We start from the raw sequence: 144,179 nt of genomic DNA, 5'->3' as shown, positions 1-144,179 counted from the left end.
AACCTTACACTATGTAGTCTCCTTATATTTAAAATCATTAGGGAAATACGAAAACGATCGTGTTATGATTATGGAGATTATATATATTAGATTTAAATATTTATTTTTATAATTTTAATAGTTATGCAAGAAGTATTCAATATTTTTAAGTAAATAATTTAAGCAACTGCTTCTAAAAATTTGTGTGAGGGTACTTTTTAAAAAATTAAATTCTTTTATTGTTTTGCTAGGACGCGGGTTCAATCCTGGTAAGAACCATAAAAACTTTCAAGTTTTTCTTCGATGACTGATGTGTAAAGACATATGGTATGATGAATTTCGGAGCTTAGAGATGACACCCCGGTCACCGACAGGCCTGGACAGCCGGGTGCTAAGGATACCTGTCCAATAAACAAAATGAAGGACACAAATGAAAATATGAATATGAAAGCTAGGGCGTTCCCTCCATGCGACGCGCAGGGTGTAGACCTCCATCCTGTGAAAAATAAAGTAAAGGTCAAAGCAAAGAAGACAAGACTGGCAAGTTTGAATATTGGGACGCTTAAAGGTAAGACGAGAGAATTGGCATCAATGTTGAACAGGAGAAAAGTTGATATAGCGTGCATACAAGAGACGAAATGGAAAGGACAGAAGACTTTGATGATTGGAGATGGGTATAAATTGTACTATAATGGACTTGTTAGCAATAGGAACGGTGTCGGCATCATCCTCAGTCAAGATCTAACCTCCTCAGTTGTAGAAGTCAACAGGATCTCTGATAGACTAATGAGGATAAAACTCTGCATTGGTCAATCAATACTACACATCCTATCAGTATATGCTCCTCAAACGGGTTGCAAGGAAGAAGAGAAAGATGACTTTAGAGCTATCCTTGATGAAGCCGTAATGGAAATCCCTAAGGATGACCTAGTCATAATTGGTGGTGACTTAAATGCGCATGTGGGGAAAGCAAGAGATAGCTACAAAAGGCATCATGGTGGTTTTGGATATGGAGAAAGAAATGATGAAGGAGAGCACGTACTGAAATTTGCGCAAGCCTTCGACCTTGCCTTAACCAACACCTACTATAGGAAAAAAGACAGTCATTTAATATCATATGAAAGTGGTACTAGGAAAACACAGATAGATTACATGCTAATCTCTCGCAGAAGATTAAAAGATGTAATAGACTGCAAAGTCATCCCAGGAGAAGATATCGCCGCCCAACACAAGCTACTAATCATGGATTTACAAATCTCAAATAAATCTACTCAAAATAAGATAAAACTGGAACCATGCATCAAATGGGGCAAATTAAAAACAATGACAGATGCCTTTGCAATCAATGCAAACATTGAAACAATAAATTGCTCACAAGTCAGTGAAAAAATCTGGACAGACCTTTCATCCAGATTAATAGACACTGCAAAATCGACGCTAGGCTTGACAAGAGGAGGCAACAAATCACACAAAGAACTATGGTGGTGGAATCAAGAGGTACAAACCACTATACAGGAGAAAAAAGCCCTTTATAAAATATGGTACAAATCCAAAAATGCAGATGACAAGTCAAAATACAAAAAATCCAAGAGATTAGCTACAAAGGCGGTGGCTAGGGCCAAATCTATGGCATACGATGACATGTACGAAGATCTACATACCAAAGAAGGGCAAAATAAAATATACAGATTAGCCAAACAGCGAGAAAAGAACTCTAGGGATATAAACGGAGCTCCGAAAGTAATCAAAAATAAAGATGGGAAATTGATAATAAAGGAAAAAGAAATAATGTAGATGGAAAGAATATTTTCAGGAGCTTCTCAACTTTAATTCCCACATATTGCATCTCGATGAACACTCCCCTTGTCAAAACCTTGTACAACCTATAACGGAACAAGAAATAATCACATGCCTCAAGCATATGAAAAATAACAAAGCTAGGGGTCCAGACGATATTCCAATAGAAAGCCTTAAAGCACTAGGAGATGATGGAATACATCTCCTCACAAATCTGTACAATAAAATACTTGGAAATGAAGAGGTCCCCCAAAAATGGAGGCAGAGCTATCTAGTTCCTATCTTCAAAAATAAAGGGGATCCACACAATTGTCAAAATTACAGGGGCATAAAACTAATGTCACACTGTCTAAAACTATACGAAAAAATAATAGAAAAAAGATTAAGAGATATAATCGAAATAGGAGAGACACAGTTTGGCTTTATGCCTGGAAGATCAACAACCGATGCTATCCATGCAATTAGGCAAATGAGTGAAAAATACAGGGAAAAGAACAAAAAGCTACACATGGTCTTTCTCGATCTAGAAAAGGCCTTCGATAGAATCCCAAGAAAACTTATCTGGTGGGCGCTACGCCACAAAAAAGTTCCCGAAAAATATATAAGAATAATAGAGGATATGTATATGGGACATACAACAATGGTCCGTAGCACAACAGGTACTTCAGCAGGCTTCACAATAGCCGAAGGAGTTCATCAAGGGTCGGCTCTCAGCCCACTTCTCTTCATTACAGTAATAGATGTATTAGCACAGTCTATACCTCAAACAGTCCCGTGGAATATGATATTTGCAGATGATATTGTGATACTTGCCGAATCCAAGGATGAAATGAAAGAAAGGTTAGTGAATTGGATAAATATCCTAGAAACGCACGGATTAAAAGTAAATAGAGAAAAGACGGAGTATATGGTGATAGGAAGAGATGAAACGGAGAGTATTGATATAAATGATTGGCAGATATCCGCAATTGAAAGCTGCAAATATTTGGGCTCCACTATACAAACAAACGGCACAATAGAAAAAGAGATAAAGAATTAGATTAATCAAGGGTGGTTAAAGTGGAGATCTTTATCTGGAGTGCTATTTGACAAAAGAATCCCACACAAATTAAAGGGAAAAATTTACAGTTCCATAGTACAACCAACTATTCTATATAGTTCGGAAACATGGCCAACCAAAGAATCAGACGAGAGAAGTCTACAAACTATGGAGATGAGAATGCTGAGGATGATTGCTGGGGTAACAAGAAAGGATAAGGTGCGCAGTACAAGAATACTAAATAGTTTAAAGGTAGTGCCCATTAAGACTAAGTTAATGGTAAACAGACTTAGGTGGTATGGGCACACAATGAGAAGGCCTATGAACTACATAGGAAATAAAGTTGAAAGATTGGAAGTGATGGGCAAACGTAAAAGAGGAAGGCCAAAACTTCAATGGGGCCATAAAGTTAGAGCCAATATAAAGAAGTATAAAATAGATAAAAGAGATTGTACGAATAACATAAAGTGGAGAGAGATGTTGAAGGAGCTTACCACCAGAAAAGGTGAAAGCTAAAGAGAAAAAAAAAAAAAAAAAAAATCTAAAACCGAGTGATCTCTAGTTTATGAATGTAATAATAAGACCCCACCCCCTTATTATTAAATTTTATATATATAAACGAAAATTTGGTCGATGTTTAGTAATATAGGTTGTTATCCGAGATTTCTTGTCATAAACTTATTTTTCCAATTTCAAAATATGCCCAAAAATATTAACCAAAAAAAAATACAAATGCTTAATTAAAAATTGCACAACGCATATTATAAGAGATGATAAATATCTAGAATTAGGAGCTCTCCAACCTAAGTATTATTTACCAAAGATATTATTAATAGAAAAAGATCCTTTAATGAAAGTTTTTATGAGAAAACTAATATTGACAATGGCAAAATTGCTAGAAATTTGATTACATATAGTAAAAATGAATAAAGTTTTTTGATTAACATGTTACAATAGCAAAATTGCTAGAAATTTGATTACATATAGTAAAAATGAATAAAGTTTTTTGATTAACATGTTTCTTATTTGAAGGTCCACACCAAATTAATGGACATGTGAAGGTCTAAATAAATGGCAAAATAGTTACTGTGATATTATTGTGCATGAATCTTCACAAGCACATATGATGTCCGATTATGGAAGGCTTTCTAACAATAAAAATTTTATATTACAATTTATAATACCCCAGTAAAAAAAAACCTACAAACACAAACTAAAACAAATCTAAAATCTACCTAAACAAATCCTAGAAACTTAACCAAACTTTCTAAAAAACGAATCGTCAAGAATTAAATTATCAAATCAAAAGACAAATAAAACTACAATAGAAATCCAAAAATTTTATTCAAAATTATATAAAAAAAAATTAATGAATCAAAAAAAAAATATCAACATATATTATTACATCTAATTTTATATCCAATCAACCTTATTTTAATCGGTTGATTGGCATTTCGCGTAAAAAAAAAATATGATAAACGTATTTACAAATACGACACCCAGAAACAATGTGTGGACAATAACTGTTTTATCATCAGAATAGATGTCTAGGTTTTTTAATATCTCATAACCAAGCCTTCTGCGGGAACAAGCAACAAGAAGGCAATATGATGGGCCTTATTAAACTCATTGAAGAATCCGAACCTGTTCTCAAAATGTATTTACAACAAAATGAAGAAAGAAGAAAGGAGAAAAAAAATAAGGGATTAAAATCGAAATTATATTCAAATTTATTATCAAATAATAACATAAATATTCTCATTGAAACCATGAAAAATATGATTATAAAAAAAATTCAAAAGGAGATTGAATTTAACAGGTGCTTTTCAATCATAGTTGATGGCACATATGATGTTTCGAAATCAGAAGCAGTAGCTTTGTTAGTAAGATATGTTGAAAATAGTCAGACCCTAACCCCGTTGAAATACCGATAGTCATATATTGTACCAGAAATACAACTGGTCTCGATATTAAAAAGAATATAATATCCAATTTTGGCTCCATGTATATACCCCTCGAATTCATAGTTGGGCAGTGACGTATCCAGGATTTTCTTATGGGGGGGGGGGGGGGGAGGGGATTTTTCTTGAGGGCTTCGCTTCCAAACCCCCTTTACCTGGCCTTCGGCCGGGTCTTATGTTTTAACTATTCTATTAAATTATGAATATTTCTATTTTTAACTATTATTTACTAATTCGTGCTTAAGGATATTACAAGCCTATTTTTTATTATTTTAAGTTAGGTATATTATATTTAATAAAGTTTTTTTAAATGTAAAGTTGAAATAAAGTTTAATGTCATTTTTTTTATAAAATTTGCTTAAAAACTAGCCTCAGTTTAATACAATATAAGTAGAATATAATTTTTTTTATTGAAAATACTAATAGTAGTGTGTATAAAATATTGACTAGAAAATAATTTAAAAAACAAGTTTTTTTTTAACTTCTTATCAAATACAATATTATACAAAAAATTTCATTAAATACTATAATTATAATTTTCGTGGGAATGTTGCCAATTCATCAAGAATTTCGTTTGTCGTTGGAACCAAATCTCTGTGGATATTTAACAGAGCTAACCCATTTAGCCGAGATTCGGAAGTAGTACTTCGTAAATATGTTTTCAATCTTCTCATGTTGGAAAAAGTCCTTTCATTCGTACATGTTGTAATAGCAAACATGCAAGAATATAAAACAACTTCAAAATATTAGGAAATTGAGCCAAGGTTTCTTTACACCGATTGAGCGCATCAATAGCATGCCCAGGTAAAATAGCTAAACGTGGTAAATATTTCCACAATTCGAATTCACTGATTAAATTTATTACAGTATCAATATCATAGGAATAAAATTTTGCTAAATATTTAATTTTACCAAGCATTAGAAAACGAAGAAGGATCTTTGGGTAATAAAACTTGAAAATTGCTAAAGACTTGTTTTTTATCTAAAAACTGTACTTTTATTTGCGATAAAAAGTATCTAAGAATGAGATGAAAATGGATATTTTATAATGTTCTTCAGTTGAGCCAATATTTATTTTACATCTCAATAATTGCCTAAGTGCTAGACGAGGTTTAATTAGTGTTATATAATAAAATTTAGCCTTCGATTCAACGTCTAGATAAATATTTTGAAAATATTCATCTACATTCATTCTTATTCTATCTACCTGTTCATATATATTTTCCGCCAAATCAATAACTTGAACCAAATCTAAATTTGGTTTTTGTAAATTTCTACAAAGTAGTGAGCTATAGGAAAATAATTTATTGATGCAACTAGCAGCAATGATAAACTCTGATTGATCAATTGAATTCAATAATGATATCGCTTCTGACGACACATTACTTCTTTTCATGCTCACCCTTATTTAACTTTTGTATATTTATTTCTTCTGTTCTACAAAATGTAATATTAAAAAAATTATAGATATTTATTAATAATTATATTATTAAAAATACTTATTAATTCAGACTCACTAATGATTTTGAATTTAAAAAGTAATTATATATAATTACCGTTTGATTTCAATCTCTTTGACTAAAAAATTTTCCATTTTATTAATATTTTTGAATAATGTTAATGTACTCACAAGGAAAAGAAATTTTAATAAAATTTATTTATATAAAATAAGTTTTATGTTGGAAAATTGATATTCAAATATTTGTAAAATTTGATTAAGGTAGGTGGGGGTAAAATTTTTATTAGCTTAAAATGATATTTATGAAAACAGTCAAATTTGTGATGGAGGGGGGAATTTCCCCCTTTCCCCCCATTGGATACGCCCCTGTAGTTGGGCAAAGCTATGATGACCCTCAAACACGAGTGGGAAGAATCAATGGAGTAAAGGCTTTGATCAAAGGCAGTTTTTATTTCGTGCTATTGTCATCGATTAAATTTAATTATTGTTCAATTATGTCAATCAATAAAAACTGCGAAATGTTTTAGGAATATTAGATGAGATTTATTATGAGGTGCTAAAAGCATGTCAGAATAATGTACTGACAAAATCGCAACGATTTCTACGCATCAAAAATACCACTCATAATATTATCTTATTTGTTTAGATTTAAAATGTTTATTTTATATTTGAAGCTGGCTATCATCATACAAAGCAATTGTAAATTTTTTTATGATGCCTTGAGGGCAGCTTTGACAAATTTAAAAGATTCTGAAGATCCTGACACCTACTATGGCTAGTGCTATAGTCTTTAGAATAGAAAAATTTTATTTTATCACTTTGTGTTTTGGATAAAATATTGTATAACAAGTTTGGCTTGTACAAAATTGCAAACCAGTTCGAAGGATATAGGGTTTGCAATAATCAAATTCAATTGGCAAAAGATTGCCTGATTAATTTGAGAATTATAATTTAAATTATTGTCTTCTATAATTTTTTAATCCTAATATATAATAACACTAATTTTTAGATGTTTTTACAAAAGCACAAGATTTTATGAAGTAGAGAAATATACCTTTTGAATATTGAAAGTTTTAGACTTCAAACATTACAATCCAAAAATGAGAGGTATATACTTTCATCATTATATATAATATTTTATTTTAGCTTTAAAACCAGTGTGTTGCTGTAATTAGTTTGATTATTATGCAGTTTAATGAAAGATTTAACGATGAATCAATAAAATTTTTAAATCAAACAACATTTTTTACACCAAAGAGTTTGGCGGAAAAGTCAATTGTTAAAGTAGATATCGAGGATATATGTGAATTTTATCATTTAAATTCAAGTCAAATTTTTGAAGAAATGTTCAAGTTTCGAAATATTTATAAGATGGGCTAAAAAGGGGATGCAATAATTACTCGTGACCTAGAGGTTAAAGAATCTAAAGATTTGTCAGATTCTGAGAATTGTTAATTTATTTAATTAAAATAGCTTCTTCTTCTGATGATGATGATAATTCTAAGACTTATAATTCAGACTGGACAAACTATTCCTTTATTTTACCTTATCGTCTACTTTAAAATTTTTCTGCTTTACCTAATTTATACCTAATTTAACAATTTTATATAAATATTTATTAACCATTTCTACTACCTCATATACTGCCCAAAGGTTCATGAGTAAAATTAAATTAATTAAAACAAGACTTCATAGCACTATGAAAGATCCATTTCTCAATAATTTAACCATTTTATAAAGAAGAAAAATTTATTTAAACAATTAAATATTGATGAAAATATAAATTCTTTCGCTTTCTCTTCCCCTAATTTATCTAAATTATTAATTTAAAAATAATATTTTTAAAGTATATATATATATTTATTTTATTTTATATTTATTTTATTTTATATTTTGTTTTATATTTTATTTATATTATATATTAAAGATTGATGCAATAAAAATTATTTTTGAAATTTATGGATGTCGAAAAATAATTAACCATTTTCAGAAAGTGTAGGGGTCACTGTTATTGAATACTTACTATATTCTTTGATTTATGAATAATTAAACTTAAAAATGAGATAAAGATCGTATTCTTTTTTCCATTCATTTTATATGTTGAGTATATATTAAAAAAAATTTTTTTTTTGTTTTAAAAAATACAATCATGAAGATATGGTAAAAACAAGGTGAAAAAAACATTAACAGTAAAACAAAAGCTCTAATAATTGACGCGTTAAAAAAGGATAGTATCCAAAATGTATCATCATGTTTTAAAGTAAACTATAAAACAGTGACAAATATTTGCTCTAATCCCAAAAATGGAACAAAATATAGTTCCCAAAGGAGGTATACTACGCGCAAGAAATTAAATCAAGAACAGGAAAAATATATATATTAAATTGTATAAATTTGGATTGCACTTTTTTCTTAAAAAGGTTATGTGAAATGATTAAAGAATATTGACTTACCCGAGTTCCTCTTTCAAACTCATGATGTGGAAAGAGAAAATACCGAATCAAATATTGAGATTCTCATAGAATAAGTGAATTGGTTGTAGATGTAGCCTATATGAAAGAACTTATCTTTATCGATGAGAGCGGGTTTTCAATAACATTGAGGCGGTTATATGGAATAAATAAAAAGGCTATTAAAAATGTTGAAGGATAAAGATAATAAATTATACTATCATAGCTACTCTTGCGATTGCGGGAATATTCAGATTCGAGGTGTTTGATGGCCCCTGCAACGCTATACACTTTAGCAACTTTGTAAAGAAATACTTTTCATTTTGAAGAAGATTACATGATGATTATGATTTTTGTGATGGATAATGTTACATTTTATCATAGTCATTTAATTAGGGAATCGATAGAAAAAAGAAGCATACAATAAAATATTTACAACTTTACAGTCCTTATCTTAATCCCATTGGAAATGTGTTTTTTCCATGGAAGGATTTTGTCAGAAATCAAAATCCCGATAACGAGGAGTAATTCGTTTTGTGTAGCATGGAGAGAGAGGAATATCTGAGAAGAATACAAAGAATTATTTTAGAAATATGGAGACCTATATTCCAAAATGTGAAAGAGGGAAAATTATCAATGATTAATAAAATGATTGTTTCTTACTGCATTATATCGTAATTGTAATTTAATAATATGATATGCAAAAATTTATAATAAAAAAAATTGTCTACCAATGATAAATAAAAATTAAGTGTAAATTAAAAATAAATAAATTAAAGAGCAAAAAAGAATGATCAAAAATGAGAAAAAAATATTGGGAAAAGATCAGAAATATAAAGATTAAAAATGATTTCAAGAGATTGAAGAATTTAGAAATATGTAAAAGATAACAATATAAGGAGAAAAAATCATAAAAAGTAAAAATATTATTATGTAGGTTGAAAAAGGAGAAAAGAATTGTTAAAAAATGGAATAGATAAGTTAAAGAAAAATAACGGAAAATTTATAAAATATTTTTAAAAAGATAAAAAAAATTATCAAAAATAAGAAGAAAAATAAATTGAGAAAAGATAAGAAAAATAAAGATTAAAAATGACTTAAAGAAATCGCAAAAAAATTGGAAATAGAGTAAGAAAGAATAATAAAAAACCAATAAAAATTTAAGAAAAATTGACAAGAAAATTTTTTTTTTTAAATATTTAATAAAATGACGATTTTCCTTTTTTGAATGGGAAATTTTCTTTTTTGATTGACACTTTTTCTTTTTTTTATTCTTTTCCTTTTTTGTCACTTCTCCTTTTTTTGATCGGACTTTTTCCTAAGCCTTTGAAACTTTTCATTTTTTGATTGACACTTTTCCTTTTTTTGATAGGACCTTTTCTTTTTGATTAAATTCCTTTTATGATTGACATTTTTCCTTTTTTGATTGGGACTTTCCCTTTTTTGAATGAGAAACCCTGTAAGTTCCTTGATGGTATCAGGCCAAATTATGAAGATGCCTTCTCCATATCGGACCTAAATATTTGAGAAGAAAAGAATCTATTGCCATTTTTCAAAAAAGTTTAGATAGATATCTACTGCGGTGGTGATAATAAGGGATGTATCGCGAGGGGGGCTACGGGGGACTAAGCCCTCCAGCTAATTAATTTTATTTTTAGCCTCCTTTTTAAATTTTGAGGTAGGGAGCCTCCTCGCTATTTGAATAATTTTCAGATGTTAAATTTGGATTCCCTTTCTCTTTACTATTGTTATAAAATTTTAATGGCAGCGGCGGGGTTTTTTAAATTTTATAAAATGCTTATTTATATATTGAATTATTATTTTTTAAATATGAATATGAAAGAAAATATGAATTGTAATGATATATAATTATATTTTATATTTCAATTAGTACATAAACATAATGCATATTATTATTATTTTTGTTTTAATTGGCTTGGCATACACAATTATGAACAAAAAACTTTTTTATTAATGAATGGGATAGTTGACTAATTATTCACATTACTAAATCAATTTAAAGAGTCTGTAGAGTTTCTTACCTTCCAAAAGGGATCAAAAATTAATTTGGGTTTATTATTTCAAAGTGAAATAATATTGAAATCAACGAATCTGATAGCTCAGATAAGGTTTCCAATTACTGAATTGAGATCATTTTATATAATAATAATTTTTATTTAATATTTTTACAAATTATTTTATTAATAAAAATTAATTTAAAATGAAAAAACTTTTCATCTCTTCTGAAAAAATACTATATACTCATACTCACAAACACCTTTCTAAAAAAAAAAATCGCACGATAATCATAAGAAATATTTTTTTTACAATGAAAGACCATAGTATTAGGATGATTTCTTTAAATATAAGATCGCTAAGTGACAAACTGACTATTCTTAGGCAAACTATATCAAAGATACGACATCCTCCTTCTACAAGAAATTCATTTGAAAGAAACGGAAGTAAGAAACTCTTATACACCTTATACTGCAGCTCGAATGCTGAACACGTATGGGCAGGCGTGGCAATTTTTATCCATAACAAACTAATTAAATTTGTAAGCTTTAATCCAATTTCCAGTCGCATTTGCTGCCTTACCTTGAATATAGGTTACAAGAAAATTCACCTATTCAATATTTATTCACCGCACAATAATAAGGTTTTCTACATTGAGCTGGAAAATATCTTAAAAGAACTGCCTCATCGAGATAGTATTATATTAGAGCAGGCGATTTCAATGCCTCGGTCGGAAGGTCTAACAATTCTACATGCCTCGGGAACGCCACACTAGTACAAAGTACGAACACTAATGGCAAAAAATTAATAGAAATCTGTGAACACTTCAATTTGAAAATAGGAAATACCTTCTTCAATCATCCTAGCCATCACACCATGACCTACAGAAGTCCCTCCTTTGTCACTACCTCACAAATTAATTTCTTTGTAATTTCCAACAATATCTTTAAGTGGGTGAAAGACATCAAAGTCGTCAGCAAATTAAACTTCACCTTATTTATGAACCATTACCCGCTAGGATGCGAGCTAAGGATAAAAAATATCATTTTTCCGAACTGTAATCAACAGAACCACCTTAACGCTACACGCTTCATAACGAGAAATGGCACAGCTGAATGAATCGGATATAAAAGAAGAGTTCATCACTAAGCTAACAACATGGAGAAACACAATAAATGGATCAATCCTAATATAACTTGGAAAGATATGAAACTAAATATATCAAGCTGTATGACTTCATGCTTAAGACCACCAATTAAACGTAAAGAGTGGCTCTTCCCTTCAACAATACAGATAATTAAAAACTTAACAACAAATATCTCCTATAACCAATATACTTTACACCACAGAAGGTACATAACTCTGCATAAGAACAGACAAAAGATCTTTTATGCCAACTTTAGATCCATACAATATAATTTTGACAACAATAATATTTACAAATCTTTCTAATCTCTCAAATTACTCACCACCTTTAAATCCAATCCTCTACCAAGGTTACACATTGATAACAATAAAATTATAACGGACCCCAAGGAACAATTAACTATGGACAGACCATTACATGAATCTTGGCCTAAACCAACGTGTGATTATCCTTTCCAACCACCCAATAGGAACCTGAACAAAATAGACATAAATATGCCATTTAAAGATTAAAAACCCATAAAGCGCCAGAATTGATGGGATCTTTGCGAAACTTTGGAAGATAGATGCTGATTTAAGTTCTAGTCTACTGCTTCACTTCTTTAATGAGATATGGAATACGGGCAACTTCCCAGAGGAATGGATGACCTCGATAATACTGAATTTCCCCAAAAATAAGAACCCGACTACCCTGAAGGACTGCAGAGGGATTGCACTGATCCCAGTTACCCTAAAAATGTTCACGAATATTATAGCAGTCAGGATCAAACCAATCATCGATAGGAACCTCTCAAACGCCATCACATCATATAGGAAGGGTAGAAACGCGACGGAACTAACCATGGCGCTTAAGGTTATTCTGGAGAAAGCTAGAATGCATAAGTTCCCAATATATGCCTAATGATTGATCTAAATCAAGCCTTTGACTCCATTATACAGCATAAAGTCTGGCTTTTACTGGAAGGCATAGGAATAAATAAACATCTGATTTCGCTTATAAAAATAATGTACGACAATCATAACGTGATACCACAACATCTGAACATAAAATCAAAACCATTTAAGGCCAACAGAGGGCTGAAACAAGGTTGCATTCTATCACCTATGTTTAATGAACGATGTTCTGAATAAATCCTTCAAACAAGAATATGCCCTACCCTCGATATCTGAATCAACAAGGCGATAATAACATACATAACTCTCTGAATTTTCTATACTATGCCGATGATGTATGCATATTAGCGAACTCTGAGTACAAATTAAGAAACTTGCTGTCATTGTTTGTTAAAAATTGCTATTAATACGGATTAAAGGTCAATTACTTGAAGGCAAAGTTAATCGCGTCCAATACATTTCTAGATAATACAGACCCCTTTAACTTTGATGATAATGTGGTAGAAACGGTTTCAGATTTTAAGTACATAGGAACCAGGATAATGTCATTAGGCACCACAATATTGGATACTAAGTCGAGGACAAACAAAGCCAGATCCATATATCATCAGCTAACGAAATTATGGTCATAAACCAGATATCTACGAACCAAAAGATAAGACTCTTCAAATCCCTAATTCTACCTATCTTAACATACGGATTAGAAACATGGCAGGGCACTAAAAGCAATATCAACACATCCCAGACTTTTATAAACAAATGTCTAAGAAGAATCACTAAAACATACTACCCATACAACACCTCAAACACAACTCTCTGGAATAGGTGCAACATCCTACCTATCAATCGACTCATTACTCTGAGGAGATTAGAATTACTCGGTCATTGCTTAAGACATTCACAAGAAAATATGATATTTTTGTCCATGAAGTGGACCCCAGATTATGGGAGACAGAGAACTCCCAAATACTATTGGCTGGCAAAATGTCTGAAGGACATGGACTTGATCAATCTTTCTTTCACAGATTTCTTGGCACTCAGTAAAAACAAAAAACATTTAAAAGAACATCTATGCTTAAATATGGTCTAAACTAAAGTAGCAATCGTGGAAGTATTGGACTATTCTCGCACCGTCTTATTTCCAACCTCTTCTCGCGGGTTCATTGACAATTTATGCATCGGCACGGGTTATATTGGAATTATGGATTGAATGAAATAGGATGAGGATGATGATAATTAGTATCTTATTAACCCCCCCCCCCTCCCCTTTATTCCTTTCCCTGTCCTTTTCTTTTCCCTACTGGATAAACGATTTTGACGAAGGCAATGATGATCTCAAGACCGTGAATAATAATGATAACGATTCCGGGTTCACTATAATAATGATAATGTGGTAAATAATGAGGATCCCGAGCATCGCTTGCTTAATACAAACAAGGATTTATGGGGACACACTCTTGACTCTAGAATGACAAAAATAATTGAAGGTAAAAAGAAGGAAAATACAGACAAAGATAGTAAGCTCTCTAGGATAATGGGTTTCAGGAATTGGGATTACAATTGCAAGGAAGTTGGATGCTTCCGGAATAGGACACGCTATATAGACATAACGTTATCTTACAAGGATATACTTACCTAACACAAGAATTACTTTTTTTCCCATCTCTTAAATATCTAACCAGGCGTCAGGTACATTATTATTGATATTGGTTACAATTTCTTAACACTATCTTGCCGGTAACGGAACTAATAGATCCCCTCTTTCTTACTCCTCTCTTCTTTACTATGCTAGCTGACTACATAGTGGTACCGTCCACTATTATAAAACGGGTATACATCATGTATAGGATCTATATATTTGTGAATATACTTGGTGCACGCTACAACTCCTGGTGGGTGATGAATGAATGAATAAATTAATTTAAAATATTATGAATACTAGATGTTAGCGACACTACTTGATCCGAGATTTCAAAATCTTAAAATTGTTTTAGAGTATTTAAATTTGAATTCTATTATATCATTTAGACTTATAGCTGGATAGAACGGCAAGGAGTGAAATTAAAGTTGACTGTTACAACCCTATTCTTATATAGCGAAATATGTTCGTAATAATTACCTTCCAAGCAACAATTATTATAACACTAGAGGGCTGGAATTCTAAATACTCGGCTAACTCACTATTCCAAAACAAAATGGATGCACTTACCTTTTGGAAAAATAGCCACTAGGGCTTCCTAGACTTGCTGATTTAGCTAGGAAAGTACTTTGCATACTTACTAACCTATCGAAAGAAACTTTTCGCTGGATTAATATTTATGGTCAAAATAATCTCTTTAATGCCCCACTAATTTTGACAAAATAATATTTATTAACGGCAATTATAATTTAACTATATTTAATTTTTAATTTATTTACATTTCTTACTTTATATTTACGCATTCCAAATTTAAAAATCAATATAATATGATCTGATAAAAGGGAAATTCACTAGATTATATAGAAGAATAAAAAGTATATAAATATATATCTCATTAAATTTTCTGTATTTATTTTATGAATGTTAAATAGCTCCACCATATTCTTCTACAATTTTAAAATTATAATTATATTGATGTTATTATAAAATTCACTCCACCATATCCTTCTACAATTTAAAATTATAATTATATAGATGTCATCATAAAATTCACTCTACCATATCCTTCTACAATTAAAATTATAATTATATTGATGTCATTATAAAATTCAATCATTCAAAGTTACCATAATTTTACATATTTTTAAAATGGATGCATCAACATTTAATAATTCTATAAATAATTTTAGTATTATAACAGTAAATAATAAAAATAAAAAATCTTTTGTTTGGAAATTTTTTGGTTTCTTACATTTAAAAAGAGATAATAAAATAATTTCCATAAATTCGGACAAATTTTATTGTAATTCTTGCTTGGAAAAGGCTATTGTAGACGATGAGGATTCAAATAAGCCATTTTCACAGTATATTATTTTAAAATATTATACCCTCATATTAAGCCAAAATCTTTAATAAATTAAAATATATGTTTTGTAAAATATATCTAGCTATAGAATTCAAAATATTAGCACAGGAAATTTGTTAAAACACTTGACTTCTGATCATAATATTAAAGAAGATACTTCATCAAAATCACAAGATTTAAAAAAATATTTTATATCCAAACCAAAATTCCAGACAAATTCTAAAACTTCTAAAAAATGGCTTTTAGCAAGAAACTATGTGTTATTATGTTGTGCTGACTTATTACCTTTTCAATCAATTGATAATATAGGAATGAAAGATTTTTTGAAGGTATCAAATTTATAAAAATATTGATAATTATTCATAATAGATCTACCTTTATGTTGTTTTTTTTCTATTGAAATAGCATTAGCTGAAGAGGAAGGTTTACAATAGTTGAATTTCATAGCCATGCTAATAATATGATTTACACATAGACATGAATGATTTAAATAATATTAAATTTGTCCTAATAACTAATTTATTGTTTGATATAAATTAAAGATATAATGATTTTCTGTTATAAATTTCAAAATACTTATTTTTAGAAATATCTTATCAACTATGATTCTGATTTGCCAGACAGGACAACACTAAGCCGTACTGCTCTTAATGATGTTTACCTATCAATGAAAGCATATGTACAAGAAAAAATTAACTCAGGGCCAAAATTTTGCTCAATTACATTCGATATGTGGACAGATCAATATAGAAGAAGAAACTATATACATTTACACTTCATTTAATAAATGATAATTTTGAAATGATTTACTTTACCTTAGCAACTCATTATATAACCCAAAAACACACAGGTGAGACTACTCTAACTGAGATTGAGAAAATAGAAGAGGAATTTAATTTAAAAAAGAAAAAAATACAAATGGTTACAGATGCTGGGCCTAATGTTAGAAAGGGTGTTTAATTAGGTGAACATGAACACCACTTATGTTTGGGTCATGGTTTACACAATCTTGTTGCAGTAGATGGTATTAAAAAGGTACCCTTTGTTGAAAATCTCATCATAAGAATTAGAGAAATTATTACTGCTCTAAGATATAAAACTGCAGAGGTTGAATTTGAATTCGAGGCAGATCAAAGAAATTGCCTAAGTACAATAGATTTAACATCAGACATGTTAGATCTTGATAGCACTGATCCATACCCAGATGCCCGTTTTCAAATTGGAAATTCCAATGATAATAATAATAATTCCACGCATATGAAAATTTTAAAATTAAATGTCCCAACACTTTGGCATAGTATATTAATTATGCTAGAAAGCATATCGGGATTAAATAAGAATTTAATAAATAATGTTTTAAAAAGAATTGGGAAACACTTTCTAAAATTATCAACCTATGAATCTGATCTGGTAGAAGAACTATTGGCATTTCTATCAAAATTTAAAGAAACTGTAGAATTTCTTTCAGCACAAAAAGGGCCTACGTTAAACTTGGCGTTACTTTTTAGAAGTGAAATTGAAACACATTTAATAGTAAATGATAGTGATAGTTCTGAAATAATTTCACTTAAGGAAAATATGCTAAAAAAACTTGCGTTACGATTTCCGGTTTGTGATCTGCAAGTAATAATATACATGTATATTCATTTATTTAATCTATTTTTTATTTAAAAAATTATCTAGGTATTGGCTTCTCTTTTAGATCCAAGATTTCAAAAATTGACAATTGTGTCAAAGTATATAGAAGAGCAAAATTGCACAACTTCAGAATTTATAATAAAACATCTTAAACTTATAGAGAATGATGATATTAAGGTAGTAAATATAGCGACTGAGGATCAAGATGTATTATCAGATTCAAGTTATTTAACAAAACTGGCAAATAAACATTCCACAATTACAATTATGATTCCACATTAGGTAACTTAGAACAAGAATGCCACATTCTACTTGGAAAACGACATTCACAAGAAATGGGTGTTTTAAATTTTTGGAGATAAAAGAAGAGTGAACTTCCCAATCTTTCCAGGCTGGCGAAAAAAATTTTATGTATTCCGGCGACTAGTACACCCAGTGAAAGAGTTTTCTCTACCGCTGGATTGACGTTGAATTCGAGGAGGTCATCATTATGCCCGGAAAATTTAAATAAAATAATTTTTATACATGACAATTATAAAATTGCAAAATCTTTTTTGGATGTATAATGAGTTTTCTCATAAATAAAGATTAAAAAAAATATGCCAAGATATGTGTAGTGTAGTTAGATCTGTGCGCCGATGTCTCAATTGACGGCGGCGGTTTTTTTAAAATTTTTTATCGGCGTTCGGCGGCGCGCCGATTTCGCCGATATTTATTTTAAAAAAATTTTTTAATAAATTTAATTTATAAATCAATGTATTACATTTTTTTATTTGGCGCTCTTTTCTAACACATTGTTAACATAGTTTATTTCTTAAATTATTTCCTGTCTCACTTCAATTTAAATTCATGTATTTTCTCATTCTCAGAAATAGACAAAGGAATTGCATTTTCACTCAGATCAGAGTCACATAAACAACACATATTAGTAATATTCTATTGATTTTTATTATAACAAATATATATTTGGAATGCAAATAAAATATTAAGTAAGAAATATAATAAATCAGAATTCAGATTTAGCTAAATTATAATTATCATGAATAAATAGAATTTTATCAAGATTGGTGGGACATAAAGAAGTCCTTTTTGCATTGAGTATTAATCCAGCAATGGAAAAAATTCTTTCGCTGGGTGTACTGGTTGCAGATATACAAAGAACCTTCCTAGCTAAATTAGCAAGTCTAGGAAGTTCCAGTTGCTTTTTCTTCCAAAAGGTTAATGCATCCTCTTCTGGGATATTATTTTGGCTTAGCAAAATATGGCATTCTTGTTCTAAATTACTTATATTGTTATAATCACTACCTGGAATGGAATGTTTACGAGCTATTTTGGCGATATAAGAACTGGAAGTCTCCCCATTATCTTCAACTTGGATTTCACTTTGTGCATTTTTATCATTTTCTAAAAGTTTTAAATGTCTTGTTAAAAATTGCAATGATGTAGTAGAATTTGAATTTAAATATTCTGACACAATTTTTAGATTTTGAAATCTGGGATTAAGGAGAGTCGCTAATATCTAATGTTCAAAATATAATTTTATTAATAAAAATATAAAATAACTTGAAGTTCAGTAATGGGAAACCTATGGTCAAGCGTTTTTTGCATATTTTCTTTTAAACAAATAATATCTGAGGAATCAGATATATTGATCTGTATGTGGGTTTCTATTTCACTGCGAAATAATAACCCTAGATTTATAGTCGATCCCTTTTGGGAGTAAAAATATTCCACCGACTCTAGGAATGGAATTAATACGGCATAAAGCTCGTCAGTCATATCCCATTCATTATTAAAAAGTTTTAAACATTGGTTTCCTATTTTATTCAAAACATTATTAATAGGATTTTTGTTCACGCTACGAACACTTTCTAGCATAATTAATATGCTGTGCCAGCGGGTAGGGCAATTTAATTTTAACGTTTTTGTATTATAAAGATTGGTTGGTGTAATGACATTTCTATTATTCGCTTCGTTATCAAAATGATCATCAAGGTATGGATCAGAATCATCAATATCCAAGATATGACCTGTCTCATAAATTGACTGGAGACATTTACGATGCTCATCTTCAATTTCACATTCCAAATCAGCTACTCGATATCTGAGGGCTGAAATAATTTCTAATTTTTTTAAGGAGATTATCAATTCTGGCAAGTTTTTTCATGCCATCAACTGTAACCAAATTATGTAGTCCATGGCCTAAGCATAAATGATGCTCATAATCCCCCAATCTGACGCTTCTTTTGACATTTGCCCCTGCATCAGTTACCATTTGTATTATTTTGGCTTTTAAATGAAACTCCTCTTCGATACCATCAATCTCCGATAATATGGTTTCCCCAGTATGCTTTTGAGTCACATTTCGGGTTGCCAGGGTAAAATATTTTAAATCAAAATTTTCATCTAAATGATGAAGACTAAATGTAATATAATTTCGCCGCTTGAAATGATCGGTCCATAAATCAAAAGTAATGGAACAGAATTTTGGACCAGCATCAATCAGGTTTAAAACATGTGCCTTTATAGAACAATAAACATCATCAAGTGCTCCCCGACTAATAGTTGTCCTATTAGGCAATTCTGATGAGGAATCAATTATCTTATATTTCTATTTTTTTAGGCAATTTATTTTTTAATAATAATTTTATTTAAATTTTAAACCTTTAGAAAATCTGTCATCCCATTATTGCTTATAGAATCAAATGGCAATAAATCTAAGCAGCACATCAAAACATAATTTCGCCCTAGAAAAAAGATATTTAAAAAAGAGAAACAAATAAAAAATTTGATTTAGTTGTTTTAAAGTTTTACATAATTATTTTAATAAATTATATATTAAGTTTATACATTAAAAAGATCTCAAAATAGAGCTGACAATAAACAAACTAAAAATTTAGTTGTTTTAAAGTTTTACATAATTATTTTATTAATTTAAATTATACATAAGTTTATGCATTGGATCTCAAAATAGAGCTGACAATAAACAAACTAAAAATTTAGTTGTTTTAAAGTTTTACATAATTATTTTAATAAATTATATATTAAGTTTGTACATTAAAAAGTCTCAAAATAGAGCTTACAATAAACAAACTAAAAATTTAGTTGTTTTAAAGTTTTACATAATTATTTTAATAAATTTAAATTATACATTATGTTTATACATTAAAAGGATCTCAAAGTAGAGCTGACAATAAACAAACTAAAAATTTAGTTGTTTTAAAGTTTTACATAATTATTTTAATAAATTTAAATTATGCATTAAAAGGATCTCAAAATAGAGCTGACAATAAACAAACTAAAAATTTAGTTGTTTTAAAGTTTTACATAATTATTTTAATAAATTATATATTAAGATTATATATTAAGATTATACATTAAAAAGATCTCAAAATAGAGCTGACAATAAACAAACTAAAAATTTAGTTGTTTTTAAGTTTTACATAATTATTTTATTAATTTAAATTATACATAAGTTTATGCATTGGATCTCAAAATAGAGCTGACAATAAACAAACTAAAAATTTAGTTGTTTTAAAGTTTTACATAATTATTTTAATAAATTATATATTAAGTTTGTACATTAAAAAGTTCTCAAAATAAGAGCTGACAAAACAAACTAAAAAATTTAGTTGTTTTGAACAAATAGAGCTTAATAAAATTAATTTAACAAACCAGTTAAAAATTTAAAATGAATATTAATAAACATTAATCATTTTTTATCTTTTATATTCTTGCTACATGTTGGCATTGGCATTAGAAACATTTTTAGAGTTTGAATGGATTTATTATTAGTTTTTTTCTGATATTTTATGCACATTAATTAAGTGATAAGAAAGGTTACTCGTACTTATATTTTTGCTATAACATTTGATATCATAACTAAAATATAAATTATATATAAATATAAGTCTAAAATTAAAATAAATTACTGTGAAAATGGATTATTTTTATCCGAATCTTCCTCGTCTTTTTTCCCCAATTTTAAACAAGGTTCACAATAAATATAATCAGGCATTATCGTGCTTTTCTTATTCTCATTCTTCAAAATAAGATTTCCAAAGTACTTCCACACATAACTTGATTTTTGACTAGTAGAGAGAGTTGTTATTTCATAATTGTATATAGGGTGGTTTAAAACGCGCAAATCCATAAAAATAATTAATATAGCCGAAATGCATATGGTGTATGAATGAATGTAAATGATATACACTATTCTATTATATAAAGCAATAGAATACAATTCATGTTTTAAATGTTAATATTCAAATTTGAATAATAATAATTTAATATATAAATATAATTAAACAACATTCTAAATATTATACACGCCGCGCCGCTGCCATAAGAAAAATCGGCGGCTAGCCGACTCATGCCGCTGATCTCAATCGGCGGCTGTTCCGGCGTGAATAAAATTGCCGGCGGCGCACAGGTCTAATCATCTCAGCCGCCTATAGTGTTGGATTTCAGAAAGTGTCTATATCTATGCCTGGAAAGTAATTAATGACATGTGGGGAGTGGATATATCTATTATTTCTATAATTTATTAAAATGTCTAAGTTGCAAATTTATAACTTTTTTAAAAATATTTTATTATTCATAGTAAAATATTAATAATGTATTATATATCAAGAAAATATATTTAAGTATATCTATCAATTATAAAATTTATTTATCATCGCATGTATTCATTATTGATATATGGTAAAGAATAAATAAATATAACAATAAACTGATTAACCATGGCTGTCTTCTATATTTTCATCAAATTATATTATTCTTTTATGCAATTGGCTATTTTTGTTTTAAGTTTTTTTTTAATTTTAATAGTTCTTTTGTCTTCTATTAGAGTATACATGGCCTCATGATGATGAAAATATGAAATTTTATATTGACAGCAAACCAAAAATTTTAAGTATAAAATTTAATAAGATATTTGCAAAATTAATAATTTAATAAGATTTTATTCGTTAGTGGTTAGTAAATATAATATATCATATTTAAAACGTTTATGAAGAAATAAATATAAAAAATTTTGTATTAGCAGAAAATAATCTAGGTTGTATATGAGTGTAGGAGATTTAATTTATGGCACATATTAATTTTAATATAGAGGAAGTGTTTAGCCGCAATTTACAAGATTGTCTGATGAAAATAGACAAAAAAATAATTTCTATATTAGGATTATTTCTTTCTTTCCCTATGACAGGGTAATAAAATGCCAATTTGCCCCTGTTTTGAGGGATAAATCATGTTTATAGAATTCGAAATCTTAAAATAAAATTTATATGATGACTGGTAATTTCCACTGATATTTTAATTTAACATATCACAGTATATATTTTACCTATTTACTTTAAAGAAACTATAAAAATAACGATTATGACAATTGATTATCTAAGGTACATATTAACCGAAATTTTAAATTAGTTTATTTGCTTCAAAAAATTTTAAGGAACTTTAAAAATATTGATTATGACACTTGTCACTTATCTAGGACACATCTTCACTGAAATTTTAATTTAACATATTTACAATCTATATTTTTATCTATTTGCGTCAAAAAAATTCATAAAACTTTAAAAATAACGATCAAGACAATTGTCCATATCTACTTTACATCTTCACTCAATTTTTAATTAAACGTATTTACAATACCTATGTGCGTCAAAAAATTTCCAAATTTTTATAAATAATGATTATGACAATTGTCACTTATCTATGGTACATCTTCACTGAATTTTTAATTAAATGTATTTATAATCTATATTTTTGCATAAGTGCTGCAAAAAAATTCAAAAAAATTTAGAAATAACTATTATTACAATTGTCACATATCTATTTTACATCTTCACAGAATTTTTAATAAAACTTATTTACAATATATAATTTTACCTATGTGCGTCAAAAAAACTGTGGAAATAACGATTTTGACAATTGTCACTTATCTATCACTGAAATTTTAATTTAACACATTTACAATCTATATTTTTACCTATTTGCGTCAATAAAATTCAAAAAACTTTAGAAATAACGATTATGACAATTGTCACTTATCAAGGGTACATCTTCACTGAAATTTAAATTTAACATATTTACACTATATAGTTTCACCTATTTCCGTCAAAAAAATTCAAAAAACTTTAAAAATACGATTATAACAATTGTCACTTATCTAGAGTACATCTTCACTGAAATTTAAATTTAACATATTTACACTATATAGTTTTACCTATTTCTGTCAAAAAAATTCAAAAAACTTTAAAAATAACGATTATGACAATTGTCACATATCTATTGCGTCAAAAAATTTCAAAAAACTTTAAAAATAACGATTATGACAATTGTCACATATCTATTTTACATCTTCACAGAATTTTTAATTAAACGTATTTACAATCTATATTTTTATCTATGTACGTCAAAAAATTTCAAAAAACTGTAGAAATAACGATTTTGACAATTGTCACTTATCTATCACTGAAATTTTAATTTAACATATTTACACTATATATTTTTTACCTATTTCCGTCAAAAATTTTTTATAAACTTTAAAAATAACGATTATGACAATTGTCACATATCTATGGTACAACTTCACTGAATTTTTACTTAAACGTATTTACAATCTATATTTTTACCTATATGCGTCAAAAAATTTCAAAAAACTTTAGAAATAACGATTATGACAATTGTCACTTATCTAGGGTACATCTTCACTGAAATTTTAATTTAACATATTTACAATTTATATTTTTACCCATTAGCGTCAAAAATAAACTATGTTTAAAAATACAGATCATGATAATTGCCATTTTTAGAAAGGAACATCACTATTGAATTGAATTTATAATTTAACATCTTTATAATATAAATTATATTTTATCATTTTCTGTCAAAGATTTCATAAATGTTAAAAAATAACATGACAATTATCACAAAGACGATCATGTAAAATAACTTATAAAAGTTTAATATAAATATTTAAAAATAAATTATTTAAACTAGTTCAGTTCTTATATACTAAAAAAATAGATAATTTTACAAAAATGATAAAAATAAACCTATAAATAAAAGATTTCAACTTAAAAATTGTTTATTTATAATAAAATTTACAAATGAATTAATAAAAAAAGTTAATTAAAAAAAAAGAAAAAATCATTTAAAATTCAAATCAAATCAAATTTTGCTTAAAATTTGGGCGTGAAAATCACTAATTAATTGTAACAAAAATGATATTACTTAACTTACATTGAGCCTATTTTTTTATTAAAAGAAAGATATCAAATAAATACTCATCATTATTTTCATAATATAATATAAAATAAAAAATATTTAATTATATCATTTCTTTTTAAATATAAATAAAATAAATCGAAAAAAAAAATTAATTGTTTTTCTAAATATATTATTTTAATAATTAATCCTTTTTTTATTTGAAACCTCTCGAGCATCTTTCTCGCTCGTTGCTCGATTTTTCTGACATACATATTCATCATTCCTTTGCTATTTTTGCTCATCAATCAACAGACCTCTCACAGGCGCTTTTGCTTTATTATTGGCAGCATTTTTTTTATACCTATGGCCATCCCCCATGAACGCAAAATCTACCCTTCCTGCCTGAAACCAATACATTTAACAAATGATGGAGAATTTTTTGTTCATGGACCAATCTCTAACAGGTGTCCGCATTCAAAACACACGCCTCTTTCCCAGATCACTTACTCGCTTCCCCTCCCTCTCATAGATCTCCCCCTAAACCAAGTAATTGGTGCCTCATTCTCAGATATTTTTCTTAACTCCACAAAACCAAGTATCATAACGAGAATACCCAAAGGAGCGAGAATACAAGTAGCTAAATCTCTCAGCAACTGCATATCTTCTCTTTTGCAAAATTTTAACAATGAAGAAGAATGGTTAAAATTTCTAAACTTCGGGTACAATACTTTCAAAATACCTGACATATCACTCCAAAAATCCTTAACTAAACAAATAAAAGATGCCTGTTTAAACATCAACCCTCATCTTCATGAGTCCCAAATCACCAGACATCCCAAAAACAAAAAAAAATAACCCCACTTCAACAAAAAGCCTCATTGATTTCGAAGAAAATTGACAGTCTTAATATCAAAGGGGCTCTTAAACTCATTTCAACCAATGACACTCTGGCGGAATCCAATTTAGATACCTTAATTAAGCTTCGATCAAAGCATCCCACAACAACATTTATGCCAATATTGCCCCAACCCTACTCCCATTGTGCAGCAGACTTCACACAGGAAGAAGTAAGGAAAGCAATCCTATCTTTTCATCGGGATTCGGCTCATGGTCTAGATGGGATTAGACCAATTTTTTTACAGGACATTACCTCTCCTGTGATCTGTACACAGGTTTCAATTCTCACTAAAATCACAAACTTAGTCAACAAAATCCTAAACGGAGACGTACCCAGCTTTATTACCCCCTTACTCTTCGGTGCCAGACTCATCGCACTCCAAAAACCAAACAAGGACATTCGGCCCATCGCCATTGGTCCAACTTACCGTGGATTGGTCGCTAAATTAATCGCATCTAGAATCAAACACGATGCCGCACACATTCTAAGCCCCTACCAACTTGGTGTAGGGATACCTGGTGGGTGTGAAGCTGCTGTGCACTTAACAAGAATTCACCTTGAAAATAACCCAAAAAACGAATCCCTAGTAAAAATTGACTTCTCTAACGCCTACAACATTCTTTCGCGCAACACGTTCCTACATTCAACTTGCTTCCATTTCCCCGCTTACACCAAATTTCTTTTCTCTTGCTACCAATCACCAACAATCTTACAATTCAACAAAGAAAAGATACTTTCTGTCGAGGGTATCCAACAGGGTGACCCTCTCGGATCCCTTCTCTTTAGTCTTGGAATCAATGACATGATAAAATCAATAAACTCTTCATGTACTCTATCGCTCCACGCTTGGTATATTGATGATGGAATCTTGAGTGGTCCCTGTAGTGAAATCGCCAAAGCAGTCAACATAATTAAAGAAATGGGCACAGCCATTGGACTTTCGCTTAACCAGAGCAAATCTGAATTCTCACATTTAAATTCTAATGCTCCCAACACTCACGATTTCAAATTCACATCAAGCGTTGAATTAACACATCTAGGATCGCCTGTAGGAGGACACGAGTCAATAAGCACCTTTCTTCATTCCACACTTGACATACTCCTTAAACTGGAGGACATCTTTACACTTCTACCATCACACAAGTCCTTTTTTTTGCTAAAAATTTCTTTTTTATACCAAGGATTCTTTACGCACTTCGGTCAACACCAATTTTTAAATATCCTATTCCTCTCCAAACTTACGAAAAAGGAATAAAGGACTTAACCGAAAAAATAGTAAATATCAGATTCAACGAAACCGCTTGGGCCCAAGCAACTCTTCCAACCAAATTTGGTGGTCTCGGCATCAGATCTCCACATGACTTAGCAATAACTACTTTCATATCGAGTAGTCTCTTGACAAAGCCAATAACCACCGCCCATAATTCTAAAGAAGACCTTTCCTTAATCGTGGCTATGGATATTTGGAAAACAAGGATCAATGCTGATTCTCATCCCCCCACAACCCATAGACAGAAAGACTGGGATGCACCAGTGGTTGCTCGCTGCGTTGAAACTCTCTTATCTAGCATGCAATCTACCGACCGCACCCTATTCTCTTCCCTGCTCAATGGTACGGGACATGAGTTTCTTGAGGCCATCCCATCTACCAATCTTCAGCTTCAACTATCCAACAATGAATTTACCCATGCCATCGGCATTCGTCTAAATTGTTCCATCACTCACCCTCACATCTGCTCAGGGTGCAACTCGCCAGTTGACTCGAAGGGTAGACATAGTTTACATTGTCGCTCCTGCAATGGACGATTCATCAGACACAAGCAATGTAATACAATCATCCAACATGCACTGAAATCCGCCCAAATTCCTTCCACTCTAGAACCACGGGGTCTTTTTAGATCTGACGGTAAACGTCCTGACGGGATCTCTCAAATTCCATGGAGGAGAGGCCAACTTTTGGTATGGGGCTATTCCTGTATTGACCCCTTGGCCCCATCCAACCACGCCATCAACATCCTTGACCAGAAGGAACAACTTAAAAATTCTAAATACACAGAAATAATGAACGATCATTGCTTCATCCCAATCATACCATTCTTGGCACCTTCGGCAAACTCGCCTTAGCATTTTTCAAAAACTTAGGATCACAAATCAGCAAACTCTCATAAAAACATCGAGAGGGTTTTTTTCTTCGTCAACGATTATCCATCGCGATTCTCAAAGCTAATTATATCAGTTTCAATGGTAATCTTCTAGCCAAAGAGCTATCCTAGACAACACTTACGTCCCTTTTTCATTTTTGTTTCCCTGCGTCACACCATCTCCGTTCTTTTTTTTAATAGTATTATTATATATTTTTCAAACATTTTTAAATATATTAAAACATAAAATATTATATTTTCGTTTTTTTTAATACTTTATATTATTTATTATTTGAAAATTGAAAATAAAGGATTTGTTTATTTAAAAAAAAAAAAATTTAAAATTCAAATCAAATCAAATTTTGCTTAAAATTTGGGCGTGAAAATCATTAATTAATTGTAACAAAAATGATATTACTTAACTTACATTGAGCCTATTTTTTTATTAAAAGAAAGATATCAAATAAATACTCATCATTATTTTCATAATATAATATAAAATAAAAAATATTAAATTATATCATTTCTTTTTAAATATAAATAAAATAAATTATTTTACTAAAAATAAATAAATAATAATTAATGCTTGTGTAATTTCTATTCACGACCGACTCAAGTTGGAAGTCTAAATTAAAAAAAAAATTGTATTGTTAATTAATAATAAAAAAAACTAATTTGAAATCAAGACTCTAGTTCACGACTTGATTTATGACTTGAGTTCACGACTTGAGTCGACTTGAGTTCACGACTCGAGTTCATAACTCAAGTCAGTTTGGATCGATTTTTTCGACCCAAAACTTAGACTCAGTTTTCAACTAAGTCGACTCGACTCAGTCGTTTGACAACACTATGTGTGCTAAATCTAATCAAATTGTGTAATTTTCAAGAAAGTTATTAAATGTTAACTTTAGGCTTCCATGTTTCTATTTGCATGGATCTAAACCATAACTAAATCGGTCTGGTTAGTAATATATTATTTGAATTTGAACCTCTAAAAATCGGTTCGATCCTTTATACAAACTTATTAGAATTGTAAAAAGAATTTATTTTTTACAATTAATCACTATTCAATAAAAAAAAATATTCCGCCGGAATAAACTAAAATATTTTTAAAATTCTTTTATCTCAAATTATATCTATAGAACACTTCTATATGTTATTAGGTAGCTGGCACTGTCAAACAGTAGTATCTAGATATTTTTTTTTATCATATTGATATCTCACTTTTGAATCTGGTGTGCATCGCTTAAAATGAATCCTGACAGCTCCTTCCTTACACATGCTTCCATTATTTTGAGGATACGGTTTAGAGCACGATGAGATCCAAATTTGAGTATATATGACGCCGCTTATACAGGGACTAAAACATTTTAATTGAGGCTTTTCAGATATTTCAGAAATTTTGAACTGTTTAAGATCTCGAATATCTTTTTCAGAATGCAACTTTAATGGAATAGATTTTTAATTCCCATATTTTTCATCTATAATCTTTAAGTTAGATGCCGATATATTGATATTCGCTAAGACCCAAACTAAAGAATATAATATATAGCGAATTTTATAGTCAATAAAGAAAATAGTTCCTAAGATTTAATAAAAGTTCTAGAGAAATTTCATAATAAAAATAATTTTTTTTAAAATTTGGAACGATTTTCGATATCAAGATGTATTCCAGATTTATGTATCAAAATATCTAAAAGAAATTATCTTGGGCAAATAAAATAAAAAATTAATCCATGCCAGTTATTAATGCCAGCATTACTGAATATTTTTATTAGAATATAAAAGTAAATTCAATCAGAAGTAATATATAGAAATCCTAACATTACACGTCAGTAACAAATGTCAGTATTACTAAATATAATTATAAATATTTGTTAGAAATGTAATGTCAATCATAAATTTTGGACTACTTTTACTGAAGTATAGAATTTAAAAATTAAAATAAAATATCAAACTAAATAGTATGTAAAATCAGCCGCAGCAACAATCTCAGATGGCTCATATTTTATTTAGCGAACATTTTCTTAAATTATCTTCATTTTTTTAGCTTTTTTTAGTTATATAAAAAAAATTCAAAATTTGGAGGGGGTTCTCCATGCACTCACCCCCCCCCCTTCTAATAACTACTGTATCTACTAAATATGTGTTTCTGGATTCTAAAAAATAATCTAAAAATATTACATTATATAAGAAAAATATCATGAATCGATACTATAATGTATAAGTGAAACCCTTATTATTTTACCCTAACACATATTTTATAATTAATACATATATAAATAAATATTAATGGTCATAGGCGTAGCCAGGATTTTCCTAAGGGGGTGGGGATAGTAAAATTACTTAGGCTTGGCTCCCAAACCCCATTTGGGGCAGACCTTTGGCCCTCTTTTACCCGGCCTTCAGGCGGATTACTTTTACAAGATAGGAGATTAATTTTAATAAAAAATATAAACCTGCAAAAATATGAAATATATTTTTATTAGTTTATATAAAATATTTACTTGTATTTACATTAATATAAAAGCATGGTAATAATTTATTCCAAACAAGTATAAGAAATTTATTTATAAAAAGTAAGTAGACATATAGTTGATATTCCTCTATTATATAGAATTAGTTACAAAATACTAGGTAAAATTCTACTTTTATAGACATATTTGACAGTTAGAGAATATATTACAGTTAATAATTTAACAAATTTTACTAATCAATGCTCTTGATAATAAATATAGCAACAATTTGCATTCAATTATTTAACGCCATCTCTTTATTTTAAATAGAAAATGATATTAAAAATTAATCTTCATATTATTCATCCGTCATTAAAAGATATTTCCATATGTCCTTATCAATATTTTATAGTTTTCTGTAAAATATATAATTCGCTATATTGGTAAAAATTACTTGATTGTCATATGATAATTGATAAAATTAGATATACTGTAAATCTACGACATATAATATTCAACTGTTTGTATTGTGCTTTAATTATTTTTATTTAATTTATGATTTAATTTTATCAATAGTTTTATAATTATATTTTACTTTTATTAAGATAAATATATTAAAATTACTCACTTTATAAAAAATTATATTTGATATATTATATTATTTAGTAATTTTATGGATCTATTATTAATAATTATAATACATTTCACTTTTGTCTTCAGATATCTTTGGCTTATATTCCATTTCTTAAAATCATTTTTGGTTCACTTTTTATATATAAAAATGCTTATTTCCAAAAATGTATAAATTATGATGAATAGTTTTATAAAAAAATAACTTTTACATTCTTTCTTTCAAATTATTGTTTAAGATATACGCATACATTTTTGGGGGTCAGGGAGAGGGGGGAGGATTAAGGGGGTATTTTTATTAGGTTAAAATGATATTCACAAAGAGTGATAAATTTCTGAAAAGCGGGATCCCCCCCCCCCCCCTCTTGACTACGCCTATGTTATTGGCCCATAATATAAGGGACATTTAAAAAATATATTAAACCGCTGCTTTATAAAAAAATATTATGTTATATCTTTTGTTGCAATTTATAATCGTTTTTAAATCGAAATAAAATAATACAAAAAAAATGATTTCGATATTTTGCTGCGATCAAATAATTTTTTATGAAAATCTTATTGATTTTTCTTTCAAGTTTTTAACTACAATTTAAGTTATTATGTCTAACCATGACATAAAATCTAAAAATTATATGCAAATACCAGCAGACTTTTCTTCGTCATTTAATAAAAGTTATTTTAATAATATTGAAGCTAATGATATAGAAAATTACGTGATGCCTTCATATTTACAAAACATATCACAAATGACTGTAGCAGATGTCTATGAATCAGCAGCCGATATTGGAAAAGAATTTGAAAGATTAATAGATGTTTTTGGGACAAACGAATTTGTTAATTTTATGCCTAAAGTAGTTAAAGTATTGGAAGAATTAGAAGCATTAGCTGAAAGAAATGAACAAGATAATTTAGAGATATCAAACCTTACATATGCAGTAGAAAAACTTGAAACTGAAAAGACTGAGAGAAAATGGGAAAAATTGAAATATGAAAAAGTAAAATATTTTATGCACATAATTAAACCACAAACCTTTTATTAGGTATAGGTAGTGTTGTTAAACGTCTCATATTGAGCTGATTTTTAAAAACAGCTATTTCAATATTTTAGTCAGAAAAATATTGACTAAGCCTCAAAATTTCGATAATATATGCCTAGACATTTGTCCCGTCTATGAACAAAATCTTCAGGTTTGTGTTATATTTTTCTGGATGAAATATTGAGTTAGCCATTTTTAAAAATCGGCTCAAAACAAGCCATTTAACAACACTAGGTATAGTTATAAAATTATTTTATAATAATTATAATTAATTGAATAATTTTTATAATATTTTACAAGTTTGTTAAATATTTTACAAGTTTGTTAAATATTTTCTAACAATTAATAAAATGGTTTGAAATAGAAATAGGAAATATGAGATGAATGTTCAATGCTACACAAGAAATAAAAAAAAATTTGTAGGCCTAGCCTGAGATTTTTGAATTTTTTTTAGGCCCAGTTCAAGTTTATTTAAAAAATTTTTTTATGACCTAACCTGTGTACCTCCAGCTTAATGTCAAGACTGTGGATCTCTGATAAAAATAATTATAATCAATCAACAAATTGGCATATTAGCAATACATGATTGTAAGTGCATCAACCTTTTCACTATGTGAAATATCAGAGCTGCACTTAGACTCTTAAATCCCAATTAATTGGGATTAGAAATTAGGTCTAACCTAATAGAGAAACTTATTCACAAGTTTTTAATCTGGCTACAGTTACTTTTGCACACAAGAGGCAACACTACTTTCTTAAGTGCCCATGGGAAGCCTATTTAAATAAAGTGATTATTCTGGAAAGATCTTGATAAGGTTAAAATTAACTTCTATTATTATTGTAAATGTGGAAAGAAACTTGAAACAAAAGATTGAATTAAATAATTATAATAATAAGAATAAAAACAATGAATAAACAATTAATTTTATCACATTTCAAGTGCATGGATGCCATTTTTAGAAATCAAATTCTAAAATCTTTCTAATTTTTTCAAACATTGTCTATTTTAAGAGCATGACTAAAATGCCCCTGAAAACTGCGCGCCCATGAAAACTGCGCGCCCATGAAAACTGCACTTCCCTATCAAAGAAGCTTAATTTAAATTATATTAATACAGAATCGTATTTAGCTTCATAAAATGAGTTAGAAAATGTTTTTTTTGATTTAAAAAAAATGGCAACATAGTAAATTTTTTAAAAAAATTTAGTCAAAAAAGAAGAAATTAAGTGTATTTTAAAAATCTCAATAAGTTAGAAATAATTTATAAACTTAGTATTAACATTTTTTGATTCCTTTTAATAAGTTATATATGATTCTGCATTCATTTTTTAAAATAATTTTTTACTATGTTGCCATTTTTTTTTAAATAAAAAAAAATATTTTCTAACTCATCTTATGAAGCTAAATACGATTCTGTATTAATATAATTTAAATTAAGCTTTTTTGATAGGGGGCACGTAGTTTTTTGGAGTGCGTATTTTAGTCATGCCTCTATTTTAATAATGAATTTTAAAGCATTCATAATAGCAATAATTAACTTACAAATATTGCCTCCATTTTCTTGCTCTCCTGAAGAATTAAAGATAAATTTTATGAGCTGATGTTATTGAATGTTCGTCAACTAATATATTTCCAAGAAATTATTGAATTTATAAAATATTGATTATCAGATTAGTTTTAAAATAATAAACATTATTAATAGTAAAATAATTCCATTTTTGGATTAGGCAAATATTTAATATCATGTAAGAATGAATTCCTTACTTATTTATTTACTTAGAAAAGCTTTACCACTATTGGTATATATTTAATTATAATACAGTTTGTTTTAACTAAATCCAAAATTATTTTTTTCATATAATTTACAACCAGCTCAAAATTTCCTTAAGATCTTTTTCTAGAATTACTAGAAATTTTAGTCCTTAAATTCATGACCAATTCTCATGAAATTTTTTTTTGTGAATTCCTATGACTATTAGTCAATTATATAATCACATATCTTGTATTAATGGTTTTGCTCCAATTTTGAAATTATGATGAAAAGCAATTTATTCATAATAATGGTTATTATATTTAATTAAGGAAATATTTAATTTTAACTAATAAATTTTTATTTTGCTGCATAAACTAATAAATAATATTTTGATTAAGTTAGTGTTTTTATAAAATTTAAAATGAATAAAAACTTTCAGATAGTAAATCCTAACAATTATAAAAAATACCTTATCAAACTGTTTTTCAATTATCAAAAATATATACCAATTAAAATTGGGAAATTTTCCTGTAAAATTGTTATAAATAAATAGTTAGAAAATTTATTCATGAATATTACATATTTTATCTATTTACAATGTCATAATTTAAAAATGAATTGTATAATCGATATTTTAAATAAAAATTAATAATTTATTTTATTAGGAATATATGAATAATTTATTCATTTAATAACAGTTCATAAACTTATCTTTATTGTTTTACCTTTTTTTTGCAATTTCTTAGGAGAGGCAGAAAATAGAGAGATTATAAGAAAATTGTAGGAGGAAGTTATGGGAAAGAAGAGGTGATTTCTAAAAAAAAATATTTTTTTTCCTAAAAATAGAATATCTAAACCTGAGAAAGAAAACTAAAATTTATAATGAGTAAATAACTTTAATTTGCTTACCAAATTTTATCAAAATAGGAGGGTGTTGGCTGAAACGTTATTGGGATATTACATTATCTTAATATATTATTGATAAAATCCTGGCTGGCAGTGGCTGTCAGCATATAGCCAGCTAAAAAACTGCAAAATTTATTAAATTTATGGCTAGGCACTAAAAATCAATACCCCGATTTTTTTTTAAAATAGTGATTTAAATCAATATTTGTAATAAAATCCTATTTACTAAATTTGATCAAAATGCGTAATATAAAGAAAGACAAAATATTATTTTAGAATTAAATCATTTTTATAAAAAGAATACGATGTTAAAATTTAGATTGATTTTTTATGCCTAACTTTAACATATTTAAATTTAATTGTTTAAAAGAAAACTAGTTTTCCTAAACTATCTAAATTTGGAATACACTTCATATGATGAAAATACTCTATTGAATCTGTTGATTTGTTACTATGAATTAAATGGTCCTGCTAACCATCATTCATTTATTTTCATCAGAAAACATAATTTTATAACCAGGTCAGCTGTAGCTTGGAATTTTACCATGATTGATAGATAAGAAATTGGTTGAAGATATTAAATTAGGCAAGTTTTCCATTGCCACTTTGGTTTCATTGTTTGTTAAATTTGATAGAAGTTTGAATAAGAAATGTGTCGGTGAAACTATTATAAATAATAATGTTGATTTTCAGGATGGTGGGTTATAAAAGCAACCATATAATAATTAAATAGTAAACTAATCTAATTTAGATATAATTACTCTTTTTTTAAAATTTTGTCAAATAACCAAATATTTTATAAATGATTATATTGCTTATTTGATTTTTGTAATATTTTGTTATTTATCTTTAGAAAAAAGGTTAATTAAACCATATTTATCATAATATAATTTAAAAAATAGCCTCTATCGAAAACGGAAGAGTTTAAAAAAATGTTATTTTTTGGGACATACTAAACAATTGCCACAAAACTAATATAATCAAGATTATTTTAAATTAAGGGTATTAAGGAATATTTAAATTTGGCTAATGCATCAGGACCCAATTAGGAAATAACATTAGCCAAAATTAAAAATAATAAAATCATATTATTTTATTAGTCAAAAAAACAATATTTTAAATTTGGTTTAACATTTTTGTTTGAGGATATTTATATTAGCATTCGTTAGGAAATGAATGATTTTCTTTACCACATACCCTGCATTGACAGCTAGCCCTAATTCGCTGCTAAGTATACAAATGTGGCGAAAAATACAAAAATATAGCATATTTTTTATACTTCGCCGCGAATTCGCTCTAATTGGGAATGTAGGGTTACTGATAACGAGTAATTAAAATTTTTTTAAACAGTCTGCACATATCGAATTTTTGATTGACGGTCGACTTTTCATTTAGCTCATGACTTAATAATATATATTTTTTCAATAACCTGACCAGATCTCCTGAAGTATTAACTTTTTACTTACACAGAAATGTTATACCAAGGTAAAAAAATTACGATGTATGATATTTTTCAATCTAAATCTGTAATTTCTCTAATTGTTAAAGGAGAGCTCTGGGACCGGGAGAGGGTGGAGGTTAATTTTTTTTATAAATTCTGTCACTTCTTATGGGGGTTTTTTCTCCAGGGGTGGGGGGTATTTTGCTTCCTAGACACTTAGTAAAATATATAAGGTCACTGCTGATAGACTATTTTATTTTGTCACATATGATATAAGTATTTTGTTTTTATTATTTTAATATTAAAAAAATAGTTGAAATTCCCAAATATAATTAACTTGCAATCTATAAAATTTTAGTTCAGTTTTGTAAAATCTCACACTCCTAAAAATAAATTATAATGTGAGGTGTAAGTTCTTGTTCCCCCTCTATCTCCCCTCAAATTTGCCAATTTGTTTGAATATCATTTTAATATAATAACTTCTAAACACCATTTTTTTATAATTATTCAAAATAATGACTATGATTGAAATTTTTGAAAAAGAAAGTAAATAAAACAAATTAAAAATATAATCTGCCCAAAGTCTTCCAATGGAGGGAGGGGGACTAATACTATCCAATAAAATATAGGGGCGAAAAAATCACTCAAAGCTCCCCATCCCATTCCTTCCAAATCCTGGATATGCCTATGTTAATGTGAATTTTTTTTATTTTTAAGCACGAAGAACATGATATTTTGATAAAATTATTTAATTTTAATGATATAAATCAATTTACTTATTTTTTACGAAAAACTTTGCTTAGCTGCTGCTTTTAAGTATCTTTACTTACCATTTAAATCTTCATAAGTGGTTACGTCTCTTTTTAACGTCCGAAAACCAATATTTTTCTTATATATTTATCGATTTATTATAATAAAATGAAAATAAAGTTGAAACTTGTATAATCTGGACCACATAATTCTTACTAAATAACATTTTAAATGGGATATTTCTTATGACAACAAAATTTATTCAAATTAGGGAATAGTCCAAATTATCAATGCCACCCAGAGCCATAACTAAAATTTTTAGCATAGGGAGGGGGTTGCGGGAACATTTAAATATAAATACATATTTTGTTAATATTTATTCTATAATCTTTTTCTCATAAATTTAATTAGATTGATTTTTTTAAAAGGGATGCAGAAATAAGCAGCTTAGAATATGAATTAGATAATATTATACAATATAATTATAATAAAATTAAAATAATTTGTGATAAATGACTGAATTATGGGATATTAAGCAATATTGATACTTTTTAAAATTATAATTCACGTAAAGGACATAAAACACAAAATTGGGGTTTTTTTAAAGGGGCCTGGTCCCAAATTTCTTCATATCATAATTACCACTCTTAAATATTATGTGAAAATGTTTAACATAAAAAATACTATTCGCTCATTTTTATTATGAAAAAGGCAAAATATTATATCCTCAAAAGTCACAAAAGCATTCCCTTGGCTATTATGCTTAGTTTCCGATAACTATCTTTATTATTGTAGGTCGCTAATTAACCGTAATCACAAAACAATTCTATGAAAAAGATAATATGCTAGTTCTCAAATTTTGCACTATTCTAAGGATAAATGGAATAAATATTTTATTTTCATGCAAACATAGTTATATTATACATTTTGTGCTTGGAATTAATTTTGAAAATAATAAGTTCTGTTATAAATGGATGTATTTTATGAAACAAAAAATTCTTTAATAAATTATTCGTTTTATCATCAATAATTGATCGTGTTCATGTATTTTTTCTCTACAGCTTTTGTATTAAGATTTAAATTCTTAGAATTATTACAATATACAGGGTTTCCCATCCAACAAAGGAAAAGTCTCAATCAAAAAAGGAAAAGGTCCTATCTATTTATAACTTTTTTATATACTTACTTTATGTACTCGTATTTTGATAAAATAATTTATTTTAACAGTTGCTTTAATTTAGAAAGAGCTAAGTGATTTTTTTTATTACATTTAAAAAGATTGTAATGATCATTTTATTGATTCGTGAATTTTTTATGTTTTACTTTATTTTAAAAGAATAAAAAAAAAGTGAATAAGAATATCATAATTTTTGAAAATAAAATTTGATAATATATAAATTAGTGATCTGCATCGGGCCTAATTTTTCAAGCCCGGCCCTGCCCGAAATTTTTTTTAGAAATGTTTTGCCGGCCCGAACCCGAAATTTTTTTAAAAAGTTTTGCCGGCCCGGCCCGAACCTGAAATTTTTTAAAAAAATTTAACGACCCAGCCCGTCCCGAATTTATTTAAATATAGAAATTAATCTTTATAATTACTCAAAATAAAAGACATATGTTATATGTCGTTTAGTTTCAATAAATAAAATAAAATATTTTTATTTTACATAAAAAATTCAATATAAAATTGATAAATTTAGATATATTTAAAAAATATCCAAGGTCCGACCCCATCCGGCCCGAATTTTTTTTTAAAATATTAGGCCGGCCCGAACCCGATTATTTAAATAGAATTAGGCCCGAAGCCAGTTTGGGCCGGGTACGGGCCGGGCCTAACTTTGCAGATCTCTAATTTAAATATTTTAATAAGTATAATTTCAATTATAATATATATGGGAATTCATATCCTATCTCGTTTCTTTGATGAATTTTACAAGCGTTTTTCAATATTGAAAAATGGAAAACCGATTAAAAAAAGAAAAGGTTCAATTAAAAAGGGAAAAGTACAGTGGCGTAGTCAGGATTTATCCATAGGGGGGGGTTTATAAACGTTTGGGGGCGAAATTTCCCAATATTTTGTGCTTTATTATTAATTCAATCCATTCGGTGTAGAAAGAAAATAAATTTGCACCCCCCCCCCCCCCTCAACCTCTCATTTTAAAAGAATTATTTTAATTAAATTTTTGCATATTACAAAATTTTTCAGAGAATTTCTTTATAGATTTTATTTACTATTTATACAAAATAAATTTCAAAATGTATAAATTTTATACAGATTATATTAAAAAATTATTCTAAATAACTATATTAAAAAAAAATAAAATTACAATAAAATATGAGTAATTCTTGTGCGGTATTTAAAAAAATATAATTTAACAATTATAATATAATTAATACAAATGAGTATATTAATAAAACATAAATAATTCTTATTAGAGATCCGCAAAAGTAAGAAAATCGGGTTCGGGCTGGGTCGGGCCTAATATTTTTTAAAAAAATTCATGCCGGGTATGTTAAATTTTTTATGTAAAATAAAAATATTTGATTTTATTTATAAAATCTAGACGCCATATAATATATATATTTTATTTTGAGTAATTATAAAAATGAATTTCTATATTTAAATATATTCGGGCCATTTTTAAAAAAATTTCGGGTTCGGGCCGGCAAATCTTTTTTAAAATAATTTCGGGCAAGGCCGGGCTTGAAAAAGGCCCTATGCAGATCACTAATTCTTAGTGTAAATGCAATATTTTTATTAAAAATAATAATATATAAATATTATGACTAAGAATTCATTATAATTACGTTTTGAATATAAAAATTTTATGACTAAGATCATATTATAATAATATAGCAATTTTATAATTTGAATTTATAATCTACTTTTCTCGAGATTTGAATAATTAATCTACAATCAAATTTTTATCTAGAATAATCTCCTGTAAATATTTAATATTGCGAATCCATTTAAACGGCTCACCAGTATTTTTTAAATAGGTTTTTAACCTTTTCAAAGTTGAAAAAGACCTTTCATTAGTGCATGTGCTAATCGGTAAGGTAGCTAAAATTAAAAGCAATGTTTTGATATTAGGCAGGGAATCTAAAGTGCAATTATACATGAAAAGGGCCTGCAAATCATATTTTGGTCTCAATGATGAGTACTCTATTCTATCAAAATTTTTATACCAAAATTCAACATCATAAAGTTAATTATCATACGATCCTGATAATTCTTCAGAATAAAACTCTGAGATTTTCTTAATATCCTCTCGCGTTTCAAGTGTATTCAGACTCAACCGGCAAAAGAAAATAAAAGCTGTTTAAAATAAAATTGTGACTAATAAATCTTTCCTTTAATTGAAATATCCCTTTATTTAATTATGTATTTATTTTAATGATAATATACAATAAAATAAATTTCAAAATATAGAAATTTTATACAGCTTATTATATTAAAAATTTATTGTAAATAACTATAAATTAAAAAAATATATAATTACAATTAAAATACAAGTAATTCTTGTAAATTATTTAAAAAAAATATAATTTAACAATTTATAATTAATACAAATGAGTATAATTTTAAAATATAAATGATTATTATTGCAAATGCAATACTTTTATTAAAAATAGTATAATACTAATAATTTTTTGTCTTTAAAGTATTACCAAAAAGGTTGAATGAAGTATTTAAAAGTATGAAATACGCACTAATTATTGACATAAGTATCAGAGTCAATGCTTTCAGATCTTTGGATAACTTTGCGTTTAAGGCGTGATATCAAGTTTGTATTTGTTTCATAAGGCCATTTCCAGGTAGAACGTTTTTTAAAAGCGGTTTTTGGGTAATGTTACCAGCAATCAATTTTTTATTTCCAAAAAAAATGTTAACTTCTCGAATAAATTTTTTTAACATAATATAATATTTAAAAAAAAACAATTTAGATCCCCATTTTTTAAATAGTAAATAGAAAATAAACTGGTTTGATTTTAATAACGATTAAATGACATTTTGAAATATGGCTCCGGATTATTTATTTTTAAAAATATTATATTATATAAAAATTTTTTATAGAATTTAACATTTTTTTGGGGAAATAAAGAAAATTTGCTGCTACCAGTACCCAAAAACCGCATTGAAAAAACGTTCTGTCTGGAAATGGCCTAATTCAGTTACATTTTTTGTGACTGGCGAAATTGATTATAGAATTAACAAGTAAAGTACTAAATATTAATTTAAACCAGTTAGTTATAACTTCTATATTTTCCGTTCTGGAATGATATTAATTTTGAAAATTCTTTATTTTTTACATATAATTCTCCACCTCCCTTCCATCATCCAACAAACAGAGTAAAACAATAAAATGTTCCCTACTTAATGATTTGGTATAGGTTTCAGATTTTTCCAAAAACTTGGCTGATTTTACGCTTAAAACGTGACGTCGTAGTTTTCAATTTGTTTATTACTCACCTTCGTTTTGTGGTTCTCATATTTGATTGAGAAATTAAAAATACTAGTCCAGCACTAAATATTAGCGCACATCAGATATATAGTTTTTTATTTATTTTCCGCTCGAGCATAATGCCAATTTTATATTATTCTAATATCTAATAAACAAATCAAATTTATTAATTTTTTGAGGACTAAACATTGATAAAACTGTCTGAATAATGCTTTCAGTGGCTTTTCAATAGTAAGGGTGGCCAAAATTTTGTTACTAAAAATTTTTTCAGTTATACTGGTTAGGGTCAGACAATGCTAAAAACATTGATATATTTTAGAAATAGTACTTCCAATTGTTCAGCCAACTTTATGGAGATGACATATGGAAAGGGCCTGCAAAGCATTTTATGGTCTCAAAGAGTACTTTATTCTGTCAAGATTTTTTTATACCAAAATTCGACATCACAAAGTAACTTATCATATACGAGAAGTAAAGGACGCTAATATGTTTGGGTTTGAAATTTTTAAACCAAGAGTAGTTTCTAGACAGTCCAATTGCTTAAATATTGATGCATCTACGATTGAGGATTTTTATTAAATATTTTTATTCCCCTTAATTGTTACATTTTTATTTCAATTAAAGGAAAGATATATTAGTCATAATTTTATTTTAAAAAGCTATTATTTTCTTTTGCCGGTTTAGTCTGAAATGTTGATTACACTTGAAACACGAGAGGATATTAAGAATCTCAGAGTTTTATCCTGATGATTTATCAGGATCGTTTTCATCCACATTATCTCTGATATTTTTTAATACAACAATATCCTTTGCTCTATTCATAACCTCCCTTAAATCCAAATCAATTTTTTGTTCATGCATTAAATTGATATTAAAATTGTGGCTTCGTAATATCCTGCAAAAGATTTTCAGCATCTGCGGAATCTTTTTATTTGCTTGATATGTAGGATTCTAGCTTTGCAAAAATAAATTCATATAATTAGATGAAAAGTTTCAAAATATACCTTGATTATGATGTGAAAAAAATTTTCGTATATCCACATTTTTCTTTTATTTAAAGATTATAAAAAATAAATTTTATAAACTATCTAATTAGTTTAACAACATAAATTTTATTTAGAAAATATTTACAACATATCTTTATTGTTATTTAATTTTATAGTTCATATAATTTCTAATATATATTTTTAAACCATGTGATCATTTAAAATTGTTTTTAAATATATTTCATTTTGATATCTTATATATTATTCTATTTTCCAAATTGAAACCGTTTTTTAAATAAAATTATTCTCAATAAAACAAAAATTAAAAAATTTTTTTTGGAGGTGGGTTCAACTCCAATCGATCCACCCCCCCCCCCTTGTCTACGCCACTGGAAAAGTACCAAAGACTTAGAAAGCTCAAAAAATGAAAAGTATCAATCAAAAAAGGAAAAAGTCCGATCTCAAAAGGAAATGTCAATCAAAAAAGGAAAATTTCCAAAAGAAAAGGAAAAGCTTCAATCAAAAAACATCATTTTTTTTAAATATTAAAAAAAATTAGATTTTATTTGTTGTAAGTTTATTAATTTTGAAATTAGAGTTGTTAAACGGCTCGATTTAAAAAAATGGCTAATCCAATATATTGGCCAAAAAAATTATGCAAAGCTTAAAAATTTCATTAATAGATGTCCAAACCTTTCTGCTATCTATGAAAAAAATATCCAAGCTTGCATATTATTTTTGGCTAAAATATCGGGTTAGCCCTTTTAAATCGAGCCGTTCAACACTACCTGAAATATCAATTTCTGGTTATTTTTAATTTTGTTTATTAATTTATATCTTACTTTATGCATACTATTTTTATCATCTTTTCTCAATCTTAAATTTTTTCAGAGACCTGCAGACGTACCATTTGCCCAGTCCAGCCCGGATTTTTTTTCAAAAATTTTTTACGGCCCGGCTCGAGTTTAAAAATTTTAAGCCCGGCCTGGATATTTAAAAATTTTTTTGGGCCTGGCCCGGATTTTTAAAAAAATATTTTTTTAGGACCTGCTCGGAATTTTGTAAAATTATATTCGACCTGGTATATACAAAAAATTTACCTATTCGGTATTTTATCCTATTTTTCGGCGAGTATTATCATTTAATAAGCAAGCATATTAGCTAATGTTGTTAAACGGCTCGTTTTGAGCCGATTTTTAAAAACGGCTAACTCGAAAAATATTGACTAAGCCTCTAAATTTCAATACTATATGTCTAGACCTTTGCTCCTTTTATGAACAAAATTTTCAGGCTTGCCTAATATTTTTTGGATAAAATACTATATTAGCCGTTTTTAAAAATCTGCTTAAAACGAACCGTTTAACACTACATATTACGTATTTTATTTTTTTTATTCTAAACAGATATTTAGCATATTACAAATTGATACTATAAAAAATTTGTGTAAATAATATTTTGAGAATATATTAAATTAATTATAAAAAAAATAAAACTGATATTTTAATTAAAAAATATAACATATTATATAATAATGTAGTTATTACCTATTATCCTTTGCGTATTTATTCCATGGCAGGAAAACTATAATTATATTATGTAATAGATACTATGAGTGTTAGCTAGTGTTAACTTTCACCCAACATTATATTAATCATAACTATATAAAATCATTATAAACATATCTAATTGACGAATATAATAATTCATGTTGTATAAATTTTTTAAAATAATTTTACTGCACGGCCTGGGTATTTTAAAAAAATTTTCAGGCCCGGCCCGGGTATTTAAAAAAATTTTTCAGGCCCGGCCCGAGTATATTTTAAAAATTTAAAATACGGCCGGGCCGGGCTTAGTACCGGGCCTGCAGGTCTGTGATTTTTCTTCTCATTTTTGATTATGCTTTTTTTTATCTTTTAAAATAATTTCTATTATTTTCGCTGTTATTTATATTCATTTCTTTATTTTTTTTTATTATCATTTTTAAGTTTAACCTTTTTTTTTACTTTCTTCATATTAACAATTTTGTTTTTTTATCATTTTTCTCTTTATATTTTTATTTTTTAAATTAAATTAAAATTTTTATAACTTTTTTTTGGCAAATTATTTTGTATAATATTCAGAGACCTGCCCAGACCAAAGATACAGGCCGTGCCCTAAAAATTTTTTTAAAAATAAATAGGGCCGAGTTGATTTTTTATAGTTAATACGGTTATTAAAAAAATTTTTTATAGTTCCTCCACGTCTCTGCTCTGACAAATATTATTAAAAAAAAGATTTTATTGTCAAAGAGAATTAAAAAAAATAATTTAAATTTAATAATAAAAATATTATGAGAAAAGATTAAACAAGAAATTGTTAATATGAAGAAAGGGAAAAATAATGGTTAAACTTAAGAATGACAGGGTAAAGAAATTATTTTTAAACAGATAAAATAAGTAATAATAAAAAAGAGAAGAAAAAAATTAAGAAAGGATGATAAAAATTAGGGCTGTGCTGATCCACAATTTTTCACCGATCCTATTTTTCTGATATTTATATTGATTTTTATTTACCATCTATCTTTGTATCAATGCCATTATACCTACAAAAATACGAATCGAATCGAATAATGGAATTATTCGTATTCGTTTAAATTAATTTATTATTCGTATTCGTATGAATAATAAAATGATTATTCGATTCGATTCGAAAATTTTATTTATCTTGAATTAAAAAAGATCTATTATAAAATTTATTTTGTAAAATTTAACTAAGGATAAAGACAAACAAATTTTATTAGTGAGACAAAATAGAAGCATACATATATAATATATTTATATACAATGTGGAAAAATCAATATAATATTCATATCTATAATGTAGAAGACAACAGCCAATTTTTCAAACATAAAGTTTTTCGGATTGTTTCCTCCTTTAACGACATTCTGTATTTTGTAACCATATGAGCTCCAACAGAAAAGAGTCGCTCACATGGGGTTGAAGATCCCTGTATCGACAATATGTCCCTCGCCATTTAGATAACACGGGAAAACGGTCTCCATGTAGTTTCCACCATTCTAGTGGGTTTTTATTTGACGTTATTCTCACTTCTTTCAAATATGTGTCAATTTCAGAAATTGGCATAACATTCTGTTTAAAAATGACATCCATATTTGATTGTATTAAAGGTTTACTTTTTGATACATCATATTCAATTTTATATTCATCAAACAGTTTCTCAAAATTATTAAATATAGTTGTAACGTTTATATTATAAATAAGATATAGGTAGGCACTCAAAAAATTCCAGTTTAAGTTTTGGATCTAATATTGCAGATATAATTGTTTGGAAATCTGTTAAATTATAATATGATACTATTTTTTGTTGCGCATTAATTGCGTTTATAAGCGTATTATCAAAGAGACTTAGGTGCTCAATTAATGATATATAAAAGGGGATGACCAGATTAAGTGTAGGATATGTTTCTCCTGATATGGCAACAGTAAAATCATAAAATGTTTTTAAGTTTAAATCTATTCTTTCTAAGGCGGTCCATTCATCCTATATTAAAAAATAAAAATTAGATTTAAATATAAATAAATATTTCACTAAGTTGTTTCTCTTGAATAATAGATATATCATAACTATTAATAACGACATGATCTATAGCTTTTCTCATTTGTATTGCTCGTTCTATCATAGAATATGAGCTGTTCCATCTGATAGGTGTATCTAATTTTAACTTCAAATATGTAATAGATGGAATTTGTGAATTACAAAATTCTTTCATCATAGTAGTTTTCTTATAAGAATTTCGAATGCTTTTTATAGTGCCTCTTAATTTTATTAATTGCTCATCAATTTGTTTTATTATTTCTTGAACAACAAGATTTAAAACATGTGCAAAACAGCGAATATTTGCAATTTTTGATCTTGGATTTTTAATTTTAAGGGTATTTATAAAGGTAGTGTTTGATGCGGCATTGTCGCATGTAATAGCCGTTGACTTTATATCTAAGCTATAATTGTTAATGATTCTATAAAATGTCTTATATATGTTTTCCCCAGAATGGGAATTTGTAAAAGGAACAATGTCTAATAATATAGATTTTAGTACCCATTCATCATCAATGTAATGGCAGGTTAATCCCAAGAATGGGACATTTGTTGGACTTGACCAAATATCTATTGTAAAATTTATTTGTGTATTAGATTTGTTTATTATCAATTTAATTTTTTGGAATTCATTATCAAAAGATTCATTAATGTATTGTTTTAATGTAGGAATTGAACATATTTTAATGCTAGGATTTAATACTTTAACAAAACCTTTAAATTCATTTGTTGCAAGAATTTTAAATGGGATATTAGATTTTATCAAAAGTTTTAATAAATGGTGTTTGATATCATTATTGTTGTGCATATGATTTTTATTTATATCATTATCAAAATATGATTCAATAAATTTATTATTATAAGTTTTTTGATGGAATCGTTTGTAATGATTAATCAAAGCTGAAGTAGTTTTTTTTTACACTTAATTTCTACCCGACAAATCTTACATCTTGCAGTTTCTGTTGATGCTTGGTAAATATAATGTTTCCAAATATCTGCATTTTTCTGTCCTCCCGAGCCTGACTGTATAGAATTTGAGGTGGATGATGAATATTGGCTTTGTTCTCCAATGCTTTCTGATTCAGAAATATCTATTATACCAATAGGTTGAATATCTATTTAATAAATTAAATATTATTATAATATTTATAGCATAGCCAGCCAACCCAATATGGCAATCAATAAGTTAGTCAGTAATATATGTATGTCAAAATCATCAGATCCTATAATCATCATATCAGAATTTTCTTATAAAATATTTTTTACAAACTGCTCATACAATTGATAAATTATCCAAAATAGATGAGATGATAGCTTATAAAAAATTTATCACAAAATTATAATATATATTTTAGTGAATTTGGATATAAATGAAAAATAAAGTTTTAAGTTTAAAAATACTATTACATGTACTTATATTAAATTTTATATAGATTTACTTATAAAATATTTTTTACAAAAATGATTTGGATTTATAGGTTTTAATTCCAAACACTGTTCATAAAATTTAATTATATTGGGAAAAGAATCAAGAATATAATTTTATAAAGATAATATAAATTTTTGTGAATTTTGATTCACAGTAGAATAATGAAAGTTTTAGATTATTTGATTTGGGCAATAAGAAATTCCTACTGAGATTCAATGATGATCTTTAATCCCAAACACTACCTTGTTGTTATTAACATAAACTAAAATAATATATAAGTCAAAGTAATATTCTTTTTAATGTGGGGAAATAATAAATTGTCAAAAAGCTATGCAACTTAAATAAGTACGAAAAACTCACATTAGCAATATTTTACAAATTAAGTGGTAAAAACTTTAGGCAAAAAGTCAAATTATGATTTCTCCATCATCAAATGAAAGAGAAATATCAGGTTTGCCCGTCATTCTTGATGTGATGGGATTAACAGTTTATTATAATTGTATATGTTATGTGTTATATAAATTACCTTCTTCGTCCATCTTTATCATGAAAGAAATTTCTAAAGTAATGGTCTATTATGAGATAAATTAATATGGAGTTTCAAAATTTGGCGCAATTTTCATTATTCCACTAGGAGATTTTATTAAATTGAAATAATTTCAAATAATTCCTAATAATAATATATGATTATTATATGATTATTTTCCAATATATATTAATACTATAAATTATTTTAGTCGAATAATCTCGAATAATTCGATCGAATAATAGATAAAAAATTATTCGACGAATAATAGATAAAAAATTATTCGACGAATAATATATTTTCCTTATTCGAATTCGATTCGAATTTTCGAATCGAATAATTGTGTTATTTGTATTCGTAAAATACGAATCGAATCGAATATCAAATAACAAATAATTCGTTTTAGGTATAAATGCCATAAATATATCAATATTTTCTACTTTAAAAAAACCAACTAACTTTCACTAATGATTAAGTGTATTTTATTTTTCATAAGTTAATATTCTCATTTAAAATATTTACATTGTTTATAAGTGAATATAGTGTTGTTAAACAGCTCCATTTAGCTGATTTTTAAAAGAGCCAAATCAAAATTTTAGCCAAAATATTATTTCCTATGCCTCGTAATTTCGCCAATAGTAGTCCAAACCTTTTTGATATCGAGGAAAATAAATAAGCATGGATAATTTACTCTTGGCTAAAATTTTGAGTTAATCGTTTTTAAAATTGGCAAAAACAAGCTGTTTAGCAACATTAACTAAATGTGACTCGTTTTTAAAATCCTTTAATATTTGCAAATAATTTAAAAAATAGTTTAAAATTTAATTAAACATTACAACAAATAAATTGTATATTAGTTTTTTCATTAATTTATTATTAAATTATTTATAAAATAAAAGAAATTATATGATTTTATATATGTCGTATTGCTATATGGAATCATGTAGGATTCGGAATCCCAACGTGGGGATTCAAGACTTGAATCCCCACGTTTTATTCGGGATCTTTTATTTAAAAAATATTCCGAATCCCCATGAAAAAAAAAAAATAATATAATTACTTTTTCTTCTCTTTTATTGCGGCTGGCACCATATAATTAAAAGGCCAAAATAAGGGATTTAAAAAGAGAATATAAAAAAAAAGTAAATAGTATAAAATTAAGGGGTATCCCGTCTTTACAGAGAATCTTTTATAGAGAATGCAAATATAGAGAAACCTTTATAGAGAAAACAATTGTAGAGAATGTCGTTTATAAAGAATATCGTTTATAGAGAATGATTTTATAGAGAATGATTTTGTAGAGAATCTCGTTTATAGAGAATGATTTTGTAGAGAATCTCGTTTATAGAGAATGATTTTGTAGAGAATCTCGTTTATAGAGAATGATTTTATAGAGAATTTATTTTATAGATAAACTTTTAAAGAAAAAACAATTATAGAGAATGTCGTTTATAGAGAATCTCATTTACAGAGAATGATTTTATAGAGAATCTCTTTTATAGAGAATATTTTTGCAGAGAATTGTTTTAGTGCGAATTATTTTATAGGGAAGGATTAATAATTTTATATTGAAGAATTTTACAGAGAATGATTTTATAGAAAATGAATTATTTTAGAAATAAATTTTCTCAAATATGACCATTTACCGTCTAATTCTTTTTTTTTTGGCACTTATTATACCAGATTTAATCTAATATAATTTATTAAAAATATATTTAAGGATATTTATTTGGAAAATCTACTCAATAAGAGGCTAAAGATATTTAATCTGGAAAATCTACTCAATAAGAGGCTAAGGATATTTAATCTGGAAAATCTACTCAATAAGAGGCTTTGAGATTTTTTTTAATTACAATGTAGAATATTTTATTATTATATATATTTGATGCGAAATATCAAATACATTTAGAAAAGGAAAACATCAAAGTAGGCTTAAGAAAAATTTCCAAAAAAGCAATGTCCTACACCATCACTTGGAAAGCAATAAGATAAGTTGGAAAAATTAAGTTATTCACAAAAATAAATAATTACTAAGTTGGTAATAATCTTAATAACTTAACATTTTATTGCATAAATTCTTTATTCAAATTTTCAAATTTTTTCGATCAAATAAAATTAATTCAAAATAGTTCCATAATCCAAAATATATAATTTTTATTCATAACAAATGCATATATACATTGTATACAAATATAAATTTAATTATATAATTTAAAAATATAATTTAAACATTTAAATTAATGGGGGGGGGGGGGTGTTTTTTTCAAATCCCGCATAAAATTTTTGAACTCTATAATTGTCCCATATATAATATTTCTCTATAAAATCAAGATCTACAAATAATTCTCTACAAAATAATTCTCTACAATGTAATTTTCTACAATATAATTCTCCACAAAATAATTCTCTATAAAAGTAATTCTCTTTAAAATCATTCTCTATAAACAACATTCTCTATAAAATCATTCTCTTTGAAGTCATTCTCTATAAAGGACATTCTCTATAAAATATTTCTCTTTAAAATCATTCTCTATAAATTACATTCTCTATAAAACCATTCTCTATAAACGGCATTCTCTACTCTATAAACGGCATTCTCTACTCTATAAACGGCATTCTCTACTCTATAAACGGCATTCTCTATAAAATCATTCTCTATAAATTAATTCTCTATAAATTAATTCTCTATAAAAATTATTCTCTATATAAAAACATTCTCTATAAAACATTCTCTATAAACTACATTCTCTATAAAACAATTCTCTATAAATGCATTCTCTATAATTGTTTTCTCTATAAGATGAGGTTAAGACATTTTTGTTTTAAAAAATATTAAAATATATTACTTTTTCTTCTCTTTTTTTGCAGCTGGCACCATATAATTAAAAGGCCAAAATAAGGGATTTAAAAAGATAATTTAAAAAAAAGTAATTGTTTTAAAAAATATTAATAAATATATTTATAAAAAATCCGAATTATTGCAACAATTTTCGTTGAACATTTAAGCAGGGACCAGAACCAATGGTTACGGTTCTTGAGAAGAAATTTATAAAGGTTAGGTTCGGTTCAGCTAATTATAAAGGTTTAGTTCATTACGGTTAGAATTTTTTTTTTATTGAAGCAACACCATCTTCTAATTTATTTATATTATAAGCATCTATGAATTATATATAAAAAATAAAGATTTAAAAGAACTCATTTTTAAATAAATTATTTGAACTTATAAGTAATATATTTTCAAGTATAAATGGATTCCTTCTTGTTCGTTGTGACGATAACACAAATTTTAGCCCCGAAAAAGCCCTTTTTACAGAAACTTGTGTTGCGGGAACCGCCAGTACTATAAGAGCACGTTTATATAATTCTGGATATCCAAATTATTTCCATTTCTAAAATATAAAAACTGAACCGGTTTAACCGTTTTTTATAAAGGCTCTTTTTACTCCTTCAAAAAATAATTATATTCGGTTTACGGTTATTGTTCAGATATTTATAACAAAAATAAATTTTTTTTAAAAAAATACTTATGGGGATTCGGAATTTTTTTTTTAAAAAACAATTAAATTATATTTTTTTGCCGCCTGGCTGGCACCATAAAATTTTATTTTTTAGAGATATTTAATATGTATTACTTTTATGCTTTAAATCATTAAATACTCGAAAAAATGGATTAGTTTTATAGTAGTTTTAAATTTCAAAAATATATATCTAATCCTTTTTTCAAAATGTTATTTTTTCTGGGATTTTTTTTGGGAACGAGTGAACCCTACCCGGGGACCAGTGGCCCCTACAACGATGAGGGTCCGAAGCAACTGCTTCTAAAAATTTGGGGTACTTTAAATAATATTTTTATTTAATTCTTTTATTGTTTTACTTCCATAGCTAAGTGATTTCTGGTTTATGATATAGGACTCGACTTCGTGATTCCGTTTACATATTAAATTAAATAATAAATGGGGGGTCTTATTACATTTTAATAAATGGTCGATGTTTAGCAAATTAGGTTGATTTCTTGTCATAAAATTATTTTACCAATTTCAAAATACGCCTAATAATATTAACCAAAATAATACAAATGCTTATTTAATAATTGCACATGGGCCATTCCATGTCAAATCGATCAAAAAAGACATTTTCGACCGACCCCTTTTAAAATTGTATTAAAAATTTCTGTATTTAGATATGTATACAAATGAGAAATCCGTATATTTTAACTAGCTAGCATATCTGGTTCCCGAGATATAGGGGTTCAAAAGTGCAAAAAAGAGCCAATTTGGAATCTGTATATTTTTAAAATGCTTATATCTCAAAAATTATTTATAGTAAATAAATGTATAATATATCATATTGTAGGTAAAAAAAATTCTCTAAAGGGCAATCAAAAATATAATAAATATTGGCGCCATTTTGGTTTTTATTTAGACACCTTTTATAAATTTATATACGATGTCAAAACCATGGCGTCGCTATCGACTTTTCCGAAATATACATTTTTACCAAAAATTGAAGAAAAAGGTAGATGGCGCTAATGGTTGAAAAATATTATTCTTAAGGAAAAATGGGATAAAATTTTCCAGTTCTGCCCCCCCCCCTCCCACCCCCACCATTCTTAAAATGTTTTACATTTTTAGATCTTTACTTACTACTATAGCGAATGACATATTAGCTCGATAACGTATAACAGCTGCAGTTAAAACAAATATTTTATTAGGCATATTATCGATTACATTTTACAAAATAAACTGTTTAAAACGATCTCTCTTTCTGTGTAATATTTTTAACTTACCGTTCAGATTAATTTTAAATAATTCAACCTGTCTGCAGATTATTAATTTATCGTCTGTCTACCAATAACATTCTGGATTTGGAGAGTGCAAAAACATATATTCTAGGTGCGGATCAATTAAAATTTTATTCTATATCACAGATGGAGGTACCAAATATTAAAATGTTGCAACCCACTTAATCTACAGAGACATGCTTATTATCGCCAGAATCTAATAAAGATTCTACTCTAGATGACCCAAAAAAATTTACCATTCAATTTAGATATGTTAATATGCTCTTCATGCGACAAAAATTAGCAAACATTCCTTATACTTCAAATGACAATGTAGATATTGATTCTCCCCTTCATATAATTAATCAAGAGGCTATTGATAACATTAATATATCCCTAAAATCAAATGAGGAATTTCTCATTAAAAAAAAACCCTTATATGAAAAGAAATATTATAAGAAAAAAATATCTAGAGTAAAAAAAGTTTGACGAATTATACCATTATCCTCATCAAATGATGAAAAATTTGATGAAATTCTAGACACCTTAAAAATTAAAATAATTATATGAAAGATATTTATTATTAGAAATTTGTTACACTATTAAGTGTCTAATGTGCATATGCCCACTCTGCTCCTCAGTTTAATTAGTATATTTAATAGAAAATTTTTTTAGTATAAAAAGTGATGGTTATTGATAAGTTAGCAGCAAAAATAATCCGTAATTTCATAAAGCGCCATCTATTTTTTGATCAATTTTTGGAGTCGATAGCTTCACCAAGGTTTTGATATCGTATATATATTTAGCAAAGGTGTCTAAATAAAAAGCAATAAGAAAATTTCGAAAACAAACTCCCCTTTTTGCTTAAAAACACAGGTAAAGCAAATTGGCGCCAATTTTTATTTATTTTTGATAGCCTTTTAGAGATTTTTTATTACCTACAATATGACATATTATACATTTTTTTACTATAAATAGTTTTTGAGATATAAGCATTATAAAAATTTTAAATTCCAGTGGCTCTTTTTTACCATTATAATTTTTTACATACTGAACCGTAACCAAACTGAACCGTTATAAATAACGGTTCAGGTCCCTGCTTAAATGTTCAACGAAAATTGTTGCAATAATTCGGATTTTTTATAAATATATTTATTAATATTTTTTTAAAACAAAAAAGTCTTAGCCTCATCCCTTTTCATTTATTATATGCCTTAATTTTATACTATTTACTTTTTTTTAAATTCTCTTTTTAAATCCCTTATTTTGGTCTTTTAATTATATGGTGCCAGCCGCAAAAAAGAGAAGAAAAAGTAATTATATTATTTTATTTTTTTTCATGGGGATTCGGAATTATATTTAAAAAAAAATTTTTAAACTAAAAAAATGAAAAATTAAATACAAATACCAACAATATTAAATTTAAAATATATTTAAAAAAAAACTAATAATATATTAAAAATTATATTTAAAAAATTATATATAAAAAAATATATATATATTTTATAAAGAAAAGCATTAAATAGAACTAAAAAAAGGTACATATCACCCTAGAGAAGAATGAATTCTTAAAAAATTGGACCGGCAGATTTCCTGACGAAAATAAAATCCTTCATTGGGGTCGCCATAGATCTGTCTCATTTTTTCCCTTTGGTTTTAATGAAATTGAGGGCTCTGCCTTTTCAATGGCAGAAAATGAGAGGTTGAACTTTGCTGCAAAATCGACACAAGTATAGTCTCAAGTCAGCTGGAGCCCGTTAGTCCAGGGAATGAGGGATATACCATCGGGATGAATTGTGTTTTATTTGAAAGGCCCACTGGTTCGAAGGTGAATGGGATATTAATTTTTTGAGGGCAGCTAGGAGATTGTTGTTGACGGATTTGTGGCGGGGTTGTCGTCCGCAAAAGAACTTGTAGGGCAAGGGGTGATCTGCTTTCGAAACGATGGTCTGGTCACAATCGATGTAAATGGAGTGTACTACAGCTTTACAGCTAAGGCGAAGGGCTATGGATTTGTTTCCAACCAGTCATCGCCCGAGTTTGCATTTAATATTATGTTATTGGGATTTTCCTCAAAGGGCCTGTTCAAAATGAGGCATTCAACGGAACAGACGATCAAAGAGGCATCCCTGACTTTTTGAGTGCTGGAGGCAGGGCGACAGAAGGTGGACAAGCTGTTGCTGTCCCAAAAAGTAAGGGTCTGGGATAGGTCAAGATCTATAGTAGTGGATACTGGATACATTATTGATTATGATATGTGTAGCTAAACGATATGATAAACGTTGAAAGAGAAAGTTGTAGCAATCTGATACCAATACCACCTGACTTGCTGGGAAGGGTGGTCTGAAGCCAGGATGAACAGGAAAATTTTATGTTCAATATATTTTCGAGTTGATTTGGATTTCATGTGAAGCTAGCAAATATGAATATGAGGATCTCAGGATGTAATTGGGTATATTTAGTAGTTGGGTTGATGAGCAGGGAAGTAATTAAAAAATATGTTTAATTTAGACAAATTGTTAAGGGATTTGTTTAAAAAGGTTTCGATAGCTTTTTCATCCCCTATCGGCCAAGATGTGTCATCTTATCTCTGTTAATGAAATGGTATGTGGTGCCTAAAAGAATAGATGTAGGATTTAGAAAGCAAATTTGACATTTGAGGAGATTAAGTGATGTTGTAATATGTAAGAGATCCTCGATGATGGTTGGGATGGACAGGATTGTGGAGAGGTTGCCCGCAACAATTCCATCATCGAGATACCAGGAATTTAAGGTAAGGATGGATTTGGATTGAATTTCCTGGATTATTTTGTGGATCCCAATGCAAAAGAGAACATGGCCTAAGGGATCTTCCCTGTTGAATCCCTCTCAAGATTTGATTATGTTATTATCTTATTTTATAAATATAACCAAAAACAATAAAAAATATTGGATCGGATCAGCTTTTTAAATAAGATGGCCCCGATCCGATATTTTTCGAAAGCGCGAAATATTGGTGCCGATTCAATCCGATATTAAATATCGGCACAGTTCCTAATAAAAATTATTAAAAATGAAGTAGGGATCGCAAATAGTTATATAAATAAGAAACAAAAATAACCAAAAATTTAAGAAAAATGATATTTCAGAATTGGATTATTAAACTGACAACAAATTTTTTTTTAAAAAAATTGTAAAATAATAACGATTCTCCTTTTTTGAGTAGAGATTTTCCTTCTTTGATAATATCGATCTCTTCCTTTGATTGAATCCTTTTTTGATCGGACCTTTGCCCATTTTTAAGCTTATTAGGCTTTTACTTTTCATTTTTTGATCGGAGGACCTATTGAACCTTTTCTTTTTTGATCGGATCTTTTCCTTTTTTGTGACCTTTTCCTTTTATGAATGAGACACTTTACCTTTTTTGATTGGGACTTCTTCTCTTTTGAATGAGAAACCTTCTAATTAATATATTGCTCTTACCAGGATGTATTTTGATCATTAATTTTTTTTCCAAAAGGTGGGAATTTCATACTATAAATATTATAGTTGGATAACCAGTGATTATTAATTTAAAATTCAATATATTTAAAAACTATATGCATTATTTATTATTCAATGTTTAATTAATTTTTTGAATTATAATTTTCACGTTAACCAAAATTCTAATTTTTTTATGACCCTTGAAAAAATTAAAGTTCTAATTTTAATTATATATTATATTATAATAATTAATAAATTTATTTTAAGTGTGTTTATTATTTGTTTATGGCGAGTATAGTGCGGTAATAGCCAATTTATTTTAGCTAATACTAAGCCTAAGCTGATTTATTTTTTTTGTTAAGTCTAAGCTTAAGCCAATTGAGATTGGCTCACGTTTAAAACGATTTTGATTGGCTCAAGTTAAGCCGAAGACGATTTTGATTGGCTCAAGCTAAGCATAAGCCAATTATTTTTGACAATATCAATATAAATTTATTAGGCTAAAATATTGAAAATGATTGATAATTTATGAATTATTCGAGTTTTATTTTAAAATACTTTATATTTATTTTAAGAATAAAAGTAATTTAACCCATTAATGATCAACGTATCATATCTGCAACAGTTGTTGTTTATTAATTTTTCACATATAAATTTTTTGATTGAAATAATTTCACATAAGATTCTTATAGCTCTAATCTAAGATTGTACTATAAAATTAAAAAAAAACATTTTTTAAAAATTATTAATTGAGTGCGCTAGCCAATTGAAGGTTGACAATTTTGGACTATTTAAATACCATATGTTTTAGGCGCCCGAAAGAGTATTTATTTTTTTGACTTATAGATATCTTAACCTATTCTAATTAATTATGGCCCATCATTCTATCTATTCTCGGATTTATAATCCTATGTTTTTTCTGTACCATTTATACAACGTTGACCAGGGTTCAAAAAAAAATCAATTTTTCGAAAAAAAATTTGGCTGATATTTTATTATATTATTTTGTTTATATTCTTACTAAACTAAAATAGTATTCTTTCATCATAATTATTAAAAAATCCAGAAAATTCATAATTTATTCTTATTCTCATTATATATTTTTATTTGATAAAAATTACTTGTAAATTTTTTATTATCATTTTATATTTGCCATATTTTAAAATAATATTAAAATATTATTATATCAATGCTTTTCGATGAAGGCCCTGTTTATAAAACTAATTATACCTCCTAATGCTGTTTTAGTTAGTTATGAAGAAGATTTCGATGAAAACTATCTAACTGAAACACCTAATCTTGCACTAGATACTGCAGGAGGGATCGAAATCCAATATCCAGCTTGATATTGTCTCAGAAACCTCATCTACAAATCAAGAAAGCAAATTACATTTTTGAAATAATTTAAAATGGAGAAAAACTGATCCAATTTACACATCGAGACCTATATTGATAACGATAATGAATTTTTATCGAATTTCAATTTGATTTGATCGGAAAAACTTTAATAGAAATATTTGAATTATTTTTTGATCAAAAAATGTCACTGCTTGTAGATCAATCACATATTCCAAACAAAACAATAGACCAAATTTTATTACAGCCGAGTCAGAGATGAAATAATTTGTAGGAATTCTTTTGCTGACTGAACATTCCTTACCGCAAGAAAGAATGTATTGTTCGTATGATATTGATATTACTACACAATAGTTAAGATTTAGTGACACAACATACATTTCGCGATATCAAAAGGAATCTACATTTATCTAATAAGTCAACATTTAATGAAGAAGATACTCTTTATAAAGTCAGCCCATATAAATTTTCTAAATAAAAGTTTCAACAATTCGGTATATTTTTACATAATTTATGCGTAAATGAGCAAATGATACCTTATCGAGGAAGACATTCCTGTAAAAATTTTATCAAAGGTAAACCCATTCGATTTGGATATAAATCATTAACCATTGCTTCCTCCGATGGATATATATTTGCATTTATTATATATCATGGAAAATGTAGAAGACTAATGGCTTTGAATCTTGGATTAGGAGGTACTTTTGTTACAAATTAATTCTTTGCATTCTATTCACTTTGATAATTTTTTTTACATCTTTAAGGCTTTTATCGTATTTGAAGCATCTTGGATTTTTCGCAACTGGAACTACAAGAGAATATAGACTTAAAAATTCTCCCCTAGAAACAATTAAAGTTATGACAAAAAAAGAGAGGGGTTATTACGAATACCGATTTGAAAAGACATATGAAATAATTATAGTTCGAAGGAATGAAAGTTCTATCGTGAGCATCAACATGTAAAGCTCTTAGCCCTGTATGTAACGTATCAAGATTCTCTCTAAAGATTTTCTCATAAATAAAAATTATACAACCTAATCTAATAAATTCCATTAATTCCCATATGGGTATCTTTGATCTGTGCGATAACATAGTGTCAACATAGAATAAATATTTGAGGTAAAGAATGGTGGTGGCCTAAGCAATTTTATTGATGTAGCAGTAGTAAATTGATGGAAGTTATGGAATCGAGTGAATCCTGATGATAAAAAATCATTACTCATTTCAGCCGAAATAACTACGACACTTTTGAAAACTCTCCTGTTAAATAAAAAGTGAGTACAAGTAAAGTCCATCCTAGTTTAATATTCCTCATTAAGTGAAACACCTGAAAATTCTTATGATAATTATGTTACAACTATTATCGATAACAAAAGACGTCGTTGTAAGCTTTGTCATAGTCAGACAAAATATATATATGTAACATGTGTTAACAAATACCAATACATATTGATTGTTTAAAAATTTCATAAAATATAAAATTACAAATGGTATCTTATAAATAAATATAAAATATGTAAATAAATTTGAAATTATCGTATTTCTATTTTGTAATAATATAATTTTATCTTATTTTATACCCCTATTGGTTAACGTTGCAGATATGCAACGGTTCAGATATCCTATTTAAGATTTTTCATGCCGATTTTTTTTATAATTTCTTAGACTAAAATAAATAAAATTTGAAAAAATCAAGAATTTTTATCCGCTGCAAAAAATGTGACCATTCATGGGTTAATTGATATTAAGAAATAAAGATTTCTCTCATTCTAATTTTTCTTTTGAAAAATATGAATTATCATAATCGTCATTTTAAAACTTTTTTAGTGTTTATTAATAAAAATAGGTAAAAATAAATATTTTAAATTTGTTTTAATGTAAATTTAATAATAATATAATAGTGTGATAATTTTCATATTTGTCATTTTAAAATTTTTCCATTGGTTATTAATGTAAATAGGTAAAAATGAATATTTTAATATGTTTTATTATAATATAAATTCAATAATTATGTAATTAAGGGACAGATCCTCCGGAAAATAATCTAGATACATCTTTATAAAAAATTGGATCTTAGATACAGATACTAGTATCTTATATAAAATATATAAAAACGATAAAAGATATTTATACCGCTAAATGAAAATATCTTAAATACAAATTTGGGTTAATATTAAATTAAAATATTTCATTTTCAAATGAATAAAAATAAGAATATTTTTTAAAAATTGAACATACATCAAACACGAACGCGTTTGTCAAAATAGAAACGCGCTCACGATCTATATCAAAAATAAAAACGTCTTTCATCATTTTTTTAAAAAACGAACTATTATGAAAAAACTAATCGTTTTGATTTTTTTAAATACCCCCACTTAATCCATTAATAATTAGATTATTGCAACTTGTAGAATTTACTAAATAATATTATCCATTTTTATTTAGCTCTAAAATTGATGTTGGTTTATAATTTTTAAAAAGGAACTCGAACAGATGGAAGATGATTGGAAAGGGGAATCCAGCCAATTATCGCTTTTAGTGCAAAGGCTTAAGAACGAAAATCAAAAGCTTAGCCGAAAGTTGGAAGAAGATTCCTTCCAATCAGCGTCAAGCACCAAAAACGATACGACCAATCAATTTGAAAATGATGGCCCTCCTAATGGCTCTTGGGTGACTACTCCCTTAGGTAATTCTTCGATCTCATATTTATTAAGAAATATTATCGCAAATTTTAATCTCAGTTTTCAGTTAATAATTATATTTAACCTAAATTAGGAAATTTGACAAATCATCAAATTTATTTTTATCTTACGAGGCCAAATCAATTTTAAAGCGAAAATTATTTTTTAGATTTAATAACCCTTTTTCTAGTTTCAACGAAGTTGCAATTTTTTTCTTCTACCAATATGTGAATTTGAATTTATATTATCAAATATAAGTGTTCAGAATACCTCACTAAATTGCAACCATATTTTCATTAACCAAATTTTGATCATAATTCATAAAAAATGGGATCTTTTTTTGGGATTCATTTAGAGGATTTATTTATCGTTTACATTTTTTGACAATTTTTATTGCTTTAACAGAGTTTGGAACCTGGAATCCTCGGAACCTCGTCAAATTTAAAAACGGAACTAGAACCCACTTTTCAAAATTTTAGGAACCTAACCACTTTTTTAAAAATATTTTTCTGGAACCAGAATTTTAGTCTAGGTTTCAAACTGAAAATTGTAGCTTTTTTATTTAGAAATTTCTTTCTTATTTTTTATTACGATTTTAGTGTTTATAAAAAAATTTTTTATATTAAAATCACGATAACAAATTGACTATGAATACAATAATAAATGAGTGTTTTATTTTTCGGAATTTTTGAAATTATATCAAATATAATTCAATAATAATTTAACTCAAAGTTATAAATAAAATCCGCCTTTATATTTGGGATTTAAAATTGGATGTTACCCCGTCTTTTTTAAAGTCCTTAAAAGATCAGATAAAAAAATTTGAAATAGGGGATAAATATTTATTACTTATAAGGAAATGGGAGCTGCGCCTCCATTACTCCTTTTGTGGGCCTTCCACCGGGTTCCATCAGAGTCAAACTTAGGGGAAAATTTTGAATAGCAAACAATACATTAAGTTGAAATTTATCGTTATTTATAACTAATTTTATTTAACGTAAAAAGTATAATCAGTAGTGATCTGCATCGGGCCTAATTTTTCAAGCCCGGCGCGGCCCGAAATTTTTTTAAAAAAGTTTTGCTGGCCCGGCCCGAAAAATTTTTTAAAAAAGTTTTGCCGGCCCGGCCCGAATCCGAATTTTTTAAAAAAATTACCGACCCAACCCGGCCCGAATTTATTTAAATATAGAAATTAATTTTTATAATTACTCAAAATAAAAGACATATATGTTACATGTAGTTTAGTTTCAATAAATAAAATCAAATATTTTTATTTTACATAAAAAATTCAATATAAAATTGATAAATTTAGATATATTTAAAAAAATTTCCAAGGTCCGACCCTACTCGGCCCGAATTTTTTTAAAAATATTAGGCCCGGCCCGGCCCGAACCCGATTATTTTAAATAGAATTAGGCCCGAGCCTGGCCCGAAACCCGTTCGGGCCGGATACGGGCCGGGCCTAACTTTGCAGATCTCTAATAATCAGTATAAAAAGTAAAATCATGTTCAGTAAAGATATGTAAATGATCAATGATTGCAGTTAAATGTATATATAAATCTAGATAAAGTAATAAATGACATAAATAATTTATAATTATATTACACGATAAAAATAAGTCCATTGAATTATATGTTCGGAACATTAAATTTTTTGTTTATAAAAATAGGCTAAAAACCTTGGGGTTTTTAGACGAAATTGGAAGAAACATGATGAAGTTAGAAAAATCAAGTTAACGTTCTCGTGAAAGAAAAGATAGTTTTATAATTGAATATTAATAAAGATTTCTAAGTATGTTTTTATCATTATTATTTATCATAAGGTCCATGTAGCCCTATTCTGAATTTCTTCTTTGAGAGTCTTGAATTAATTTTTGTTAAATTTTAGCATATTTATCTCAATTTCCTAAAAAAATGACTCGATTTTTTAATACTAAGTTCCAGCAGTTGGGGTCAAACAGATCTATATTATATACACAAACGATAATACCTATCTAACATTTCTCGAAGGAACATAAATTTTAATCTGAGTAAGATAAATACTTAATTTTCTTAATTACATGAGATTTTAGGATCAGAAATTATAAACCTTAATCTTACGTTATATTACTCATAATTGTAACCATCTCTATTAGCTTTATTATTATATTGTTCTATCTATTTTGGACGAAATTGATCCTTCATCTAATTTCAATTCGAAAAACCTTCCAAAATTTTTCTTTTTTTCGATAGCATTCTATTTTTCTTAATGTTTAGCTAGGCTAGGACACTGCTTTAATGACCGAATATTCATCAAACTTGATTTATTTGGTGTACTATATATAGACAGACACGCGATTATTTTTTGATTTAGCGATATTAATTATCTTTCCCTTTCCAAGGTATTTCTTTCCTTTATTGGCTATGGTTTAATTGTTTAAAAAAGGCTCAATTTATATCAGACCTGCAGAGGTACCATTTGCACGGCCCGGCCTGGTTTTAACTTTTTTAGGCCCGGCCCGGATATTTTTTTAAAAAAATTTTTACGGCCCGGATTTAAAAATTTTAGGCCCGGCTCGGAATTTTTTAAAATTATATTGTACCTGGTATATACAAAAATTCACCTATGAGGTATTTTACCATATTTTTCAGCGAGTATTATCGCTTATTATTTAAAAAATACATGTAAAAAGCTAATATTTTAAGAATATTATATTGAATTTATAAAAATTATAAAAGGGTCATTCCATATCAAATCAATCACTTTACAACCCGACCATCTCAGATTTTGTTAAAATTTGGTATTAAAGTTAATAAAGTATTGTAAGTGACGAATCCAAAATATTAGAGTCTTAACTCTATTAGAATTGGAGATATAAGGCATCAAAGTGGGTCAACTTGGTCATTTTTCGAAAAAAATGATTTTTTAAAATTAAGATAACTATTATATTAGATGCACTATGTATATTTATTATGGCTCATTTTATAGCCCTAAGTAAACTCTTGAACGTATGTTAAATAAAATTAATTTTTAGTTTAAATATTTTTTTTAAATTGCGGTTAAAAATTTGTAATTAATTTTTTAAAATGTTAGACTAAATTTTTTTTTCCAAATTTCAGATATTTTGTAAAAAGTACCAAGAACTGTTCATATATAAAATTTCAGAGTGGGGCCAAAAAAATTAATTAGATAAAATCGCATTTTAAAAAATTCCGCTAGATGGCGCAAGAAATTTAAAATATCAATTATAACATAAAAAGTCATTCTAAGAAATTTTTTTTATTCCATAATATAATATTTATCGAATAATTAATAATAAGCGTATAATATAAATATTTAAAATAATTTTATTAAAATTTCTTTAAATGATAACCACCATTTATTATCATATAAACATGTAACATACCCTTTAATATCTTTAGTTAATATTTCGCTTTATATTTTGGATTTTTTCTAATTTGACTTCAATAGCACTAGAATATTTTTTTGTATTTATTTGTGATAAATTAACAGGATAGACTGCATGAATTTTTTGAGTCCCAGATATTGAAAGAGCTCTTGAAAATCGTTCCTCTAAAAATTTTTGCTCATCTTGGTATTCTTTATGGTATAGGAAAAATAAATATTTTTAATATTTTCCTCTGGCGAATTTAAAGAATTCATAGGGAGATTTTATTTGATTTTCATAAGGACGTTGTAAACTGGCCCGCGCAGGCAAGCGTTTAACGGTTCCCCCTATTCCATCGCAAACATTTTTCCCATGGTCAGTAGGAAAAAAATGTCACTCTGCTGGGATGGCGAAGTCCACTTGATGATAACACAAATTTATAAAATTTTTTCTATTTTTATATTGCGCCGCGGACCCATCGGAATAATAATTAATGTATTTTGGCTCAGATAAAAAGTAATTTTTTAGAAAATTTATCATTTTTTTTTGGAATAAATGAAATAAACAAGTGTTATGTACCAGCGACTCGGATATGGCCACATAACTTATATGATTTAATACATTATTTACTTTATAATATATACCAAATGGATGTAGGGTAACCTGAGAAGTGGCCCAGTGATAACTTTGGACTTCATCTTGAAGTATAAAAGAGTAATTTTCAGAAAAATCGCAGATAACTAACAAATAATGATCTAGCTCTAAGTTGTTTTTAAGATTCTGATGGAATCAGTTTTTTTGTTCAGTAATAAAAGAATGGCGAATCAAAATAAATATTTTATCAAATAAGTAATTAAGAAATTCGTCAGCAGTTTGTGTTAGGGTCTCTAAACTGGTTCTATCTACAGTTATCCATTGCTTGAACGTTATCCTGTATATATCATGTGCAATTAATAAATTTTCTAATTTAGCCCTTAATGCTTGGTCCCTAGGACAATGTCTTTGTAAGTCTTTATCTCAAAATCCCTATTTTTTGTCAAAGTTGCTAAATTGCTACCTATTATTAGCAATTTAACATTCTGATGGATTAGGCAGACACAAACCGAGTGAGAGCCACTTGAACCTGGCATTATGCAATTTTTAGGGCGCAATGAGGCGAATTTTGAAAATCCGATTTTAAGAGTAGGGTAGATAGTTTTGAAATTTATATAGATTTCTTTTAAATTATTAAGAATTAACCTTTTTTGAACGTTAATCCTTTCATCATTTTCAATTATAGAAACGCAATCTTTTTTTCCGGGCAATAATCTACTATATTCGTCATTTATATAGAAACTTTTAACTACGTCAACTGTGTTTTGATCTATAGTTTTACCTGCCTTGGGATTAGGAGTTGAAAGAATTCCCTTATGACTATGAATGTATTTTGAATTACGGATCATATAAAACGAAGCATTATTGTTTTTTAATTTTATGAATGCTCCAATTTGGAGGTAATGTTGTTAATAATTGATATTTTTGGGTTTTAGACAATAATGGATAATTATTTTTCATAAGAATTATCCAATAGTCGCTATCATTTTTATTAATCTTTGGTTGTAGAATTTTCCCAATAGCTTTTGAAATTCTGCTGAGCTTTTTCTTGGGATATCCTTTTTCTCTTAGTCTCTTTTTTTTACTGGAGAATGCCCCATTTGATTTAAAGTAGAATTTAAGGATTCTAAAAAAAGTGTAGGGAGTTGCGCATTGTCATCATTAATTGGATAATCATTTTCTATATCGGTGGAGTTTAAGAAATTATTTGAAGTTGTAGGGATATTGCTATCCTCTAAAATTGGAATACTATTCTTCTTTTTATATAATAATTTGCGACACTTAGGACAAGTATATTCTCCTTTCTTAATTTTATGATACATTGTCATCCATAGGGCCATCTTACGCAAATCTTTCACGGAATAGTGATTTGGAAGATTCAGTGGATTTGTACAAAACATATTTAATAAAATATTAATAAATTAATTAATTTTAAAAATTATAAATTAAGTTACAGATAAAAAAATCATAAATTAATTAATTTTAAAAATTATAAATTTCAGGAAAAAAGTAACAGATATAATTATTGGGAAAAATATTTCGAAAAATCGATAATTCAATTAATTTCAAAGATTAAAATTATTTTAAATATTTATATTATACGCTTAATATTAATTATTCGACAAATATTATATTATGGAATAAAAAAAAATTTCTTAGAATGACTTTTTATGTTAAAATTGATATTTTAAATTTCTTGCGCCATCTAGCGGATTTTTTTAAAATGCGATTTTAACTAATTAATTTTTTTGGCCCCACTCTGAAATTTTATATATGAACAGTTCTTGGTACTCTTTACAAAATATCTGAAATTTGGAAAAAAAAATTTAGTCTAACATTTTAAAAAATTAATTACAAATTTTTAACCGCAATTTAAAAAAAATATTTAAACTAAAAATTAATTTTATTTAACATACGTTCAAGAGTTTACTTAGGGCTATAAAATGAGCCATAATAAATATACATAGTGCATCTAATATAAAAGTTATCTCAATTTTAAAAAATCATTTTTTTCGAAAAATGACCAAGTTGACCCACTTTGAAGCCCTATATCTCCAATTCTAATAGAGTTTAGACTCTAATATTTTGGATTCGTCACTTACAATACTTTCTTAACTTAAATACCAAATTTTAACAAAATCTGAGATGGTCGGGTTGTAAAGTGATCGATTTGATATGGAATGACCCAAAACTGTTATTTATAAAAATGGATATTTTGAGCATATACTATATTTTATATTGCATTTATAAAAATAAAACTAATATTCATAAAAATGGTAATAATATTTTGAGCATATACTATATTTTATATTGCATTTAAAAAAAATAAAACTAATATTCAATTTATAAAAATGGAAAATATTTTGAGAATATAATATATTGTATTTAATTTACTATTTAATTTATAAAATAAAAATAAATCGCTATTTAAAAAAATGCATGTATAATAAATAGTATTTTGAAAATATAATCTAATTGCACAATATTAATATAATTTATTTTATAATATAAATTTTTAACAAAAGAAGATAATTGTATTATATAATATTGTAAAAAAAATAATGAAAAATGTTGGATTAAAAACTTTCATGACTCAAGGTAAATATAATAAATGCAATAAATATTTGACAGTTTGCAAAGTAAAAAACCAGCATGATTGACGAAACCCTATACTCAAGAAAGATATTAAAAATTCACAAATTATCATGAAGAAACAGAAGCATATCTACCTTTTCAGGTTGAAGATTACTTCTTCTTTCTTCAAGAATTCTCCCAGTAGTGGAAAAATTCCGCTCACAGCTTGCACTTGAAGCAGGATTTGCCAATACCCGTTTTGCCAATTTTGCTAAAATTGGAAATTCGCTTTGATGAGCCGCCCACCACTCTAACAAATTATCCACCTTAAATGTTTCATCTATTTTTTTATTTATGTAATTATAAGAATAACCATCGCCCCATTTGTCATAAAACGATTCAGTTTGTTTAACAACAGTCGTAATTTGACTGGTCTATGGTATTTCATTTACTTCCTGAGCCTCTTGTAATTTAATATAATCTTTTATATAGTTTTCCGTCATCTTGCGATCTGTCCCTGAAAACATACGTAATTGCTTGAATTTGGGACAGAGAAAAAAAGAAATAAAATGATACTTATGTAAAACAAATTTTTCAATTAAAATATGCTTTATATTAAGTAAAATCAATTTTATTTCTCCTTATTCGCTTTGAAAGGTATTACAAACTTCAAGAAGTGATATTCCTTTATCTGATTGTTTTGGTAAAATATATTCTAAAAATTTAGATATGAATTATAAAAAAATATATTAATAATACTTGAATATTGGGGCTTATTAAAGATATTCCTTTATTTGATTGTTTTGGTAAAATATGTTGTAAAAATTTAGATATGAATTATAAAAAAATATATTAATACTTTGAATAAATTTGCAGGAAATTAATAATTAGATCGATCTGTGGGTGTTAGGTAGTGTTAACCTTCACCCAATATTATATTAATCATAACTATAATATAATATAATCTTATAACCATTAACTCATAATGTAAAAATTTTTATAAAAAATATTAAGGCCCGGCCCGGGTTTAACAATCTTAGGCCCGGCCCGGATATATTAAAAAAAAATTTTTTAGGCCCGGCCCGGCCCGGCCCGGCATATGTTTAAAAAATTTTTTTTTAGGCCCAGCCCGACCTGGGTATATTTAAAAAATATAAGCCCGGGCCGGGTTTAGGGCCGGGCCTGCAGGTCTCTGATTTATATAAAGGAAATAATTGATATCGCGTGGTATAATTGTAAAAATTAAAATTGTATAATATATATTCATAATTAACAAAACGCGATAGAGTATTTTCGAATCCAAATATCTGAGTTGTAGAATATTGAGTAAGGAACATCAGGTGGGTGAATAAATATCGATTTGATTTTAATCAAACCTTTTTATTATTATTTTCAAAGACTCGCAGAGGTCGAATTTTTAGGTTTCATACCAATTCATCAAAATATTTATTATAGCTAAACCTTTATCATGAATTCTGTTTCGCAAATCATATATCACTAATTTAACAGCGAATTCAATAGCGAAAATGACTAATAGTGACTATTTAAGTTTTAAATATTAATAGGTTGTTTAATGATGGAACTTTTAATTATTTTAACCTTAATAAATTTATAAAATCATTCGTGAGCTGAAAATTTATCATATGAATGTAAAATTTTATTCAATTCTATACTATGTGCTTTTTTCTCAAAGTTTTTTGAATCGTGCAATAGGATTAGGCTTTAAGAATATGTTAATCATTGGGCTCATTAAACCTAACTTAACCTTGATCATCTTAAACCCGTAGCCATGGGGGTATGCGAAAATTTTTTAACCCCTAAACCTGGCCTCGATAATATTTTTGACCAAATGGCGCCCAAAAAATTTCCCGTCCCTCAAATTAAAAAAAAATTAGTTATTAAATTTTAATTCGACACTAACAATTAAATCTAAATGGAAAACAAAATTCTTAGAAAATTTTTAGTTTTAAATTTTATTTAGCCAAATTAATTGGATGAACAAGAAAATATATTAAAATATTAGTTATAAAATATTCATTCACTCATTAACCATTAAATGAAAAAAACAATAAGAAATTTCCGCCTTTTATTCCTCGGCAAAAAGACAGTAGTGTTGGTGAATTCGTCAGTTTCCGTGACGATTCTTCTCACTCCTTCTTGAACATGGAAAACAGTTAATGTTTACGAAATTTTATTAATTAAACAATTAAGATAAATGATAGATATTGGAAAACTGCTTAGCGATGATATCCAAACGTTAATTATATATTACAATACATGTCAACTATTAATAATATTTTGAAAAAATTGAAAGAGGTTAAATATTTTTATATGAATAGGACGAATACTTTCAAGATACCTTTTTTTTACTAGAGAAGCTTAAGATATTAAAAATGGCAAAGTACTCCTGCATATCACGCTATCATACTTAAACATTTAGATTAATGCATATTAAAATTTTAAAATAGGAAAATTTTTATAAAGAGGAGGAATATTTTATTATGAAGATGACGAATATTCATTTAAAATGCCAATTTTCCTAGTTGAGTGTAACTGAACTACCCTCGAACACCTGGAGGTACTCAGGCAACCTTATATTATAGTTACTTATTTCCACCTATAATATTTGAACATAACTTAAGTTAATATTTTTATTTTTATCGTACTTCCAATTGTTTATAAACGAAAACAAAATTTATTTTAATTAGCATATGAAAAAAATAACCTAAAATTTACCTTTTAATTCATTTGTCTTAAAATTTAAAAATCAAAATTGTCTTATTTTATTATAGTATTATTTTGTATTTATATTTGATGAATAATTCCATGACACAACAAAAAAACATTATTTTTAATATGACCCTCTCAGATTTTTCTAAAATTTTTACAAGAATTTGTATATTTTATAATAAGAAAAAAATGCTCTCAACCTTAAACAGCGGCTTAGATATAAGTCGAAAAAATGGGGAATTATGGGCAAAATGCTCTTAATATCTTAAGATATAATTAATATAAGTCGAAAAAATGGGGAATTATGGGCAAAATGCTCTTAATATCTTAAGATATAATTAAGCTACAAGCGTCATTTAAATTTCTTAATATAGTCTAATAGTAAGCCTTTAAAGTTATACAATGTTAAATATTGTTAAAAAAATTTTAATGTCTAAAACCGGAAATAGAAAACCATAAACTTAAAATTAAACTGGTGTTTTGTTTTTCTTTTAAATTTTTATTATATATAGATATAGGATTAATGAATAAATATGCAAATTTTTAAGTTACCGAGCTTTAGTTTAGGAGAAACGGCATTTTAATCATAAGTCTATTGTATATATTAATCAATAATTGTAATAAGTCAAAAGCTATCAAATATTTTATGTTTAATATTTAAAAATTTATGATCTGGGAAAATATTTTTTGGGGAAGGGGGGGGAGGTGTTTGATTAATTTTTAGGTGAATAAATTCTCAGATAACTAAAAATACAAATCAATTTTTGATTATAATTTATTGAAGATAAAATTTAAGTTTTATATATTGTAAATTAAATAATTTACACGTGTGAAAATAATCTTAATTTAATTTTCCCTAAGTGGCATAATACCATAATACTTTTGTATTTCGGAATGGGTTTGACCTTTTGAACAAGATATTTATTTATATTCATAATCTTTTACTTATGTTTAATTAATTCCAGTGATATTTGCTTTATAAAAATTAAATAGATCTAAGGTGTTTAATATTTGATTCTCATATGTACGCTGAAAGTAGCTTTTTCTTTATATATTTTTCCATAACTTCAAAAATATTGGCGGCCATTTTCAATTTGTTAAAATTTATTTAAAATAGATTTAATAGTTTTAAATATATTTAAATGATTATAAAAATAATTATTCTATTCTTTTATATAATTTTCTCATGGAATTTATTTATTTTACAGTTCTTGATATCCTATATAATTCTTATTTGTTTACTCATTATTTGTAATAATTTTCTTCTTATGGTTAAAATTATGTTTATTCAACTCCATCCTGCAGAAAATTTTAAATAAATACAATGTATACAAGTTTTCTTCATTTACCATCGCATTATTGGGATCTCAAGCCTTTTAGTAGACAAAAGCGCTAATCACTGACAAATGAGGGTTTTTATTATGTCAAAGGATCTCAATGAATATCTATCACTGATTATGTTTTAATCATTTCCTGTTGGCTTATTTATTTTTAAGATGCAGATATAATTATATTTTTAATTGATTAAAATTTAACATTTATATTTATGGCATGCAAAATTTTTTATATAGAAATTTATAAAATAAAATTTAAAATCATAAATCTTAATGTTTTAAATTATTCTTTTAAACTGAAACAACTATTTTTCTTTGTATATATATTTTATTGCAATAATATTAAAACTGGCTAATTTCTTAATACTATATAAAAAATAAACATAATTTTATTTCAAAAAAATAACAAGAAAAATAATATAAAAAGAAAATGTATCCCAAAAAGGAAACATAATTATCACAAAAAACTGAGTATATATTACATTATAATACAATTAAAATGATCTGAAAATGCATTTATTAAATTTATATTTAAATTAAAATTTTTTATACAATCCATAAAGGATATTTTCCTGTTACTAAGTATTCTTTTATTGTTTAATATTTATCTGTTGCTTGATATAAATTTATAATTATAAATTTAAATGTACCAATTTGACTCATTAATTTTAGATTTTATTCATAAAAGTTTGGTTCGGTCATAAATTATCAATACGGATTTTAGATATTGATTTTACAATACTACGCCGGCTCTGGAATATTCACCCTTTCATACTTTTTTTTTTAAAAAATATACCCAAATATTTTATATTACCTATAAAAATTAAAATTCTAAAAAATCCGGACTCGTGCTGGGTCTGAAAATATAAAATCCGGGCCGGACTATTCAAATGGTATCTTTGCAGGTCTCATTTAAATACATATAATATTTAAAAGATTTTAGCTTAAATATATTATAAATATTTATTACTAAGTGTTAAATAGATTAATGATTAAAATGCATCATATCTACTAAACATGAACTCGGCCCAACATAAAATTTTGCACATTTATTATGTAGTTCTATATATCCATATGTAAAAAAAATTTGAGAAAAAAAAATACCGATTTAGTTTTATGACCATTTCCGGTGTTCTATTTTCAGTTCTTGGCATTAAAATTTTTAAGAAAATATTTAACATTATATAACTTAAAGGCCTACCATTAGGCTATATAAAGAAATTTAAATGACGCTTCTAACCCAATTATAGCTAAAGATATTTAAAATTAAGAGCGGGCATTTTGCCTAAAATATCCCATTTTTGATCTTTAGAGATCCATATCTCAGTCGCGGTTTGGAATTAGATGCTAAATTTAGTAAAAATTTTAAAAAAATCAGAGGAAGGTGGGTTGAACTCATTTTGATTTGAATTCACCATTTATTTTTACAAATTTTCAATAAAAATAGCAAAAAGTACATAACTATTTGTTTTATTTCAAAAATACTGGCCCTCCTAAATCCCCTCTCCCACCAACTGGAAATATGGCTCTGGACCTGTCCTTACTGGAAGTGGAAAAATGTTGAAAATAAAATTTATGGTAGGAAGATTTTTTTTACTGGCCTTGATTTGATATTGATACTCATATAGAACTATTATGCTAAAAAATTAAGCAAAACCCCCTAAGGCTTGAATTCCCCCAGCAAAAATGTGTATCAATATGGTAAATTAAATACAAACATTTAATCTATATTCACTTAAAAAGAAGGTAATTTTAGTATTTCCTCGAAAAAAATTCTGGAAAAATTTTTTATAGGCAAAATTATTTTGAATTTTTTTAAAAAAATTATTGAAAATCCTTAGATTTCAGTATTTTTAAGCCTGATCAAGTATAGAAAAAAATTCTAAGCTTTTTAATTTTTAACCCGAGCATAGTCGATCATGTTAAATTTAGAATATGAATTTATTTCGCATAGTAAATTTAAAATGTCTAATTTATAATATTTTCTAAAATTTACTCTTAATTGTATTAAGCGCCCTTTTTAATTTCGAAATTTATGTGAAAGGTGGCAGTGATTATAAATTTATCAGGATTAAAATTAAATTCAAATGTCCCTTCATATTTATGAGCAGAGTTGTTAAAAGATACTTTTTAAATGGATCTAAAATATCAAGATACAGATATTTTAATCAAAAATCTATCTAGATACAGATATCACATTTTTATATCTAGATCCTTTAACAACTCTGCTATGAGTTATGACCATGAGTGATAAAAACCAGGAAGAGATTGCTAAGTTATTTTTTCACATCATAAATAGGTCACATTTAAGCCAATTATTATTCAATATCCACTAAATAAAGAAATAAATACCCGCAAAACATCATGCGTTATAATTTAAGTACCTATTCTAGCAATATAAGTTGTTTTTTATTTAGTGCATATGCAATGTATTCAGTATTTATGGTAATCCCATCGTGATAATGACTTCCCTCAGATAAACTCACGATAAAAGTTTCGCCGCTTTAAATTCGCTATAGAAGTTTTATAATGTATTCTTTCAAAAGTTTTTGCCGTTCAGGTTTCGCGTAAATAATTTCGCAAAGGGGAAGTGTTTCGCGAGAAAAGTCTCGCTGAATTGACCTTATAGGAAATTTTTATGCCAGGCTTGCCACGATTTGATAATTTTTCCTATTTAGAGATTACTTCAAATTATATTGTAGATTCAATCTATAAGAATATCTATTTAAAGAATTTAAAAATATCGAAAATATGATGTTATGAAAAAAACGGTAAAAAGAATAATTAAAAGGGTGGACATATCATGGAAAGGACGTGTATTATAACACCCTGAAAAGGAAACCGGCGTTAAAGCTTATATATTTGGCTCTTAGACTTCACGATATAAAAAGAGGCAGCAATATTTATAAGCCCCCCCCCCCCCTTCATTTTAAATTACATATTTATAGTAATATAAAAAATCATCTTTATTTATTACATAATTAAAATAAAATATAATCAAAAAAATGTTTTAAAAAAAATAAGGTTTTAGCTAATAGATATATAAACAAATTAAAATATTTAGGGGTCCTTTAAACTCAAATAATAAACAAAAGTTTACGAATTTAACCTTACCTGTCCACTGTACAGACAATGTAAAATGCGTACACCTTTATTAATGGATTATTTCGATAAATTAATGGAAGAAAAAATGAAAACACATTTATAACATAATCAATAGCGAATTCTGTAAATAATGTTTTTTTCCATTGATAAAATTCTTAAATTATTTATGAATATGTTTTTCATCGTGCCTCGAAGTCGAGATGTAATCAACTAGATTTTGCTAATTACTCTTATTCATTAATAATAATGTTATCACCTTTAGAAGGTGCATTTAGAAAAATTAATTATTTTATTTATCAATTTCATGATTATCATAAAAATAAAATACTATATTTTCTTCTAAAACAACTTCTTTAGGAGACCTTAACAAACAAAATGAATCATTAAAAATATTTATTATACTATTAATTCCTTTTTTATACTTTTTTTTTAAATTGTGTTTTATCTCGTTATAATTGAGACTTTTATGTTTATATGGTCTGTTCATTTATCGTCCCTTATATTTTGGGATGCTTTAAATTTTTTGCTTATCATTTATGGGCTTTATTTGAAATTAAAAGGAAATGAGGATTAAGGGTAAAATGGATTTAAAATATTGAATAAATGGATGTATCCCCAAACCATGAAATATCCAAACTCTCTCTTTCTAATGGATCCCTGTTCTTATGGTCCTATATTTATATAATAATTTTTTGATAAATAATAAAGTGACGGGATTTTTTATTAATTGGTAAAACAATAAATGAATTAAAAAAATTTTTTGTAAAAATATAAATTTTAAAATTTTTTCAACGACATGTATTATCTTTAGCTAAAGTTTTATTTAAATATAATATTGATATGTCAACTGATGATTTAATCATAATTATATACTTATCAAATGTTATATTTATTTTGTAGTGATTAAAAATCAGTATAAATATCGGATCTGTTTTGAAGCAATATCGGATCGGCACAGCCCTAATTATCTTTAGCCAAAGTTTTATTTAAATATGATATTGATATGTCAACTGATGATTTAATCGTAATTATATACTTATCAAATGTTATATTTATTTTGTAACGTACTTTTTTTTGAAAAAAAATTAAACTTAAATAACTGAAACCTTTAAAATACAATACTAGATTACTTTTTTTAGATAGAATATTTATACATCGCTACACCTTTTCTATTTATTATTTATATTTTGCCCAGTTCAGCCCGAAATATTAATTGATAATCCAGAAAATTTTTATCTGTATCTTAATAGAAAAAATCATTTTATATTTTATTTTTATAATTTTTAACTCTTGACTCGGCTGATTTAAACAAAATTTAAAAAAGTGATTTGAAACCCTACTTCGGGCGATTTATAGGATTCTACAGGTTAAAATGGACCGTAATCCTAAAAATTATACCAAAACGGCTATGAAAAATTAAAATCGGCCGAGCTCGGGATTGAAAATTATTTTAAAAAAATCTAATAATGTTTTCTCTTAACGGAATATTATAATAATAAGAATTTCTCTCTAACGTCATAAAATTTTTTATAAATGAATAATTTCGAGCCAAGATCGGGCTTCAAAATTTAAAAAATATAGGGCAAAATTGGTTCTGATTTTTTTTCTAAGAGGTCACAGTGGGAAGATAAAATTGCTATCTTCACTTCGTTCGATGTGAAATCGGTGTTACAATGGAAGTATGTTTGTGGTTTGATCATGATAAAGTAGATGTGTGGTGTTTAGAACCTAATCAGATATAAATGTTTGTGGGCTCGGCGGTGAATCATAATCAGTGTTCGTCTAGTTAAAATTCAATATGATTATTTTTATATTTCTAATTAATTTGTTTTTTTGACTTACGATTCGATTTGGATTTATTTTTGTACATAACAAATTTAAACATGGATCTTTACTTATAATATTAAATGGACATATTTTGAATTCGTTTAGTATTGGAGGGGAGTAACCTAACTGCCCTATTTCTGAAATTTTTGAGTTATTATTCAAAATATATTATACATTTAAATATTACTATAAGAAAAAGCAACTATATGAAACGAAAGAAATATTTAAATTTTTATTTAGGTTTTATTTTCAATTTTTATTTAATATAAATAATCAAAAAAATTAAATCAAGACAATTTGAGTAAAGATTTTGAAGTTATGAATGCTTTGGAGAGCACTGTGGAAAAATTGGAGAAACAACTCAAGATAAGGGACGACGAAATACAAAAGAAATTGTCTGAAAGTGAAACTGTAATTGTTAATTTAATGAAATCTCGCTATAATGCTCATTGGGGTATTAATTTATTTACTAGTGACAAATATTTACTATATGGGCGCTAGCGAGATTTACTAAATAAATCATATCAATCTTTTTTATAACTATAAAAAAAGAAGGGTTGGGCAAAATGCTCAATTCGAATACAGATACTTTTCAAATTTTTATACCTTACAAGACTTTATTCAAAATTTTAAAAAGATACATGATTGGATATGTTGTGTCTTTTTTCAAAAAAATATCTAAGTTACAGGATAATTTAAAAATAAAATACAATGTATACAAAATGTTATAAACCTTGTTTTTTTTTATAAAATTTTATCATATAAAAATTATGTATAAATTCTGGTAAAAAATGAACAAAACCAAATTTAATGCAAAATATTATTTATATTTGTAAAAATTTTAAGTTTTAATAATTAGGTCCTGTTCGATTCACCGTTTCTTTCATTTATCCGATCCGATATTTGAAATAATTTCTAAAAACCACTACGATTCAATATTTTAATTAAAAAATTGCTTGGTTATTATTTTAATAATTTTATAAAATTAAACAACTTATTCCAAAAAACATACAGTAAACTAAATATTTTTATTTTATCTTTTATGTTTCTATCTAACACAAAAAAGAACAAGTAATACGTGTTGCCCAAAATCTAAAAAGGATATTGAACGTTTTGGCCAAAATCACTATAATATAAAAAATATTAGCAAAATCGCTAAAATGTAAAAAAATAATTTTGTTCATAAAAATATTTGAACAATTTCTAGAAAAAAAAATATAAAAAAATAAATATTATTGTTGATAGTTAGATAATTGAACATCATTAATTAATAAATAAATATATTATTACCTTTAGAATCCTCATTAAATTTGCATCGACACATACTATTTATGTTTAAAAATTAATTTTTATTTGATTTATTAAAAATAATTTTGTAAATTTTTTAAAAAAATATATAAATTTAAATATATTCGGAATCACCATCAAATTTGCAGTTTAATGATGTATATATCGATATATAATGTCTATATATAAAAAATATATAAATTTCTGTTTTCATAAAATTTTACAAAATTTTTTTTAATTAATATCAAAATATACATCATTAAACTGCAAATTTGATGTTTTTTAGATTTTGGTGTATAATCGATATATATATAATATTTTTATTTTTAACTTTAATTGCCATTTTAAAATAAATAAAATAATATAAATATAATAATTTATAGGGATAAAATGAGACAATTTACAAATAAAAAAACAAAGGTTACAAATAGTTTATAAATTTAATTAACACAAATTGCAATAAATCGTTTTACTTTTTCCTGTATCGTTCATAAGTGTTTTTTGACTTTCAAGGGTAATCGTCACAGTGTTGTTTATCTTCCTATTACCAATTGGTCGGTCATCGCATCGTTGATATTTAGTGCTATAAACATTTTCTAAAAAAATCGAATGCGTTAAACGTTCATCGACAAAAATCGAACTATGTTGAACGTTCACCTTCAAAAAAAGGAACGCGTTCACGTTCTTTTAAAACTTTATGTAATAATTTTTTTTAAATTAAATTTAATATCTTCTTCCTTCTCTTTTTATGGCGATTTTCAGATTAACCCAGGTAGGCCAGTTTTCCCTCTAATTTTTTTTCCATATTTGACGGTCCTGAGCATCAATATTTGTAAGATTCATGCTTCTCATATCCGCCCCTATCACATTTGTCCACGTCATCTTGAGCCTTCCTCTAGATCTTGATCCTCCTACTTCCATCAAGGTGAATCTCTATACCCAGTCATCTTTTGTCATACGTTCCACAAGCCCAACCATCTTAGTCTATTTCTTCGCATTACCACTCCAATCATTTCTATACCCAATCTTGCTCGCAATTCCTTGCTAGTCTTTCTTTCTCTCAGAGATACCACACACATCCATCTAATCATCATCTCTGTTCTTTCTAATTTGGCTTCTTGAGTCGCTTTCATTGCCTATGTTTCGCCGCCGTAAACTAAACAACTCTTCACACAACTTAGCAGACTTTCCCCTTTAACTTCAGAGACTTTTTATTTTTTAGATTAGACGACATCTCTCTAAACTTCTTCCATGTTTGTTTGACCCTTGCAACAACGGCAGAATCTACACCACCATCTGCGTTGAGCATGTCACCTTCAATTACATACCTTCTCAGTTGTCCTCCCCCAGGCTTTCTTTATGGCTTCCCACTTGCCATTTACCCCAGATGCTTGTAACACCTCCGCCTCTCTTATCGCCATGTCATATTGAATTAACATCGGGCCCTCCCCTCATTCAATTTTCAAACCTTCAGCATTGGCACAAATTTTCTTTTATTAATCCTGGCGCTTTTAAAGGTGAGATCTTCTATCGTTGCTGATCAATACATTGTTCCCTCGGTATCACTTTCACATTTTTTACTATGCTCCTATCATATCTCCTCACTAACTAATAATCCATTGCACTTTTAGCACTACCCGACTTGTCACCAACTTCTCTTATCTTAAATATTGTATAACAAAAATTATATCCATAGCATCACCAAAATCTAAAATTCTCTCCCCTTCTGGACATCTCGTGTCATAACTAAAACCTTCATGTACTCCCTCATAACACTCACAACTCGCTCCCACATGTCCATTCGAATCACCAGCGAGGATAATGCACTCTTCATTTGCCAGTCTCGATATCATCTCCAATAGACTGTCCCAAATTGTATTTTCTCTTACTTCTTCCAACCTGTGGAACAAATACCGAGATAATATTACATAACCTTCTACCATAGATCATCTTGATAATCATTATCCGGTTTTTCTTATTTCTATTACTTTGTCCACGCATTTTTCTGCAACTAATATGCCAAAGCCGTTACCATCATTACCAGAAAAATTTTTACTTTTCATTTGTTCTGCCAATCATTCTTGCACCATTATCTTTCCATCTGGTCTCTTGTATGCAACAAACAACTATATGCCTTCTATGCCGTGCATCGACTACTTCTGCTCTTCCCGTCATGCTCCCTACTTTCCACGTCGTAACTCTTACCCTATTCCTCATTAACCAGTTTCTCCACTTATATCAGGGCGTTTATAGTCGTCATATCTTTTTGTCGTAGGCGGACGAGGAGCTCCATGGGGTACTTTGGGCGGTACCCCGCCCATATACCTTGCCACGATGAGGCTGATTGTATAATTTTGTGAGATATATAAAATAAATTATATAACCTTGATTCTTTTTTTTCCGGTCATGGGTTACTTTATTTGAATATTTACTGATATGATATGTTGTCAAAATGTAGTAGCAAATAATTAATTTTTTAAAATGGAAAAATATAAAGGTGAAAAATGTAGAAATAGAATTTATGATAAAGGATAGGGGATAAAAAAAAAGGAAGTTTAGAATATGGAAGGTTATTCAATGGAAGAGATGAAGCTTATATAATTAGAGCGGATGATGGCGGTAGCAAGTCTTTGGCGTAAGAATAGGGATTCCTTAGGCTGATCGGTTTTTTCGCGGATCCGTTTGCCTAATTCTTTGAAAAAACGTTGAGCTTTGCTACCGAAGGTGGTGAGAATGTAACAGGCTATGGGTATGAATAGGAAAGAAGGGTTTAAGGAACTTTACTTTATGGTTTTCCGAGATTCTGCGAGGGCGAGGGCGAGGGCATCGACGTTATGGTTTGATGGTGCATTTGGGTCAATGCAGGTGAAGTCCCAAACCAGGAGCTGACCCCTTAACCAAGGAATCAAGGATATTCCATCAGGACGTTTCCCATCGGTTCTAAAAATTCCGGTTGGTTCAAGCCTAGATGGAATGCCTCTTGATTTGAGGGCGCGTAATATGATGTCATTGCATTTGGTGTGCCGTGAAAAACGGCCACGACAAAAGTGACAATGGAGGCAGTGCCTGCCCTAGCGGTCGACGCTGGTTTCGCAATGTTTGCATTGGTACGGAAGAACAATTTCGCAATTGAGCCGTAGTCCAATAGCAAATCTTAGCTCGTCAGCGGAGAGCAACAAATCGAGGTTGTTGGAGGGCATGGTTTCCAGAAACTCGTAACCGGATCCTAGGTTCAATTGGTGAAAAACTGTGAGATCGTCGTCGTGAGGTTCGATTTTACGTAAGCGACGGAGCCTTCGTTGAGTGGAATATCCCAGTCTCTCTGTAAACATGAGGAGCGTGGAGTATTTGGGACAACGGAATTATCCCAAATTGTCTGGGCTTCGGCTAATAAGAGGTCAGGGAAGTTAGAAAGCTGGCTAATGTGTGAGTCTGATGAAGGGCGAGAGGCGATGAAACCACTGATGGAAAGAGTAAGAGGTGAGCTTAAGCCGATACCCCCGAGCTTGCATGGAAGTGATGCTTGTAACCATGAATTATGGTTAAAGCGGAGATTAAGGATCTCTTCAGCGAGAGATTTGAGATTTCAAATGATTTTAATGAGTTGGGAAATTTGAAAATTGAGGTGGATCTAAGGGCATAGAGAATTTTAGGAATGTAGTAAAAGTTTTTGAGGAGAAAAAAAGCTTGATGGGGAGGGAGAAACTTAGAGATGTTTTTGCGTTAGTGAAGAAGTGATTGATGGATTCCAGACCACCGACTGGAGAGCCGAGTGACTGAGGGATGAGAGTTCAGTTGTGTGGAAGTTGTGGGCGAATAGCAATGAAATGGGCAGATCTCAGTTTTTTGTTCATTGAGTGAGAGACCGATAGCATGGGTATGTGTTTTGATGATGGTGAATGCCTTAGCAACCTCGTTAGGGGGACCGCAAAGTATTCCGTCGTCGATGTACCAAGTATGCAGTGGAAGATTGCAGTTGGAAGAAATGTTTTTGACCTTTCGTTGATTCCAATGCATAAAAGTATCGAGCCCAGAGGATCGCCTTGTTGGATCCCTTCTGATGATAAAAGTAAATAGTTGTTGAATTTGAGATGAGATGGCATGGAATAGCAGGAATGGAAGAATTGAGAAAAGGTGGGGAATGAGTGGTATATTTGTGGGAGAAAGTGAGAGCGGCGAATGGGTTGGTTTGGAGTTGGATACGAGTAGCGTGTGTGGCTATTTCGCAGCCACCTTGGATGCCGATTCCTAGTTTATGAGGTGCTAAGATTAAGGCTGCGTTGTCCTTAATTTTGTAAGATATAAGTTTAGCGACAAGACGGCGGAATACGGTCCCAATTGCTATTGGGCGGATATCCTTATTGGGTTTTTCGAGTGCGATTAGTTCAGCACCGAATAAAAGTGGTCTGATGGACTCGAGAACGAGTCCGTGTGCTATTTTGTTACAAAATGTTGTTAAATTTTGTAAAATTGGGACCTGGCTGACTATGAGGATGTAAGATCCTGGAGGAAGATGGGACGAAGCCCATCGTAGCCGGGAGAAGAGTCGTGATGGAAGGATAGAATAGATTTACTCGCCTCGGCGCGGGTGAAATCAGTAGGAAAAATATTGGGAGGAGGGGGAGGTATGATATCAACTCCGGAGGGGTGTTTTAATTTGAGTTTGTTGAAACTTTCTTCGTTACTAGTAGCAAATGAATCATCAGATGCTACTAAGTGAAGGGCGAATTTGATGGAATCCTTAAAATTAGGCTTTTCAAAAAATAAATCAAAATATTATATTTGGGCTATATTGTAGAGAGCTAGTTCGTGTACTAAAGAAATTTTATTAGAATTGCAAAGCATAATTTAAAAAAAATCATATTTAAAGTTTGATTGGAAATCAAACTATGCTTTCTTAGCTACTATATCAAACCTATATTTTAAGTTTTGATGGGTTGAATCAATAGCTAAACAAGTTGATTTAAATCATTAATTGAAGCTGTTTAAATAAACACTTCTATAAATCGAAATTTCCCGAGATAAAACAGTCACGATAATTTCTTTTAATTTGATAGTTTTATTTCTACCCCATGATATTGAACCTTAAGTGCTATAATTGGTTAGAATCCAACGATAAAAAGTTTTTTTGAAGTATAAGACATTATTATCTTCATCAGCACCGGTAGAAAGACTATTTACCTTTGCAACTTTGCTAAATAAGTATAATAGAACCCTTTAAATAACGTATTTGAAAAATTGATATTATAAAATAAAATTGAACATTTTTTTTGAATATTAAAAATATATTGATTATCATTTGTTTTTTTGAAGCTATAAAAAGTGCTTCAAATATAAATGCCCATAATAACTTATTTAGACATCATAAATGATATTCCATCTTGTAACACAGAACTTGATTGCATTTCTTAATATAATATAATGTTTATAATAATTTATATGCAAATGTCTTACATATTGTAATATTGATCGAAAACCATATTTTTCAAAAATAAAAAAATTATAATTAAATATAAAATATTATTATAATTATATATGCTATTTAATAAATTTCACTTTTTTTTATCATGTTATTAGTTATTATAATTAGTTACAAAAATTTGGTAAGAATTGTAATAAGGAATTACAATTTTTGTAATTATACCCATCCCTGCTATAATTCAAAATTTTTATAAAAATAGCATTTTTATAAAAAATTGTGAAACCCCCAAAATTATTTTTATAAAAATATAACATATCCAAGTCTACAATAACTGGGCCTAAAAAACTCCAATAAAATTTATGACGGAAAAACCTATATTTTGAAAAAGTCGGACGATCGGTATGTATTGATATCGGGCCTATCCGATTTTTCTCGAAAATCACCAATAGTTGCCGATTCCATATATTGGACATCCCTAATAAAACAAATATTTACACTAGTAAAATTATATCTATTAACAAAGTATGTAAATTATAAAAATAATGAAAATCTAATAAAATCCAAATATAATTAAATAATTTTACAGATACATTTAAAATCTACCTTATTATTTCAAAAATTTCTCATTTACCCTAAGATGGTTAAGTGTTAATAATAGCAAAACTAAATAACAACTCAACAGGCGAGGAAAATTGTAAAATGCAATGTTTTCTTATATTTCCATAATTAGTAAACATTATTCGATGTACTTGAGTCAGATGCGTAATCTGGAGTGGGATCATCCCATCGAAATTTTGCCCCTTCTCTTATATATCATTTTAAGTTGAAAAATTCCCCACCCCTTCTTTTCCAAAAATATATATAATATATCACTATAAGAAAGAATTTGAAAGAAAAATTAGTAAAATTTAATCGCTTTTTAAAATAACTACTATAATTCAAAATTCTTAGAAAAAAAGCATTTTTATAATATAAGTGAAAACTCAAAATTATTTTTATAAAAATATAAAATATCCAACGACAATAAGTAGCAGAAAATTCAGCCTAAGAGTGTTCCTTTTACAGGAAGATCCTGGATTCGTCAATGACTTGGGTTATTTTTTTTAAAAACAGTAATCTTCCATATTTAAATAATAAGGACATTTGTACTTATTTTAGTTTAGTATCTATATTTTGTTTTGTGTGTATTCATAAATGCATCAATTATTTATTTAACTTTAATCGCGGTAAAAAAACACAAATCATAATGTATGCTTATATCTTCCTTTTTTTTATAATTTACATAATCTAATATAGATGGAAAATCAAATTATGAGACTCTCCAAGGTTTGCCAAGAGTTGAGGCGAAAAAATCAAACTCTCCAAAAGCACCTTAGAATATTGATAGATGACAAGACCGACCAGCAATTAGAACTTCAGGATAAAGATCACCAGTTGGTGGAATTGAAAGAAAAATTGACTACTTTCGATCCCAATATAGGATCTTTGTTTGATAACGGATCTAACATAATGACTCAAGTAATAGGACACCTTTTGTTTAAACAAGGTTTTCCATGGTTGTTCAGCATAGGCCCATATTATGAGCACAAAATATGTTAAACATTTTTTATATTTTATCGTCGTTTCAATTATAACATAAATAAAATATATAAAATGTCAAAACCCTTCCTTTCTTACGAAAGTTCATTATAAGAAGAGAATTTTTTAAAATTTAATTTATTATACAATAAAAAGGAAGATTTTATAACTTCCAAATATAATTAACTTTTTTTTAAAAAAACTATATTTTGACAATGAAATAAATACTCTATTATTTTAGGTGATATATATTTTTTGGGGAAAGAATTCAAGAGTGAAGGTTGACGTTTAAAAATATCATTTAATTTTCCTTTTCTAAATGACAATTAAAATATCTTCCACAATCACTAATAATCTTAAGGGCACCTTTAATATTTCGATTGATTTATCTTTTTTGATTTAAAATTTTGGATAATACTTTTTTTTCTTTAATTTAAATAGTTATTTAAATATTCTCAATCATCAAAATAATTCTTAAATAAAATTATGTGCTCCTGAAGTACATTATAAATAATTACATAATATATTCTAAGTTTCTAATTTATGCTATGAAATGACACATGTGCTATTTTAAATTAATATTTTTTATATCTAAGAAGATTTCTCTTATGCGTTGAGTACAACTTAATGAATATAATTTGTTTTTAATTCTCTTTTAGTACTTTCCAAAAAATATATGGTAGATTCAAAAAGTTGTGATATTTTTCTATAACTAATACAAAGTTTAACAAAAAAAAACTAATTTAATTATATTTAGGAAGTACCAAGTTTTTATTCAATTACATAAATTTTTTTTTTTTTAAATGGACTTTGAAAGAACGATATAAATGGAGGCTAGGGGATTGATATTTTTTGTCTATGATTTTCTAATTAAAATGGGATAAAATATAAAAAAATGTTGCTTACTTATTTTATGCTCTCATAATGTGGGTTTCTGCTCTAAAACAACGTTAAACCCTCAGTTTTTATCACCTTTAAGAAAAAATTTATTTATTTATAATTCAAATTTTTTTCCCCTTTAATTGTTTCTTTATTTGAGTAAATATAACTAATATCATATATTATAAAAAAAATAAAAGTATATAACTATTTTTTTCTAACAAAAAATTTAATAAATGCGATAAATGTAAAAATATAATTTAGGATAATAAAATGATAAAGATATAAAAAAATGTTGTATAAAAAAATACTAAACAGAAGCTAGGATAGAGAAGAAAAGGATGAAAGTATGAGGAGACATGGATGATTATTCGATAGAAGAGATAAGAGATAAAACTTAGATAGTTAGAGCGAGTAATTGTAGTAGCACGTCTTTGTTATAAGGAAAGAGATTTTTTAGACTGATCAGTCTTTTCGTGTATCCTTCTCTCCAATTCCTTAAGAAGCATTAGGCTTTACTGCCGAAAGTGGTAAGAATGGTGCAGGCAATGGGTACGAATGAATAATAAGGATTGATGGAGCTCTATTTGGTGAAGGGTTTATGTAAGGGTGAGAGCATCGACATTGTGGTTGAATGGTGCATTTGGGTCGATGCAGATGAAGTCCCAACCAGAAGCTTTCCCCTTGTCCAAGGAATTAAGGACATTCCATCAGGACGTTTTCCATCGGTTTTAAATATGCCGGTTGGTTCAACGAGAGGGAATGCCTGAGATTACGCAAAATGATGTCGTTGTATTTGATGTGCCTTGGGAAGCGGCTTCGACAAAAGCGCCAATGGAGGCGATGCTTATCCCTTGCTATGCTGGTTTCACAATGTTTGCTGTTTGCATTGGTGAGATAGAAAAATCTCGCAGTCGCGCCGTAATCCAAAAGCAAATTTTAGTTCATTTGCGGAAAGTAGCAAATCAAGATTTTTGGAGGATATGGTTTCCAGAAACTCGTAACCAAATCTTTGGTCAAGTGGTAAAAACTGAGATCGTCAAGGCTCGATTTTATATTAATAGAGCCTTCATTGAGTGGAATATCCCAATCTTTCTGTAAACACGAGGAGGGTCATAGAGTGTTTAGTACTGCGGAATTGTTCCAAATGGTCTGGGCTTCAGCTAACAAGCGGGAAAAGTGATAAACGTAAACCGATAACCCTGAGCTTGCATGGAAGTGATGCTTGTAACCATGAGTTTTGATTAAAGCGGAGATTAAGGATCTCTAATGAATCAGGAAAGTTTGAAAATTGAGGTGGATTGAAGAGTGCAAAGAATTTTAAGAATATAATAAAAGTTTTTTAGAAGAAAAAAAAGCTTAATGAGGAGGGAGATGCTTGGAGATGTTTTTAAAATGAAGTAAGCTAGATAATCATTAGTGAAGAAACAACTGGAGAGCCGAGATGAGTAAGGGACAAATTGGTTGCATGGAAGTTATTAGTGAATGGGATTATTGGACAAATCTCGGTTTTCACTCATTAAGTGAAAGTTGTGTTTTAATGATGGCGAATGCCCTTACGACCTCTTGGGTGGGGGCAAGGAGTATTACTTCATCGATGGACCAGATGTGCAATGAAATATTATAATCGGCGGAAATATTTTCGACCATTTTATTAACGCCTATGCGGAATAGTACGGAAGCCAGAGGATCGCCTTGTTAGATCTGTTCTAATGAGGAAAGTAGATAATTTTTGAATTGGAGATATGATGACAAGCAATAGTAGGAGTAGATAAATTGAGGAAAAGTGGTAAATGAATGGTATATTTGAGTGTTTTGAATAGGATTTTGTTGCTTTGGAGATGATTGATGCCAATACTATGTTGGTAAGGTACTAAAATTAAGGCTGCGGTGTCCTTAATTTTGGAAGATATGAGTTTCTCAACAAGTTAGCAAAATACAGTCCCAATTGCAATTGGTCGAAGGTCCTTATTTGTGCTATTAATTTATCACCTAACAGAAGTGATCTGATGGCTTCGAAAACGAATCCATATGATATTTTATTACAGAATGTTGTTAAATTTTGTAGGATTGGACCTCGGTTATGGTTATATTAGTTGGGAATATGTTTGGTGGAGGAGGCGGTATGAAGTTACCACTAGTAGAGTACTTAATTTAAGTTTGTTGTAGCTTTGTTCATTATTAGTAGCAGGTGAGTCATCAGATACTAGTATGCGGAAGGTGTATTTGATATTTAAATTAGTTATTTTTTAGAAATTATCTTGGCCTTTAATTAGGCTACAAGTTTTTGGTTTTGTGAGAGGTTGCAGTAGTTCTAAGGGAGAGGGGATAAGTTGCGTCTTTGATTTGTTAGATATTTCTGTATCTCTGGGTTGGGAGGTTGGTGAAGGAAAATGAGAAAAGTTTGAGCCAATTGTTAAGAGAGCAAAAGTTATTTAGTAATGATTGAAGTCAGATGGAGAGAGCTTGGCTATTTGTAGTCTGGAACCTTTAGGAATTATAGAGATAATGGGAAGTTTATCGGATTTTAGGGAGTTTTTGATGTCATCATGAATGATAGGTGGGAGGGGAATAAATGTGTCTGATGTGGTAGATATGTGGTCATTATTAGATGATATGGAAGTATCACTATGAGTAAAAAATATAAACAAGACGTTTTAGAAGAAGTTCGCTTTCTGGATTCAGGACATACGATGCCTTTGATTTTGTGTTTAGTTAAAAGGCCTGGTTTGGATATTTTTTTATTTTTTGAAACTTGTGGGAAAGTGTTCCATGATATCTAAGGGGAAGATTATGACTTGAATGAAAGATAAGAACTTAAGAGAAAAGGAAAAATTAAATTATTTCAGTATAGTGAATGGGGATGTGATTTAGTGTAAGTAAACAGAAGTAATTTACAAATAATAAAGAAATTTTTTTTTAATAAAAAATTTTTTATATATAATGTAAAATGGGCATAAATATTATTGGAGTTAGTTGGTGTTTCTTGCTCTATGAAACATAATGATAAAAAAAATCAAAAGATTGTGGAATATAAAATATTAATTTGGATAAATTTAAAAGTATAAAAAAATATTTATATTTTGGTGAGATTTAAAAATATATATTATAAGAAAAATTGTGTAATTTTATTGAATTTTTATTTTTAGAATGAATGGAATTGTGATAGAACAAAAAATTTATGAAATGGCAAATGAAGATTATTATAGTTGGTTGGTGTGTGTTAAAGATTGAGTTTCTTGCTTTATGATATATATTAGTGAGAATAAAAAAAATAAGACATTTGTGGAATAGAAAAATATTCATTTTTGCAGAGATTTATAGTAGTTTTGTTAAAAGCCCAATTCGGGCTGATTTATTAAGATTATAACCAAAATAACATTATGCAAGTTTAAAGATTTTGTTCATAGCTAGCAGAAATGCTTGGACACCTATTTTCAAAATCTAGATGCTTACATAATATTATTTTAGCTAAAATCTTAATCGGACCTTTTTGAAAAATGGACCCAAACCGGGCTTTTTAACAAAACTAATTTCAAGATATATAAGATAAATTGAGAATAAATCTTGGGCAGAAATGAAAAGTATGATTGGTATTATGTTTGATATTTAAAAAAAGAAATATATTTTTTTTTTAAAAAGAAAGGTTAGTTTTGAAAAAAATGTGAGATTGTTTATAAGGTTAAATACTCTTGGAGTACAGAAAAATGAATTTATTGTTCACGTGTTTAAAATTAATGTGAGGATTAAATATGTTTTAAAAATATATTATGGTTAATATCAAATCAATAAAAAGTCGATTTTGTGACTCCCTCAGAATTTTTTACACCACGTACTCGCATTTTACTTCCTTACACCACGTACTCGCATTTTACTTCCTTACACTACTTACTCGCTAATATATGAAGGTTTAAAGAACGAAAAAAATGGTACATTTTGACAAAATGCACTTCATTAGTTTTAAAATATTTCAAATAAAAATAAAGTTAGAGCAATAATGTAAATTTAATTATATAGGTAAAATAGATCTTTAATATGATATAAATGAATGTGATAGAAACCCGGTTAATATTTAAAAACCCGGAAATGGCCATATAAAATTTTTTTCCCTGTAGATGTTACACTGCTTTATATTTGTACAAAATCCTAGACTGGGGTGAACATGCGTCTAGGAGTTATGATCCTTTATATGGTTAAAATTGATCAAATTTAACATAAATATATTTAAATTTAATCAAATACTCTAAAATATTATTGGCGAATAAATATTTTGATATAATTAACTAGTATGCATTAAAAGCATGTTTATCAATCTTATTAAGTTACAATTTATTTAAAAATATATTTGTATCATGAAGGAATCGTTTTAATTATAATTTTATATTAAAATTAAAAAATTTTTATAATATATTTATCTAAGTCATGGTTTATTTTTTAATAAATTTAAATTTTATTTAATATTTAGCCAGTATAAATTATACTAATTCTCATTTATTTTACTTCCACTTGCTACAAAATTAATTTTCTTTTTAGTTGTTCTGGTCAAATTAACAAAATAATTTATTCAATTCGGTAAAAAGTTATATTTTATATTAAGCCAAATTATTAAAATAATTGGTCGATAATTTTAAAATAATTAATATTGATTAACTTTACAATAACCAAAATCTTTTATAGTTTAATTTTAAATATTAGGGATTATGATCAAACCTAAGCATCAAGTTTGGAAACCTTTTCAAGAAGTACGCGATAGTAAATCAGTTAAAGCGGTATGCAGGTTTTGCAAGATATCCTATATTACCCAGGTTGAGTCAAATCAAGCAGCTGTACTATGCGCCCTGTCATAATTAAGGAAAAATTTTATTCATTTCAAAATATCAACCTCGACAAAAATCACACAAATGTGATTTGTAATACTTCTAGCTCTAATGAAGAATTGGGTGAAATTAGTGAGAGTGATTATCAAATTCACAATATTTTGCCTTGTGACTCAGAAGAATTTGATTCCATTATTTGATCAATCTACAAGCAAGGCGATTAAATGTAAATCTCAATCTTATATAACCGGTTTCATAGATAGAATGAATCCCAATGAAAAAATGAACTCGATCAATTGTTTGCAAAGGCTGTATATGCCAGAAATTAACCTTTCCATATCACTAAAAATCCCTACATCCAAGAATTTTTTAAAAATATATGTCCTGTTTACACTTTGCCCAGGCGAAGGCAGCTAGCTGGATATCTTTTAGACAAAGCGACAGGAGATATGGAGGCAAGAGTTTAATAGATAAAGCTCTTCGTTTATCAATTGTATCAGATGGCTGGAGCAACATTAGAAATGAGAGTATTATTAATTTTATGATGATGACGCCTGTTTCAGTATTCTACAAATTTTTAAAAACTGAGGAAGATCGCCATACGGCGGATTAGATTGCCCAGAAATTTAAAAATGTAATCCATGAATTGAATCCCTAAAAGTATATTATTTGATTACTGATAATGCAGCTAACATGAAAGCACCCTGGAGTATTCTAACGTAATTTGTTAATATACAATGTTATGGTTGTGCAGCTCATACATTGCAGTTATTCTTTCACAATTTTGAACGACTTCAGTTACCATATTTCAAAAATTAAAAAAATTGTTAAATTTTTCAAGAATAAACACATACCAGCTGCAGTATTTTCCCGTAATGAGAATCAACATGATGTACCTTCTACATTAAGTACAATTAGCCAAACAAAATGGACATCGTCAATAAAATATAATCAAATACAAATATGTAAGAAAGCTCTGAAAGCATCAGTTGTTGAAGGGCTATATGTGATATTTTTCCCATAGAAATTGCCTATAATATATTAAATGAAATATTTTGTACGAAAAATAAAATTTTTTAATTATACTACAACCTTTAGCTACCTCATTGTTGAAGTGCAAGGGGATAAATGTACATTGGCCCACATAATAAACGAGATGCTTAATTTGAAAAAACACATCATACAATCATGCCATTCTATATTTTCTTCATCTGAAGAAAAAAAAATTAAAGTTATGTTTGAAAAGAGAAAAAATGATCCAATATATGTGCTCACAATGCTCCTTATTTATTGAACCCCCATTTGAAAAGAGAAAAAATGATCTAATATATGTGCTCACAATGCTCCTTATTTATTGAACCCCCAATATCAAGAGGATCATCTTACTAGTACTGAATTTGATGATGCATGTGATATAATACAAGAATTAGGTATATAACAAGGTGGTGTTAATCAAAATATTTTAAGTGATATAATAAATTTCAGAAGTAAAAGCGGCATATTTAATAGCCAAAATATATGGAAAGTGGTAACTTCCATAAGAAGCAATCAGATTTCGGCCTCAAGTTCCCACCTTGCCCATTAAGATAAGTGAAAATATATTGAAGACTTCTACAACAGGAAAATTGGTAAGAGTTTATCTTAACTTAAGATTGATTTTAAATATTAAAGAAAATAATGATATTGAATATGAATAGGAAAAAGACTCTGCCACGGAGTGCGAAACATTAACTATAGAATGAATTAAAAAAATATTATGAAATTTAATATTACATTGATTCATTATAATATATATATACAAAATAAAGTTAATATTGACGTAAAAAACATTTATTTGAATTTGACCGGCCAAATATCGGTAAATTGACCAAATCGTATTGACCGGTTAATTGCACAACCCTGATATATAATATCAATATACAAAATTTAAAAAATTTTTGAGGAGGTGGTGTTGAAACCTTAGGTGATTTGATAGAATTCACCATATATTTAAAAAAAAAATTTATAGGTTATATTAAGATCTTATAATATTAGTTTTGAAAAAATGTATAATATAAAAGTTATTATTTGAAAGATTGAATGCTATTGTACTATATATAAAAGAATTTACTGCATTAATTTTAATGTGTAAATAAATGTTTTTAAAAAATATATAAAATATATACATCAGGTAATTTCTAGTATATAAAAAAGAAAGATGGCGATTTATAGTGAATGGGCAAAGCCAGTTGATATTTAAAGGATCTTTTACATCAGTCTTTCTGAGGTTTGGTTGATTTGAGAATAAGTTGTTATGATAAATAAGAAATGTTCTTCAGACATGTTTTTTTTGTGTATGATTTTGTTATGTATTGGTGATGAGTTTTGGAACACCTGTTTGGTCTGCTTGAGTCTTGCATTATTTTCTGAGATGGAATTATTAAGTTCCATCAGATTTTGATAGAATTGAATAAAATTTTCAATGGCAAAAATGTTTGATTTAGGTGATCGTTCTTTGAATGTGTATTTTTGAGGGTTGATAAGTTTGAAATTTATATTATATATCCTGTATATTTCCAATTGTTTGAGGTTTCATTGTTGAGATATTAAGGATTAAATGCACTTCTTAATGTTTGGTTTTTAGAGCATCAATTTGAGGTTTGGTTTGCTTGAGACTAGCATATTCTTTCAGAGATAAATAAATAAGTTCAATCTGGATTTTGAAAGAAGTGCATATTGTGAATGATAAAAATGTTCGATTTATGATTGTTTTTTAATGTATTTTTGAGAATTGGTTGGTTTGAGGTTTAGATAATTTGCAATATCTGCTAATCTTTGATTCGGATTAAATATCAATGTAATTACAATTCTTATATTGTTTTTAAGGAAAAGTTACTCAAAATATTATTTCACTTACATAATAATATCTTACATTTTCTTTTATTAAATTTAGAAGCCTAGGAGGGATATTTAATAGACTTGGTAATAACATTTTTTATTAATAAAAAACTAGAGTTTATTTAGTAATGCTTCTGATATGAGCGATGATAATAGTCCCAAATTTACCATGACAGAACTTAAAGAGGTTCTCAAGGAGAAGAATGAGCTTAAAGCTCGACTCATGGAATTGGAGGAAGAATTAGCCCTGTACAAACCCAAGTTATTTCCTTTTAATCATTATTAAATAGGATACTTGTTGAGTAAATAAAACGAAAACTAAGAAGAGCTATTATTTATAATGTTAACGATATTAAAATTAATTCAGGTCTAAATACGACGATGAAAATGACGAAAACGAGGAACCAGTCGTACAAGGCCCCATAAATAGAGAACCCGAGGAGAAATTGTACCCCTGGAAATATTCCAAATCACGTCGAAATCAACCCTACGGCATAAGGCGATTGTAAAATTATATTTTATTTATTCATATTTATTTTTTCTCTGTTACCTCTGTTGAAAGGCAAGTTTTTTCGGCAACAAATTTAGAATTGATATATTATGTAAAAATATAAAATATGAGTAACATGTTCTTATCAGGCATAAAATAGCCAAAAATGTTATCTAATCTTGAAATAATTTTATTAAATAAAAATTATTTATTTAAGATATTTGGCTCATGTGTTTTTTTTTTATAATATCACAGAGAGCTTGAACTAGTTTCCATTGAAAAAAAAATCACTAAATAAACCATTTTTATAAATATTTTAAAAATTTTTAGAGCCCTAAAATAATAATTGTCCATACGTTTTTCAACGTTTTATTAATTAAGTTTTTAAAGAATATATATATTTGTATATGTTAGCGGCAATGTGAGGTAGTGGTAGGCAATGTAAATGTGAGATTTCGGCAATGTGTTATTTTTGTAATATTATATTATTAATAATTTTGTTTTTATTATTAATAATTTTTTTAAGATTAAAATTTTATTTGATAATTTATATTATTTTTTTAGATATAATAATATGTTTTTTAAATATATTATTTGATTGATATTTTTTTTTTATATTATTGAAAAATATTATAATATATTTTAATTTGTTTATTAATTTTTTATATATTTTTTGATTGATATTTTTTATTATAATGGTTTTTTATGTTTTTATTATAATGGTTTTTTATGTATTTATTTTTCAGGTAAATTTTTTCTTGATATATTTTTTGACTAAATATTTTTTTTATTTTTTGTGTTATATTATTTTTTTAAATATATTTTTTGATTGATATTTTTTTTTAAATAATTTTAGATAATATATTTTAATTTGTTATATTATTTTTTTATATATTTTTTGATTGATATTTTTTAATATAATGGTTTTTTATGGGTAGGTCTAAAAGTCGAAAGGCTGCATGATACGAAAGGCTAAAAAATAATATTGAAAATAAAAATAACAAAGAAAATGATTAATGTGTAATTTGATTAATATATTAAAAAAATGGAAATTTTAAGATCTTTTCAATTTTTTTATTAATTCTTTGAAATAAATTGCGGTTTTAATTTTATTTAATTTTATTAATTTTTAATTTATATTTTTAATTAAATTATATTTATTTATTTAAAAAAAATGGAATATAATATATAAAAAAAAAATTTTAAGATCTTTTCAACTTTTTTATTAATTCTTTGAAATAAATTGCGGTTTTATTTTTATTTAATTTTTTATTTTTAATTAAATTATATTTGGTTATTTTAAAAAAATGGATTATAATATTTCAATTTTTTTATTAATTCTTTGAAATAAATTGCGATTATAATTTTATTTAATTTCATTAATTTTAATTTATAATTTTAATTAAATTATATTTGGTTATTTTAAAATAATGGAATTTTTAAAATTATATGTATATTCTATTTAAGTTTTTTTTCAAAACTAAATTGATAGTAAGTATAACGATATTGTGAGTACTGGATTAGGGAAAAGGCTAACATCTTATATGCAATTTTGAATATTTTTATATCATTCTACTCAGAATTAAATTTCCTATCCAATTATGCTTAGATGTATTTTTTTACGTTTCCGGTTCAAAAAATAACATTTTTGTCGCGAAAACGTTCGAAGGGAAAAGGCTAACATCTTTAGTTTAATTTTATAAATTTTTATATCATTGAACTCAGAATTAAATTTCCTATCTAAATATGGTTTGATGTAATTTTTTACGTTATCGGTTCAAAAAATAAATTAAAAAAATTTTTTTGTGGTAAAAACGTTGGAAGGGAAAAGGCTAACATCTTATATGCAATTTTGAATATTTTTATATCATTGAACTCAGAATTAAATTTCCTATCTAAATATGCTTTGATGTATTTTTTAACGTTATCGGTTCAAAAAATAAATTTTAATAATTTTTTTGTGGTAAAAACGTTGGAAGGGAAAAGGCTAACATCTTATATGCAATTTTGAATATTTTTATATCATTCTACTCAGAATTAAATTTCCTATCCAATTATGCTTAGATGTATTTTTTTACGTTTGCGGTTCAAAAAATAACATTTTTGTCGCTAAAACGTTCGAAGGGAAAAGGCTAACATCTTAAGTTTAATTTTATAAATTTTTATATCATTGAACTCAGAATTAAATTTCCTATCTAAATATCTTTGATGTATTTTTTTACGTTATCGGTTCAAAAAATAAATTTTAATAATTTTTTTGTGGTAAAAACGTTGGAAGGGAAAAGGCTAACATCTTATATGCAATTTTGAATATTTTTATATCATTCTACTCAGAATTAAATTTCCTATCCAATTATGCTTAGATGTATTTTTTTACCCCTCCGGTTCAAAAAATAACATTTTTGTCGCGAAAACGTTCGAAGGGAAAAGGCTAACATCTTAAGTTTAATTTTATAAATTTTTATATCATTGAACTCAGAATTAAATTTTCTATCTAAATATCTTTGATGTATTTTTTTACGTCATCGGTTCAAAAAATAAATTTTAATAATTTTTTTGTGGTAAAAACGTTGGAAGGGAAAAGGCTAACATCTTAAACGCAATTTTAGGTATTTTTATATAGTTCTACTCAGAATTAAATTTCCTCTCCAATTATGCTTAGATGTATTTTTTTACGTTACCGGTTCAAAAAATGATATTTTTGTCGCGAAAATGTTCGAAGGGAAAAGGCTTACATCTTAAGTTTAATTTTATAAATTTTTATATCATTGAACTCAGAATTAAATTTCCTATCTAAATATGCTTTGATGTAATTTTTTACGTTATCGGTTCAAAAAATAAATTTTAATAATTTTTTTGTGGTAAAAACGTTGGAAGGGAAAAGGCTAACATCTTAAACGCAATTTTGAATATTTTTATATCATTCTACTCAGAATTAAATTTCCTATCCAATTATGTTTAGATGTATTTTTTTACGCTTCCGGTTCAAAAAATGATATTTTTGTCGCGAAAATGTTCGAAGGGAAAAGGCTAACATCTTAAGTTTAATTTTATAAATTTTTATATCATTGAACTCAGAATTAAATTTCCTATCTAAATATGCTTTGATGTAATTTTTTACGTTATCGGTTCAAAAAATAAATTTTAAAAATTTTTTTGTGGTAAAAACGTTGGAAGGGAAAAGGCTAACATCTTAAACGCAATTTTAGGTATTTTTATATCATTCTACTCCGAATTAAATTTCCTCTCCAATTATGCTTAGATGTATTTTTTTACGTTACCGGTTCAAAAAATGATATTTTTGTCGCGAAAATGTTCGAAGGGAAAAGGCTAACATCTTAAGTTTAATTTTATAAATTTTTATATCATTGAACTCAGAATTAAATTTCCTATTGAAATATGCTTTGATGTATTTTTTTACGTTATCGGTTCAAAAAATAAATTTTAAAAATTTTTTTGTGGTAAAAACGTTCGAAGGGAAAAGGCTAACATCTTAAACGCAATTTTGAATATTTTTATATCATTCTACTCAGAATTAAATTTTCTATTGAAATATGCTTTGATGTATTTTTTTACGTTATCGGTTCAAAAAATAAATTTTTTTGGTAAAAACGTTGGAAGGGAAAAGGCTAACATTTTAAACGCAATTTTAGGTATTTTTATATCATTCTACTCAGAATTAAATTTCCTATCCAAATATGCTTAGATTTTCGCGACAAAAATGTTATTTTTTGAACCGTAAACGTAAAAAAATACATCTAAGCATAATTGGATAGGAAATTTAATTCTGAGTAGAATGATATAAAAATATTCAAAATTGCGTTTAAGATGTTAGCCTTTTCCCTTCCAACGTTTTTACCACAAAAAAATTTTTAAAATTTATTTTTTGAACCGATAACGTAAAAAAATACATCAAAGCATATTTCAATAGGAAATTTAATTCTGAGTTCAATGATATTAAAATTTATAAAATTAAACTTAAGATGTTAGCCTTTTCCCTGCGAACATTTTCGCGACAAAAATATTATTTTTTGAACCGGTAACGTAAAAAAATACATCTAAGCATAATTGGAGAGGAAATTTAATTCTGAATAGAATGATATAAAAATACCTAAAATTGCGTTTAAGATGTTAGCCTTTTCCCTTCCAACGTTTTTACCACAAAAAATTTATTAAAATTTATTTTTTGAACCGATAGCGTAAAAAAATACATTAAAGCATATTTCAGTAGGAAATTTAATTCTGAGTTCAATGATATAAAAATTTATAAAATTAAACTTAAGATGTTAGCCTTTTCCCTTCGAACGTTTTTACCACAGAAAAATTTTTAAAATTTATTTTTTGAACCGATAACGTAAAAAATTACATCAAAGCATATTTAGATAGGAAATTTTATTCTGAGTTCAATGATATAAAAATTTATAAAATTAAACTAAAGATGTTAGCCTTTTCCCTTCGAACATTTTCGCGACAAAAATATTATTTTTTGAACCGTAGGGGTAAAAAAATACATCTAAGCATAATTGGATAGGAAATTTAATTCTGAGTAGAATGATATAAAGATACTTAAAATCACGTTTAAGATGTTAGCCTTTTCCCTAATCCAGTACTCACAATATCGTTATACTTACTATCAATTTAGTTTTGAAAAAAAACTTAAATAGAATATACATATAATTTTAAAAATTACATTATTTTAAAATAACCAAATATAATTTAATTAAAAATATAAATTAAAAATTAATGAAATTAAATAAAATTATAATCGCAATTTATTTCAAAGAATTAATAAAAAAATTGAAATATTATAATCCATTTTTTTAAAATAACCAAATATAATTTAATTAAAAATAAAAATTAAAAATTAATAAAATTAAAACAGCAATTTATTTCAAAGAATTAATAAAAAAATTGAAAAGATCTTAAAATTTCCATTTTTTTAATATATTATAATGTAATGTTATTATAATATTTTTCTCGTAAAATAGCAATAAATCAATCAAATTACACATTAATCATTTTCTTTGTTATTTTTATTTTCAATATTATTTTTTAGCCTTTCGTATCATGCAGCCTTTCGACTTTTAGACCTTGCGGTTTTTTATGTATTTATTTTTTGTGTTATATTATTTTTTTAAATATATTTTTGATTGATATTTTTTTTAAAATAATTTTTAGATAATATATTTTAATTTGTTATATTATTTTTTTATATATTTTTTGAGTGATATTTTTTAATATAATGGTTTTTTATGTATTTATTTTTCACGTAAATTTTTTCTTGATATATTTTTTGATAGCTAAATTTTTTTTTTATTTGTGTTATTATTATTTATTTAAATATATTTTTTGATTGATATTTTTTTTAGAGATAAGATATTTTAATTTATCATAATTTTTTTAAATATATTTTTTGATTGATATTTTTTTTAAATGATTTTTATATAATTTATTTTTAACGTAATTTTTTCTATTTTATATCTTTTGATTCCTAATTTTATAGGTAAAAGTGACAAAAGGTATAATCGTAATTTTTGAACTTTTTTAAGTTTTTAAAAGCATATTTCAGTGAAGATGTATTATAGAAAAGTGACAATTGTCATAATAGTTATTTTTTAATTTTTTTAAAGTAAATAGTTAAAATTATGTTTTGTAAACATGTTAAATTAATATTTCAATGAAGATGTACTATGGAAAAGTGACAATTGTCATAATCGTTATTTTTGAACATTTTTTAGTTTTTTTAAAGTAAATAGGTAAAAATATGTTTTGTAAAAATGTTAAATTAATATTTCAGTGAAGATGTACTATGGAAAAGTGACAATTGTCATAATCGTTATTTTTGAACATTTTTTGATTTTTTTTAAAGTAAATAGTTAAAATTATTTTTTGTAAACATGTTAAATTAATATTTCAGTGAAGATGTACTATGAAAAATTGTCATAATCGTTATTTTTGAACATTTTTTAGTTTTTTAAAAGTAAATAGGTAAAAATATGTTTAGTAAACGTGTTAAATTAATATTTCAGTGAAGATGTACTATGGAAAAGTGACAATTGTCATAATCGTTATTTTTGAACTTTTTTGATTTTTTTTAAAGTAAATAGTTAAAATTATGTTTTGTAAAAATGTTAAATTAATATTTCAGTGAAGATGTACTATGGAAAAGTGACAATTGTCATAATCGTTATTTTTGAACATTTTTTAGTTTTTTTAAAGTAAATAGGTAAAAATATGTTTAGTAAACGTGTTAAATTAATATTTCAGTCTAGATGTACTATGGAAAAGTGACAATTGTCATAATCGTTATTTTTGAACATTTTTTAGTTTTTTTAAAGTAAATAGGTAAAAATATGTTTAGTAAACGTGTTAAATTAAAATTTCAGTTTAGATATGTTTTATATTATATAGACACTAACAGGAATATTAACATTAAAATTCCTAAATTCGCTCTTTTTTATACATTGAAAATTAAAGATGAATTATTTTCCTGTAAATCGTCAATGCCTTGATTTGATTAATCTCGAGATTTCAGCATGAATACATTAATGACCTCAAATGATAAAAAATTTTACTATTACGATTACACCTTAATCTTCATAGCAGCCGGAAATGTTTTTTAACATAATTTATAATAGTAGACCGATGTATAAATAAAATATTTTTAGGATTAATCTATTTTTTTCTAAAATATTAATTGCGAAATATTTAAATATGAATCCTGCATCGGTTATTTGTATATCAACTGACTATAATATCTTTGACTTATTTATTTCAATTCTGTGAGTAAATATATTTTAAATATTTTATTCACTTTAGTGAACTATCTAAAATTACAAGTTAGAGCTATTGAGATGTATATCTATCACTAATTAATTATAACTTATATAAAAATGTAAATACTACATCCAGGGCGATTATTATCAAAACATTTTTTTAAAATATTTTTACGATAAAATGTTTATAATATTTTAATTTTATAGGTGCCATTGATGAAGAAGATAAAGCATCAACGTCGGCAAACATATCTGTGGTATGCAAATGCAAACAAAATTGCAGGACAAATAGATGTAAATGCAAGGCATCTAATGTGTCCTGCAATTCACATTGTCATACAAAAAATAATTTATGTCAAAATAAATGATTCATTTATATTTATATAGAATTATATAGTAATAAAAAATGTGTATTGTAAATATTGTTTTTTCTATTATGGAGATATAGTCTTATAGGGAAGGCTTGCTACAAGATATCCATTAATAATAGGGCGTAAAAATGTATTTTAACATAATATTAAGTTGCGTATAAAGTTGGGGGGAGGGGGGAAGTAAAAATTTCCCACCCATTTTACCAAATATGTCTGATTTGGTAAATATTATTTAAAAATAATTAAGAATATACCACAATGTCACAAAAATATTAAAAATAACGACCTTATAAAATTTGTGAGAAATTTTTTTTTAAAAAAAGAGTATAAACCTAAAGAAAATTTAAAACAATAACTGGCCAAAGGCCTTCAAACAGAGAGCCTAGCATTTATCAATAAAATATAGTATAAAAAAAGTTACTCAAAGGCCTTTATTTCTCGAAAAAATCTTAGATGAACTTATAATGTTTGACGCATAATCTTCATAATAAATATAAGGGCTAATAGTATTTAATGTACGCTATATTGCAACGTAGTCAATTGCTAAAATTTATTTCGTTTATAAATATATTCATGAAAATGTATTTAGTGATAGATATACATCTCAATAGCTCTAATTTGTAATTTTAGATAGGTCACTAAAATGAATAAATATTTAAAATATATTTACTCAGAATTGAAATAAATAAGTCAAAGATATTATAGTTAGTTGATATACAAATAACCGATGCAGGATTCTATATTTAAATATTTCGCAGTTAATATTTTAGAAAAAAATAGATTAATCCTAAAAATATTTTATTTATACATCGGTCTACTATTATAAATTATGTTAAAAAACATTTCCGGCTGCTATGAAGATTAAGGTGTAATCGTAATAGTAAAATTTTTTATCATTTGAGGTCATTAATGTATTCAATCTCGAGATTAATCAAATCAAGGCATTGACGATTTACAGGAAAATAATTCATCTTTAATTTTCAATATATAAAAAAGAGCGAATTTAGGAATTTTAATGTTAATATTCCTGTTAGTGTCTATATAATATAAAACATATCTAAACTGAAATTTTAATTTAACACGTTTACTAAACATATTTTTACCTATTTACTTTAAAAAAACTAAAAAATGTTCAAAAATAACGATTATGACAATTGTCACTTTTCCATAGTACATCTACACTGAAATATTAATTTAACACGTTTACTAAACATATTTTTACCTATTTACTTTAAAAAAACTAAAAAATGTTCAAAAATAACGATTATGACAATTGTCACTTTTCCATAGTACATCTTCACTGAAATATTAATTTAACATTTTTACAAAACATAATTTTAACTATTTACTTTAAAAAAAATCAAAAAAGTTCAAAAATAACGATTATGACAATTGTCACTTTTCCATAGTACATCTTCACTGAAATATTAATTTAACACGTTTACTAAACATATTTTTACCTATTTACTTTTAAAAAACTAAAAAATGTTCAAAAATAACGATTATGACAATTTTTCATAGTACATCTTCACTGAAATATTAATTTAACATTTTTACAAAACATATTTTTACCTATTTACTTTAAAAAAAATCAAAAAATGTTCAAAAATAACGATTATGACAATTGTCACTTTTCCATAGTACATCTTCACTGAAATATTAATTTAACATTTTTACAAAACATATTTTTACCTATTTACTTTAAAAAAACTAAAAAATGTTCAAAAATAACGATTATGACAATTGTCACTTTTCCATAGTACATCTTCATTGAAATATTAATTTAACATGTTTACAAAACATAATTTTAACTATTTACTTTAAAAAAATTAAAAAATTACTATTATGACAATTGTCACTTTTCTATAATACATCTGCACTGAAAATTACTTTAAAAAAGTTCAAAAATTACGATTATACCTTTTGTCACTTTTACCTATAAAATTAGGAATCAAAATATATAAAATAGAAAAAATTACGTTAAAAATAAATTATATAAAAATCATTTTAAAAAAATATCAATCTAAAAATATATTTAAAAAAATTATGACAAATTAAAATATATTATCTCTAAAAAAAATATATTTAAATAAATAATAATAACACAAATAAAAAAAAATTTAGCTATCAAAAAATATATCAAGAAAAAATTTACGTGAAAAATAAATACATAAAAATCATTATATTAAAAAAATATATTTCATAAAATAATATAACAAATTAAAATAATATAACAAATTTAAATATAATCTAAAAAATATTTAAAAAAAAATATCAATCAAAAAATATATAAAAAAATAATATAACAAATTAAAATATATTATCTAAAAATTATTTTAAAAAAAATATCAATCAAAAAATAATATAACACAAAAAATTAAAAAAAATTTAGCTATCAAAAAATATATCAAGATAAAATTTACGTGAAAAATAAATACATAAAAAACCATTATAATAAAAATATCAATCAAAAAATATATAAAAAAATAATATAACAAATTAAAATTATTATCTAAAAATTATTTAAAAAAAAATATCAATTAAAAAAAAAAAATAATATAACAAATTAAAATATATTACCTCTAAAGTTTTATTTAAAAAATAATATAAACCAAAAAACAAAAAAAAATTAGCTATCAAAAAAAATAAATATATCAATCAAAAAAAATATGTAAAAAATAATATAACAAATTATAATATATTATTTCAATATACTTAGAAAAAAATATATATTATATATTACCTCTAAAGTTTTATTTAAAAAATAATATAAACCAAAAAACAAAAAAAAATTATCTATCAAAAAAAATCTACGTAAAAAATAAATATATAAAAAAGTAATTATATTTAAAAAAAAATATATAAAAAAATAATTATATTAAAAAAAAATATCTATCAAAAAAAATATGTAAAAAAATATATAACAAATTATAATATATTATAATATATTAAAAAAAAATATCAAACAAAAAATATATTTAAAAAGATAATATAACAAATTAAAATATTATATCAAAAAATAAATTATAATATTAAATAAATAATAAATTAATATTAAATAAATAATAAATTAATCTTAAATAAATAATAAATAAATTTATAAATTTGTAAAATACACATTGCCTAAAATAACCAGGCAATGTATACATTGCCGAAATCTCACATTTACATTGCCTACCACTACCTCACATTGCCGCTAACATATATATATACTACCTCACCTCATTGATATTAATTTATGTAAAAATTATTAGAATTTAATTTTTATAAATTATATCGTCTGCTTATTTATTTTTTTAAATTATATTTTAAATCAATTTATAACTTTTTTTTATTTAGGGCTGGGCTTTAAAATACGTAAATTGGACACACGAGTAATAATTAAACACCATATTCAGCCACAACTCAAAATTTGATATGTTTTGGGCGCTTAGCTACATTTTATCACGACGACACTTTATCATGCTACACTTTATCATGCGGCCCTTTATCACGACGACACTTTAGCATGACGACACTGTATCACTCAGTCATTTGATAACGCGACACTTTATCATGCAACAGTTGAACACGCGACATTTTATCATGCGGCACTTTATCGTGATATACTTAAAACTTAATTTAATATATTTGAAAAGTTAAATTTTGATAATATCTCATTTTTTGACGTTTCCGTTTAAATTCCTATATTTAAAAAATTTTAATTAATTTTTTTTAATAATCATTTTATTTATTTTAAAATAGGATATATAAAAATATATACATTAAAAAACAAATAAGCATATATTAAAAATGAATTTAAAAAAGTTTTTCCATTTAATAAGGGAATTTTGATCTCTAAAATTGGCTGGGCATATAACAACTCTGAGACCACGCTTTAAAGAGGGATTATTATTTTTAGTACGATTTGATCAATGACAGAATGAACAGCTTTACCATTTGATAAGGGTTTTGTTGTCTTATGATTATCATTATTTAATTTGATCTCTAATTAAGGTTTCATGGATAGGTGGTTTTAAATGAGAAATACTCATATTTTAATTTTCATAAGTATAATTTTTTTAACTTAATTATCAAATCGAGCCAGTTAACAGTGAGTTATCATTTTATTTATTTTTCATAAAAGTTTGAATTTTTGAAATTCAATTAATTTATTTGGACAAAAAAATATGAAGAACACCTTTTATAATCTACTATTTTACGAATAGAATTTTATATAGAAAAGCACCATTACATGTATTTTATATTTAAAATCTAATTTCCATTATTCTTTTTTTGTAAAATTTTTAGCCAAAAATATTTTTAAAATCAAAATTTTGTGTCCTTTAAAAATAAAGAAATATGGACATAAGCAATAAGAATGATTTCAATTTATACTTTTTATTAATAAATAACTATAAATCAATATATCAATCACGAGTAAAAAATATAAATTATTTATAAAATATTTAATTGCATGAAATATGGGCAATAACTTTTAAAAATGTTAGAGATAACAAAAACACCACACTTAAATTTTCTTATTTATAGTTTTTAAGTGTCGCGTGATAAAGTGTATGACGCGTGATAAAGTTACTGAGTGATAAAGCGTCCACATATGATAAAGTGTCGCCGTGATAAAATATCGTCGTATAAAGTGTTTTATGACAAAGTGGCGCGTGATAAAGTGACTCCAAATCTTTTTGGGTCTGTACGATATAAGGTTATAGACTTTGAGCAGAAAGCATTCATCTTGATTGCTTAACAACCAAAGTTTCCGGATGATATAAGATATGACGGTGCATGAATGCAAACGACCTAGGATTAGGGATGCAAATTTCTAGAGAAATTTTAGAAAAAAACGGGATATTTCCTTTAAAAAATTATTTTATAGGTCAATATTGATTTTTTTCATGTTTTATTAAAAATATATAGTCTATTAATATATTATTTAATTCGTTATCTTCGCCTAAAGATGAAAGCGATTCCAGATCTCTGAAATCGAGCAATCTGTCATTTGTCTTGCAAAATCTAAATCTAGATATCCCGAAAATCGGTTTGATTATATCTAATCCTTTATCAACTTCATTATCTTTAAATTCAAATCCATAATATATTGGGTCAAGAAAACTTTCCGGGTTTTTTATATATTGTTCGATCTCTATAATTTCGTTCCTTAAGAGATCTCCCTGATATGAATAAATGCTTGATTCCACTACCTCTATTTGTGTGATAATGACTATAAAATTGTATAGCTTTGCAAGATCATTTAAAAAAAAACTTCATTATCAAAAAGATTAAGTATCTTATCTCTAAAAAAAATATGGAGTATTGCCGCATAATATTTTTATTTTTTAACAGACTATTAATTATCGGGACTATACTGTCCATCAAGTTGTATGGACGATGGTCAATTTAACATAAAAATGGTTGTTGCGAAATTATCAATATATTTCATTAAATTATTTTTTCAGAAATTTAAATTATTACGAGTTGAATTAAAATTAGAAGAGAAAGCTGGTTAGCAAGGTTCTTAGCCCCTTCCTCATTCGCAATACACCTCTGGTTTCATCTACCTTTGTCTTTATAACTGTGGCTATTCATTATGACATTGTATTAATAATAAGATTCTGGCACATATTCTGGGATATCTTTTTAAATATTAATAATTTATTCTTCAGGTAATTCTTTATTCAACATGCTTTCTAAGAGCTCTCATCAGTAAGCCGTTTTTATAAAATTGTAATATGAAAAATGGTAACAGATGAATATTATGATCTTGCAACGTTTTTGTAAATTTAACATATAACAAGAAGCTCAACCTTGCAGAGAAATGTAATCTACTTCTTGTCCTAATAACTGAAGTGATGGGATCAGTATTCCGTTGAGAGTATCTCTTGATATTTAACATCATTTATTATATATAAAATATATCCTAGGTCGAGATGTAACATAGGGGAAATTTCCCCTATAGATTTCCTAATTTTATTTATGTTTTTTTCATCAAATAAAAAGATTTCTATCATATTTTAGAAAGATATTTTTCCCTCTTGGTTTATATATCATAATTATGTTTTGTTTTTGTATGTACGTTTATTTTCGATAATATAATAATAGTTTAAGGTTAAAGAGATAGAAGATAGTTTTCTTATTGCCTTTCCAAATTTTGTGTAGAAGCTGACCCCCCCCCCCCCACTCCCACCACCAAAAATTTTGAATATTTTTTCAAAAGTATTAAATATAAATCTCTTTTCTCCTTATTATTGTAAAAATTAAAATTTTTATATAGTCAATCTTTTTCATTTTTTTTATAGCCACATAGAAGATTGAGGGGAAAAAGTCTTTTCAATATTTTATTATCACTTTTTATAAATTTTATAAGTCACCTCTGCTTTATTTAAAGTTAGAGTGAGGTTCACCACCATCAAGCAGTGGTGATAAATTATTCATTTTTAACAGGTTTTGAACCAACCCTAACGAATTTTTAAGTTAATCCTAGGCCCAATCTTGAAAATACACTTGCCTCAAGGGTTAACGAATTTTTCGACTGTTAGGATTTACATTTCGCCTATTTAACAAATTACTGGAAAAGAAATAGTCTACTTTTACCAAAATCTTTCAAATGTTTAGATAGGTACTTAAAATACTACTTCATCAGGTAGGTTGTTAATTGTTAGGATAAATCAATTTACTTTGTAGGAAATGATAAATTGTGATATTTTTTATCAGGTTCTTTGTTGTTTTTTTTGCCAATTAACCATTTTTTTTTATTCATTGCCTATATTTTAAAAAATTCATTAGGAACATGGTGACAGTAATAAAATAATATATAGGCACCGTCTACATGATAGATATTTCATTGGAGGCAAACCACCTCAGAAATCTACCCCTACCCCCTAAAAAATTTTTGCGGCCTTCGACCATGATATTTACCAACTTAATATCTTCTAACAACTTCATGATATTAATTTCAAAATCTTACCATTTACCACCATTTTTAACCTCAAAATAATTATAATTAAACTCTTTCAGGCCTCAGAATTATTTAGACTAGGAATAACAAATAATCATTAGTTAATGATAATCAATTAATTGTTATTAACCGTATTCTAAATATTAGACACGATGTAACATCAAACTATTCTAAAATGTTATCTGTAAATGAATGAGAAATTAATATTAATTTTTATCAGTTATTTTTATATTTAATTAATAAATAGTGTTTATTTTTGCTTTACCCTTCCCCCCTTCAAAAAAATCAAAGGCAACAGTCCTACCCCCCTCTCTCATGTCGATTCTATATATAGGCAAATTATAGATTTCGAGAGTTTCAGAAATTCCACTTTATTTAAATATGTTCCTAAATAAATTCAAAACTAGTAGGAGAGAAAAGGGCCAATTTATAATTTCTCTAGAAAGCATCATGCAGTCTCATCTAATAGATAGTTTTGAAAGTGTGATATGAATAAATTTCATTAGATAATTTTTTTATATTAGAAATTCTGTTTATAAATATTAAAGGATCTTCGATATCAGATTGGATTCCAAATCCATATATCAAAATATGGAAAAGGAATCATCACGAGCGGATATCTTTTTTAAAAAAAATACAGCCCAAAGAAAAAGAAGCATATTTATATTTTTTAACTTGTATACATATCGGTAGTATTATATTTGTTACATTCTTTAATATAATTAAATGAAAAATTTATTCATATTTTTAATTTACAAAAAATCTATTTTATAGATATCATATTTGTTGATAATATATAAAAAATCGTATCCCTCTTCCCCTCCCTTACCAAATTTTTAAGAAAAATCTGGGCGAAAAATTTTAGCATAGTAGGGCAAAAATTTTGAAAAGAAATTAAATATTTATTTTAAAGTATATACATTTTAATAATTAATTTTGGTTCATTATATATTGATTTTATAATAATAAAGGTGTTGAAATTATTTTTGAGCGTTCATGATTATTTTTTAAAGTTAAATAAACTAAAAAAATAAGAGGGGTCACATATCAATGAAATAAGGTTGTATATAAATAAATGATAAATCACCCATCACTCTAATTCTAAAAAACAATTACATTATATTTATATAATGTCATTTAAATGCAAATTATTGTGAAAAATAGTTTGTTAATAATTCGTTATCGACTATTACAAGTTACAAATTTATTCAATAGTTTTAGATGCTTGATTCGAAAAATCAGCAAAACAAACAACACCAACAACATAAATTGGGATATCATAGCTTAACCAGTGTTCCATTTATATAAATCATTGTTAAAAATTAATTTAATTGGTAATTCATTACAACACCAATGGAATTTTATAGTTAATTTATATGTTGAATTTATAAAATATTATTGTTAACTACTCCACTTCACTATTAAATATTTTTATGATGCTTGGATCTTTATTCCAAGGAGGAATCAAAACTAATTTTTTATATTATAACGGGATTATAGAACTTATATTTATAAAAAAATATTTTTCATAAATGATTCATATCGATAATCTAAAGAGCCCATAATGTATTTTAAAATAATTTGGTAGCTGTAATTCTTTTTTAAAATCTATATCGTGCAATATCGTATGCTTTTAATTGTTTTTTTAATCAAATTATTATAATATCAAATATATTTTAAATAAAAACCGTGAAAAATAAATTAAAATTATTATTGTTTCTTAAATAACTATTTATAATTCTGATTACTAAATATGTATATTTTTACAATTATAATAATAATAATTAATTTATATAATTTGTATTTATATAACATATTTTTTTAATAAAAACTTTATATTTTTTTTATTATAGTTTATGGTAAAGTAAAACATTATTTTAATAAAACATTGTTTTACGATCACTGTTTCAATGTCTGGCCCGTCAAAATTCAAAATTTTAAAGAAGGTTGGTTCAGGTAAGATTTAAAAATTAAATTAGGTTCTAGAAATGGGTTGGCTGTAAGTTCGGTCTTAAGGTCCGGGTATAGGTTCTGTTAATTTTTAAGGAGATGTAAGCTGTTGACCCTACGAAAACAATGTTAAAAGATTGCGAATGAACTAATAATATTATTAGGCTATTAAAATAGCCAAAATTATCTAATTTATAAAAATTATACGAAATTTGTTGGAATTTATAAAATATTATTGTTAACTACTCCACTTCACTATTAAATATTTTTATGATGCTTGGATCTTTATTCCAAGGAGGAATCAAAACTTATGTAATTTTTTATATTATAACGGGATTATAGAACTTATATTTATAAAAAAATATTTTTCATAAATGATTCATATCAATCTAAAGAGCCCATAATGTATTTTAAAATAATTTGATAGCTGTAATTCTTTTTAAAGATTGCGAATGAACTAATAATATTATTAGGCTATTAAAATAGCCAAAATTATCTAATTTATAAAAATTATACGAAATTTGTTGGAATTTTCACACAGGTTGTAATCATGAGTTTATTGTATTAGCAACTCTCACTTAAGGAAACCAAAAGAATATTCTTTATTCGTTATTTGCACTATTTTATATAATAAAGTAAATCAGATACCAATAATTAAAATTATAACTATAGGTTAAAGTGAATAAAATTTGACTCTCATGGGGTCTAATTTTTTGAGCCTGGCTCGGCCCTAAATTATTTATTAAAATTGTTCCGCCCGATCCCAATCAATTTTTTTTTATTTGTCTTGAAAAACCCGATTCAAAATAAAAATTATTTAAATATAAAAATTGGTATTTTTCAATATAGTTTTACACTAAATATAATCGAGTTTATTATCATTCTACAAATAGATAAAAAAAATATTGGTGTTTTGCTTTTATTAAAATTTTATATTATATTATGCTCATTACAAATATGCAGTGTTGTTAAGAACTACTTTTAAAAGTAGCAGATATTAGTTACTTTTTAAGCTACTTTAGAATTTGTTACTATTTCTACAAATAAAAAATATGCTAAAATTTCAAAATAATTTATTTTTTATTACATCTTTAAATGGATCTAGATACAAATACATAGTCTAAAAAGTTATCTAGATACAGATACATAGTCTAAAAAGTTATCTAGATACAGATACATCGGCAAAAAAGTTATCTTGATACAGATACAATTTTTAAAATGTATCTTGATACAGATACAATTTTTTAATACTCTTATATAAGCTTTGCACAAACCTAAATTATCTCTTGTGAAAATGTATGAAATGAGCTAAAAACTTTATTGACTAGATATCACATTTATCAAAATTAAAATAATGATTTTTAGATTTTAATATAATAATATAATATATGAAAATATATGATTAAATGATTATAAATAAATAATTATTAGATTTCAGTAATAAAATATTTTCAAAACTTTGGTCATTAAGGCATCCCCGTTAATCCGTAAAGACATTTTTAGCAACACTATAAAGCCTTTCTACCGGGGCACTTGAAGGGATTATGGTGTTATATTTTATGAATAACAATTTTATATCAGGATATCTTTAAAAATATTAAAATCTGGGCATTTATTTTCGAAAAAATTATTTAAAATTTGATGAGTATCAAAATTTAAATCATTATTAACAATCATATCTGCTGCTGTGGGGTACTGAAAAAAATTAAATACAATTTAATTGTTTTTTTTCGCAGGATATTTGTTTGCATTCAGTTGATAATCTTTGTATTAATTGTTTTTTTCATTAACAGTGTTTGAATTTTCCTCTTAAAATTGAAAATTACAATTGTAAACAATTTATTTAGTATATACCCTTAAATGTTTTACAATGCTGCAAGTTGAGGTAATGCTAAGTGAAATTTTCGTATTTTTTTGTAGATATGACAAACATTTTACTATCAGAGATCTATTTTCTTTATTTTGAGATATTATTTTAAAATATGCTCTATAAATTGGCCATGAAAACAATGTCTGAACTTGTTGCTGCTTCATTGATTATTCTTCCTCTTCCTCTTCATCACTATTAATATTAATTTAAAATAAATTTATAAAATTAGTATAATAAAATAAAATTAACTAATTCCAATAAAAAAATTAAAATGATATATTTCTTGAGTGGCATAGTAATATCAAAATTTGTCTGGTTTATTGATAAACTCTGACATAATATTTATATATCTACTAGCTAATAACCCGTCAAGAATGACGGGGTTGAGGGGTAATTAGTTAGTTTGTTTATATGGTACTAAATATGCTTTATAGTAAAATTTAGGAGAAAAGGAGATAAAATTGTTGCAATGTAACCCGTGAGCATTAATGGTATTAGAAATATCAAAATTTAAATTTGTGATAGGAATCATATTGGATAAAATTAAAAATAGAGATGCTTCTAAATTTTTGAATTTTAAATATAGGCTAGACATTGGTCTCAAAATTTTGTTTTGCAGACACAGCAGGCCTGATCAAAAAACCACATCCCATGCAACTTTCCCAATATTTTGCCATTTATTTCTATTGTAATTTAATAATAATGTCTTAAATTTAATTTTATATTTAGAATAAAATTTAAATTTGTGATAGAAATCATATTGAATAAAATTTAAAATAGAGATGCTTGGGAATTTTTTAATTTTAAATATGGGGTAGACATTGACCTGAAATTTTTTTTTGCAAACATAACCAGGCCTTATCAAAAAACCAAGTCCCATGCAACTTTCATAAAATTTTGCCATTATTTCTATTGTAATTTAATAATATTTTAAATTTAATTTTATATTTAGAATAAAATTTAAATTTGTGATAGAAATCATATTGGATAAAATTTAAAATAGATATGCTTGAAAATTTTTTAATTTTAAATATGGACCAGACATTGGCCTGAAATTTTTTTTCTCAAACCTGGCACCCATAATAATTTTGCAAATTTTTCTCAAGCCTGGAGATAGGTAAATCTCTGAAAACCATATTGTTGGCAAAATTTTCTCAAGCCCACCAAAGACCATAATAATTTTGTTATTTGAGAACTAAAATAAAATGTATAAAAGTCATAATTCAATTAAAAATAAAATCAATGAAGTTGCATTGGCTTGGTTTTTTAATCAGGCCTGGTTATTTAAAAAAAAATTTTCAGATGTCTAGCCTATATTTAAAATTAAAAAATTTTCAAGCATATCTATTTTATATTTTACCCAATATGATTTCTATCAAAAATCTAAATTTTATTCTAAATATAAAATTAAATTTAAGACATGTTAAGGATGTTGAAACAATATTACATTGATCTTGATTTTCAGTACTATACACTTTGATATTGATGCAATAAGACTGCTTTTGTCTTTTCTTGCTTCGACAAAGTTCCTGTCTCCGTCTGGCTTTCTCCTTATGTTAATATATTATTAAATTTAAAAATATATACCTATTAAATAGTTTGAATTTTAACTTATTTACACTTAAAAGTTATTATTAAATAGGTATTCTTATATTTTTAAATTTTAGCTGCCAGGAGGTACAGTTAATTTTTGTCTCAAATTTAGACATAACGGATCATTATTATAACATACAACTCCTTGGATTTTCTTCTATAGAGGCTAAAAATGATAATTTACAAAAATAAGTTATGTATAACTTTTTAGTGTATATAAGTTAAAATTCAAACTATTTAATAGTTATATATTTTTAAATTTTAATAACATATTAGCCAAAAATTTACTGTACTTTCCTGGCAGCTAAAATTTAAAAATATTTTAACTTATATACACTTAATCAGTTATGTCTAAATTTGAGACAAAAATTACTGTTAAGGATCTTGAAATAATACATTGCTCTTAATTTTCAGTACTACAATTTGATTGTTTATTTTCAGTATCTTTTTGTTGAATGGCAGGAATCTACAAATATAATATAATGTATCAGTTATGTCTAAATTTGAAAAAAAATTTACTGTTAAGGATCTTGAAACAATAATACATTGCACTTGATTTTTAGTACTACAATTTGATTGTTGATTTTCAGTATCTTTTTGTTGAATGGTATCTTGTGCAGGAATCTAAAAATATAATAAAATTGTAATTAAATCAAAAAATTTACCATTGCCTATAACCTTTTCATGTACCTTCTAAAAAAAATGAAAATTTTGTTTCGTGTACCTTCTAAAAAAATGAAAATTAATTATATAAATTATAATAATATATATATAAATTGTAAATTATGTATAATTGTGGAATATCTATTATCAATTATTTTCAGTTCAGTTTGATTTATCGGTTAGTTGGTATTGGAAAATGAATGAATGTTTAATATGATTCTATGGTGATTTTTAAAAAGAATGTAAAAAATTTTAAAATATCAGAATACCTATTTAATAGTTTGAATTTTAAAGTAGCTACAAACTTTGAGTCGTATCTTCTATTTGATTAATTTTGTCAGATTAAGAAAAAAAAATCATTTTAATTAAGAAAAAATAACATTTGCCGGGATTCGAACCTAAGTCCAATAAGTATGCGAAGTTCTTGTCGATTGGCCCCAGGCATTTTTCAAAATTAACGATTTTTTAAATTTTATATTATAGATGAAATGAAAAGTGTGACAGTGAGAACATAACGCTATTTTTGTGACAAGGCTTTTATATATATTATAGATTTTTTTATATTTTTTAATATTTTATATATATATAATTTTTTATTATAGTAGTCTTTATATTTTTAAATATATATATTTAAATTATATGCTCATATGAAATAAAATAAATTTTGCATTAAAGTATTTTTGTTTATAATATAAAAAGGCGTTAAATAAAAGTATATCAAAATGTATCTTAAAAGTATCTAAAAACAGATACAGATACGTCTAAAATAATATATAGACACAGATACAGATATTTTAATCAAAAATCTATCTAGATACAGATGCCACATTTTTATATCTAGATACTCTAACAACTCTGAATCTTTATAATAACATTTCCATAATGCTATAACTCTAGAGCGTCGATCAGATAGTATAATCTGACTAAATAATCGTTCAACACTAGGATGGGCAATGCAATATTAAATTTAATATACATATTTTTTATATAAGAATCATCTAAAATATTCATTTGAGTATTTTTAGATTTAAAAAGTGCATCTAGGTGATTTTCAATAGCATTATTATTTATTTCAAAATATCATCTATTGTCTTTTTTGATCTGGCTAAGGTCAGTCTAAAATTATAATAGTAATACTTAGAATAAAAATTATGTAGGGGATGAGTAGCATAAATGAATATGTTTGCTGACTGGCCAGACCACCACCTTACTTTTTATCTTTAAAATGTGAATGGATTGAAATAAGTATTTAGCATTTTGACAAAATTTATAAATATATAAATGGATGAGCGATTAATTTTTAGCATATTTAACGTTCATGTAATTATTTATGAATATCATATACCATGCTTGGACTGGGCCAGAAAATCAACTTTCACATTAACTCATTTAGCTCAATACCTAACCTATTATAGATACAACTTTGATTCAAATTTTATTTTAAAGATTAAGAATTGGACTACACATTAATATTAGATTTGTTTAATATTTTACTTTTAAATACTTCCTAGTTGAAGCCACTAGTCTTATTTGATGATAAAACCTTCCAGCACATCTTACAGTGAAATATATAATCTGTGTCAATTTTTTTTATCAAGTAAAATATTTTGCGAATTCAGAAAAAAGAAATTCCATAGATCATTATTTTATAAATTATTTTGAAAACAAGATTTATAAGCTGATATTTAAATTTTATTAATTTTGCAAATATAATGGGTAAATATAATAGTTTAAAAGAAAAAAAATTAAAATATATAATATAAATTATATATTTAATAGGAATAAATATGTGTTATCGTGAAATTTCTGAATATTTTGCCATTTTTATTTGCTCCTTTTTCTCAGGGATGTTAAGTTTTTGACTGGAAGGAGACAATGGATCAATACACGAGTAATATACCAGGAATTGACCTCTTTAATTAGAGAAATCCCATGGATACTTCCCATCAGATCTGGAAAGACCTGGAGGTTCAAGAATAGATGGAATTAGAGCATCTCAAAATTCTAAGGATAATCGAATTACATAAATTATGTTTAACAATTCGATCTTTACAAGAACGACAATGGAGGCCATGTTTTCCATTACCTCGACGGTCGAACTGCCACTTGAGCAAGTGTGGGGTTGGATTATTAAGCAGCTTAAACAATTACCAATGGCGTGAGTGAGCTTATTTTCATTTAACTTTAATTGTAAATTAACTGAGGGAATAAGCTTCTAGAAACTCATGCCAGCTCCTTTAAACAGAAAGGAGAATAATGGATGGTCAGATATCTGCATTTTGGAAAGGAGCAATTCAACACAGCTTGCAATTATGGGCAATGCCAGTCCTGTCTATTCGTTTCTGGAAGTCGGTGATCAGCAATTATTCAGGATATCCAATCAATAATGACACCATTATTGGAATGGTCAGATTTTATAAAATTAGAATTTACTATATTTTTCGTTAATAAGCAAACGATATGAAAGCAGTTAAAGCAAGATCAGAAGGAGATCTGATTAGTGTTGTTAAACGGCTGAGCCAAGCCGGCTTAGCCGTAAACTCAGCCAGTTTTTGAGGCGAAAATTTGGCTTAAACTCGAGGTCGGAGCCGAAAATTTTGGCTTAAACCTCGAGGTCGGAGCTGAAAAATTTGGCTTCAACCTCGTCGGAGCCGAAAATTTGGCTTAAACCTCGATCGGAGCTGAAAATTTTGGCTTAAACCTTGAGATGAGCTGATTGGCTTCAATCTCGAGGTCGGAGCTGAAAATTTGGCTCAAGTTTAAGCCGGCTCAGGAGTTGGCTCTAGTCTAATTTTGAGCCAAAATTTATTTTATTTATATATTTTAAAAGAATATAATAAAAATCTCAAATTCGTGCTATTTTGGTAAAATAACTTTTTTTATAATATTTTATTATTAACAAAAAACATATGATTTGATTTAATATTTTTTATTTATATGAAATGAAATTTATATTTTATTATGAAAATGATTTGATGTTATTTAATAAAAAAAAATGATTACTATTACATTAAGTGATTTTCAAAATATTAATGAAAATAATTTTTGATTGAATTTTAAATCTCGTGAATTTTATTATAAATAAACAATCTTTTAGGTGAAATCTTTTATTTATTTTTATCATTTTTATAAAATTATCAAATTTTTAAGGCTGTTAAATGAGGTAGTTTTTTCTAAATAATTTAAATATTTATATAAAACTTTTTATGTTATTTTATACGTTCGTTTTAAGGTTAATATTTTAATGTGATAGATGTCATGTTCATTTTTTTAACATTTTTCAAAATTTTTGTCATAAGAGTGTAATATATTGTAAAAATGATTATAATTTAAATGAAGATCTTCTTTGGAAATATGATAATTATATGGGTATTTTTAAACGTATTTAATTTTTTTGACGCTAAGTGACAAAAATAAGTATTGCAAACATGTTAAATTAAAAATTTAGTGAAGATTTACCCTGGATAAGTGACAATTATCATTATCGTTATTTTTAAAATTTTTTGAATTTTTTTGTCGTAAATGGGTAAAAATAAATATTTCTAACATGTTTAATTAAAACTTTAGGGAAGATGTACCCTAGATAAGTGACAATTGTCATAATAGTTATTTTCAAAGTTTTTTGAATTTTTTTGACGTAAATGGACAAAAATAAATATTTCTTAATTAAAACTTTAGCGAAGATGTACCCTAGTTAAGTGACAATTGTCATCATAGTTATTTTTAAAATTTTTTGAATTTTTTTGACGTAAATGGGCAAAAATAAATATTGCAATTAAAATTTCATGAGGATGTACCTAAGATATAAGTGACAATTATCATTATCGTTCATTTTAAGTTTTTGAATTATTTTGACGTTAATGGGCAAAAATAAATATTTTTAACATGTTTAATTATAACTTAAGTGAAGATGTAACTGTCCTAGTATGTTATATTAAAAACGTATATTCCCATTTAATTTTGTTAAACGTCAATCAGATGGATTGTATACATCTGATTGGGGGAAAAATTATTATTATTATATATAAAGAAAAATAATAATTATTATAATCTATATTTTTCGAGAGATATTTTTGATTATGATTATTTAAGTTTTGAAATTTAAAAGAAAAAAATTATTTTATAAATTGATAAGTTAGTATATTTTGTTGTTAATATATTACGATTCTTTTTGTGTCAATTTTTTGCTGATTTTTATCAATTAATAGAGTAAATAAAATATATACTTTCTACGATACTTTTACTATACTTATAGTGTTGACCGTGACCTAGGATCCGAGATACCTATTCGTTATTATAAGGTAAAATCCACATTTTTATTTTACATATTAGATGTTTCCTTAGGACACAACGCAATCATCACATTTTTGTTTAAATTTTTTTAGAATTTTAATTAACAAAATAGTTTGAAAAATATTTTTTTAGATTAGTTCAATTAACATCCTGGCTTTATAATATAATATAACTTTTTGTAATAACGTAATTTTAGAGTAAAAATTCGTAATATGCGATGGTTGTGTATTTCGATAAGTATTCTGAGCCTACTTTTATTAATAAAATTGCCATCTTTAAGGATATGGGTTCTAAAATCTTGTATCAGAACATTAATGAATTGGATATAGGCCATCACTTAGTTACATTAGGATTAATAGTAATTATATATTTTATATACTTTTGAAATTTTTATGTGGAAAATATACTTTGGCTGCGACCAGGGTATATGGTAATTGGAAAAAGGACACTCTGGTGTCGGCTAATTGTTTTAAGAGAATTTCAGACTTGGAAAGTAGTTTAAATGGAATTTTGAATGAAATCAAGAACGGCAGACCTGGAATGGTTGAAACGATGAAAGATAATAACGATGATCGTTCGGAATTTGTGGAGAGCTCAGTGGTTATTCTCCGGGAATTAAAAGATATAAAAGAATCTATAAAATATATTTATAGTGATATATCTAAGTTGATTAATATAAGTAATCAAGGGGACAAGAAACAATTTGGTGATAGAATGTTTTAAATGTAAAGAGACGGGACATATAGCTATAAATTGTGCTTTACACTGACTATATGATAGCAAATGTAATCATATAGCATTTAAAAATACAGGGAAATAAAAATTTTAAGAAAGTATATTATAATAGTAAAATGAGATGGGATTCTCATAATTTTAATGTTTTTAATTTAAATGTTTGTTATCATGAAGATAAAGTTAAAACGGTTGATTATAGTTATAATCTGAATATAATGAAATATAATTTAAATGGAAAAAGTATCCTGGGAGCATTGTGAAATATACAAATAAAAAAATGTTGATAATTTTAAATGGGAAAAATATCCTCGGGATATTATTAAAAAATATAGTGATATTAGTAAAAGGCCTCGAAATTCCGAGTTAAATTTAGGCGAAAATTTAAATTCGAATGAGATTGATATTTCAGAGGGAGCAATCAGCCCCTTAAAACTTGTGAAATTTTAAGGACTGATGGAATAAATAGACGGTGTCAATGCCCTAGGGTTAAATTGAGAATTGACTGCAGGGGCATTGTTACATTTAATGGATGGTGTGAAAGACCCATCATATTTTTTTCGAGAGTTTTCAGGGAAGTGGAAACTAGATATTCGGTTATTGAACAAGAAGCTCTAGCGGTTATCTTTAGATTAACCAAATGTCGTGAATATTTGATCGGTAAAAGATTTATAATTACGGATCATAAGCCGTTAATTCATTTATTTAAGAAGGATAATAAAGATTTAATGCTATCTCCCCGGTTGCAACGTTGGTTGTTACAGGTGGGAAGTTTTAATGTGGAAATCAGATATCGCAGGGGCAAGGAAAATTGTTTGCCTGATATTTTATCTAGGTTAGGATCCAGTGAAGAGGATCTTGATGTTAACTAAAGTATAATAGTGAATGAAGAAAGGGCATTAATTTGTTCTTTATCACTTATGTTAAAGGGTGATCCTACGAATTGGGAGGATCTTAAAAGCAATACCTTAACTTAAGGGATAAGGAATTGGGTATAGTAAAATTATTTTTGACGGGATAAGAACCGTGGTAAAATATTAGTAAAGTTTATAAAAAAATTGATTAGGAATTGTCCGTAGTGGATGATTGTTTGATGCGGGTAATAGAGCCGTAATTCCATTGAAATTACGGAGTAAAGTTGTACATTTGTTGCATGCAGGACATCAGGGTCGAGATAAAATGAAATCTTGGGCTCGTGAGTATGTATGGTGGCCTAGAATGAGCAATGATATTGAAAAAATTATGAGGAGTTGTATTCCATGTAATTCTTATGCCGCTATGCCTCGGAAGGAAATAGGCAGTTATTGGCCGAAACCTGAAAAGCCGTGGGAGCATATTCATGTTGATTTCTTTGACTTAAACAAGAGGTCGTATTTTTTAGTTGTTGATGCATATTCTAAGTGGATTGAGTATGAAGAGGTTCATGGATTAACCACTAGGATTGTTATCAAATTGTTACAAAGGTTATGGGCTAGATTTGGGATTCCAAAGACAATGTGTCTGATGGAGGTCCGGCCTTTGTAAGTGAAAGTTCCAGAGATTTTTGTAATTCGTTGGAAATTAAACATGTATTAGCTCCACCATATCATCCCAGTTCCAATGGACAGGCGGAGAGAATGGTAGCTGTTGTAACTGTTGAAAAAAAGAAGAAATAAATTTAATATAATACATCAAATGTCAGTTATTTTCTGACAGGGGAAATAAGTTTTCCTTGGGGGAAGAAGAGGAGATAAGGATCACGGGGTGTGTTTTATTGTTCGGAAAAACCCGTAGTTGGAGATTGAGAGATATTGAATTAGATGTCAGCTGTGGACCTTTGGATGTCATCTGTGGACCTTTGAGAAATGAAGAATTGGATAATTATATTATATTATATTTTTCTACATATTTTATGTTAGATTGTTGTGGTTTTATTGGAAATAAAGATAATTATGTTAAATATGGATCGTCGTTAATGGTCAATGGTATTTATTTAATATTATCAGAAAGAATTATTTTGGGTTGTTAAGTTATATAATTGAGAGTAAAGGGCATTTTTTTGTTATATTTAAGGTAACGTGTAATAGTAGCTATCGTGAAAAATTGGATTAAAAAGGCCAAACAAGAGAATAATGATGTTTGGATGCCCCATTTATATTATAATAATTCCAGAAACCGGGAGGGAATTACCCCGGTGGAGTTATTTTTGGGAAGAAGGACTAGAGTGCCGTTGGATTTCTTAAAATCCAAAGATGGTGCTAGTATACCTTCGGTTGATAAGATTGAAATAAAATATCCTGTGGGGAGAATTATATGGGCCCGTTTGTTTGATAACAAAGGGAAGAAATGGGAAAAAGGTCGTATAGTAGAAAACCTTGGTTCCAAATTAAATGAAATTTTGCTAATAAATGGAATAAAGGTGATCAGACATAATGATCACGTAAGGTTAGGAGAAAGTATGAAAGGATAAAGATAATATGGAAGCATGCTGAAATATTAATCTTATTTTATTTTTTCCAGAATCTTAGATTTTTATGATTATATAGCATAATATGTTAAATATGAATAATGAAAATATTGATTATTTTGGGATACTCTGATAACGATACTCGTGGAGTATTGGGGGTAAGACATTGGCGTACGCAGCGGGGGGAAGGGCAGGGAGCAAATCCCCCCCCCCTTCCCCCCCAAAGCCAAAAAATGCAGATGCTGGATTATATTTTTCAAAAAAATTATTGTTAATATTAATTTATATTTGTTAATATTTATTCCATATTTAATTACATTTATTTATCACATTCATCTACTAAGTATTATCAATCAATTTCGATTTCAAGTTTTCCTTGGCGTAATTTACTTATTATTTTCAAATTTTAGTGACGTAATATTTATCTAAATTTCTAGTCAATTAATAATTATCTCTGAAACTTGTCCAACAGGGAGAAAGACAAGCTTGTCCAACGAGATCGAGTCTCCGCCATCAAGCAGTAACAGCTATTATGGAGTTAGAAGAGCCGATTTTAATGCTATTACTGAAATATCCCAATGGCTTGAAAAAAATATTTCCTCAGAAGCAAGAAAATTATTGGATTCAATACTTATTCCAAATTTTTTTTCTCATTAGAATGTATTATTTAATTATACAACTATTTTAATACTTTTCAAAAACATAACATTGACTTGATTAAGAAGATGAGTATAGCGGAGAGCATTTTATTAGAACTCAAGGAAATTAGAGCTAATGTTGTTGAAGAATTTCATATTTTATATGTTATTGTTGAGTCAAAAACAGAGCTATACGTGTTTAATATTTGTCCTCCTCGACTTGCAGCAAGCAAGCTCATCGTCAAAACATTAATATAGGATCAGTAGAAGAGTATTATAAAACAAATGTCCCCTCTCCCAACCTTTTTCATATGGTGATAGAAAATAAATATAAATATTTGTTAGATTTTTATCATGACGATGTTGCCTTATTAGCTGAATAACTATGATTAAAAGATTAACTATGGTTGATACAGTCCCAAAAAATGCTATGGATGCTTTTTATTTCAAACACATTTTAAATTATACTCCCAATGAATTAAAATGGTTATATATATATTAGCAGCTCTTTAGTAAACTAATGAGAGAATATTCTCTTGAATAACAAAGCCTTGCAGAGGTACAATTTGCAGGACACGGCCCAGATTTTTTTTTTTAAATTTTTTCCGGCCCGTGTTTTTTTTAAAAAAAATTTCAGGCCCGGCCCGAATTTTTTAAAAATAAATTATATTTATTTTTGATTTTTATAGCTAATAATGGTGATTTCAAATATTTGGTTTTAAAATATACAGCTCGGCCAGGATATTTTTTCTTAAAAAATTTTCAGGCCCAGCCCAGGTGTTTTTTTAAAAAAAATACGGGCCCGGCCCGAGTATATTTAAAAAAATTAAAATACGGTCCGGCTCGGGAGCCGGGCCTGCAAGTCTGTGAAAAACATACCTATGAAATACAACATCTGAAAGTAGATTGAATATTTGGATCTTTCGAATATTCATAGGCATTTAACGCCAAGCAAGGATAGATAATTGAAAAATTAGCTCAAAACATACAAAATAAAATTATTCCTAAGAAACTTTTTGTGTATTAATTTATATTTCCAACATTTAAATTTTTTATACTTTATATATTTTAAAACAAAAAATTCAAATTTCGATTTTGGGTCATTTAAGTGATTCATATCGTGGGTTATATTCATTTTATATTTTATAATTCACATTTATTTTATAGTTTTTCAATGCTGGTTTATATATATAATTTTTTTAATTCACATTAGTTTAAAATTGTGTAATAGAAATGTTATTAATCCTAATAAATTTATGCTTAGTATTTTTAATTATCAATAATATTTTTTAAAAAATTTTATTATCCCCCCCCCCCCAGACAAATTCCTGCGTACGCACCTGGGTTAAGATTCTGTAATAAAGAAAGAGGTATGCTTAATTGTGATTAAGTGCTAATGGAATTCATTAAGGGATGCTTAATAGAAACATTGAAAAGTTTAGAAAATAAAGGGAGTTTTATATTTCGGAGGGAGAACTCAACATCCTATAATTATTCGGGATTATAATTGAGTGGTTATTGAATGGAAAAAGCGATTTTTTTTTGTTCCCCCTTGAAGAAAGAGATTTCTTTGGTTATTTAATTAATTGCGTAAATTGATAAGATTATTAGTAGAGTACAAAACAAAATTATATAAATTAGTAAATTAGTGGAATACTGAACAACTGGGGGTGTTTTGGTAATTTATAATTCTGAAAAAAATTTACGGTCGTTTCAATTGATGTTATGGAGGGCTATCGTTATTCAGATCAGGCCAACGATTACCTGATGACTATCGTTATTCAAATCAAGCCCACAATCGCATGACGATTATCGGTACAACTAGTAATCAAGCTCAAGAGTATATAAATATGAAGTAAAAGTAGACAACTGGATATCCGTATTTTTCCCTATGAATATGATATAAAAAAAAATTCTCTTATCATGACAACATAATTAGTAATATAATATTTTTCAAAATATATATTAAATATTATATTTAATGGTGAGGAATGTCATTGGCCCATAAAGGGGTGACATGTCCTAGTATGTTATATTAAAAACGTATATTCCCATTTAATTTTGTTAAACGTCAATCAGATGGATTGTATACATCTAATTGGGGGAAAAATTATTATTATTATTATATGTAAAGAAAAATAATAATTATTATAATCTATATTTTTCGAGAGATATTTTTGATTATGATTATTAAAGTTTTGAAATTTAAAAGAAAAAAATTATTTTATAAATTGATTAGTTAGTATTTTTTGTTGTTAATATATTACGATTCTTTTTGTGTGAATTTTAATTTTTTGCTGATTTTTATCAATTAATAGAGTGAATAAAATATATTCTTTCAACGATAATTTTTACAATACTTCCAAAGTAACCTAGATAAGTGACAATTGTCATAATAGTTATTTTTAAAATTTTTTTTAAATAAATGGACAAAAATAAATATTTCTAACATATTTAATTAAAACCTCAGTGAAGTTGTATTCTAGATAAGTGAAATTCCGTGCTTTATATATTCAGTACCGGCCCGGTATTTTTAAATTGTTGTTTTAAGTTCTAACCACCATCTTTCAATCGTTTTAGTTGATTATCTATATTTCTCTATTAATTCACATTTTATTGTAAAGATCACTTTATCATTTTTAAAAACATTTGATAGGTTAATTTATACTTTAATAAGAAAAAAAAATAGAAAATATATAGTAAAATTTAATCAGATTAAAACTATCAGAGGTGATACTCTTATTCAAATAAAATATATAATTTTAAATAAAATTTTCATAATTACATCTTTATAATTCACATTACTATAGTATTTGTTTATTCACTGTATTGGATTTATGTTAATTTCTATCTTCAATCAACAAGGATTAACCTTATAATATATAATCTGTCCCTTGTGGGAAAATTCATTAATTGAGCTACATCAGGGGTTCCAGAAGTCTTAGGTAGCTTACGTGCTTATTTTTAAGTACAAATATAAATATATTTTAAAATTCTTCCACTCAGTCTAATAGTTAGTTTTGGATAATTTTATGAATAATATTTTAATTTTTAAAATAACTTATATATTTTAAGAAAATATTAAAAGCACAAAAGCATCGAAGATTAATTTTTTTTCAGTGCCGTTTCATCAATTTCTTTAATATATTTTACATAATAATTGAATCAAGTAAAGAATGCATGTTTATTAATTATAAATATAATACGAAAGTAGCAGGGATATTACCTCAATCCATACATAATTAGTTTGTCACATTAAAAATAGGAGGCGCTAATGTTTGATAAGGGAATTATCTCCTTTAAAATCATCACTAATGTAATAAAATTGGACTTAAAGTCAACCCCTGCCAATATAGCAGGGGATTGGGAAGATATTTAAATAAATTAATATTTTTGTTTAATTTTAATTTTAATTCGATTACTTATGTTTATTAAGATAATTGAGAGAGAAACAAGTCTCACTCAATAGATTATATTGCAATGGCTAAAAATTAAAAAAATGTTTATATTAATGAAGTATGACACTCAAATTTTTTATATTTTTAGATTGGTTATCATATTAAATAAATAAAAATGAAAAAGATTTATTCAATTTTAAAAGAAATTGATTTTTAATTTGTAAATATTCTAGTATTAGTGTTATACTTCATTAATATAAACATTTTTTTAATTTTTAGCCATTGCAAAATACCCTATTAGTGAGACTTGTTTCTCTCTCAATTATTTTAATAAACATAAGTAATGGAATTAAAATTAAAATTAAACAAAAATATTAATTTATTTAAATATCTTCCCAATGACAAACTAATTATGCATGGATTGAGGTAATATCCCTGCTACTTTCGTATTATATTTATAATTTCTAAACATGCATTCTTTACCTGAATCTATTATTATGTAAAATATATTAAAGAAATAGATGAAACGGCACTAAAGAAAAACTAATCTTCGATGCTTTTGTGCTTTTAATATTTTCTTAAAATACATAAGTTATTTTAAAAATTAAAATATTATTCATAAAATTATTTAAAACTAAGTATTAGACTGAGTGGAAGAATTTTAAAATATATTTATATTTGTATTAAAAATAAGCAAGTAAGCTACCTAAGAGTTCTGGAACCTTTGATGTGGCTCAACTAAAGGATTTTCCCAAAGGGACAGAATATATATATTATAAGGTTAATCCTTGTTGATTGAAGATAGAAATTAACATAAATCCAATACAGTGAATAAACAAATTCTATAGTAATGTGAATTATTCAGATGTAATTTTGAAAATTTTATTTTATTTTATTTGAATAAGAGTATCACCTCTGATAGTGTTAATCTGATTAAATTTTACTATATATTTTCTATTTTTTTTTTCTTATTAAAGTATAAATTAACCTATCAAATGTTTTTAAAATGATAAAGTGATCTTTACAATAAAATGTAAACTAATAGAGAAATATAGATAATCAACTAAAACGATTGAAAGATGGTGGTTAGAACATAAAACAACAATTTAAAAATACCGGGCCGGTACTGAATATATAAAGCACGGAATGTCACTTATCTAGAATACAACTTCACTGAGGTTTTAATTAAATATGTTAGAAATATTTATTTTTGTCCATTTATTAAAAAAAATTTTAAAAATAACTATTATGACAATTGTCACTTATCTAGGTTACATCTTCACTAAAGTTTTAATTAAACATGTTAAAAATATTTATTTTTGCCCATTTACGTCAAAAAAATTTAAAAAACCTTAAAATGAACGATAATGATAATTGTCACATATATCTTAGGTACATCCTCATGAAATTTTAATTGCAATATTTATTTTTGCCCATTTACGTCAAAAAAATTCAAAAAATTTTAAAAATAACTATGATGACAATTGTCACTTAACTAGGGTACATCTTTACTAAAGTTTTAAATAAACATGTTAGAAATATTTATTTTTGTCCATTTACGTCAAATAAAATCAAAAAACTTTAAAAATAACTATTATGACAATTGTCACTTAACTATAGGGTACATCTTCACTAAAGTTTTAATTAAACATGTTAGAAATATTTATTTTTACCCATTTACGACAAAAAAATTCAAAAAATTTTAAAAATAACGATAATGATAATTGTCACTTATCCAGGGTACATCTTCACTAAATTTTTAATTTAACATGTTTGCAATACTTATTTTTGTCACTTAGCGTCAAAAAAATTAAATACGTTTAAAAATACCGATATAATTATCATATTTCCAAAGAACATCTTCATTTAAATTATAATCATCTTTATAATATATTACACTCTTATGACAAAAAATTTGAAAAATGTTAAAAAAATGAACATGACATCTATCACATTAAAATATTAACCTTAAAACGATCGTATAAAATAACATAAAAAGTTTAATATAAATATTTAAATTATTTAGAAAAAACTACCTCATTTAAAAGCCTTAAATTAGATAATTTTATAAAAATGATAAAATTAAATAATAGATTTCACCTAAAAGCTTGTTTATTTATAATAAAATTCAAGAGATTTAAAATTCAATCAAAAATTATTTTCATAAATATTTTGAAAATCACTTAATGCTATTGTAATCATTTTTTTTTAATAAAAAACCATATCATTTTCATAATATAATATAAATTTCATTTAATATAAATAAAAAATATTAAATCAAATCATATGTTTTTTGTTGATAATAAAATATTATAATAAAAAGTTATTTTACTAAAATAACACGAATTTGAGATTTTTATTATATTCTTTTAATATATATAAATAAAATAAATTTTGGCTCAGAATTAGACTCGAGCCAACTCATGAGCCGGCTTGAGCTTGAGCCAAATTTTCAGCTCCGACATCGAGGTTGAAGCCAAATTTTCGGCTCCGACCTCGAGGTTGAAGCCAAAATTTTCAGCTCCGACCTCGAGGTTTAAGCCAAAATTTTCGGCTCCGACCTCGAGGTTGTAGCCGATAAAATTCTGCTTTTTAACAACACTAGATCTGATACCTATTCTATCATTCTTGGTGACTAAAGAAACTTGAGTCCAAGCTATTTCATATACTATTTTCAATCAGGGCCATGATCCCTATCTTATCAACAACCAGGGGTATGGGATAAATATAGGAAAAGAAATATCATTCAGGATTAGTGTTGTTAAACGACTCGTTTTGAGCCGATTTTTTAAAATGGCTAACTCAATATTTTAGTCAGAAAGATATTGCCTAAGCCTCGAGATTTTGATAATATATGTCTAGACCTTTGTTCCTTCTATGATCAAAATCTTCAGGTTTGCGTAATATTTTTCTGGATGTTATATTGAGTTAGCCGTTTTTAAAATCGGCTCAAAACGAGCCGTTTAACAACACTATTCAGGATAATGTGAAGTGGAGTTGATAAAGAATTAGCTTCGATGAAGTTGACCACATCTGTGAATATGAATAGATCAGGGCATAAAAAAATAAGTATAAAAAAAAGAATATAGGCAATATAAAACCGAAAGTATCTTTATGGTAAAATGTTTGGTGAAAAGGATTTTAAGGCAGATTTAATGCATCAAATTTAAGACTATATTAAATTTAAAATTTTTTAATTGATTTACTATTAACATTTATTTTGATGTATTATTATTCCAAGTATAGCATAATATTAATTATTATATTTTATGGATGATTTTAAAAGAGGCAATAATGATTTTTCTTCAGCGCTATGGATATAGACTGAAAACTCTTTACATAAATTATATTTTTTTTAAATAATAATTCCAGCTTCGAATGAAGTTAAATGTAATATGTTACTTTCTTTCGCCGCAGTAATTATTAGGCTGAATATTCTCCCTGATGATGTATTTGAATGTGGATTTGCATATTTTCTCTATTAAAGGAGAGCGATAATTATTATTTGAAAGGAAATCTATCCGGCCCATTCATGTGATTGTTTTTGGATAATTTGTCCTAGTAATCGGAATAAAAATGGGAAGAAAATATTTGAATCTATATTTGGAATTTATTTTAGTTTTTGAAATTCATCAAATGCAAGCATTTTCATGTCATCAAACATATTTGATTCATTGATTTCAAAGCCTTTTCTTCATCATTATTACGTTGTAAAATGTTTTTAGAAATGCTCCCTATTGAATTTTTAAATTTAAGGACTTAAGTTTTTTGATAAGAGCATGTGTATATTATATGGCTAAGATATCTTCAGAATCAGATTGTAGATGCAAATTTATATTATTTAATAAAGTGCTAACTTTAAGGAAAATGCCTAAATAGGCCTCTTAAATTAAATATTGATCAATGAATATGAGTGGTTGGTAGGACTATTAACAAATACTACAATTTTTTTTAAAAATATTTGAGAATAAAATTATTTTAATTTTATATTCGTTTTTAGAAATATTTTGAAAAAATTTAGAAACGTGATAAAAAGTGTGATTATTTTAATTCGCTCAAAAAACGTGAGAAAAGTGTGAAGTGTGAGAAAATGTGATTATAAGTAAAAAATTTAGTACGACTGTGAGAAGCATGACTAAATGGTGACATCTGGCAACCTTGGACCCAGCCTTAACCTATTTTTTTTAAAAAAATAGGCCAGATCCGAATGCTTATGTAGATTTTTTATTTACACCCCGTTTTCATGTTTGTCGTCAGATGTTATTCTAGTTCTACATATTTTGATGACTATCAATCACAATTAGCCAACTTTATCCTTTTATTGAACCAACGAAATCAATTATTTTTAACAAATATTTTATTTTTACATATCTAAATTAGAAGTAAAATTTTTATATCCTAGAAAATAATTTATATTTTAATATAAACTGTATAAATTAATTTTCTTAGTCAATCCTTTTTTAAATATAAACATTATAATTAAAAAATTTACATCAGGATTAACTCAGATACAATTATTTCTAATATGATTTTGAAGGAAAAATAACCTACCCCGGTAAACCTGGAAAAGGGCACTAAACGACGAAGAAGAAGTTTCAAATAATTTCTAAAACAGACGTTGAGAGGTATCACATCGATTTGGCACGCCAACAGATTCCTCCCAAGGACAATTCGGCTCGGATCTAATTAAGCTACGATTTATCATCATTTTATTAAAACCAAAGTGTTTATTTATAGCATTTACAAAATTAAAAGGCATGTTGATGGTTAAATGTTGGTCCTATTAATTGGATCGCGAATATAAATGTCCTAGAAAAACAGATATTGGGCAAAGGGACATTGGAAAAAATATATTAATTTCTTATACACATTTTTCATTATTCACTAAAAAAATATTTAACTGATACGCAGCCGGTATGCATTTTTACACAAATTTTTATGAAAATCCATACACAGAACTACGCGATTCAGGATAAGACCTGATACCAAGCTTATGGTTCTCGTTAGCGGTTAACTTAGGGCTATGCTTATTAGATGAAAAGAAAGACTAATTAGACACCAAACATACTACATTCGGTAAACTAACAGATACTTAGAGGCATGTAATGAAGTAATGAAAATTTTAAAAAGTTTCCCTTTCCAAGAATTTAAAAGATTAATTAAAATTGATGGTTGGAACATTTTTCGTTCAAACCTAAATAATTTCAATAATATTCGACTAAATTGAATAAGTAAAACCTCTTCTGAATCCCAAAAATATAGGCCACTTGAAATAATGAATATATATTTTATAAAGCCTGTATATTTTTAAAAAATTAAGTTTTTAAAAAAAAATTCCTGTCCTAACCATGAGAGACTCTGTGTACTTTGGGACACATATATGTGATAGTTGCGACACTCATATAATTGATTTCTAAATAAATAAAAAAATTTAAATCAGTATTCCAATAAGACTAGATTATAACACATTTGATTTTATTGATAATATTGTAATTCATAATAAGTAACTAAAAAAAATTTTCGCCAAATTTATATAATTTATTTTGGTAATGTGAAAGATAAGTATTTAATTACATTTATTAAAAAAATTATCAAATTCGGCACAACTTCCGTGTGCCCATCCAATACAACCCTAATTTTTTAAATATTTTTTGTGACATAAAATGCTAGTAATTCCATTTAAAAAAATATATGGATAAGATCTAAAAATACTAGATTTAATTTAATATTTTATAAGCCTGATTAAGGTAAAAGTATATTTCAGTCCTTATAGGCTTAAAATAAATTTTTATTAATTATAATATATTGTTTGTGTTATATTCTAAATATAATATTATTATAATGTTCTATATCCCTTAATATTATTAATAATAATTTTATAAACAAGTAAATTGTATTTTTCTTATGAAATATATTAATATAAATAATTTAATTAAGCCTAATTAAGGTAAAAGTATTTTCTGTTCTTGGCTTAAAATAAATTTTAATTATATTATTATGTTATATTCTAAATATAATATTATTATAATGTTCTCTATCTCTTAATAATATTAATCATAATTTTATAAATAAGTAAATTGTATTTTTCTTATGAAATATATTAATATAAATAATGACAATAATTTAAATGAAGAGAGATGTTTAATATTAAAATAATATAATTTCCTTGAATAAGTTAATATTTTAAGTATGAAATGAATATATACTAATTATTATTAATTTAGTTTTTTGAATATTGATTTTATTTTAAATTAATTTTGATTATCACAATGAAAATCTATAAATAAATTTATATGAAATGAACCTTTTATTATTAATTTAATATTGTGAATAATGATATTATTTTAAATGGTAAGAACCTTATTACAATGAGAATCTATAAACAAGCTAATTTAAGTATGATATGAATATTCTAATTATTATTAATTTAGTATTGTGAATATGATATTATTTTATACGGTGAGAAATCCCAGTATATGAATAAGTAAATTGCATTTCGCCTATAATGGATTGGAATATAATTTTACCTTAATCAACGCATATGTAAGATTAAATATAAATCTAGTAACTAGTAAATGCAACAGAGAGTAGTAATATTTTTTTGGTATTCCATAAATTTTTTTTAGATAATGTATTATTTTCCACCTTCTTTTTTGATATAATCTTGCTATGTTTGATTTTAGAATTCCTAAAAAAATATATATAATAATTAATCTTATCTCTAGGTAATGATAAATTTCTGATTAAGGTTTTCAGGCTTTTTCATCATATTCTGCACAGAAGATGTTCCTATCCTATTTAATCTAATTCCGCATAACTAGTAAATAATAAAATAAGCTTTAAATGGCGTGTCCCAACTACTCTATGACCAACGATGACGACGAGCCCACTAACTTTATAAATATCATTCCATATTAATTCATGTTTATTAATTCTGAAAGTTTGTCAGATTGAAAAATAGGGTTTGAATTTTCCTAAAATTTATTTATTAATATTTTAAAAGCTCCTTTTATAAATATAAACGATAAAGTTTGCAATATTTTTATTACTTTTGTACGCCAAAACATAAAAAATTAAATACCAAATATTTTTTTCAAATCTTTTTTAGCCAATCATATATGACGTAATTATCTATGTTAGGTTCAAATTTCCAGTCATAAAATAGTAACTCAATACCCCTGTCTCCCCTACTAATAAAAAAAAGTAGTTTGAAAAATTTTTTTTGAAGATTTTTCTTTTTAAATTTGTTTCATATTGAAAGATTTTTTATGATGAAAATTACAAATTACATATCATAATGAAGCTCTCTATTTAAAGCAAATTATTACGAAGACTATTCATCATGGCAATTGCATTGCTATTAATACATATAGCATTTTATCTTATTACCTACTTTATTTTTTTAATATTATACATATATTTATATAATCGTGATTTTTATGACTTATTTTAAATTCGTTTTTAATAATAGAGTTTTTAAAAAAGATTTAGCAATTTTAGGTAAAATTTGATCAAAAATATCTGTTCTACAAAATATTTATAGATTTTTGCTCAAATTTTTTTTCAAACTCTGAAGAAAAGAATTGATTGCAAAAACGAAAGAAAGAAATATTTTTATATTAATTTTTAATTTTAAAAATTCCATTTTTATTATAAATTATAATTTAATTAATTTATTTAAAATTAGTAACATTGCATTTGCCCAATCTTTTTAGGCTAATATTTCACTATAAAGTTGTCGCAAAAATCAGTAATTTGCTGTAATGTTTTCTGATTTAAGTTAAAATGCATTTACGGTAATGTTTTTGCAGTAATACATTCGTGGTAATGTTTCCATTATAATAAATTTGATGAATTGTTTTCGCTGTAATATATTTGCATTAAAACATTCGTCAATATTCATTCGCTATGTTTTCCTTGTAAAAAGAAATTGCTATAATTCATTAGCGGTAAGTATTTGCGGCAATGTTTTAAAGGTAATACATTCGCTCCAAAACATTTGTCGCAACTCATTCGCTGTAATGCATTCATATTAATGTTTTCTTTTAATACTTGCAAAAATTTATTTGCGTTAATGGGTAAAACATTTGGGATAATACTCTTCGTGGAAAAGTTTTACAGTAAATGATACGTTTGAGATTTTAGTAGTTAGAAAATTCATAGGTTTTTATAAAAATTTAATATTCTGGGGCCAATAAAGATATATAAAAACTAAAGTGCCTATATATTGTATTTTATTTTATGGCTATAGAAATGAAATATCTTTGTTTTTGTGGTTAAGGTTACTATCAAGTCTCTATTAATTTCATAGAACACTTAACCTGCAATTAAAAATGTAAAAAAAGTGTAATTCGGCTAGACTAGTTATTAAACCGAAGTGCATCATTTATTAGTTTATAAATTTAATAAACCCAACCTTTAACGGTTAAATTTTTTTAAGAAAAATTATGCAATAAAAATTTATAAAAACAAATGTTTCAAAATAATTTTCAATGAATATTCAGAGGGAAATTTTAAAATAAATTAAAATTAAGATTCACAGAGTTAGTGAACTCAAAATAATGGATAAAACTGTTAGAAACAGAAATATGTACTATACATATTAATCTATCATCTTTAAAATATATTCTAATCTTTTATTTTTTCATTGTTTATTTTAAGTTATTATGTAATATGTTAAACATAAATTTATAATTGTATTTATAAATATATTTTATTTTTAAAGTTAAACAATGATATCATCAATTTAAAATTTAAAAAAATTGTGGGAGGAGATTTTTGCTTATAGACATTCATCTTGATAATGGATCGAAATTTAATAGAATTTAAACATAATATAATGCAAAACATTTGTGTTTAAAAATAAATACAGTACAGTTGAACGATGGTGGGACTTTTTAAACATCATTAATAATTTTATGAAGATATTTCATATATCTCTCAGATATACATAACTTATTGTTCACATTTTGCTAGCAAGATTATATTATAATTGCTAGAAAAAATAATTAATAAATTATTATTTAATAAAGGCATAGTAAAAATTTCCAAAAAGTATATAAAGAGAGATGAAATCTAAACATTTTATTTCGAAATTTAAACTCTTTTTATCCATACCACAAATCTATTAATTTGTAATTATATATTCTAGGCTAATATTCCATATTCTTTGAAATAGTATCTATAATTTGGCGAATATGGCATGGTTTAAGCCATTAATAATATTGTTCTTACTAGCAAAATGTTCTATTCAATCATCTTTCTCAGGTAAATAATGCTTTTGTATATATGTACGTCGTAGTGGCTTAGCAAATCTTGGTTTTTATTAAATTTGTAAAATTTAAATCATTTGGAGCGTCCGTTTTTAATTTTGAAAGACCTTATTTTGCCGGACTACCATCCACATGCTACCCCGTGAATTTTTAGGCAATGTTATCTTGAACTTATGAACTATACTTCTATTACATATTTTTTTTCATATAAACTAAAAGAATTTATAAAAATTATTGGGAAAATTCTCTGAAATTTACCGGGCTGGTATGTCACATGTTAGCATTATGACAAAATCAGGCCTTTCAAAATTAAAAAACGCCTACTATAAATGATTTTAATTTTATAAATTTTCCAAAAACCCGGATCAATGGAGCATAACCCTAAACCCTTAAGACATATACACATAAAAAGATTTCACTTTAAAATTATTTACTTTTGCCAAATTCGCGGTTGATAATCTTTTTTTTGGGAATTTTTAGAGCTAAAAGTAAGAAAAATTATAATAAATTTATAAGAATTTATCAAGAAATATATAATATATAATTACAGGGATGGACAAATATAAAAAATAAAGTATTTCGATTAAATGACTTTTTAAACATAAGTATTTAAAATACAGATACAAGATACTTTTAAAAAGTTTAATAAGATACAAGAGATGAAAATATTGAAAAAAGTATCTAGATACAGATACTTAAAAAAATTGACAATCATAAACCTTATATCCTAAAAAGATTTTATTTATATTCATTTCACCTAATATATTTGCACATAGGGTGTATAGTATGCCTTACTATAAAGTGAGGAAAATGAACGCCATTTGTTACTGCTTTTATTTTTTATGGAATAATGGCAAGCAAACGTTATTTATACTTTAAATTTAAGGAAAAAATATATTTTATTTTACTATATATTATAATTTTTTAAATCTATTAGTTTAGTTATATGTTAGACAACTATTTATTTTAATTTCACTTAGCTCTTTTTCATTCCCTTTTTCAAAATATTTATAAACAGGCACAGTGGGGGAGGGGCAAGGGGACAAATCCCCCCTCCCCTTCAAGACAAAAAATTTAGATGCCGGCTAAAATATGTTTCAAAAATATTACTGTTTTATGATTATTAGTTTAAATTTTATCATAATCATCATACCTTCGTGTCGATTATATATTCCAATCGATATTAAATTTTCCTAGTCGTTATATTTATCTACCATTTTAAAATTTCTTACCAAATCATTTGAAACTTTTTCACTGTTAAACTAAAGTAAAATATTATGAGAATAGCTGAAAGCATTATATTGGAACTTAAAGAGTTGAGTAAAGCAGAGCTCTATGAATTTAATATTTGTTTTGCTTCAAATCTTGATAGAGAAAAAATTAAATACTTGGCAGATTTTTATTTTAAGGATGTTAAAGTATCCCTTGATGCATTACTAGATGCAAATTATGGTATAAAAGGTTAAATATGCTTGATAATGTTCCAAAAAATGCTATAGATTCTTCGCATATTTCAAACACATTTTAAACTACTTAATATAAGGAGTTGGTTGACACCAAGCGTTGATGCAATCATTAAAGCTCAAAGCCAATGAAATTGAATTCACATTATAAATTTATAAGGTGTTTTTTAATTATATTTTTTTTTCATGGATACTCTGTAGGTTTATAAGCAGTAATGATTCTGAAGAATATTTTTGTATTTTTCGGAAATATTAAATTGAAAAATTATAATATTTTAAATTGTGCAATAAAGCCCCTTTTTTAATTTTTATGCAATAAAGAAGGTGGGGGGGGGGGATTTTACAAATATGCCGCTTCTTTTTATGAAGGTATTTTGTTTCATAAGGTTTGAGGGGCATAAGAGCCATACAATCTATATATTTTTCTGGTTTTCGCATATAAATTTAATATAAATGAGAAAATTAATGTCACAAACACTTTTCTAAAGAAGGATGTAAAAATTAAGTTGCAATAAATATGCTATTTATTGGAATTTTACAGTATAAAGATTTTAGCCCATCTAAAAATAATTACAATTCCTTGGGTATAGCAGAAAAAGGGAAATTCCAAAAATATTCACATCTAGTTGACAACAATATAATGGTAGTATCAAAAAACTGCTCATTGGGAAAGAGACTAAATTCCTAATAGAATACATCAAAAGAGCCTAAACAATCTCAAGGGCCCTTTTATCAAACAAAAAGTCAGCTTTAAATGTTGAATTAATTAAAGATCATGGAATTTATCAGAGGAGGATTGCTTAATTTTTTTTTTTTAAATTTTATATTTTTTTTCAAAAATTTTTTAATATGGCCATTAATAAAACATCATAAATGTAGTTAGTAAATTTTTAATTTATAGTTGTTACTTGCTTTTGATTAGTAGTAAGAAATTGTTACACATTATATATGATTTCTATAGGTGTAAAAGGAGTTTAGATAAAATAAATATTTTTATGAATTAATGTTCAGTTTGTAATAAATAATGTAATAACATGACTAGCATTTAGCATTTACTCATTTAAATACTTAATTATTTTCAAATAAAAGAGCTACTTTCTATTATATTTTATTTTTTGGGCCTTAAAGAATCCCTCCAAAACAGGATATTTTGTGAGGACTAGTTTCATTAGTGTATATATGGTAAGTCTTTGAATATAATTAGAATATTTTCCGGATTCTTTTCTATCAAATTATATCTATATGGAGAAAGAATAAATTCGATCGTTGAGAACAATTAGATATGCTAATTTGGGAAGTTGGTACCATCAAATATCAATATACAAAAATATCTAAAAATGGCTATTCATATAAAAAAAATTTATATCAGGTCCAAAATAGTTCGCATACCTATTTAGAGGTCAGTTTAAGTGCGGGGATAAAATATTTAAGGGTTCAGATTAGGTAAATAATAAAATAAAGTTTCAACGATCCGGTTCAGGTTCGGTTTGGATTTCTACTTAGATCTTACCAAAATAGTCTAAGGGAAAAAATTAATTAAAAAGAAAAGGGTAAAGAAAATTATGAAATATTTTCCATAAAAGATTTTTAAAAAAATTTACATTTTAAAGTTTAAATAAGATAGAAAGTAACAATAGTTTTCATGAGTTTATTATTATAATGGTTACTGGACTCTTTGCAGCATCTGCGAGAATTTGACAGGCCCACCATCCTCCCCTGAGTATATTTATAAGCCTCTTATATAGAATCGCTCCACTATGGTTCGACTCTCTACCAAGGAAAAGGGTGGTGGAGTTAGTTCTGATAATCCTGTATTTCAGTCTAGGATGAACGGTAAGATTTTTGTTAACATAATGTTAGTTGGGAGGGAGGATATATGGAATACATTTTTTTTAGATATGTTAATTATAATAGTTATTGGGAATATATGTTAATTAGACTTATTAATTTTCTTTCTTTCTAGATTTCATAAGACATTATAGAAAAAAAAGAGAATGTAAAGAGGCTAATTTGACTATGAAGATTGAATAAAGAAATCGTGTAGTGTCGTCTATCATTAAATTTCAAATATAAAATATTTTTTAAACTCGTGCATTTTCTAGATTTTAAAAATCAATATTGATATTAAATACCAAAAATATGGGACAAATTCCATTCCAGAATTAGACAGTAATTAATTACTTATCTTATATAGAAATTTAAAATATAATTATTGTTTGTAATTAATAAGATAAAAAGTAATTTATAATTGTAATTGATTACAATAACAACAGTAATTTATAATTATAAAAATCTTAGGGTAACAAATAACAATTTTTATATAAATTAAAATATAATAATTAATATTAAAATTAAAATAAATTTAATTTTTTGCTCGTTCATTCCTTCATTCTAAAAAATGAAGAGGTTAATTATTCTATAAAAAAAATTACCAGTTAAAAAGGTATTTTTGAAGTATAACAATTTATTACCTTCATCAGTATCGGTAAAAAGGCTTTCTAGTTTTGCTACCACTTTATTTAAATACAACCGATTTAGGTTAATTTAACAAAAATTTCTTTTAATTTGAAAAAAAATTATTTTAACTTTTGACATGTCATATTTTGTATTATACAATTTTTTTATATACATGATATTATGTTATCTAATAAAATAGAGATATAGATAAATACGCTATCTCTCTTCTGCGTATTGTTTTTAAATTCTTTTCTTATTAGCCCATTCACGGTAAATACCATTCATTACATTAATTTTTAACTAAAATTTTATCCATTTTTGATTTAATTAAAAAATGTATCTAGTATATTTTAGTGCCCTAAAGTGACGGCATTACATTTTTTTAGGAAACGTAATGCCCTTCGCTACTTGTTTAAAAGGTAAATAACGAGTTTCTTTTTTGAGTATATGTAACGCAAAAGTTACCCGTTACTTTAAATTTTTTCTGAAAAAATATATTTTATTTTTTTTAAAATTTTATATATAATTTAAGGCGAGTTTTAAAATCACATCAACCACCAAAGTTCTCCATTTTTACTTATTTAGTATATTTTTGTTGTTGAATTTTATACAGACAAGATTGTTAATCTAATTAATATTAATTCTATCAAATTATGTTTATATTCTCTAATATTATAAATTATTTTATAAAGAATATATATCAATTATACACTGCGCTCTTGTTTTTCTAATAAAATATTGAAAATCAATGTTAAAAATAAATAAAAATTATAAAACTCTTATAATATATTATTTTGTATAATTTTATTATCTACGGAAAAAAAATAAAATAAGAAGAAAATTTACATATAATTAAATAACTAGTAACGCATTACCTTTTGAATGACGCGTAACGCATTTCTTTTTTGAAGTAAAATTTAAAATGCTAATAGTATAGTATTTACAATTATGTTTATAAATTTTATAAAAGTAATTTATTAGGACAATGTGATAATTCGTTTAAAAAAAATAATTAACCTATATTAAAAATTTTATAAATAATTATTACTTTTTCAATTTCTCAAATAATTTATCCGACAATCTACACCTATCCTTATAAGGTTTGCAAAGCTAAATTGCTTCAAAGGGGGCGGAAGAGGGCAATTATACATATGTATATTATTAAAACAAAAATATTCATTTGTAGGCTGGTCTGCATTAATCTTGTCCCTAAAAATAGTATGTGCTTCATCAAGCAACAGATTTTGGAAATTATTTTTATCATCACAATCAATCCATACAATTTAAAATAAGGTTTTGAAATGGTCGCTAAAAACATTATCTTATAGTAATAATTAAAAATAAAAATATTTATATCGATGGCCTTAACAAGTGGTGAAATGTAAATTGATTTGAAGTAAATCATGTATATTTAAATGTATTTTTTATAACAAACAAAATTAGGATCCAATCCCTAAAATAACAATTTTATTGAATCTATTTGTATTATACATTTATTAAATATCATTAACTATAATATATTACCTTAAAAAAATTTGAACAAATTATTGTTTGAGGAAGATATCATATATGATATTAATTATGGGAAATATTAAAAAAAAAATTTAATAGTTTAACTCGGATTTAAATTAATATTTAACTTTTAAAATATAAATATATAATTCAAAATGAAAAATTGAAAATATATCTTTTGCATATTAAATGGTTAAAGATACAGATACTTATTTTTCAAAAAGTATTTAAGAACAAGACACTTTTTTAAAATCCACAAAAAGATATAAGATACAATTTATTTTCTTGTATTTAAGATACAAGTATTTGCAATATTGACCAACCCTGTATAAATAACATATTTCTAATAGATCAACAAAGCCAATCTCAGCAACAATTCCTCAAAAATGGACATGGAAGCTCTGATGAAAGGACCGACTCTGCCATTCAGGGCAGAGATGACGATTATGGCGATGATCGATTGGATCCCGATGAAATCGCGTCTAATAGAAGTTAATTTAATTTTTAAGATAATCAAAAATAATGATTTTTTTTGGATAGTTAAAAAATTTGACTTTAAGCAAAAGTACGAATATAATAACCAACCAAACGAGGCAGCATATGATCATCGAATTCCTGCCTATGAAGGGGAATCGCAAACTAATCCAAGTCAAGGTATTATGTATAAATATTTAATAATTTTTTTAAAATCAAATATTGCCCAATTTTTACATAAGCTCTGTTGTAGTTGAAAAATTAGAGTCTAAAAATAAAATAGAAATATAATTAAATACTAAAATATAAATTCTAAATCTTTATTAAATACTAATAATTATTTATAATTAAATATAAAGTAAAAACATAACCAAAAATAAAATTAATATAAGAAAAAGTAAAAGACTAAAAATTATTTGCGAAATATAATAAGTTCCTTAACAAGTAAAAATACCCTCAATTATATATCTTTTTCTATAATATTCATTTACATAGTCTGAAAAAATAATATAATAATTTTAATTTGCATAAGACATTTCTTTCTTTTTTCTTGATTTTGTTAAAGTAGATTTGAATATTACAACAAGCTCTATGATAGATGGCCTTCTTAGAAAAAGTTATATCATCATTATGATTATTCATTATCCGATAAAATTTACACAATGATATATTAGAGCAGCTAATCTGCCATAATATTATCAAGCATACAAAAAGTATAAAGAAGGTGGAAGAATCAATGATAAAAATGGATTTACTTTATTCTCATCAATTTTATATTGCTTTTATATTTCGGGAAGCCCGGAGATAGGTAAATCAAGGAGCCTATTAAATTATTTAATTTATAAAATAACCAATTCTTTCAAATATTATATTTAAAAAAATGGTATTTAGGTAATAAATTCTAAAATATTTTAATTTATATTAAATTATGTAATATCATGGGACGAATTTTGAAATTTTAAAAAAGTATAAAATATTATTAAAATTTGATAGGTCGCTTGTATAAAATAATAATAATGGAATTGATATTATATTGTCCTTCCTATCTAATGGTTCTACTAAAAATGATCGCCCTTTATTATATATTAATATACTATATAAATTTATAGGTATTTATTTAAAATTTGATTTCTTAGTTTTAACAGGATTATCTTAGTGAGTGTTAAAATATAATAGAAGTTTTCATTTTTTCAAGAAGTCTCCGTTTTATAGTTAATTAATTAACCACACTATATTTTTTAATAATATAAGCGTATTCAATATTTTCCCAAAAATCTTTTACAATTTGAATAACTTGATAATTTTTTAGATGAAAATAACCAATCAAATGAACAAGATAAAGATTATGACAAAACCAAGAATATTGGCCAAGAAAATAATCAAGAGGACGATAACACGGTTGAAAATGATGATAATAACATTTTACAAAGTATATATATATATATATATATGTTAGCGGTGTGTTATTTTTAACTTAAATCATTTTTTAATGGCATTTTTTAAAATTTTTACCAGAAATATATTCCAACATGTTTAGAATATATACTTTATAAATTGTAGCAATTTTCCGATAACCTTTCAAATTTATATAAAAAATCTACGAAAAAATTAATATAAATTATATTAGTTTCAAAAGTTCATAGCAAAAATTTGTCTGAAATTCATAGGTTAGATATCTAAACATGATAGATATATTTCAGGTAAAATCAGATTTTAAAATTTTCAAAAAAGCGCTCACAAAAAACTTAATAAAAGGAACACATTGCCGGAAAAAAATTGGCACTAAACACATATACAGTGTTGTGATGATTTATTGAAACATATTGACGATTAAATTAAAACCCATACATATAAAATTATTTTCTTTGCAAAATTAATTAAAATAGACAAAGCATTATTGAAATTTCTTTTATTATTCCTTTTGTTATTTTAATTATTTTTGCAAAAAAAATAATTTTATATGGATGAGTTTTAATTTAATCGTCAATATGTTTCATTAAATCATCACAACACTGTATATGTTATCGGCATTGTGCATAATCAGGCAATACATATAATTTTGTATTTTTAGTAAATAAATTAAAAATAACTCAAAATTTTATGATTGTCTAAAATTGATAGGATAGGTATTTTACACGTATTGGAATACATTTTTAGCAAAATCTGATCTTCAAATTTAAAATTGTTATTTTCTAACTTTAAATCACTTATTTTTTTCTAAATTTTTATCATTTAATTTTTTCAGAAAGCATTTTCGCATGCGTAGAATATCTATTCTATAAATTTAAGATAATTTTTTACGATATTACATATTGACGAAGGTAATATGCGTATTCATTGATTATGTGAACTGGGTTAAAAATTATTAGATTGTGTTAGATTTTCATTAAAAAAAATTAGCTTCGTCCCCAAACTTCCCTTTTCTCGACCTCTGGCTGGGTTAGATAGGTGATTAATCCGAGGCTGGAAGATACTAATTATATATTTATTTTTGCAATTATTTATAAAAAAAGGGAGTTTTTTCTTAATAATTTGGTATGGCCGGAAATATATAAAATCCCGTATTTTTATTAGTTATCAAATAAAACATAAATTTAAGAATGGGGATTCAATAAATAGATGGAATTGAATTTCTTGATTTTGAAACAAAAACATGAATTTTGAAAAAAATTTAGAATGTGGGATATTTTGTAGTAGCTTGCTTTTTTGGTACATTCAGGAAATTTTAACAATGTGGTAATTGAGTTTGATATAATAGATTTTAGCTTTAAAAAAAAAATCTGTCAGTCCATTAGGTAATATGGTAAACCGAATTACAATAAAAACATCTTCCATTATGTTTCTTTTATTAGAAATCTGGCATGTAACTAGTGAAAATCCTATCTCCTAGACTTCAAATATTATTTAATATTTTTAAAAAAGGCCCATGCCAAAAAAAACTTATTCTATAAAGCTTAGTGAAATGGCAAAATGATCCAAAAAGACATCTCCTCAGAAGAGGACCCCTTAATGGATGGACTATTAAATACAATTTTTTTATATTCGAATGTATCAACAAGTCATTTTAATGTACTAGTATTTTATGCAATATTTCTAATAACCCTGAAAAGCGCTAAAGAAATGAAGGGAAATGTTGACGAGGAATTTTATCGATCAAATATTAATGTAGTATTGTAATATCAGTAGAAGAATATTATAAAATAAATCTCTTTATCCTAACTTTTGGATAATAACTTTAAATCCGATAAATGAAAACTTTTTGATTCATCGAGCAGTCCTCGCAATTCTAAGAGTATTTTCCTAATATAATAAAATTAATTATATTTTGGAAGTATTATGCCTCCGAAAATAGTGAATGGGTTAGTCCTTCTAAATTTATACATTAGGAATTTGACTGAAAAATTAGTTCAATAACAAATGAGATTGCACATATTTGTAAATATTTTGCCAAGGCAATATATCTTAAAAATATTTTTATGTATTTTCAATATTTTAATTTTGGTTCCAAATAAAGAAATTGAGTTTTTAGCCAGTTCCAAAATTAAAGAAACCAAGTTTTAGCTGAAAACTATTCTTAGTTTGGCTTTATGTAGAATATATTTAATATTTTATAGCAACTTTTTTGTGAAATTAATATTTATCATTTTACATATTTTATAGATACTTGACTGTCAATTTTTATATCACTACATAATCCTAAGAATTTACGAAATTTTAGAAGATCATTAATAACTCCAAGATTAATTTTAGAATATTTTAAAATATTGCTCCCCCCCCCCCTCCAAGCAAATCTCTGGCTACACACCTTTTATGGATTATTAGTCTATTTTATTTATTTATTAAATAATTTCTATCCTATTTCTCAATCTTAATATGCACATATCCGTTCATTATTTTTAACTATATTTGTTATTTTCATTTTAAAGTGTGTTTTATTTCGTTCTTTATATAAATTATATTTTTTTACTTGGTGAAAATAATTAAGCTTAAAAAAATGAATAAATAATTCATAGAATTCCTTAACATATATTAAATTTTTTTATTAATAATATAACTTTTCTTTTAAAATTTATAATAATAATTTTTAAGCTGAGGATACAAAGTTCAAAAAACCTCTCCTGTGTTATTTGCCAGTTGTAAAAGGGCCATGTTTCGGATATTTTCCAAGATATCATTATAATTTCAAGACTAAAACTTGCGAATCTTTCGTATACGGTGGTTGCAAAGGAAATCTTAATAATTTCGAACACAAATCTGGCTGCGTTAAAACATGCAAGCATGGTTAGTAGATTTTAGACCATTGTTACAGTTTACTAAATCATTTTTTTTATGAATTTCATCATTTTAAATATTCGATATTTTTTATAAAAAAATGTAGGAGCGAATAGATAATTAATCATTAAGATACAATTATAATAATAATAGCTATGAAAGAAAAACCCATGAAAATTAATTCAATAAAACATATTAAAAATATATCACATTTGAAATACTTTATTTTTCTGGAATAATAATAAACTATTATTTTAGTTTTATCAATGTTGA

General features: G+C 26.3%; 2 protein-coding genes across 4 annotated transcripts; one reads left to right on the top strand and one right to left on the bottom strand.

Moving 5' to 3' along the window:
- Positions 1–18,390: 18,390 nt before the first annotated feature.
- LOC135928028 (zinc finger BED domain-containing protein 4-like) lies at positions 18,391–24,870 on the bottom strand. The gene is made up of 5 exons (XM_065464352.1): positions 24,828–24,870; positions 20,049–20,131; positions 19,554–19,995; positions 18,948–19,507; positions 18,391–18,903 (listed from the first exon to the last, which is right to left on the bottom strand). The coding sequence occupies exons 1-5, from the start codon at positions 24,868–24,870 to the stop codon at positions 18,391–18,393; spliced, it is 1,641 nt and encodes a 546-aa protein (XP_065320424.1).
- A 6,441-nt stretch (positions 24,871–31,311) lies between these two features.
- LOC135926668 (RILP-like protein 1) lies at positions 31,312–108,561 on the top strand. Of its 3 annotated transcripts, none has more exons than XM_065462600.1 (7): positions 31,312–31,722; positions 59,693–59,897; positions 75,717–75,835; positions 83,430–83,651; positions 92,400–92,545; positions 92,652–92,789; positions 108,089–108,561. In XM_065462600.1, exons 1-7 carry the CDS (start codon positions 31,327–31,329, stop codon positions 108,159–108,161), a joined length of 1,299 nt encoding a protein of 432 aa, XP_065318672.1. In that variant the 5' UTR covers positions 31,312–31,326; the 3' UTR covers positions 108,162–108,561. The 3 variants fall into 3 exon arrangements, with proteins under 3 accessions (XP_065318672.1, XP_065318678.1, XP_065318684.1); XM_065462606.1 differs by lacking the exon at positions 108,089–108,561 and adding an exon at positions 99,758–99,847; XM_065462612.1 differs by lacking the exon at positions 31,312–31,722 and adding an exon at positions 32,465–32,579.
- The last annotated feature ends 35,618 nt before the right edge of the window (positions 108,562–144,179 follow it).

This window comes from Gordionus sp. m RMFG-2023, chromosome 1, assembly GCF_954871325.1.
Source record: "Gordionus sp. m RMFG-2023 chromosome 1, tfGorSpeb1-WG-v2, whole genome shotgun sequence".
Taxonomy (NCBI): domain Eukaryota; kingdom Metazoa; phylum Nematomorpha; class Gordioida; order Chordodea; family Parachordodidae; genus Gordionus; species Gordionus sp. m RMFG-2023.
The sequence above is the reverse complement of the archived record's forward strand: the minus strand, read 5'-3'. Positions and strand labels throughout refer to the sequence as shown.

Coding starts and splice junctions, on each gene's coding strand:
- LOC135928028 (XM_065464352.1), bottom strand. CDS start 24,870: ATGTCAGAAAAATCGAGCAACGAGCGAGAAAGATGCTCGAGAG. Junction 20,132..24,827: donor GCGAGAAAGATGCTCGAGAG/GTTTCAAATAAA, acceptor TCTTTTTTCTAG/GGCGAAATTATGTTTTGATG. Junction 19,508..19,553: donor TAATTTGGTTACAGTTGATG/GCATGAAAAAAC, acceptor TAAAAAAATTAG/AAATTATTTCAGCCCTCAGA.
- LOC135926668 (XM_065462600.1), top strand. CDS start 31,327: ATGTCTAACCATGACATAAAATCTAAAAATTATATGCAAATACCAGCA. Junction 83,652..92,399: donor GATCTAACATAATGACTCAA/GTAATAGGACAC, acceptor ATAAAAAACTAG/AGTTTATTTAGTAATGCTTC. Junction 92,546..92,651: donor TTAGCCCTGTACAAACCCAA/GTTATTTCCTTT, acceptor AAATTAATTCAG/GTCTAAATACGACGATGAAA.